The sequence below is a fragment of the Bos indicus x Bos taurus genome, chromosome 10, assembly GCF_003369695.1.
Source record: "Bos indicus x Bos taurus breed Angus x Brahman F1 hybrid chromosome 10, Bos_hybrid_MaternalHap_v2.0, whole genome shotgun sequence".
Classification (NCBI taxonomy): domain Eukaryota; kingdom Metazoa; phylum Chordata; class Mammalia; order Artiodactyla; family Bovidae; genus Bos; species Bos indicus x Bos taurus.
Window position 1 is genome coordinate 38107227 of NC_040085.1, and position 144179 is coordinate 38251405.

Genomic DNA, 144179 nt, shown 5'->3' on the forward strand with positions numbered 1-144179 from the left:
TAGGCAAACAGTGGATGTAGTCCACCCTTAGAAACACCAGTTGCCGGTATTAATCAGAGCAGTCCATCTTTTAAGTCTCATTAAAATGAAGATTTATGCCTGCAGTCTTTATGTAGCAGATGTCTACCCCTCAACTGCTGTCCCCAGCTGTGGCCATGATCACGCACAGGCAGGGTTACAGTCCAGAGAGATATGCATGACTTCAGAGGGAGTTTCCCGGAGTGTTTTTGGCAAGAGGGCCAGGGCTGGTGGGAAGGGTGAGTCTCTCTCTGTGGCATTCAGCATCTGGCAGTTGGCCATCGTTCACTGGGAGGTTCCTGGAGAGAAACAGGAAAATCAGTCTTCAGGGCAGTTCTACAAAAGGACATGTGGTGAAGCTGCTGATTTTGAGATTCCACCCAATGAGAAAGGAATCTCTGAATACAATTAATTTTTCCCTCATGGCATATGTGGTTATCAGACTAGACCATGGCATCAGTGCTGCTATAGAACAGTTTCAAAATCACACAAAAAAAACAACTGGCCCATTGTTCCAGGGTATGCTAAGTGGCTTCAGTTCAGTTCAGTTGCTCAGTCGTGTCTGACTCTTTGTGACCCCATGAATTGCAGCACGCCAAGCCTCCCTGTCCATCACCAACTCCCAGAGTTCACTCAGACTCACGGCCATCGAGTCAGTGATGCCATCCAGCCATCTCATCCTCTGTCGTCCCCTTCTTCTCCTGCCCCCAATCCCTCCCAGCATCAGAGTCTTTTCCAATGAGTCAACTCTTCGCACAAGGTGGCCAAAGTACTGGAGTTTCAGCTTTAGCATCATTCCTTCCAAAGAAATCCCAGGGCTGATCTCCTTCAGAATGGACTGGTTGGACCTCCTTGCAGTCCAAGGGACTCTCAAGAGTCTTCTCCAGCACCACACTTCAAAAGCATCAATTCTTTGGCGCTCAGCTTTCTTCACAGTCCAAATTTCATATCCATACATGACCACTGGAAAAACTATAGCCTTGACTAGACGAACCTTTGTTGGCAAAGTAATGTCTCTGCTTTTGAATATGCTATCTAGGTTGGTCATAACTTTCCTTCCAAGGAGTAAGCGTCTTTTAATTTCAGGGCTGCAATCACCATCTGCAGTGATTTTGGAGCCCACAAAAAGTTTTTCATTCTCCTCTTTCACTTTCATCAAGAGGCTCTTTAGTTCTTTTTCACTTTCTGCCATAAGGGTAGTGTCATCTGCATATCTGAGGTATTATTGATATTTCTCCCGGCAATTTTGATTCCAGCTTGTGCTTCTTCCAGCCCAGTGTTTCTCATGATGTACTCTGCATATAAGTTGAATAAGCAGGGTGACAATATATAGCCTTGACATACTTCTTTTCCTATTTGGAACCAGCTTCAGTATGTCCAATTCTTTGCGACCCTAAGGACAGTAGCCTGCCAGGCTCCTTTCTCCACGGGCTTCTCCAGGCAAGATTACCGGAGTTGCTTACCATGCCCTCCTTCAGGGGATCTTCCCAACCTAGGGATTGAACCTGAGTCTCTTAGGTCACCTGCATTGGTGTGCAGGTTCTTTACCACTAGCACCACCCAGGGCAGGCCATCTGGAATAGAAGGAAGCCCTGTAGTCCCTGATCTGAAATCCTGACTTGGGCATGCTTGTTGGTATCCAAAAGTGAAAGTGAAGTCGCTCAGTCACGTCTGACCCTCAGCGACCCCATGGACTGCAGCCTTCCAGGCTCCTCCGTCCATGGGATTTTCCAGGCAAGAGTACTGGAGTGGGGGTATCCAAAGCGATCCCCAAAAATGTCATCAAATGATCATAGTTAGACTCAGTTGAATTAACTTTATTATTGTTAATAAATACATATTATAAAGCAAAGAACAGAGATGTCTGATAGAGGCAACCATCATAGGATGATGGTCAAAGCCTGGAAGTCAGGGACATTGATGGAATTCAATCCCAGTAAAACAGAAACTCACAGCTGGACAATTCCCCGGGTCTGATGGGAGCCACAAACTCTAAGAGTGCAGAGGAACAGATGGCAGCACTAGTAGGTCCGATTCTGATTTCTTCTGCCTGGAAGTCTTCTGCTTTATCTCAGCTGGGGATTTCAGTTCTTCCTGATGCCAGTGATTTCCATCTGGGCCTGTGGTGAAAAATAAACCTCTGAACCATTAAGATTCGTAAAGCTGTTAGCAGTTAAGGTGTAAAAAGCTCTCGAGATGTATCTGTGCATGTGATGCTTGTCTGTTTTGTGTGAAAACAATCAGACTTGTGGAGAAAAATCAATATAGGTATAAAATTGAAATCTCTCATGCCAAGACCCTGTGATTTATTGTCCCAGAAATGAAGTTAGAATGTAATGACATAGTGATGGTGAAAGTACTATTTTGAAGATTGTAATGTCACTAATGAAAAAGTTGGCTTAAAACTCAACATTCAGAAAACGAAGATCATGGCATCTGGTCCCATCACTTCATGGGAAATAGATGGGGAAACAGTGGAAACAGTGTCAGACTTTATTTTTCTGGGCTCCAAAATCACTGCAGATGGTGACTGCAGCCATGAAATTAAAAGACGCTTACTCCTTGGAAGGAAAGTTATGACCAACCTAGACAGCATATTAAAAAGCAGAGACATTACTTTGCCAACAAAGGTCCATCTAGTCAAGGTTATGGTTTTTCCTGTGGTCATGTATGGATGTGAGAGTTGGACTGTGAAGAAGGCTGAGCGCCGAAGAATTGATGCTTTTGAACTGTGGTGTTGGAGAAGACTCTTGAGAGTCCCTTGGACTGCAAGGAGGTCCAACCAGTCCATTCTGAAGGAGATCAGCCCTGGGATTTCTTTGGAAGGAATGATGCTAAAGCTGAAACTCTAGTACTTTGGCCACCTCATGCGAAGAGTTGAGTCACTGGAAAAGACTCTGATGCTGGGAGGGATTGGGGGCAGGAGGAGAAGGGGACGACAGAGGATAAGATGGCTGGATGGCATCACTGACTCGATGGCCATGAGTCTGAGTGAACTCTGGGAGTTGGTGATGGACAGGGAAGCCTGGCGTGCTGTGATTCATGGGGTCGCAAAGAGTTGGACACGACTGAGTGACTGAAATGAACTGAACTGAATATTTCTTGTGCAGCCCTCTCTTGGGAAATATATGGGAAGAAATTGGAATTAAGTTCTTTGAGTTTTAAAACTTGAACAACGAATTATAATACAATGTAAAGGGTTCAATATTAGATACAAATCTAGAATGACAGAAAACCAGAGCAGAAGTCATCAGCCAGGGTGGACTTCTTGCTGATCCAAAATGTTCTAGGACCACCAAGATGGTCTCTGACCATTTTCTTTACCCTAAAGAAAAGCAGCCACCCACTTGCTTTGCACAGCATCTGGTAGCTCCCCCCAATAAAACTCAACAACAACAAAAAATTGGTCCATACATCCCATTGAGAAGAAAGCAGAGCAGACACAGGGAACTTGTCCCTGGGGTTTACTGCTCCTTCCAGAGTCCAGGAGGTAGGCTGATAGTGAACTGGGAAGATATGAGCAAGTGTCCTTTCTAATGAGGTCAGTACCACAGAAAAATATGAACCTCATATTTTCAGATACTTAGACTTTCCAAGGGATTTGAAAATTTTAAGTTTTTAGATGAGGTCTCCTGACTTTTAAACACTAGTGTTGAAAAAAATCATGTAGGTCAAATAAACCATGATTATGGGGTGGATCTAACCTGCTGGCTGCCAGTTTTCATTCCAAATAGATGTTTGCATTCCAAATAGAGTTCCATGAGTGTCTGTTGAGTTCTACCTGTGCTAGGCGTTTTCCTAGGTGTTGCCCAGGACGTGCCTGTATCTCCTCCTGGCAGTTCACAGTCCAGAGGGAAAGAAAGACCAACTGGCAAATCTGAGTGCGCTGTACGCAGTGGTCTGGGGGTTGGAGGGGCAGCTAGCACACGTCTGTAGACTGTGCATGTCACAGAAAGCCACTTGGCGGAATGATGCCAGAGGAGTTGAGTCTTGAACCTGAGTTGAATGTTGAATGTAAACTAGGTGAGGAAGGCAGTTGGGGTAAAGAGATAAGGGCATGGCAGGAAAAAGTCACAGGAAGAGCCGAGGGTGAGCAGCCTGTACTGTGGAGACACCCACACAGCTCAGTGAGTGACATGAGGTGAGGCCAGGGCTGGAGGGACCAAGGAGGACTTTTCCATATTAACATGTTTGGGCTTTACCCCAAGAGCGATGGGTAGCCCATGGAATATTTTGAGCAGGATAGAGATTTGGTGAAATTTCTGTTTGAAAATTCTCTTCAGCAGCTATGTGGAGCATGAATCTAAAGGGGAAGAAGATTGGCATCAGAGATATACTTAGGCATCCAGGGGGGTAAAACAGGCAAGAGATACTAAGGGTGTGAGCTTGGGGTGGAAAGGAGAGTAGGAATTTGATAACTACTTAGGAAATGAAATTGGAAGGACATGGAGATTGAAGAAGTGAGAAGAGAGGACAGAGATCAAGACCCAGATTCTAGACCTGAAGATGGGTGGGTGGTGTTAGGGGCCATCCCCGCCTGCCTAGGACTGTCCTATTAAGACTGAGAGTCCCATGTGCTGGGAAGTCCCTTCGTCTAAGGAAAATAGGAATGACTGATGACTCTAGTGATGGTTCTTCAACTACAGGAGGAACAGTAGAAGACATAGGTTGGGGAGATAGTAAGTTGATTTGGAGCATATTGAATTCGGAGTGCCCCTGGACATCCAGATGAGGGTTTCCAGCAGGCCCTTGGAATATGAGTCTGTAGCTCAAGAATGGGAGAGTTTTGACCTGGAGAGAGTGGATTTAGGCACCACCAGCATAAATAGGGATTGTTTGGGAATACCATGAAAGTGGGTTTAATCATCCAGGGAATCTCTGTAGAATAAAAAGGGAAGTAGATCTAGAATGAAACTCTGGATAATGAAACATGAAAACTCCAACATTTAAGGGGAATATAGAGAAAGAAGGGCCTGTAAAAGAGGCTGAGAAGAAACAGTTATAGGGGTGTAAGGAGAACAGATTGAACATGGAATCTGGGAAGAAGAGTGAGCAGAGTGTGTCTCAGTGTATGAGCAGTCATCAGGGTCAGAGGTAAGATATCCAGTACCATGAGGAGAGAAGACTGTGCCTCAGCTGATGATCTTAGCTGATGCCCTCTTAGTGGTTTGGTGCATAGAAGCCAGGGTTACTCCTGGGAAGGAATATATGTAAGATCAGAAAATGGAGACAGTGACTACTGTCTAACCACTTAGAAACTTGAGGTGAAGGGAACAAGAGAGGTAAAACAAAAGGCAGAAGACCATGTGTGGTCGAGGGGAAATTAGTTTCTTTGAGATGGGTAAGAACTGAACAAGCTTATAAACTAAGAGGGGAAAATTGGTAAAAAGAAGAAAATTAAAGATACAATGGGCAACAGAGGTAACTGGATCAGGACCCACGGGGAGATGAAATGATATGGAATGGACTCAAAGACACAAAGGAAGAGACTGGCCTTAAACATGGGGGAGAAGGATATTACCACCCAGGGACTGTGGCAGAGAGAGCAGGCTAGGATGATCCTAAAGGAAAGGAGGAGTGTCTGCCTGGAACAGGGAAGGCACAAAACAAAGGGTTGTGCTTAATGTCAGTAAGGAAAGAATAAAAAGTGAAGAAGTATTGAAGGAAGTGATGGAAATGTTGAAGATGTACCTTAGCCGCTACTTTAGAAGAATGCATATAGTTAAAGGAGTCAGAGTATTTTCAGGTAATAGTAGACAAACGATTTTTGGAAAATTTCAGAAAAAGATGTCCAAAAACTGACTAAACACTTATTATTTGATTGAGAGGATTATATACAATTGTTCCCTTTAGAATGAAACGATCTGTTGTTGTTCAGTCTCAGTCATGTCTGACTCTTTGCGACCCCATACCAGGCTTCCCTGTCCTACATAATCTACTGGAGCTTGTCCAGACTTGTGTCCATTGAGTTGGTAATGCCATCCAACCAACTCATCCTCTCTCATCCCCTTCTCTTCCTGCCTTTTATCTTTCCCAGAAGCAGGGTCTTTTCAAATGAGTCGGCTCTTTGCATCAGGTGGCCACAGTATTGGAGCTTCAGCTTCAGCACCAGTCCTTCCAGTGAATGTTCAGGTTTGATTTCCTTTAGGATTGATTGGTTTGATCTCCTTGCAGTCCAAGGGACTCTCAAGAGTCTTCTCCAGCAATACAGTTCAAAAGCATCCATTCTTTGGTGCTCAGTCTTCTTTATGGTCCAACTCTCACGTCCATACATGACCACTGGAAAAATGCTTGACCATATGGACCTTTGTCAGCAAAATAATGTCTCTGCTCTCTTTTTAATATGCTGTCTAGGTCTGTCAGATTCAGATAGCATCCATTCATACTGTTAAAGAGATTGGAGTACCAGACCACCTTACCTGTCTCCTGAGAAACCTGTATTTGGGTCAAGAAGCAACAGTTAGAACCAGACATGGAACAACTGACTGGTTCAAAATCGGAAAAGGAGTATGTCTAATTGTATATTGTTATCCTGCTTACTTAACTTATGTGCAGCATACATCACAAGAAATTTCAAGCTGGATGAATCACAAGCTGGAATCAAGATTTCTGGGAGAAATATCAACAACTTCCCTGGTGGCTCAGCTGGTAAAGAATCCACTTGCAATGTGGGAAACCTGGGTTCAATCCCTGGGTTGGGAAGATCCCCTGGAGAAGGTAACGGCTACCCACTCTAGTATTCTTGCCTGGAGAATTTGATGGACTATAGTCCATGGGGTTGCAAAGAGTTGAATATGACTGAGTGACTTTCACTTTTCAGATATGCAGATGATACCACTATAATGGCAGAAAGTGAAGAGGAACTAACGAACTTCTTGATGAAGGTGAAAGAAGAAAGTGAAAAAGCTAACTTGAAATTCAATATTCACAAAACTTAGATCATGGTATCTGGTCCCATCGCTTCATGGCAAATAGATGGAGAAAAAGTGGAAACGGTGACAGATTCTATTTTCTTGGGTTCCAAAATTACTGTGGAAGATGACTACAGCCATGAAATCAAAAGACATTTGCTCCTTGGAAGGAAAGCTGTGACAAACCTAGACAGGATATTAAAAAGCAGAGACATCACTTTGCCAAAAAAAGGCCTGTATAGTCAAAGCTATGGTTTTTCCAGTAGTTGTGTACAGATGTGAAAGTTGGACTGTAAAGCAGGCTTAGTGCCAAAGAATTGATACTTTTGAATTGTGATGCTGGAGAAGACTCTTGCGAGTCCCTTGGACAGCAAGGAGATCAAACCAGTCAATCCTAAAGGAAATCAATCCTGAATATTTATTGGAAGAACTGTTGATAACGCTGAAGCTCTAATACTTTGGCCACCTGATGTGAAGAGCTGACTTATGGGAAAGACCCTGATACTGGGAAAGATAAAAGGCAGGAGGAGAAGGGGACAGCAGAGGACGGGATGGTTGGATGGCATCACTGAGTCAATGGACATGAGTGGGGCAAGCTCTGGGAAATGGTGAAGGACAGGGAAGCCTGGTGTGCTGCAGTCCATGGGGTTGCAAAGAGTCAGATATGACTTAGTGACTGAACAACACACTGTTATCCACCCCAAATTGATATGTTGAAACCTAATACCCAGGGTGATGGTATTAGGAGGTGGGGCCTTGTTTAAATCATGAGGGTAGAATCCTCATAAATGAGATTAATGCCCTTATAGGAAAAGACACCAGAAAGCTCCCTTGCCATTTCTACCATGTGAGAAAGTAAGCCCTCATCAGACACCAATTGCAATTTCCAGGACTGTGAGAAATAAATTTCTGTTGTTTATAGGCCACTCAATCTGTGGTGTTTTTGTTGTAGTAGCAGAAAATGACACATACATACACACACAAACACACACTCATGCACACATACACATACACACATACACACCTTATATATAAACAATTTACTACTTGCTTGGACTCCAAAATAGGGATTAAACCTCTAAAACTATTGTTTTCAGACATAATCAGACTGAAGAGAAGTTTTTCTAGTTGGGAAGCCAGTGCATAAGTACAGAAAAGCAATAAAAAAATCTCTTTCCATTTAAACTTGTGTATTCAGTTAGGTTCAATTTAGAAATCATTGAGAAGTCACTCAAATCCAATATTGAGACACATGCTTTGAGAGGAAATTATGGAAGGCAGTCAAGCAATGCTCTGCTCCTTGATAGTCTGTGGGTGAAGCCATTGCAGCATGAAGTGGATCAGTGGGGCCGGTGCTCCGCCAGCAGCCAGCAGGGTGGTCTCCAAGCTGCCCCAGTGAATCATCCTTGCTCACAGCCAACACGGGGAAATGCCATGGCATTTCATTAGTTCTGCTTATTCTGCTCAATGACTAGGAGCCACGTGGATGATGCTTTTCAGCATATGAATTTACCTTCCGCAGCTGCTTTTTTTTTTTTAAATAGTAAAACAATTTTTTGCTTTTTTCTTTTTGTTTTGCTATAAAAGGAATATATGCCCTTTGTAGACATTTTGGTCAATGAAGGAAAATAGAACAAAGACCAAAATATCCCCTCTATGTGGAGTAGTGTTCACATTTTGGCCTATTTCCTTCTTGTCTTTCCAATGTGGTTTTCAGACGACAAAGACTGGATTCTTCCTTTCTGAGAAAAGCAGATAATTCCAGGACAGGAAAATCCTCCTGGCAGAGGCACCAAAAAATCCTGGTCCTAATCCCAGCTCCACCAGTGTGGAGTTTGTGGTCTTGGCAGCTGCCAACCCTCCTGAAGCTACTCAGCGAATTCATGAGAAGGTGACATCAGTTGGCTAACCTCTAGAGCTTCTTCCAGCACACAGATGTGATGGGCCTGTGATGGCCTGATTCCCCAGAAAGGTGTGCTTTTCTATATGCTTTCTTCTTGAGCAGTTAGAGCCTCCCCTCTGAAATTCAGAGTCTGCTGAAGCTGTGACTGAAAGACTCAAAGGAAGGCATTTTCAAGTGATGTGATTATGCTCCTTTTTGTCAAATCCTAGAAAATGTTAAATAGGACAACTGCTTTACAACGCTGTGTTGGTTTCTGCCACACAACAATGTGAATCAGCCATAAGTATACTTATATCCCCTCCCTCTTGAGCTTTCCTCCTACCCTACCCCATCCCACCTCTCTAGGTCATCACAGAGCACCAGGCTGAGCTCCCTGTGTTATACAGAACTTCCCACTAGCTATCTATTTTATACCTGGTAATGTATATATTTTAATGCTACTCTAATTTTTTTTAAAAAGCATTGAATAAAGATGCATTTCAGTGTAGGGCATATATCAGATATATCATAGAATCTCTAATGACACAAGGTTTATGACCAGCCAGTTAACCACGTAAAGCCAGTGGCCTGTTTTATTCTAGCTAATAATTGAATTAAAAAGTCAAGGATTAATTAAACTGAGTGAACTCCGGGAGTTGGTTAACTAAATCTGGTTCAGAATTTCTCAAACTGTTTTCTTAGAAAAAAGAGGTATTCTCTAGTAAAAGAGAGTAGTGGTCAGGTAAGTTTAGGAAAGATTCGTATAAATCAAATGTAATGGGCTTCTTTGCTGTACAGCTTCTTACAACCTGAAATATGCTTAAGTGCATTGAGACTACCAAGGAGGAGATGAACTCTGCCTCCTGGTTAACCTGATCATCGAAGTGCTTTGTCAAGGCAGCGTGATTCACATCTCAGGAGCAGTAATTCACATCCCAGGAATATTGGTATTCCATAGAACACAGCTTGAGAAATACTGTTGTAGCTCCTTTTCAGTTCAGTTCAGTTCAGTCGCTCAGTCATGTCCAACTCTTTGCGACCCCATGAATCGCACCACGCCAGGCTTCCCTGTCCATCACCAACTCCCGGAGTTCACTCAGACACACGTCTATCGAGTCAGTGATGCCATCCAGCCATCTCATCCTCTGTTGTTCCCTTCTCCTCCTGCCCCCAATCCCTCCCAGCATCAGAGTCTTTTCCAATGAGTCAACTCTTCACATGAGATGGCCAAAGTACTGGAGTTTCAGCCTTGGCATCATCCCTTCCAAAGAAATCCCAGGGCTGATCTCCTTCAGAATGGACTGGTTGGACCTCCTTGCAGTCCAAGGGACTCTCAAGAGTCTTCTCCAACACTACAGTTCAAAAGCATCAATTCTTCGGTACTCAGCCTTCTTCACAGTCCAACTCTCATATCCATACATGACCACTGGAAAAACCATAGCCTTGACTAGACGGACCTTTGTTGGCAAAGTAATGTCTCTGCTTTTGAATATGCTGCTGCTGCTGCTGCTGAGTCGCTTCAGTCGTGTCTGACTCTGTGCGACCCTATAGATGGCAACCCACCAGGCTCCCCGTCCCTGGGATTCTCCAGGCAAGAACACTGGAGTGGGTTGCCATTTCCTTCTCCAATGCATGAGAGTGAAAAGTGAAAGTGAAGTCACTCAGTCGTGTCTGACTCCTAGCCACCCTATGGACTGCAGCCCACCAGGCTCCTCCATCCATGGGATTTTCCAGGCAAGAGTGCTGGAGTGGGATGCCATTGTCTTCTCCATTTGAATATGCTACAGATTCTCAAAGAAGTACCTTTTTGAGGCCTCTTTCAATAACTATATGTGAATGCTGTAGTCACTGTGGTGGTATCCTGAGCTGAGTTTTTAAAGCCCATGATCCCCTTCATCTTTTATACTCTATGTTCTAAGTTTTGAAAGTTCTTGTGTTTGTAGGCCAGTATTAATTTTCTCAGACGCATGTTTATCAACTCGTGCTACCTTGTGCGTAACTCTGTACCATCACTGATTTTTGCCTCTGTGCACCTATATGATCTTGCGTGATTCATTTAATGCCTTTAAGTAGGGTCAGGTGACTTAGGTTGGGGTCCAGGAGCAGCAAACGCTGGGCGGGGAACTGCTTCAGGAACTGGCAAGCTCAGTGTTAAGATTCCCAGGATTTGAGGATGTTAAAGGAAAAGCAAAGGTCAGGGAATCCTGGTTGGGGGAGGGAAGAGGTGGGGAAGGATGTAAGGCAGAGGCAGAGGGATCTGAGCTGTCTATCCTAATGTTGGGCTTTTCTGAGTCAGGTTGTTGCAAAAAAGGATCTGCAGAGGCCTCATCATCAGGAGGAGAAAGTTAGGGGTCAAAATTGAGGAGTAGTCTTGGGCTTCTTGGGCCTGATTGACCTGTCACTTTCTAGAAGAGCAATAAACAGGCTGGTGCAGTAGTCAGGCTGTACCTGTAGATATGTGAGCTAAGGATCCAAGGAGGGAAGCAGTTCCATAACAAAAGTTGGAAGTTTTCGATTTGGGGCAGGCAAGGGTGTGGGGGGGGTGCCCCTCTGGGCAGGTGTTTATTTTTACCTAATTCATCGTCCTTTGAGAATATTTATAGACTGTACAGGCCTTTTCTAGATAGGGTTTGAGGCCAGCCTGAAGTGAAATAATGCTACTACCAACATGAAGTACTTAGCAACAACATGTATATATATATATGTTTAATCAAAAGTGTCTATCAGTGTTTTGGGACATAGTAGAAAAAAGAGGCTTCCACAGATACTTAGTAAAAATAAAAATTATTCTTGACTCTCCCTCCAACTCCTCCATCCTCTCTTCCTATTCTGTTGTCTCTTCCCTGCCTTTGGCCGTGAACTCGCCTCCCACTTCTCTAACTCTGGGGAGAAGTGTGTGCTGTTTCCCAAGGGTCTTGACTCACTTTCATGCCATTTTTGCTGTTATCTAGACCTTTAGATTGATCATATGCTGTGTGCTGTGCTAAGTTGCATCAGTTGTGTCCAATTCTTTGCAACCTCACGGACTGTAATCTGTCAGTCTCCGCTATCCATGAGATTCTCCAGGCAAGAATACTGGAGTGGGTTGCCATGCCCTTCTCCAGGGGATCGAACCCACATCTCTTATGTCTCCTGCACTGGCAGACGGGTTCTTTACCACCAGCAGCACCTGGGAAGCCCCTTTGATTGATCACAGCCCCTAAACAACCAGACTCTCTGGCTTTGGTTCCTGAACTCCCTGCATCCCTTTCATCCTCCCACCAACTTCGAAGACCTGCTGTGTGAGTTGGACATGGGGCATGAGATGAGCAAGACAGACATAGCCCCGGACCTGGGTCATAGACCTTCCGCCTCCTGCTTCCCCAGGCTCTTGGAGTCTTGGGATGTGTTCCAGGCTGCCTGACCCCCTGACCTCTGGCCTGCCTTGATCCAGCCAGTCTGTCCTGTCTTCCTTCTTTATTTCACTTCTGACTCTGCCCCAGGGCACCTGCTCCTTCATTCCCTCCCCATCAGGTCCTTCCTTTGTCTTCCACCTCCTTTCTCTTCCTTCTGCTTCCCCTCTGTACTAATTGTAGTCTGTTCACAGTTCTTAATGAATTCTAGAATTCCAGCTCATCCTGCTCTCCCTGGCTCTGCTGGGCCTCTGCTAATCTCACCTGTCTTGCTGCTGAGGATTTGTGGCGGGACCTCATTTCCTGGACAGAAGGGGCTCTGTCTGCCAAAGGGGATTCCATTATGCCTTCTGTTCCACTCTAGGGAGCAGCACAACCAGCGGCTGGCTGATTTTATCACAGGAAGTCCATTTCCAGGGGGCTTATTAATTCAGATAAAAATGTACAGAAAGCTTCACGAATTCCAATTCCAATTCCAATTTGTTAGGTAAAATATGTCTGAACTAAAGCATTAACATGCCTTAATTATAAGGTATTTGAAATAAACTATATAGCTATATAAGCTATATAGCTCAGATGGTAAAGAATCTGCCTGCAATGCAGGAAACCCTGGTTCAATTCCTGTGTTGGGAAGATCCACTGGAGAAGGGGTAGGCTACCCACTCCAGTATTCTTGGGCTTCCCTGATGGCTCAGTTGGTAAAGAATCTGCCTGCAATGCAGGAGACCCTGGTTCAATCCCTGGGTTGGAAAGATTCCCTGGAGAAGGGAATGGCTACCCACTCCAGTGTTCTGACCTGGAGAATTCCATAGACTGTATAGTCCATGGGATTGCAAAGAGTCAGATACAACTGAGTGACTTTCACTTTCACATACATATATATGTATGTATATATATATATACATATATATATACAGACACATATGTATATACACATGAATTTAAACTTAATAAAGGAAGCTGTACAAAACACTAGAAATACAGTAGAAATGGAAACAGTGTGGACGTTGGGTCTGGAGAACTGGCTTTCTGGGCCCCACTCTGCCTCTAGCTGTGTGATTTGAGGCAAGACTTCATTTCCTTGGACTATATTTCTGCAATCTCCTTTCCCTGCAGTGAAAAGAAGCATTCCGACTATATATAATGTTCCTCCATTTTATAACAACAGTTGCTTGCCATAACTACAAAAATGAACCAGCTAAACCCCTTTGGAAGCTTCACAAATAGACAAGTGATGGTGCCATACTTTAGAGTTTTTGCTGCAGTAATAATTGAAAACCTACAGAAGCAATTTTTAAAAAGGCTATAAATCTTCAAGTGTGTGATGATTAGGAAGAAGCATGATGAAAGAGAGGGTGCTATGGTTGCCAAACCATACTAATTTGATGAGCTACAAGTCCCTGTTACTTCAGTTCCTTTCTTTGTACTACATTTATTAAAGCACTTTGGGAACCTTCTATTTTCCATTTGAAGCTAATGATACGGTAAAGAATTAAAAAAAAAAAGTTCTCCATTCTCCACCTTACAAATGGGCTTCTTGAACATCCATCATTATTAAATATCACAACTGGATTGTGCTTTATAAAATGCCCTGGTCATATAGTAGGGCCCAGTTGTTAGGAATTGGGCAGGTTGTACTGTAGCTTCTCACTATAATCAGATGAAGGCCCTAGTCAATGGGTAAAACAATATCCCTTATGGGAGTGTTCGGTAGGGCAAAATGGCTGATTTATAAAAAACTTGAATGCTTTAACGTAGAACAGATGTTTATTAATGTGAAACAAATGGATGAAGTCATGAATATTTTGTAAATCATGGACTCATGTAGCCGAAGATGACCTTGAATGTTTGGTCTGGGCTTGTTCTGACATCTGCTTGGGTTCTAACATGATTGTTTGTTTACTAACCTTCCTAAGGTGCCTTGGAATGTGGGCCAGATAAAGTGGATAAAAAGGAGACTTGCGGTCTATATGAATAACTCGATTCCTTTGTTTAAAAAATTCAGCTGTTCAGTCTTTGACCTATACTGCTTCCTATGCTGTAATTCTTAATTTTTGAAGAGTGAAAGAGAGTTGTATTGGTATGATATGAGAGATCCCTACCAGTAACTCATTGCCCTTCCTTTCTTGCATGGCCCTTTTCCCATCCCCTCTCCCCCACTCTAATCTCTTATCTGTCTAGGGAAATGTTTGCCAAATGACTGATTAGACTTCCACAGTAAATTGCATTTTCTGGAGATGATCCTGATAGCATTTTCACAGCTTCCATGGAAGGTTCTGAGATTATGTATCTTATCTTCATACTTTTGGTATCTTTAGTCTAAACCACCTGGTATCTCTAAGGTTTAAAAAAAATTTTTTAGCATGTTTTAAATGGACAATCCTTTGAAGTTAGGGGCACGGTGCTTCCCTGGTCTTTATAAACCCAGTCAACACCACAATATCTTGTGGTATTTTTCCAAACCACTTTCCAAACCATTAGTGATGCAATTCCAAAACCACTTGGATGATTGATTATTTATAATTAGGAAAACTAGAAGATAAACAATATGAAAACAGAATTGAAAGGGAATCTAAACTGTGTTCTAGTCTGCATACCGATTTTTTTTTTTTGGCTTGGCCTGGGGTTGCGTGAGCAAAAGATAAGTCATATAGTGTTCAATTGTACCCAGAGTAGCCATCCCCTGGGATGGACTTTGATTCACAAGCCATGATGTACTCTTGGTCTTTTTCGAGATGTCTGCAACTGTTTTAGCTGCATAGAGAGTTGGTGATGGAAATGAAGAGGTGTGTTACTGAAACACTCAGGCTCCCTGGTTCTGAAACCATGGCTGTGACTGTGGAGCTTGGGCTGCCAGAGAGAATGAAAGAGCTCCCTTTAGCAGGGATGGCAGAGGTCTTCTGAATGAACATATCATCCCCAGTCCTCCTTCCTCATCTCTGCAGGTCACACAGCATCTGAGGTGCACAAAGCAATGTAGGGAAGCACTGAATGGGGCTTGTAACTGGCTAAATATTTGCCCCCCTTGCTTTTTTTCTTTTCTAATTAATTTTTTATTGGTGTATAGTTGATTGACAATGTTGTATTACTTTTTGATCTACAACAGAGTGAATCGGCTGTACATATATCCACTCTTTTGTAGATTCTTTTCCCATATAGGTCATTACACAGTATTGAGTAGAGTTCCCTGTGCTGTACAGTAGGTCCTTATTAGTTATCTCTTTATGTATAGTAGTGTGTGTGTCTCAATCCCAGTCTCCCAACTTATCCTTCTCCTCTCCCCTCCGACCCCGTAACCATAAGTTTGTTTACTACATCTGTAACTCTATTTCTGTTTTGCAAATAAGTTCATTTGTACACCCGCCCCCCACCACCTTTTTAAGATTCCACATATAACTTCCCTCCTTTCATTGACACTCATATCTATTTATAACTGAAATTCATTGGTTTTGCTTTGGTTCTCTGTAGCAGCAAAGAGCAAATATTACTTTCTCTGACAATCCCTTACTCTCCTCAGTCTTCCATTATTATTTTTCTGCTTCTCATAATCTCTCAAAGATGACTGTTAGTGATTCTGAAATTCCTTGAGGCCCTGTAATCCAATTCATACTGGCCTGGATTCTTGAGGCCACTTGAAGTGACTAGGCTGTCTCTCACTAGCTCAATAGGCAAGAGCCTATCTGAAACTGAAATTCCCTCTTTGCGTTGTTTGTTTTACCTTCTTTAGGGTTGAACACTGGGCTGCCTTGTTGAATAGCGCAGAAGGAAAAAGCCACTGGGCACTTCTGCTTTCTCTCTTCCCTCCTTTATCACTACACCAAATTCCCAAATGAAGTTCTTTGCTTTTGTCCTCGCTTCAGACATATCTTGAAAAAGCAATTAATGGCTCCTTTAAAAAAAGAAAAACAAGTCTTAGACAGATAATGCTCATCTTTAGCTTTTGTGACATTACTTGAACAAGTTCATGCTAAACAACAAAAATGGTACTAGGAATACTATAGGTAGCTTACATACTCTTGTCTTTCTGTTAGTAGAATTTGACACCCTAAGTGTTTCACTCAGTGTTATATCATGAGAGTCTCCCCAAGTCATCGGAATTAATTTATATATACTGTGTTCACTCATTCCATTAATACTTATTGAGCAGTTACTATGTGCCAGAAACTATTACAAATGTTGGGATGCATTGAAGAAAACAATAGAGACAGAGCTTAGTGTTAGAAGTTACTAATTACATAGATGCTTAATCATAATAGTGCCACAAAGAAAATAAATACATGTGGATCATGAGAGAGACTGTATGGGGGACACTGACCTAGTCTGGCATGTAGAAGAAGCTCATTGGAAAAGACCCTGATGCTGGGTAAGATTGAAGGCAGAAGGAGAAGGGGACAGCAGAAGATGAGATGCTTAGATAGCACCACCAAGCCAATGTGCATAAATGTGAGCAAACTCCTAGAGATAGTGGAGGGCAGAAGAGCCTGGCCTGCTGCAGTCCATGGTGTCACAGAGCTGGACACAACTTAGAGACTAAACAACAACATTCAAAGTTCAGTCTTTCAACTGATGTAGATTCTGGAGATGTTGATTAGTGGTCTGTGGTAAGTACAGAAATTGAGGATTAAATATTTAAAAACCTCAATGAACATGAGTTTGAGCAAACTCTGGGAGATAGTGAGGGACAGGGAGGCCTGGCCTGCTGCAGTCCATGGAGTCACAGAGTCAGACCTAACTGAGTGGTTGAACAACAACAATGGCAATACGATTATGTGATTTTATGTTAAAAAACTGGAATATGTATGTTGTCTGTTACTTTTTCATTTTTCTCTAGTAATTCATTATTTTTTTAAATTTAAACAGCAAAATGTTTGTTCATGATACATTGGGAGGGAAAAACAAGTCCTCTCTCAAACATAGTTTGCATGAAAGCTAGTAGAACCCCCTTGCTCAAATTTTCTTTAATGGATCCAAAGTTCCCTAATGCTATATAATGATTTTTTTTCCCCTTTCTCATGGGAAACCAATGGAATTAGCAAATTTTAAGAACATACATGTATATTTAAGCCACACAAGATCTGTGAATTCCTTTCCCAGAAAGATAAAGCACACCTATTGCAGCAACTGGGGCATGTATTGTTTAACGAATTTCTGTGAGAAATTTCTCAGTCTAGGAATTGTGTTGCTTGCTACTTTATTTTTGCCCTTAGACTATAGCATGTTACTTAACCACTGAACTTTTGTGTGTTGAGACAAAGGAGTTATGGTTACATGAATTATGATTAGATGCTACTACTCCCATTTATTTCTTTCCAGGAGAAGTAATGAAAGATGTCAAAAAACTTTCCACCTCTGAAACCTTTTTCCAGTTGTGTCCATAGAGTTCAGCTATGGGTCAGAGGCTGCTACCCTTGTGTCCACATCCCCAGTAACAGAGACCAGAACTGTTTAGACATTTGATATAATGAAGAAATCTCACAGTAAGCCCTGAAGCCACTGTGTATAATACCTGCATGGCATTTAGCACCATACTGGATGGAAAATAAAAGGAACTACAAATGATTTTTTTGTTGTTGTTATTTTGTCTTAAAAAAATGAAAACTAGACCTAGCTCAGAGAAAGGGCTTATCCATAATATTGAGGAGATATCCAACAGATGAGAACTGTGTTTTGTTAAACATCTGCCTACCATCAGTTTGCTGGTCAGTATAAAAATAAAAGTTTTTGTTTGCTTTTGCTCCGTTTGCATTAAAATAAAGCAAGGTGTAAAGTAATGAATGTCAACTCCGATGTCAGACTGCCTGGGTGTAAATCCTAGACTCTACATCTTACTAGCTGGTGACCTAGTTTAAGTTACTTCCCTCCCAGTGCCTTTTTCCAACAACATATTGAAGATAATAACAGTAAAAAACAAATCCATGTGAGGTAGCTAACACACACTGTTCTGAACACGGCATTCAACAAATGTTAGCTGTTCCTGTTTTCATGATAAAACTCATAAGAAGAAATTCTGTTAAAAGGATGAGGAGGAAGGAAGGCAGTGAAGGAGATGAGGAGGGAGGAAAAGAAAGAAGAAAAGAAAGGTCACAAGGCAATCAAAGAACATGGGATGTGGATCCACATGACTTGGGCTTTGGGTCTGAGCTCACCATTCCCTTGAGTGTGTGATCCAAGCAGTCATGTGACACCGCTGAACTTCGGGGCCCTCTTCTCGTCTGTAAGTGGAATGGTATCAGTAATATCTGCCTCACAGAGTTGTCGTGAGTGGAGATGAGCTGATATATGATTAGGACCCTTGTGGGTGATAAGGATGATGAGGGTGTGGTTATGTGTCTCAGTGACTCTTCCTTTGGCAAGGATTTTCTTAGGCATGTGCCTGCTTGAACTGGCCTCTGGAGGAGCTGGATCCTTGAGTTTGGGGCTTTGGGCTGGGCCTTCCCCCTATTCTGGACCTATGTGCATCAATTGTTCATTGAGATCAAATGCGTAGACCCCACCTACCTGGGTGCTGGCAATGGAGAGGTGAAGATCACTGCTGGATATCAGTGTGTGTGTTTTCTGAATTGCTTCATCAGAACAATGTGCCTATAAATGAAGAAAAGCTTCATCTGGGCCATTCTGCTTTTGGTTTACCAGTGTAACCTTCTTAGGAAATGGAATTGGAGATTGATCTATAAGTCAAGTTTCTTTACAAAAAAAAGAAAGAAAGAAAGGCTGACTGATGAAGAAATAAGTTGAAAACCCAGAGGCCAAGATTTCCAGTCTCATTTGTGCCATGACTTGCTGAGTGGCATTGGGCAAGTAACTTAATCACTTTGAAGCTTCATTTCCTTGTTCACAATATGTGGCATGACAGTACTAACCTGCCTTGCTAGTTTACTATAAAAATACAATTTAATATTTGCCATGTCTTTTTCAGCACACACTGCTTCCAAGACTACCTGGTTTGGGATAAGTTGGAAATAAAAAAAGGAAAACTCTTCCTACTGCACATCAACTGTATTCACAAGAATATTTTACTCTTTTCTATATGAATTTTCCAAATTTGCTGGGATATTGAGTGCAGAACTTTCCCAGCATCATCTTTTAGGATCTGAAATAGCTCAGCTGGAATTCCATCACCTCTACTAGCCCTGTCCATAGTAATGAGTGCAATTGTGCAGTCGTTTGAGCATTCTTTGGCATTGCCTTTCTTCAGGATTGGAATGAAAACTGACCATTTCCAGTCCTGTGGACACTGCTGAGTTTTCCAGATTTGCTGGAATATTGAGTGCAGCACTTTCACAGCATTATCTTTTAGGATTTGAAATAGCTCAACTGGAATTCCATCACCTCCACTAGCTTTGTTCCTAGTGATGCTTCCTAAGGCCCACTAGACTTCGCATTCCAGAATATCTGGCTCTAGGTGAGTGATCACACCATCATGGTTATCTGGGTCATGAAGATCTTTTTTGTATAGTTCTTCTGTGTATTCTTGCCACCTCTTCTTAGTATCTTCTGCTTCTGTTAGGTTCATACCGTTTCTGTGCTTTATTGTGCCCATCTTTGCATGAAATGTTCCCTTGATATCTCTAATTTTCTTGAAGAGATCTCTAGTCTTTCCCATTCTATTGTTTTCCTCTATTTCTTTGCACTGATCACTGAGGAAGGCTATCTTATCTCTCCTTGCTATTCTTTGGAACTCTACATTCAAATGGGTATATCTTTCCTTTTCTCCTTTGCCTTTCACTTCTCTTCTTTTCTCAGTGATTTGTAAGGCCTCCTCAGAAAACCATTTTGCCTTTTTGCATTTCTTTTTCTTGGGGATGGTCTTGATCACTGCCCCCTGTACAATGTCACAAACCTGCATCCATAGTTCTTCAGGCACTCTACCAGATCTAATCCCTTCAATCTATTTGTCACTTCCACTGTATAATCACAAGGAATTTTATTTAGGTCATACTTGAGTGGTCTAGTGGTTTTCTCTACTTTCGGAAACCTCAGCAGTGGCCACAGGACTGGAAATGGTCAGTTTTCATTCCAATCCCCAAAAAAGGCAATGCGAAAGGATGTTCAAACTACTGCACAATTGCACTCATCTCACACACTAGCAAAGTAATGCTCAAAATTCTCCAAGCCAGGCTTCAACAGTATGTGAACCGTGAACTTCCAGATGTTCAAGCTGGATTTAGAAAAGCCAGAAAACCAGAGATCAAATTGTCAACATCCATTGGATCATCAAAAAAGCAAGAGAGTTCTAGAAAAACATCTATTTCTGCTTTATTGACTATGCCAAAGTCTTTGACTGTGTGGATCACCACAAACTGTGGAAAATTCTTAAACAGAAGGGAATACCAGACCACCTGACCTGCCTCTTGAGAGATCTATATGCAGGTCAGGAAGCAACAGTTAGAACTGGACATGGAACAACAGACTGGTTCCAAAGAGGGAAAGGAGTATGTCAAGGCTACATATTGTCACCCTGCTTGTTTAACTTATACACAGAGTACATCATGCGAAATGCCAGGCTGGATGAAGCACAAGCTGGAATCAAGATTGCCAGGAGAAATATCAATATCCTCAGATATGCACATGATACCACCCTTATGGCAGAAAGCAAAGAGGAACTGAAGAACCTCTTGATGAAAGTGAAAGAGGAGAGTGAAAAAGTTGGCTTAAAACTCAACATTTGGAAAACTAAGATCATGGCATCCAGTCCCATCACTTCATGGCAAATAGATGAGGAAACAATGGAAACAGAGACTTTATTTTGGGGGGCTCTAAAATCACTGTAGATGGTGAATGTAGCCATGAAATTAAAAGACACTTGCTCCTTGGAAGAAAAGCTGTGACCAACCTAGACAGCAGCAGAGACATTACTTTGCCAACAAAGGTCCCTTTAGTCAAATCTATGGTTTTTCCAGTAGTCATAGATCTGAAAGTCGGACTACAAAGAAAGCTGAGTCCTGAAGAATTGATGCTTTCCAACTGTGGTGTTGGAGAAGACTCTTGAGAGTCCCTTGGACTGCAAGGAAATCAAACCAGTCAATCCTAAAGGAAATCAGTCCTGAATATTCATTGGAAGGACTGATGCTGAAGCTGAAACTCCAATACTTTGGCCACCTGATGCAAAGAGCTGACTCATTGGAAAAGACCCTGATGCTGGGAAAGATTGAAGGCAGGAAGAGAAGGGGACGACAGAGGATGAGATGGTTGGATGACATTACCAACTCAATGGACATGAGTTTGAGCAGGCTCTGGGAGTTGATGATGGACAGGGAAGCCTGGTGTGCTACAGTCCAGAGGGTCGCAAGGGGTCAGACTCAGTGACTGAACTGAACTGATATGAATTTTCTCAGTTCCATTCTGTTAGCTGGTTAGTAAAGAATACTACCCTGGGCTTCCTTGGTGGCTTAGATGGTAAAGAATGCAGGAGACCTGGGGTTTGATCCCTCAGTTGGAAAGATACCCTGAAGAAGGAAATGGCAACCCCCTTCAGCGTTCTTGCCTGAATCCCATGGATAGAAGAGCCTGGTGGGCTACAGTCCAGGGGTTGCAAAGAGTTGGACATGACTGAGAGACTAACAACAACTGACTGAAAATATTTCTTCTGCCTCTAAAAGCCTTGCTGTTTCCACATTAAAAATATATGACCCCTTCCCCAAATAATAAAAATAAATGCCCAGAATGAATCCACAGGAAAGATTCTGGGAGGCTCTAGGGAAACGTTGAAACAGAAAGTGGTGTTGACAGTGCCGGAAATTCTTAACAATAGTCTTAAATTGGTATCAGTGAGAAGTCCCAGTGAGCATGCTGCACACAGGCAGGCTTCTGGGCTTCTAACTCCTTGCTCTCCTCCAGACACATGGATGGCCTTTGAAGAGGGTGTATTGATTCTCTGCCCACAATAATCTCTTGTACTTCAATATTAAAATCATTTTTTCCTTGAGGTTTCATTAGAGAGCAGTTATACTATTAATATTTATCTCTGCTCCAACCAAACCTCAGTTTTAATGACAGTGAAGGAATAAAATACGTGTAAACCCAGCATAATGAGAATAGAAGAAGAAACAACAGCAGAGAAGATACGTTTTTGGAAGATAGAAAAAAGAGGAAGTGGTATCTAGCTTGGAACAGAGAAAGCAGAATGTGTGTTTAAAGCCAGCTAATTTGTGCTGGAGAAAGGCTGGAGAATTAGACAGGTTTTTCTGAAGACAGGGAAGCGGCTAGAGCTGTGAGTAGGTTAGCAAAAACTACCCCCTCCCTTAGTCTGTGCAGCTGACCTTCCCCATCATAGCCAAAGGCAGGGATCCTACACTACCTCAAGGCGTGTGGTGTGAGTGGCTCAGAACTTGGGAGCTTCAGACAGAACGTGGGGTGGTAGTGAGATGGGGGCGGGGGGCAGTCTGTAAACAAGAAGGAGGAGCTGCAGAAGGATCTTACCACCTCATCCAACTTGATATCAGAATGCTGGCAGCCAGGGTCAAAATGTGGAGCAGGAGGCCAGAGGATTCCTCTCTAGGGAGACAGGCAAGCCCAGGAGAACTGACCTGCAGAAACTGATATTTAGGATTCCCCAACAAAACGCTGGATCTCTGCTAGATCATTAAATGAAGAAATCTACTTGCGATTAAGCTCATCTTTTGCTACACACACAAAGCTTCCAATCAACCAAAATTAAAGTTACCATTCCACCAGAAATTAAAAGAATGACAATTTTTAAAAAGAAACCAAAATAAAAAGGAAAAAAAGAAACTGAAAGATGGGAAACAATGTAAGGAACAGTTGGAAAATAGGAAGAAAAGTGTAATTAACATTCTTAGAAAATTAACACATATTATCATTTGGTGAAAAAGAAAAAAATGCTATTTTAATTTTTTGACCCACTAGAATGGTTGTTTCTGGTTTTATTCTTGCCACATTATAAATTTATTTCATTATTATGGAAAATAAACTGCATATTTAAAATATACAGTTTGACTTTGAAATTTGTAGCACACATGAAACTGTTGTGACAGTCAAGAAAATGTATATTTCTATCAATCCTAAAAGTTTCCTCAGACTCTTTCATAATTCTGTTCTTTCTACCCATATCTCCAGGTAACCATGATTTTTTTTTAACTGAAAGTGTAAGTTGCATTTTCTAGAATTCTAAGTAAATGGAGTCACACAGATACTCTTTCTTCGTCTGTTTTCTTCCAGCATGATCATTTTAGTTCGATGATACTACATTTATCAACAGTTTGTTCCTTTTGATTGCTGGAATATTTTCAATAATATGGATATCTATAACTTGTTTACCCATTCACATGTTGATGGACTTTTGGGTTGATTCTAATTCTGGGCAATTACCAAAAAAGTTGCAGTGAACATGTTTAAGCCTTTGCATAGACATTTGTTTTCATTTCATTTTGGTAAATATCTAAAAGTGGAATGGCTGGTTGTTTGGTAAGTGTTTGATCATTTCAAATTGTTTTCCAAAGTGGTTGTACTTTTACATTCTGTCAACAGTGTATGAGAGTTCCAGTTGCTCGACAACCCTTCCAGCACTAGATATGGTCAGGCTTTTAAATTGTAGTCATTCTAATATGTGTGTAAAACTTCACTGCGGTTTTAATTTTCATTTTCCTGATGAATTATGATGAATATCTTTCCATGTGCTTACTGGCTATTTGAATGTCATATTTAGTGAAATGCTTGTTCACATCTTTCATCCACTTTCAAAAGTAGGCTGTCTTGATATTGATTTATAAGAATTTTTTATATACTTTGGATACAGACCTTTTATATGGGTTGTAAATATTCTCTTGTATTTGCATATTTAACTGCTTCTTTTGAAGAGCTGCTGCTGCTGCTGCTAAGTCACTTCAGTTGTGTCCGACTCTGTGCGACCCCATAGCCAGCAGCTCACCAGGCTCCCCCGTCCCTGGGATTCTCCAGGCAAGAACACTGGAGTGGGTTGCCATTTCCTTCTCCAATGCATAGAAGTGAAAAGTGAAAGTAAAGTCGCTCAGTCCTGTCCGACTCTTAGCAGCCCCATGGACTGCAGCCCACCAGGCTCCTCCGTCCATGGGATTTTCCAGGCAAGAGTACTGGAGTGGGTTGCCATGGCCTTCTCCGCTTTTGAAGAGCAGAAACTTTTAAATTTGAAAAAGTTCAGTCTATCGATTTCTTTCTTTTGTAATTTATGCTTTGTGAGTATTAAGAAGCCTTTGCCTATTACAAGATCACAAAGGTTTTCTCCTATATGTTTTTGATAATGTTTATACTTTAAGGTCTTACATTTAGGTCTGTGATTCAGTATTTTGTGTTAGCATTTGTGTGTGGTGTAAGATAAGGATTGATATTCATTTTTTCTTTTCCTATGTCTATACCCAGATGATACTGGCAGTATTTGTTGAAAAGATTTTTCTTGCCCTGTGAATCATTTTGGCACTTTTGTCAAGAATTATTTGATCATATATGTATAGGTTTATTTCTGAATTCTCTATTCCATTTATTGATTTATAAAACTCTTACTATTATTGTAGTTTTGTAGTAATTCTTAAAATTAAGAAATCTAAATATTCCAACTTTATTCTTCTTTTTTAAAAAAGTACTTTGATTATTCCAGGTTCTTTGTAATTCTATTTACATTTTATAATGGATTTGTCAATTTCTGCAAAATAGTTTGCTGGGATTTTGATAGGAATTTCCTTGAATCAATATGGGGATAATTGCTATCATAATAAACATGTTCAATCCTCCAGTCCATGAATATTATTTATCTTTCTATTGCAGTTGCAATCATTGCAATCATTGTTGTCAGCAATGATTTATAGTTATTAGTGCAGAGGTCTTAGAAATATTTTGTTAGATTTACTCCTATTTTATTTTTTTTGGCACTACTAAAAATTCAATTTTTTGAAAGTTTATATTTAAATCATTAGCTATAAATATATAATATATAAAAATTCAGTTCAGTTCAGTCACTCAGTCATGTCCGACTCTTTGCAACCCCATGAATTGCAGCAGGCCAGGCCTCCCTGTCCATCACCAACTCCCGGAGTTCACTCAGACTCACGCCCATCAAGTCAGTGATGCCATCCAGCCATCTCATCCTCTGTCGTCCCCTTCTCCTCCTGCCCCCAATCCCTCCCAGCATCAGAGTCTTTTGTGAAGTCTTCTGCGAAGAATGAGTCAACTCTTCTCATGAGGTGGCCAAAGTATTGGAGTTTCAGCTTTAGCATCACTCCTTCCAAAGAACATGCAGGACTGATCTCCTTTAGAATGGACTGGTTGGATCTCCTTGCAGCTCAAGAGTCTTCTCCAATACCACAGTTCAAAAGCATCAATTCTTCGGCACTCAGCTTTCTTCACGGTCCAACTCTCATATCCCCATATTGATTCAAGGAAATTCCTATCAAAGTCCCAGCAAACTATTTTGCAGAAATTGTCAGCTTTAGCATCATTTCTTCCAAAGAAATCTCAGGGCTGCTCTCCTTCAGAATGGACTGGTTAGGGGTGAACAATTCAGTTTTTTACCACCATGATGTTAACTGTAGAGTTTGTTTTTTTTTTTTTAAGATGATTTTTATCAGTTTGAGGAAATTCCCTGCCTCCCAGGTTGTAGTGAGTTTCCTTTTTTCTTTCTATAGTTATCAATAGGTGTTGAATTTTGCATACTTTTTCATACCTTGAAACGGTTTTTCTCCTTTATTTTGTTAATTACATAATCATGGTAAATTATATTCACTTTTTAAATGTTAAACCAATCTTGATTTTTGCAATAAAATCTGCTTGATCATGATGTAGTATTCTTTTAAAATATTTATGAGTTTAATTTGCTAATATTAAGAAATTTTATCTGTGTACATGAGAGATAGTTGTCTTTAATTTTTTTTCTGTGACTTTTGTGTCTGTTTTTTTGTGTTAGAGTTATTCTGGCTTCATAAAATAAGCTGGGCAATGTTGTCTCCTCTATATTCTGAAGATGTGTGTGTAAGATTGGTATTTCTTCAATGAATGTTTGTTGAATTCACCACTAAGATAATCTGCACCTGGAGTTTTATTTTGGGGAGGATTTTTGTAAGAAATACAAGTTTTATATAGATAAAGGACAATTCAGATATTCTGTTTCTAATTGTATCAATTTTGGTAAATTATATTTTCCAAGAATTTTCACTTAATCTAAATAGTTGAATTTGTTGGCATTAAGTTTTTCATATTATTCTTTTTATCCTTAAATGCCTGTAGGATCTGTGGTGATAAGCCCCCTCTTTACCATCATTTTAGTGACTTGCATTCTCTTTCTCTCAATCTGGCTTGGGCTTTGTCAGTTTTGTTGCTCTTTTTAAAAACCAAATTTTAGCTTTGATAAGTTCCTGTTTTATCTGTTTTCTACTCCACTAATTTCTGTCCTTATCTATTACATTCTCTGATTTTTACACTTTTTCTCCTTTTATTATATACACATTTTAAAGCTCTTTTAGCTGAATTCATTTTCATCCCACTCAAAATATTTCCTAATTGCCTTTATGATTTTGTCTTTGACACATGAATTATTTAGGAGGGTGTTTAACTTCTAGGTATCTGGGGTTTTCCTAGATATTATATTGTTATTGATTTCTTATTTAATTCTACTGTGGCCACAAAATACACAAAATAAAAGCATATTAACCTGTTTTATTGTCCAGCATACGGCCTATCTTTGTGAAGGTACTCTGTACACTTAAAGAGAATACATAGTCTGCAATTGGTTGATGTGTTTCATAAATGTCAATTAGGCGGTGATTGATAGTGTTGTTCATCTCTTTTGTGTCTCTGCAGATGTTTTATCTCATTTTTCTCTGAATTGCATACTGATGGATGCTAAAATCTCTTGATATAATTGTACAGCCATGTTCTCCTTAATTCTGTCCATTTTTTTGGGTATATCTTGAAGCTCTGTTATTAAAGGCATATACATTTTATTATGTATTCCTAATAAAATTATATTATCAGTATAAAATGCTCATTAATTTTTAAAAATGCATTCAGAACTCTTGGAAAATGAAGGTATGATAAACTGAAATTTTAAAATATTTGTGTTAAAAGAAGATTCAAAAGATAAAGTTGTAGAAACCTCCCAGTAAGTGAAATAACAACAGCAAAGAAAACAATGGTGATGGAAAATGGTAGATAAATAAGAATCTGAGAAAATTGCTCTGGGAGATCCACATTCAAATAGTAAGAGGTTTTTTTTTTTGTTTTTTTTTTTTTTAAGTAAGTTCCTGGAAATTACCCAGGAACTAATATAAGAACATTTCCTATAAGAGGACACAGTTTACGAGATCCAAAGGGCCTCCCAGGGTCCAGAGTAGTGTAGGTTGAAGAACTACACCAAGATGCTTGTGAAATTTCAGAATATCTGGGTGGTCTGTGGACCCCTTTCCTTTGCTTGACTGCTGAAGGAATGGTTTTAGCCCTGAGAGAAATACTTGTTCTAGGATAAAAAGCAGGGATCTTTCTTTTCAGTTCCTGAGTCTTGTCCTCAGCTCACTTGAATATAGACTCACAGCTGAAACAGCCCCACCAAGAATTCAGAGCAGCCCGGTTCCCCTCACCCAGGTTTTTGGTTTGACTGGAGTCGTGTGAATCTTTGAAATGTCCTTAGTACTCAAGCACTCAGGCGCCAAGAATCTTTGTTTAACCACTTTAGCAAGTTAATCCCCAGATTGTATTTTAAGTCTGTTACCAAATTCATTAAGAATAACGTACTGTATGCTTCTGTAGGGAGAATATTTGCCCCTACATGCGATAAGACCTAATGGCTACCTCTAGAACACTTATGAGTTGATACCCTTGAGCAGTTTGGGAAATAATTTTCAAATTAAGTATAATGAGTTAAGTCATTTTGGAGGCCATCCAAATGAGGGCACCAAGACCAACAGTGGAGGCAGTGGGAAAAAGCGAGGGCCTGGGATCACACCCTGCCAGTGGTGTACTTATGCTCCCCAGCTCTGGGATAATTATCTACAACCACAGTTTTCTGGGGCCATACCATTAAGGACAATCAGGACTTGGCCTTAAATCATGCTTCTGTGTGGCTCTCAGCCACCTACCTCCCAGTTTCACTTTGGTTTGTCTTCATACCCCATTTCATTTTAAAGGCTTCCAGTGAAAGCGATCTCTACCCAGCCGGTGGTCAGTGTCTGCTGCAGTTTCCAGCTCCAGCCCTAAGCAGCCACCACCACTGCTGCTCCTCTGCTTCCCCAGCTGACTCTGAACCTGACAGCTCAACTCCAGTGATTACAGCTTCTGACCCTCTAGAGCGGTCGGGCCAGTAAGTGAGCATGACACTTCCCATTTCCAGAAGGAGTCTTGTTTTTCCTGTTTGACACACCCTTTGGTTGAGGAAACTTGGACAGGTTGGAACCAGTATCCATTCCATTTGAAGACACTATCTGGAGTCTCCTCAACTACCTCCTTGGCTGGTTCTGGGGTGATGTCCCCAGTTAGGGCATGGGCTTTGGGCTACATCTCAGGGAATTTTCTGCCTTCCTAGAGCAATAGTCTCTCCCCTTATTCTGTCTCTTCCAGCCACACACATGTGAATTGATAGCATCTTTGTCTCCCACTTATTACCAAGGACTGATAGTCCTAGTCTGATGGCTAATTTTGATGCTTTCATTACTTTTTTCTTTTATCCCAGTAAGCCTTCAGATTTTAGGCAATACAATTTCTCTTATCCTGGAGCTATGCCAGAGTTCTCAAGGAGTGACACAGATAAAAGCATCCCTTGGAACTTTTCTTCCATGTGTGGGGTGCTGTGCTTAACACTTCATTGACATGATCTCATTTAATCTTAATCAAAGCCTTCTGAACTACCCATTTTAGAGATGAGAATATCCTGGCTTAGAGAATTGAATAAGCTTGCCATAAGAATGTGGAGGAAAAAGAGCAGAGATTTGAATCCAGGGATTCCCTGAACCCAGAACCCATACTCTTAATCACTGTGCCACGTGCTCTCCCTCAGGAAAGACATAGAATACCATCCACTTCACTGCAAACAGACTCACAGTAGATCACACCCAGGTCTGGATTTTAACAATGTGGACTGATTTAAATTTCATTTCATTAAAGAAAACTCTTGGGTGCTTGTTTATTGGCATCACTATGATTAGCACAGTAAGGGACAGTTCAGAAGAGAGTTCAGAAATTTCCCTGGCCTTAGAAATTCGAGAGACTAGTAGTGTAGTGGTGTTAGTTGCTCAGTCATGTCCAAGTCTTTGCAACTCCATAGACTGTAACCTGTCAGGCTGCTCTGTCCATGGGATTCTCCAGGCAAGGATACTGAAGTAGGTTGCCATTCCCTTCTCTAGAGGGTCTTTCCAGGGATCGAACCTGGGTCTCCTGCATTGCAGGCAGATTCTTTACATACACAAATAGTTAAACACTATGTAATACAGTTTTATTCAGCTTAGATAATAGAGAAGAGAATGCAGTAATAATGAAGTCAGTAGGAATCTACAATGATAATTTAAGACTAGAAAGGAAGAGTTAAGCCTCAGAATGCTAGGCAGTATATCTGAAATGCAGAAACTAGTGGGTCTAGTGTAGCAGGAGAAGTTTTTATGGAAAAAGCTGGACTTAAACTTACCCTGGAACCAATGAGGTTTTGGTTAGTGGAGAAGAAGAGAGAAAGGGCATTCCAAGGAAGAGAAAGTATGATCAAAGGTAGGGAAGAGGGAATGAATGTAGATGCTTGGGAAGGCATCGGGATGGGCCAGAATATAAAGTATGGAGGATAAGTTTGAGAAGCATCTTGAGAGTAATACTCAAAATTTGGAATTGAGTTTGAAGGCAATGGGGGATCACAGAAGGCATTTGAATATAGGAAAAACAGGCCAAAAAAATTCATGTGGAATATTTTTCTCACAGCTTGGGTCATTTCTCCATATCAAATGACTGTGGCTGGAGTCAAGATGTTAACACTGAACTCCAGAATTAGGGTCTGTTTTCTATTCAGCATTAAAGCCACATTCTTCCTGCCCAGATTTTTTCCCTCAACTGAGAGAAAGCCTCATGTGGAAAGTGAGAACTTGCTTACTGGCTCAGAATAAAGGATTTAGATGATTTTAGTAATAGAGTCATCAGTTCTGATCATCTCCTTTTCCAGTACGGGGATGTACTTGCCAGAAGAATGGCAATGCTTGTTAAGCTAGCCAGAACAATTCTGCCTGGTTCTGATCCGGAACATGCTCTGTCTTTTATGCAGGGCTAAAAACTCACCGACAGATTCCTATTCTCTGCTTCCCCCTTTTCTAGAGTCCAAACAGACTAACTATTTTTCATTATTTCTTCCATCAAGAGAATATGCACTTTCCTTGGTTATACATTGAGTGACATTAGCAACATTGAAATCCTAAGAATGTATATGGATCAAACTGGCTCTTTTTTGGGTATTGAGAAACACTTCAATTTTCTTGTTTCAGTTGAATGAACAAGCTGTTCTCCTTTCTGTAGAATTGGGAAACACTGTAATCTCAGGAGTAACTTTTGCAGGGGACTGATTTCACCCATTCTAAATTGTTAACACTCTCAACTTCAGAGAATGTTCTTACCCCTAGGTCTGGAAAGGTTATGATCGCTTTGCATCTTGTAGCTTTCACTGTCTCTCTGCCTAAAGCATGAGCCATTATGGTGTTATTAGCGTAATTACTGATTTATCTGTCCTTTGTTTTTTTAAATTTATTTTAACTTAATTTAAAAATTTTTATTGAAATACAGTTGATTTACAATGTGGTGTTAGTTTCTGCTGTATAGCAAAGTAAATCATTATACAGATACATATATCCACTCCTTTTTAGATTCTCTTCCCGTAGATATCATTACAGAGTACTGAGTAGAGTTCGCTGTGCTCTACAGTACATCCTTATCTCTGTCCTTTGAATCTATAAGGGATGGGAAAATCTCTCTGTGTTTCCCTTGTGTTGCATTCAAAACCTAATGTAGATATGCTATTATGGATTACCTGTACATTTTAGCTAGCAATATTACAATTTTTTATTACAAACTACTCTGGTCATCATGAGGAGACAGGTAATATTTGAGATGTTTCATCCTAAAATACCCATGAAACTGCACAGAAAGAGTGGAAAAAAAGAAGGAAAATAAATGTAAATGTAAGATGGAGAAAGACCATGTGCTTAAATCCATAGGGAATGTCTACTACTGTAATTGTCAATGGGGTGGATTGAGAAGCATATTCTCAAGATTACAAGATGCATGGCTCACAAACTGAACCAGAGAAGCCCAGCTGGTGCTGAAGGAGAACAGAAAGCAAGTATCCCTGGCTCCCATCATTTGCTCCCAACTACTTCAGGAACTTGGAGATATACCGGCCAGAAAAGCAAACATTCCAGCTGGGAAGAAACTGCCTTCTGAGCCAGCCAGGGTCATGTCCAGAGTCAAACCTCCCACCCAACCCATCAATTTCTGCTCCCATATCCCTTAAAAGACTATGGCTCCCAGTCCACAGCCAGGCAGGATATAGATGGAGACAAGTAGAGGTGGGTTGTGTCCTGGAAGGGCTAGTTGTGTAATAAAAAGTACTGTAGAATATTTTAAAGCAATTATCCTCCAATTAAAAATAAATGAATTTAAATTTAAAAAAAAATAAAAAGTACTGTAGGGACTTTCACGGTGGCTCAGTAGTTAAGAATCTACCTTCTGACACAAGGGACGCAAATTTAATTCCTGGTCAGAGAACTAAGATTCCACATGTGGTGGGGCAACCAAACCTGCTCATTGCAATGAAGATTTTGCAAGAGTCCTCCAAATAAATAATTTTTTTTTTTTTAAGTACTGTAAATTGGAGAGAGACAAGAAGACGGGGAGGTCAGTGCATGCTTGGAGGGCATGTGATTTTATGTGCTACCCTTTAAAATAGGACAGCAGACTCTGTCATCTCCTACTAGTGTCTCCTACTTAGAGCAAGAGCCCCAATCTAATGCCCAGAGATGTCCATAGGATTCTCTCTCCAGTGGGTTGCCATTTCCTTCTGCTGTCCGCAATAGCTAAATATCTGTCAGATCCTGAAAAAGGAGGTAGGCACTTCTGTGAGTCAGTGTGCCCTTCAGATCCGCTTTACTTGTGCCCAAGAGGAAATTGAGGGACAAAAAAGACTTCATCAGGACTATCCACTAGCAAGTGCCAGGCTGGAACATACTGTTCTCTTTTGCAGAGAGACAGAAAAATGCCCAAAAGGGCCTAAGGAAATCTTGCAGAATACTGCAAGATAAAGGAAAGGAAGCCTTTCTGTTAAAACTTGACGTGAGATTATATCACTGAAAATAAATTTCTCCAGGAAGGAGAGAAACATTTTAGCAGACATATTTTTGGTTGTCTCAACAAGATGTGGGAAGGCCTAGCCACAATAAGATCAGAGTCAGGGGCCATCTGGAGAAAACAGACTGGGATGAAGTAAGATTTGCAAAGGCTGAAATGAGAAATGAGGGCAAATAAGTTAAAAGTATAATAGAATTAAACACCTGTATGAATACAGAGAAGACATAGCAGAAATCAAATCAGTAAAGTAGAAGACAAAATAAGGGAAAGGACCAAGATGAAAATGTTGAGAGAGAGGACAGCAAACACAGATCTAATCTGAGAATTACATTTATTCCCAGTGAAGAAATGGAACAAAATACTGGAAACAGCAGTCAAACACATGTCAGAAGAAAACTATTATAAGCTGGAGATTTGAGACAAAATTAAAATGACCAGACCCATATAGAGGCATATCTTTTAAAATATCAATATTGAGTTTCCAAGTTAAAGAAAGAATCTTTCAGGCATTTAGATAGATGTGAACAGGTTACTAATGAAATAAACATCAAGCTGGGCTCAGACTTTCTCAACCCTGAGAACTGTTCCAGAAGGCAAGGTTGTGTCTCAAGAATTCCATATTCACCCAACATGACGTTTATGTTCAAAGGCTGTAGAAATTGATTTTCAGATTTACAAGGAGGCTGTAAATATATCTTGCATGGCCTTTTCTTGAAAAAAAGTATCTGAATTTCCTGTCCAATTGATCAACAGATGAATTTGTATAAGGAAACACACACACAAAATGACTTGCAGAGAGCAATGGAGACTATTCAAAATGTAAAAAATAATAGTTTTAAATGTGATTCCAAAGGTGTGTGCAAAACCTAATACCTACTGTTGAAAAACTATTTACTTGGGTCTAAAAACTGAAATTAGATAAAGACTGATAAAAGAGGGAGGAGGAATATGTTCCAAGTTATCCAGTGTCAGCTGGTGGGTTGTTTTTTTTTTGTAATTAGGGAGAAATATATAAAATGTTGTCATTTAATGAGAAATCCTGTTTTCTGTGAGTAATTTTAGTTTGACAACTGAATTCTCCAAGAGAATGCTTTTTGGAAGCTTATCTCTAAAACTGGAATTATTATATGGCCATGTATCTGGCTTCAGATCCTGATAAAGGAATCTGAAAGAAATCCTGATAGGAAAATGAAAGAAAATGAAGGAAATCCTGATAAGCTGAAGCTGAGGTGTCAAGAAATTACATAGAGAGACAAGATACATGAATGATTTTCTTTCTTCTTATCTATTTTTTTTTTTCAAGTTAAGAAAAGTGCTGGCATCAGGGAGAGTGAGCAGTAGTCAGTAGAAACTCAACTAGGATGACTTTGGTAAGATAAGTTTTCTTTTTTTTTTTTTTTTTAAGTTTTCTTATTTGATAAGTTGTTTTTAAAAATTTGTTTCTTTGTTGATTATGAGAGTTTGCTCAGGAATTCATGAATTGCACTTGAGCCAATATAAGAACTTTGAAATAAATTTTTTTCTTTTATTTTGGCTTTTGTTGAAACTTTGATTTGAAGTAAGAGGGAGAGGAATCTCAGGAATTCTTCCATGTGGTGCTCTTCATGGAGTGGGTGTAGAAATGAGAAACTGAAAATTACGCCTATGCTGAATATCAGAAATAATTATGACTTTAAAAGTATTAAAGCTTCAGTCTAAGTCATAATCTTTTCCTGTCTTTGTTGTGCTGTTTATCTTTGCTGAAGTTCTGTCTATACCAGTTATAGTTGTTAAAGGAAAAAAAAAGTGCTAGAAGAATTTGGGGAAAATCCATCACATTGTGGTGCAAGTATTTGGTTACTTGGGGAAATCTTGCTGCCTCCTGATTTTTAATAAAAACAGAAGATCCAGTTCTTGACCAGGATAGAATGCATAACCTTCCCTGCAACCCTCAAAACATTCTAATTCATTTTGTCATTGATTGCTGACAACTCACCCATGGTTTCTCATCTTTAATGTGTTTCTAAGCATATAAAGGATAGATGCAGTAAGGGCAAGTTAGACAGAATCACTTAAGGCCTTCTGTAGACTATGAATTGTCCCAAACCACTCATTGCTGTTCTCTAAAAGGTTTGTTTAGTATTTATTTGCACCTTATATAAACAGTGGTGCCACTCTTACAGGGTAGGAATTTTAAAAGATGCATAACATTAGTATGTACAACCAACCAACCAAGAGTCCTGATGATTCACAATGCATGCAGACTCCACTAGTTGTGTGGAAGACACGGAATAAATATGAATCTTAGTCTCTGCTCTCAATGAAGTGGAAAGCTAGTTTAGGCAGAGGAGTATGACACAAATGAAATGATTAACAAACCATCAGGTGTGAAGCTGAATTGTACTGTCTTCCCTGTGCTTGTGTTTCTTCATCTATAAAATTAGAAAAGCTACTTATAACAAAACTATGTATCCCAACAAGACCTGGTACATAGTTAGTGCTCAACAGAGGTTAGCCCATAATCTTTGTTATTTAATTTACAGTTAATTTGTAAATGTAATAGAAGGTAAGAAAAAGAAGTGATCAGGGTGTGCTGCAGCAGTGGAGAATGTTTAATTCCTGATTGTGATTTGAGTTGGGCCTTTGAATGATATGTAAAATTTAGCTAGCTGGTGACTTAAACATTGGGGAGGTCATATGAGGTGGGAAAAATAGTCATTGTAGAGGCATGTAGGTTGCTGCCTCTACAGTTAAGATAATAGCCTGATTGGTTCAGTGGGTATGTATAGGACATTGTGGGAAACAAAATTGAATGGATAGGGTGGGGTGAGATTATGGAGGCTTTACAAGTCAGGCAAAGGAGTTCAGATTTTGATAGGATCAGCAATGAATTGTCTCTACTTGAGGGGGAGGAGTGATATAACAGAGAGGAGTCTGGTAGCAGGAGGCAGGATGTTTGGAGGGAGTGGAGTGCAGGGAGAAGGCTGTTAACACTGCCCCGTGAGCTGTGATCAGGGCTTAGTTGGCGGAATGGACAGTAAGACATAGAGCCAAGAAACTATAAAGGAAGAAGTGACAAGTAGGGGGAAAATAACAGGAAAATGAAATAATAGTAGTGTTTTGAAATCTAGTGCCGTATTTTCTGAGCCCAGCACCCGGATACAAGGTTGACAAATATGTGTGTATTCATGAAACAATTGAGAATGAATAACTGAAGATGCCCCTGAAAATGAGACTTATGAGGAGCAAAATACATGGCCAGGCAGAGAACAAACACTAATAAAACTGGGAAAGGATATGAAGAGGGAGCTATCCAATCCAGTATTCTTTTAGTTTATATCTACTGTGTATGTGCATTCCTGCTGTGTAGGAAATGTTTGCTAGGAAGCAAACATTGGTTTAAAAATCCAGGACTGTAATGATCTACATGTGTATATCTTCCATGGGTCTATTGGTGCTTGAGGGTAAAATGGCATCATATTTAAAATAGTGACTGTATCAGTTGGGGATAGCTTGGTGTCCTACCTATGTTCAAATCCTGATTCCACCACGTGTAACTGTATACTCCTGAATGAGCTACTGGAACTTTCTATGCCTCATGGTTAAAATGGAATAATAATAATAATATCTACTGTATAGTGGTATTGTGAGACTTAAGTGAGATGATACATGCTAAGTGCTCAAAACAGTGCCTAGAGGGTGCCAGATATTATCTAGGAGGAGTTGTAAGAGTAGTCTTAGTGGTGAGTCACAGTGCAGGTGAGCGCAAGTAGTTTCCTTCACCCCGCTGAATGTAAATATCATAACCTTCAGGAAATGGGTCTCCAACCAATATACTGAAAGCATAGTTTTCCAAGGTAACTCCTGTGAAACTACATGTTTAAGACTAGAAGTACAGAGTGAATATTTGGGATTGGGGTTTATCCATTAAAGCCCAAATCTCACGTTTCAGGGAGTGTCACCTGGGTTCATGCAAAGACCATTTAATTAAAAAAGTACTCTGCAGATTGCATTCCTATAGGCACAGCACTTGAAAGGTAAGGGGGGAAATATTAGGTACCTACTGTTTGCAAAAGTATAAAATATAAAAGACTCAGATACTTTACATGAGTTAACAACATCTGGATTCCAAGTTGAGCTCCCTTAGCTCATGTTTTCTCTGTCACTCAAGCTGGATTTTATTATAGCCCTTATGCTGCAGATAAGTTGTGTCCTAGGTTGGGATAAGTGGCCAGCTTACAATAAGTGTGTTTTGTCAAAGGAAGATTCCAAGTCACTTGATTGAAAACTGAAAAGCATTAGAGTGCTTTCTGGCATGTGGGCTTCTCCAAATGCTTTCTGGAGTGGGCCATTCAGCCAGTAAATCAGTAACAGAGATTAGGGCATATGCAGAACAGGCCCTTTTATTTTCCCAGGAACTGGCCCCAATTTGTATTATGTTTTAATTTGTTTGTTCAAATCAAGCTTATAATTGTGCTTTTCCCTGGGTATACCAGAAGGCAAGCAGTATGGTGATGGGAATGTCAACTCTTGCCATTTGTCAAAGGAGTTGGAAGTTTCAGAGACTGTAGAATGGGGATCATTTCAGTATAGAAAGGAAAAACATGTCTAGCCAGGGCTGGCCATCTGAATTTGGTTAGTGCTTTCTTTGACATAAAAGAGATGCTGCCTCCAATAGAATTATATGGTTTTGCCTACTTTGGGCTCAGATCCACATGTTCCCTAGAGCTGTTTACTATCCACCTGAAATGTTGATTGGGGCTTTTGTCATGGCATGAGGACAGGATGCAGGCCCTTTTTCTGGAGCCAGCCTGAGCAACATGGTGTAATGGGGACTGAAGAAACTCACACCCACATTTGGCCTTAGGCCACATACTCCCTCCAGGTACCATGGAGGGGCTCCTCAATTCATGTCTCTAGAACAAAGCTTGAACTGCCACAGAGCAGATTGGAAGAAGGACTCTGCCGGTTTTTTCATACCCCGTTTTTTTTCCCCAGGGAGTCAGAATTGTAGCTTTTATTCCATCTCTGCTCATTGAGAATCCCTGGGAATAGTAAAATTCAGGCATGCCACAAAAATTCTTACTAAGTGGGAGAATCTGTCTAAACAGAAATAGGCTCAATACAATTATAACGGGAATGTGTTGTTCAGTCTCTAAGCTGTGTCCAACTCTTGGTGACCCCATGGACTGCAGCACACCAGGCTTTCCTGTCCTTCACTATCTCCTAGAGTTTGTTCAAACTTATGTCCATTGAGTCTGTGATGCATCCAACCATCTTGTCCTCTGTCGTCCCCTTCTCCTCCTTCCTTCAATCTTTCTTAGCATTAGGGTATTTTCCATAAGTAGGCTCTTTGCATCAGGTGGCCAAAGTATTGGAGCTTCAGTTTCAGCATCAGTCTTTCCAATGAATATTCAGGGTTGATTTCCTTTAGGATCTACTGGTTTGATCTCCTTGCTGTCCAAGGGACTATCAAGAGTCTTCTCCAGCACCACAGTTTGAAAGCATCAATTCTTGGGCACTCAGCCTTCCTTATGGTCCAACTCTCACATCTGTACATGACTACTAGAAAAACCATAATTTTGACTATATGGACCTTTGTTGGCAAAGTGATGTCTCTGCTTTTTAATATGCTAAGTTTATCATAGCTTTTCTTCCTAGGAGCATACATCTTTTAATTTCATGGCTGTAGTCATCTTCTACAGTGGTTTTGTGTCCAAGAAAATAAAATCTGCCACTGTTTCCACTTTTTCCCCATATATTTGCCATGAAGTGATGGGACCAGATGCCATGATCTTAGTTTTTCTTGAATGTTGAGTTTTAAGCCAGCTTTTTCACTCTTCTCTTTTACCCTCATCAAGAGGCTCTTTAGTTCCTCTTCACTTCCTGCCATTTGACTGGTATCATCTGCATATCTGAAGTTGTTGATATGTCTCCTGGCAATCTTGATTCCAGCTTGTGATTCATCCAGCCTGGTATTTTACACAATGTACTCTGCATAGAAATTAAATAAGCAGGGTGACAAAATACAGCCTTGATGTACTCTTTTCCCAATTTTGAAGCAGCCCTTTTTTGCATGTCCAGTTCTAACTGTTCCTTCTTGACCTGCATACAGGTTTCTCAGGAGACAGGTAAGGTGGTCTGGTATTCCTATCTCATTAAGAATTTTCCACAGTTTGTTGTGATCTACACAGTCAAAGGCTTTAGTGTAGTCAACGAAACAGAAGTAGATGTTTTTCTGGCATTCCCTTGCTTTTTCTATGATTCAATGATGTTGGCAATTTGATCTCTGATTTCTTTGCCTTTTCTAAATCCAGCTTGTACATCTGGAAGTTCTTGGTGTTAAGATCTTCTAGGCTTGCAAGGAATTTGAACTTTTCTTTAAGTACCATGAGAAACTTTTAGAGGATTTGAATCAGGGAAATGACAAAATTTGATTTGAAAATGACAGGCAAATACTGTGGAAGATTACTCAAAATTTATTTTTTAATAAATATTTCATTTTTACATGTTTTAAGAAAAATGAAGGGCATTGAGATTTATTGAACACCTTTAATGTACTCCATATTGTTTTGGATATGTCTATGTTTCAGGTAACTTTTAGAACAATTCTAGAGGTAATTCTTAGTATCTCTGTTCATCCTGATGATAAAACTGAGACTTGGAAAGATTAAGTAATTTACCCCAGCCCACATGGATAGAGCAACCAAAAATCAGTTCCTGATGAGGAGTGCCGTGTTGTCGTAGTGCTTGAGTGTCTAGTATAATGCCTTGAACATGCTGCTGCTGCTAAGTCGCTTCAGTCGTGTCCGACTCTGTGCTACCCCATATAGACTGCAGCCCACCAGGCTCCCCCGTCCCTGGGATTCTCCAGGCAAGAACACTGGAGTGGGTTGCCATTTCCTTCTCCAATGCATGAAAGTGAAAAGTGAAAGTGAAGTCGCTCAGTCATGTCCGACTCCCAGCAACCCCGTGGACTGCAGCCTACCAGGCTCCTCTGTCCGTGGGATTTTCCAGGCAAGAGTACTGGAGTGAGGTGCCATTGCCTTCTCCAGCCTTGAACATAAAGGACATCTAATAAATCTTTGTTAAAATATGAAAAGAGCAAACATTTTCATTTAAAAATGTTATCTTCAACATCAAATGCCAAAATGATAGTTTAGCATAAGGAGTAAATAAAAATAATAACATTAGCCCTACTACAGTGAGGGTGTGAAAAGTTTTAGAAACTACCTAGAAAAACTCAGGACTTGTATTTAAATTAGGATCTGAGTCAGGGTTCAGTCATGGGAAACGCAATCCACTTTCTTAAGCAGAAAGAAATTTAATCCTGGATTTCAGTACATTCAGAATTGTTGGAGAGTGATATCTGACCTCTTCAGGACTGTGACTGAAATTTGAGAAGTCCTGGCACCTGAGTTACCTGAGAAATTTATGGAGAGTGACATCAGAAAGAAGACAAACTAGATTTTTGGCCCTCGTCAGAGAAACAGCAACCAGCATATACTCAACAGACAAGATGCCTTTGTGAAGACCTCAAAATTGTTGGGAAGGTTGGAAAGGGGGCTGCCAGGCCAGGATTCCCGGCTGACCCCCAGAGCAAATGACTATCTGACCTGCCAGGGGAAGCACCCTCTACCTCCTACTGCTACTCAGGAGCAGGATGTGACTAGAAGTTCATGGACTAGACTGAACACATAACCTTAGCTGCAATCAAACAACCCAGAAAGCTCCACCACCACCACCAGAATAGCCCCTCAGCAGTCACACAGCTGGAGCCTGGACCCTGGACCCTGGGACACTGCTGAGGAATAGCTCCCATCTGCCAACAGCAGAGTAGAAGCAGCAGGAAAAACAGTCCCACCCTTATGTCCATCTTCCAAATCTCCCACACATGTATCTATTGGCAGGACTGATTTGCAAACCATACCCTGGCCACAAGGAGCCTGTAGAACATATCTTTCAGCTTTCCAACCTCTGTGTCAAAGAAGGCAAGTGGGATGGACGGTGGATACCAAGTTCTCACAGTGACATAGTCTTCCCCTTTCTGCCCAAATGCAGTATCTGCCACTTGGCAAAGCAGTTGTGAAACTCTTTAGGAATGTAGCCAACATGGTAGGGTTTGGGATGACACCAGTCAGAGCAATGAAAGGCTGCATTAGCAGCTTCCTGTGTGAGAAGCTTCTTGGGTATGTGTTTGTCCTGTGATACTTCTTCTGTCCTCAAAGAGAAATGAACAGAGGATTTAGATTATGCCCTGGAAGGCCCCCAGAAGAACACAGTGTGATTACAGCTCACATGATGTCCCGGCTAATCTTGCCAAGTGTTTAACCAAGTTCATAGCATCTGTGGATGGTTGGATTTTAAGAAGCCTGAGACTATGGGTCTTAGACGGCCTCTCACCAACCACCAGCTTTGAGAAGGTGGAGGATATCTTTCCTTTGCATCACAGCTCCCTTATATAAGAAGTTTATTTTCAGAGTGGACTTGGCATGAGATGAAGATTGGACAAAGCCAGTCTAGTAAGTCATACCATACCTTACTCCTCAGAAGTTTGAGCTGAGAAATTTGAGAGCATGCCATGTCAGTTGAGGATACAACTCTTTTCCCCAAGTCCTCATAGAAAGACCTTGACTTGACTCTTGGCTTTAAATATAGAAGTTTGTTAATAGATTCTCATGTGTCTTTAGTGGCACTTGCACAATGCTGATCACTTTCCTGGTCCATTCAGACCTTTGCTTATCTATAGACTCAAACACAGGCTGCTTATTTAATGTTGAAAATGATAACTCCAGTGTTGGGGTTGCTTGTCCTTCTTCTGAAGATGCTGGTGATTCCCTTCTTTGTCATTTGGCATATATTATTATATTAGCCAAAAATCTCTGAACTTGCAGCCCTTAAGAGGAATGCTGTAATGCTATGTGGATGACATGGAAAGGTTGTAAGATACAGTATTAATTGAAAAAAAGCAAGGTTCAGAGTACTATATATAGTATGTATGTATGTATAGTATAAAACCATCTTTATTTTTGAAGCCCTGGTGAAATGTAGCATCAGCATTGCCCAGGAACTTGTTAGAATGCTGATTCTTAGGCCTAACCCCCGCCCCTCCCACCACCCAGCACCCAGCCATTCTACTGAATTGGAAACTCTGGTTGTGGGGCTGGCAGTGTGACCTCCAGATGGTGAAGAACCACAGCTCTAGTGCGTCCTGTCCTGGGATTGTTTGCTACTATATGTAGTGTCCTATGGATCGCTAAGAGTCAGACACGACTGAACGACTTCACTTTCACTTTCACGCATTGGAGAAGGAAATGGCAACCCACTCCAGTTTTCTTGCCTGGAGAATCCCAGGGACGGGGGAGCCTGGTGGCCTGCCATCTATGGGGTCACACAGAGTCGGACACGACTGAAGTGACTTAGCAGCAGAAGCAGCAGCAGCAGCAGCAGCAGCAGGGTGTGTATCCCCGATCCCAGGTGGCACTAGTGGTAAAGAACCCACCTGCCAAGGCAGGAGACATAAGTTTGATGCCTGGATTGGGAAGATCCCCTGGAGGAGGAAATGGCAACCCACTCCAGTATCTTTGCCTGGATAATCCCATGGACAGAGGAGCCTAGCAGGCTACAGTCAATGGGATTGCAGAGTGGAATCATGACTAAAGTGACTTAGCACACATGCAGGGTATGTATGGGTTTTTAACACCTTTAAAATTTGCATATGATCCCAGTAAATGAATTACTTACATTTGTAAAGGATTTTGATTTCATTCTCCCTGATTCATTGTATTCATATATGTCTTTTCTTTACAAAATCAGTAAAAATTAAAAAAAAATTAAATGTGCTGAAAAATGCTAGCAACTAGAAGAAAAAAATATCTAGAGAACTATATATTAGGCCAAGGCTTTTCAGCCTTTGATATCCATACAGATTTCTGGGGGCCTTATTAAAATGTGAGAGCTGATTGAGGCTGAGGTTTTGCATTTGTAACCAGCTCCAGGCCAAAGCGTTGGTCTGTGGATCACATTTTGAATGGCACACCACTGAAACATCAGCCATGGTTATTTCTGGAAGGTAAAATTATGGGAGATTTTCACTTTGTGCATTTCACCTTTGTGCATTGTTTGAATTTAATTTCTTGCAAAGAGCTATATTGGGAGAGAAGAGTAAAGAATTTAAAAATCTTTCATCAGAATTTGTCTTACTTCTATCTCTCTCTGCTCTGTAGGCTTAGCTTTTAAAATAGCAAAAATTTCCAAGAGTATATCAAAAGGAAATTGATTCATTGATCATATGCATCCCCATGCCACCCAGCTTATTGTGGATATAAATATTAAAGAGAAATGTTTTTTTAAAGTGGTGTTAGAGGGCACCTGAAAAGGACTCATATTAGCTGGAATTTTTTTCAGTGGAAAGCATCAGAATCCTAAGTAAAACAGGCTTAAGGAACCAAAGGAAATTTTCAAGAAATCCAAAGGAAATGATATTAATAGTTTCAGTCACGGCTGAATCTAAGTCTTCATCAAATGACATCCTTAGGAGTTGGTCTCTTGCTCTCTCTAAGCTCTCCTTTCCTCTGCAATGGCTTTGCCTCCATGTAGTCCCTCTTTCCCTAGGGTGGCCACCAGAAGCAAGAGGTTCTATTTCACCAGATTAGCAGCCACAGCAAGATGAGAACTCCTCTTAGCAGCAAGTCCCATCAATGACTTCTGCTGGCGTGAACTCCTCTCTGGACCAATCTCCCCATCAATCTCTGACTAGCTCAGCTTTGCCACAGTTACATTTCTGAAGAAGCCTAAGGGTGGTACAACCCCACCCAAAAAAACTGAGAGGAAGGGATGATTCCCCAGAGGAGAACTAAAATGTTGATGTAAGAACAAGGCAGATAGATATAAAAGTGAGAGATGATGTTATATTACTGTGCAGATCTTGCAGCACAGTATTCTCCTTTTACTTATTTGGAAACCAGAGTAAGTCACAATAGTAAACAGTAGACCCAAGATTTCCTATTTCTACCCCTTTGCTGTAGAAACCTCTCTACTGTGTTACCTCTTCTTCTTGGAAACAAGAAATGAATTGAATATGAAGCCTCTATAATACATGCTTACCACTGAAATGTCTTCTTAAACACTGTATTTCAGATATAAAACTTAGAGGAGCTGTAATTGCACATCGATCATCTTTGACTTTCCTACACTGACTGCTCATAGTAAGTAAGAAAACCACATTCCTTCTGTAATAGTAATTCTTGCTCCTCCTTTCCTCCTTGGGCAAACAAGTTAAAGCTTGACTAAGTGTAGCTGCTGGTCTACTTGGAAAAAGTTTGAGTCCTAACCAAGTGATTCCATGAGTGAGGTGGATGCTCTGTGGATGGAGGGGCTCACAGAAGTTTCTGATCTTCTTTTGTGGTATATTTTATCTCAGGAACTTGATTAATAGTCTAGACTTGGTCCTCCCTTTGGGCGGGCTTGCTGTCCTCTCAATTTTCCCAGGCACAGCATTATCCTTATGGACAGGTACAGGCATGCATCAGAAATCTGGAGGCTCGCCCAAAAAGTATGTCTGCTGTTTGTAAAGGAGCAATGTAATAATTACTTATGAGTAATGCAGTGGCAGCTCTTTCATGAGAAATTAAAACTGAAAAAGAAGGCTTTCCTCTGCTTGAAGGAAGGGTATTGGGTGAGCAAATTCTTGCCCTGGGAACTCTCTCTTCTCTTTTCCCCCAAACTCTACCCCTTTATCCCCAGACATCCTTTCTTAAGCACCCTACTCTGGCACTCAGCAAGCCATAGGAATTAGGAAGAATTGGCTGGAAGTAAATAGTCTGCTTGCTCATAGCAATTGAAAGTTTTCTTCTGACAATTCTGGTTCCAGGGGAGGGAGCTGAAAATTAAATCCTGAAGCCTGCCCCATTTGGAGAGCAGCATCCTGGCTTCTGGTGGCCACAGCAGCAGGTAGGAAACAAATGATTGTTCTTACTTTTTGTTTTTTGTAAATCATGATTTGAAGGCAAATTTCATGTTAAGTATCAATATATTGGGCACAGAATCAACAAAGGATTTAAATAATATGATTTCTGTCCATCAATCATCCCAGACTAATGAGAGGATTGATTTCTTTTTTGGGGAGGGGTTGGCTTGGGTTGACCGATATAATAGTTGAAGTCTGTACCAGGAAGAAATTCATGCCTTGATGAATTAGACAGTTTCTGCATTCTCTGGATTTTCCCTTGTAGTGTGCGTGTTTGCATACATAAGTGTCCCATACTCCAGACAAACACTCACAAAAGCATAGATGATGATCTGGCCAGAAGACAGGCCCCCTCTGATGCATTGTTTTGTTCTAAATTTTTCAAGAGCCCATCAATGGACTTCTTGTAAAACACCACCATACATTTTTTAAAAAGGAAGTTATTTGAGACACCAATGTTAAATAAGTGTCAGTTACATTTATATCAGTTACACCCTCACTCTTTGGGTTGCAAAAAAAGACTTTTATATATTTTGGGGTCATGTACTTCTGTATAAGGGATATAACTTAGTAAAACTAGACAAAAGACCATAGAGGGAATATGATGAGCTGTTACAGAGTTTGTCATAACCAGATCCCGAATGTTGTAAAGATGAAATATGAGGTGTGCATGATAGAATGAAGGAATAAAGGGAATATGGAAAAGAACAAAATGGAGTTCTATGAGAATTTTCAGGTCTATATTTTTCAAAGAAACAAAGTTTGAGAGTCAGCAACCAGAGAATCGATTCTCAGAGAAAATATCTGTGAATTGTGTTATGTTCTTTTTTTAAATGACCATATATTGAGGTTGCTTGTTGTTTGCCATTTTATGTGTATGTTTGTATGTGTGTGTGAGAGAGAGAAGGCACTTTCCTGATATATGGAGTTACAGATCAGTGCTGGGATTTTTTTTTTTTTTTTTTAGTATTAATTTATTTTATTTGTCTGTACTGGATCTTAAGTTATAGCACTTAGGATCGTCCAGCTTTGTTGCAGCATGTGAATTCTTAGTTACAGCGCATGGGTTCTAGTTCCCTGACCAGGAATTGAACCCGGCCTGCTGCACTGGGAGTGTGGAGTATTAGGCAGTGGGTCACGAGGCAAGTTCAGACGCAGGGCTATTTTTCAATGAACTTCAGTAAACACTTATTATGTAAACATTAATTAGTACCTCTGTATTCTGGGCATTGTCCTAGGCCCTGGACTATATATATATATATATATACACACACACACACACACATATATATATATATATATCATGCCGCATTTCCTCTTCAGTAATCTTTTGTGTGTGTGTGTGTGTGTGTACTCAGTCATTCAGTCATGTCCGATTCTTTGAGACCCCATGGACTGTAGCCCACCAGGCTCCTCTGTCCATGGGATTATCCTGGCAAGATCACTGGAGTGAGTTGCCATTTCCTGCTCCAGAGGGTCTTCCTGATCCAAGCATCAAACCCATGTCTCCTGCATTGCAGGCAGAGTCTACCATGAGACAGGAAGCCCTCAGTAATCTTTATGGAGTTGTCTTTTTGTTGGTAACACCTAAGACAAAAGTCTTTCAGCCCTGGGATTTCTTTGGAAGGAATGATGTTAAGCTGAAACTCCAGTACTTTGGCCACCTCATGTGAAGAGTTGACTCATTGGAAAAGACTCTGATGCTGGGAGGGATTGGGGGCAGGAGGAGAAGGGGACGACAGAGGATGAGATGGCTGGATGGCATCACTGACTCGATGGACATGAGTCTGAGTGAACTCCGGGAGTTGGTGATGGACAGGGAGGACTGGTGTGCTGTGATTCATGGGGTCACAAGAGTCGGGCACGACTGAGCGACTGAACTGAACTGAAGACAAAAGTCAGAAACCTTTACTTTACTTTCCTCTTATTTGTGTTATCAAAAGAAAGAGAACTCCAGAGATTTAGTGCAATTACTGGAACACAGCTTCTAAAGTGGCCTGGTTATCAAAACTACTTGTGTACTGATCTGCTAGAAAAGCATATCTTGTCTTCCAGTTGGAAATGACAACTTGAAACCAAACAGTGCCTCCCAGCTTCAGTAAAATCCAGGGCTCTGATGCCGAGGACTAGCAGAGCTCTGCTGTCTGATTTGGGTCCTGTTGTGGGTCTCGAGTTCCCTGGCTGAGAGTGAGGCACTGGTCCTTGACAGGATGTTTGGCCCCAAGGTGGGGGCGATGCTGTCTCTGCACTGTTTTTTCCCCCAAACCCTGTGGGAGTGAGAGAGGTGGGGAGGGGGGTGGACAGAACTCCTGGCCCAGTGGAGGGGTCTTCTCCAGATGTCTCCCAGGGGACCTCCTTCTTCATTGTATATCATGTGTGAATGGCCCGTGTGTGTGTGTGTGTGTGTTAGTCATTCAGTTGTGTCTGACTCTTTGCGACCCCATGGACTGTAGCCCACCAGGGTCCCCTGTCCATGGAATTCTCCAGGCAAGAATACTGGAGTGGGTTGCCATTCCCTTCTCCAGGGATTGAACCTAGGTCTCCCACATTGTGGGCAGACTCTTTACCATCTGAGCCACTAGGGAAGCCCATGAATGGCCCCTGAGCCCTCAGCCAGCATGACTGAATCTCCTTGAAGACCAGCCCTGATGCCTCTTCTGCCCTGAGAAGCTAACTTCTAAGCTGGCCGAGACAGACTTGGGAACTAGGCTGATAGATGTGGATGCTGCACATCTGCACGATGTGCAGATCATTACAGCACATAATGATCTGCACAATCATTACAGGCATACTCCCTTCCTCTTCACTTCTCCCCTACAGCTGCCACTTTTTGTGGTTGACATCAATAATACCTAATTCCTCACTCTGGAAAATGTCTGAGTCGGTCATGACAAAGCCAAGGGCAGAATCAGCAACAACAACAGAACAAAAATAATAGCACCTACCGTGTGTGAGCACTGGCTGTGTGCCAGCCACTGTGCTAAACACTTTACATACATGATCTCATTTATTCTTTACAACCATCTATGAAGTAGGGAATGCTGGGATCCCCATGATATAGACAAGGAAACTGAGGCTTAGCCATTTACCTGTTGTTGGGAGATTTACATCTGAGTGCCAGATTCTAAAACATTCAACCACAGCTGTGATGTGAATGATGATCAAGTTTATAAACACTTAAGCATTAACTAAGAAAAGATAGAAAAACAGACCTGTGAAGAGGGTGCTGGGGCAGGTGGCCCTCTGGCTCCCTTGGCTTCCCTGCTCTTCCGTGATGCCTCTGGAAAGGTCTTCGAGAGACCACCAGGGAGACCAAAGGGCTCGTTCGGCTGCCTGTGGCTTCTCTCTGCAAGTGGCCTCTCATCCCTTCCTTTGAGGTCTGGCAGCCGACATTTATCTTGGTCTTTGTTTACAAACAGGGGTCATGCATCCTGTTCTTTCTTTGCTATTTGGGGCTGACTTTAATTCCAAAGAAGCATATGTTTTACTTCCACTGTGCTGGTGTTTTTGGAGACAGACTCCAGCCCTAAGAGGAGTCTGAGAGAGTCTGTAACCTCTTCTTTCCCTTTCTGAGGGAGTCTATAACCTCTTCTTTCCCTTTCCTTGACTTTCAGCTCATATATTCCCCAGAAGCTACCTGGAAGCTGGAGGAGTTGTCCGATAAGGATGGTTTCTGTTTCACCAACTACCACTGTTAGTACCGTTGGAAATTCCTCTGAGGAAGAGATTGTGGTCTCTAGTCTGTTTACCCGTGGGCTCCACAATTCACAAGTCATGGCACAGGCTCATTTCTGGGGAATTACTCTCACATCTTGAACGCTTTCTGTTTTCAACCTGTAGGCAAACTGTTCTGTCTCCCAAGACTAAGGATGCCAGGGAAGGGCTCAAATCAGACACCTGTGCAGTTTCAGGCCTCTGCACAGAAACCATTTGATGGCCCTTTCGTTAACTAGAGCACCACAGCAAGACCTCATCCCCTTAGACTTACAAACTATTTTTATTGTGTAACTTGGTAATGAACTAGTAAAGGATCACCTTTTTTCGAGATTTGGCCTTAACTTGCTTGTTTCCAGTTTCAAAGGGTTTCCTTTGTCTTTCATTTTATTAGGAGAGATTGAAAGGGTTGCAGATTTGAGGTAACAAAAAGGAAGGGAGCTAATATTAATTGAGCACCTACTATGTGCTGAGTATTCTACTAACCTCTGACATATGCTGAGCTTCTCTGGTGGTAAAGAATCTGCTTGCAATGCAGGAGACCCAGTTTCAATTCCTGTGTCCAGAAGATCCCCTGGAGAAGGGAATGACAACAGAACCAGGCAAGGTAGAAAGGCCCATTTTCAGTTGAAGAAACTCAGGGTCAAAAAGAGTTAAGTTAGTAAGTCTGGTGGGGGTGTAATACAAACATAAGGCAGAATGCAAAGCCCAGGTTGCTTCCTTTATTCCGCACTGCCTCTACCTGGATTCAAAACCCCTTCCCAGTGGACAGGATGGACTCAGATTGTTGATCTCATCTAGTCTTCTGAGACTTAAGTATGTGACACCTATTGGATGAACAAGGAAACCAAGACTCAGAGGGTGTTGCTTGGGTTAATGGAAACCAGCTTTTATTAAGATTTGATGGTTTCCTACTCATCTCAAAGATGAATGACTTCCTGAGGAAATAGTCTTCACATGAAAAGGTTCAACGGCCAAGATCCTAATCAACTGTAATCTTTGATTTTCCAGACCTTGATCTTAGCAATGTGTCTTTACTTACATATGCCCTACTTTGTGTTTCTAGCATAGTTTTCTTCCATAGACACAGGTCAGTGCCAGTGAAATGACAGGCTTGACACTTATGCTGATATAGTTTTCTGTCCTGTTTCGCAGGCCAATTTCATGTTATTGAGGATTTGAGATGGTTCAAAGATCACTTTTTTTTTTAATTTGTCATTGTTATTGTTGTATTTGGAGGTTATGTTTTCCAAAGAGGACATTAGTGAATGAAATAATATGACAAATATTTATAACAAATCGCTGAAAAGATTGCTTTCCTCAGAAACCTTACATTGTCATCAGCAACAAACACAGGGACTTGTTTCCTCACAGTTCCATGTTGGCCTGCTTTTTACTGAGCTGAAATCATTTATAGTTCTCCTCTGCAAAAATTTTGGGAGTTCTAATATTGGAGGGTCTCTCTTCCCATCACTGAGGCCTCTACCTGAGGACCCCGCTGAGTCAGCTAACTGCCTCAATTGCCTTCAGCCAATCTTGGAAGGAAAGTTATGACCAACCTAGATAGCATATTAAAAGCAGAGACATTACTTTGCCAACAAAGGTCCGTCTAGTTAAGGCTATGGTTTCTCCAGTGGTCATGTATGGATGTGAGAGTTGGACTGTGAAGAAAGCTGAACGCCGAAGAATTGATGCTTTTGAACTGTGGTGTTGGAGAATACTCTTGAGAGTCCCTTGGACTGCAAGGAGATCCAACCAGTCCATCCTAAAGGAGATCAGTCCTGGGTTTTCATTGGAAGGACTGATGCTGAAGCTAAGACTCCAATACTTTGGCTACCTTATGCAAAGATTTGACTCATTGGAAAAGACCCTGATGCTGGGACGGATTGGGGGCAGGAGGAGAAGGGGACGACAGAGCATGAGATGGCTGGATGGCATCACCAACTTGATGGACATGAGTTTAGGTGATGGACAGAGAGGCCTGGCGTGCTTCGATTCATGGGGTCGCAAAGAGTCGGACATGACTGAGTGACTGAGCGACTGAACTGAACTGACTGAACTGAATCTTGAAGACCTGAAATGCCATGTTCTGTGGCCTGATGAAATTGGAGAGGGGGATAACAGGTGAGGGATAAGTTGAAAAGTAAAGAGAAATGGATAAAACTCATGATAAATAAGTAGGTCAGAGGAGAAATAGAGGATATGGGAAAACTAGCCTCTTGGAGATTCTTGAAATGAAGATTAGGATATGAAGTACATTTATTTGTTTCCTAATTTATGTTGTAGTCAGCCTCCTGGTGGCTCCTGATGATCCCTGTCCCCTGATATTAGCACCCTAGTGGTCCCTTCCCACATTCCATCAGGGTTGGTCTGTGTTACCAATAGCGTACAGGAGAGGTGATGATAAAACATACTGTGGTTTCCATTTTGACGACTTTCTCCCTCTCCTGGTTCGCTAACTCTGGGGGAAATCAGCTGTCATGTTGTGAGTAGCACTTTGGAGAGGCCCATGTGTTGAAGAACTGGTAGTAACAGCATCACAAGCACAGTAGAATCCAAGTGACACCTCTGCCAGAAAGCCTGTCCCATCTGCTCCACTCTATTCCTTGTTAGACCATGGATAGATATTAGTTATCTGTTGCTGTAGAACAAATCACCCCACAGTAATGGCTGAAAACAGCAATGATTCATTGTTTATCAGGTTTTTTATTATTATTTATTAATTCTTTGTCTAGCTGAGTTGTTCTTACTATGGTTTTTCCTGGATCTATTTATTTGATTGCAGTCAGATGCAGATTTAAGATGGTGACACCCTCACATCTGGGGCCTAAAATAGCAAGGGATGGAACAGCTAGGGTGGCCTTTCCTTTTGAGTTTTATAAGAGTGTGGTATTCTCAAAGTACCAAGAAGACAAGAATAGAAGCTGTAAGGCCTCTTAAGGTCTAGGTTTGGGGATATTGCACAATACCACTTCACCACATTCAACTGGACAAAACAAGTAAAAACACCGGCCTAGATTCAAAGGGTGGGAGGAATAAACTCTACCTCTTAATTAGAAAATTTTAAATAATGTGTGGTCAATTGTAATCCATCAAGTTCATCCCATGGTCACAATTATTTAAATTCCTCCCATAGGAAAAATACACTGCCCTCCTAAGACCCCTGAGATCTCATCCAGTGACCCCATTAGACTCAAAGGCCATGATCTTGTCATCCGAATCTGGTACAGATATAGATAGGGTTTCTCGTGGATAGCTCCTCTGCAATCAGAGATTAAGGTTAGTATTACAGCCTAACAAGTCCTATGTATTTCCTCTAAATTCTGCCTGTAAACTGAACCATACACCCAACATAAAGTGTTGAAACAGGGGCATGGTAACCCCAATAGATATTCCCATTCAAAAATAACACAATAGGAGACAATAGCAGTAATTGTTCCATAGAATAGCAATTCTGAAATCTATATGGGTACATATTATCAGGTTTTCCAACTCAAGCAGGCAAGCTTTCTTGATAAGGGTCTAGGTCTTCTCTGGATTCAGTCCTTTGGTTCTTGGCTCCATCTTCTGAGATGTCATTTCTTTTTTAATACAAATGGCCTATAATTGCAGCTAAGCAGCTTTCTCAGCCTGCATACTGATTGTAGAAAGTTGGGTGGTCTAGAAGTCTCCTATCATTTTAGATAATTACTTGAATCTGACAGGATTCCTTTAAAAACATTATGGATTTTCTACGTACCTCATTATTGTTCATTTCATTAAATAAAATCTATACCTAAGATACTTCTTGGGACAGGTCTTTTTCTACACTAGTGCTGTCTAATAGAAATATAATGTAAGCTACCAATATGAACCACATACGTATTTTTAAAAGTTCTAAGAGCCACACTTTAATAATGAAACAAATGGAAGTAATTTTAGTAATACATTTTATTTAACTGAATATATCCAAAATATTACCACTTCAATGTTGTAATCAATGTAATGAATTATTAATAAGGTATTTCCCTTTTTTCCTACTATTTTTTAAAATCCAGTGTATATTTTACACGTAAAGTACCTCTCCATTTGGATTAGCTGCACTTCAAGTATGCATGCAAGGGTCATGTGTGGCTAGTGGCTACTGCACTAGGCAGCCCAGCTCCAGATTACTCAGAGCTATTTTGAGATTAGGCATCTATTTATCTTAGAAGTGCTTTTGTCTAGTTGAAAAGATCTACTCAAAGTCTTTTAAAGGTCATAATAAAGGGTCTTACAGCCACAGTCTCGAGTAATCTTTACTCTGAGACCATTTCTTATGTTGAGAATCCTTTGCCATCTGGAGAGGATGGAAATGAGGAACTGTTTTATTTCTAAACCCAGCAAGTTCCAGGTCCTCCCAATTTCCTCTAAATTTTTCTTTTAAACTCAGTGGTTCCTTATTTAACTCATCCTTCTCTCTTTGTGTACCTTTTAAAGCAAAGTTAAAAAAAAAAAAATCTATTGGCACTTCCAGCATTAAGCCTGAAAATTTCTTTAGCTCAGATCCACAAATTTATTAGATATGTGTTTTTGCCTTACAAATGACTATAGATTATAGTTTTGAAGATTGTTTCAGCAACTCAGGTGGCTCATTTTCAGCCTCCAAAAAGAAATTCCTAACTGCCCTTTCAGCCTCTGCCAACTCTCTAGTCCCAAAGCCAGTGGCTCATGTTTTTAAGTTTCTGTTATGGAATCACTGTACTCACTAATTTCTGTTTTAGTTATTCTTTGCAGAGTAACAAATAACCCTAAAACTTGGTGACAACAATAATTTATTGTTTCTCATGATTTTGTGAGTTGACTGGCTCTTTTAATTGCTGGTGTTACCTGGGCTTGTTCAAGTTAACTACCTTCAGCTGGGAAACCAGCGAAGGGTGGGGATCAACACAGCTTCTTTCTCCCTGTGCTCTTGCATCCTTAAGGAGGCTAGACTTTGTGACATGGAGGTGGCAGCATTCTAAAGGTACAAGATTTAATGTATAAGCATTTACCAAATTTCTACTAATCTACATTTCTCGGTCCCATTGGCCAGAGTAAGCATGTGACCAAGTCCAGAGTCAATATGCGAGGAGTTACACAAGAGCAAGGGTCCTGGGAGGAATGTTTAGTTGAAGAATAGCTAATGTAAATCTCTTATAGGTATCTTATGGATTATGTGAGAGGATTTATACATAAAGCACTTTTTAGCATAGTACTACTGCTCTAAATCTGCCCAAATACCCACAGGCAGACACTGGAATTTGGTTCCAAAGTTGCTCTTGTTTCATATTTGGAAAGATCCATCCATGTTCTTGTCACAGCCTAACAAAGACCAAGGGTGGAGCAGAGGGAACAGATTATGTCTAATATCAGACACTATGCAAAAGACATCCACTGTGTTCTCTCATTTAATCCTCAAAGCAGCCCATTTTACAGATGAAGAAATAAGGCACAGAGAGACTAGTTAAAGGCCCAAGGTCACACAGAAAAAAAGCCTGGTCCTGGGCCCAGGCAGCCTGGCTCTGGGGGCTGTGCTTGTCATCACTTGTGATCAGTGTTGCACAGCTGTGTACACACAGGGACAGCAGGAGAAACAACGAAAATGCAGGAAAACAAGGCCTGGGGTGCAGAAGAAATCAGGCAGCATCCCAGTCTGTATATTTCCCCCCAGTGTTTGGCCCTTTGGGTTTTCTGTAGAAACTCTTCTTCTAGAACCCTGACTTTTCTTTGGCCATCAGCTTTCCCATTCAGGACAAATAGATAGGGAGGGATTTTTTTTTCCCCCCTAGTTGATCTTATTTGATTCTCGTATCTGAACTGAGCTTGTTAAGTTGAAAATCTTCTGATATATTATTATAATAATGGCTTGGTAGCCCTGAATGGTGGCCAGAGTGTGCTGTGTCTCAGAAGAACTTGGCAGGGCTCACTGTCACCCCAGTGGAGAACACACAGATCCCAGCAGAAAACAGCCACTCTGGTTCTGCTGCTGCTGTTTCAAGATTAATTACATGTGAAAGCACCAAGTTTGCACAGTGAGAAAGAAGCAGCAGCTCACATTCACAACTGTGTCTTTTAAAATCTACCCAAATGTTGCTGGTGTTGCACTTTAAAGGGTTATGGCAGTTACACATTTGGGGAAATAATGTGGAAATGTTAAAGAAATAAACAGTCTTCCCAGGTGGCACTAGTGGTAAAGAATCTGCCTACCGATGCAGGAGATATGAGAGACAAGAGTTAGACCTTGGGTTGGGAAGATTTCCTGGAGTAGGGAATGGCAACCTACTCCAGAATTCTTGCCTGGAGAATCCCATGGACAGAGGAACCTGGCGGGCTACAGTCCACAAGGTCGCAAAGAGTCAGACATGACTGAAGCGACTTAGCACGCACAGGTGAAAGTACTATAATGGAGTGTGTATAGAGAAAAGCTTTGAAGGAAGCGAGATCTGTGCTACTCAACTACTTCTGGAGTAGTTTTTGTTTATGTGAACACTGAAGGGCCTGGGTAATTCAGTTAACAGAGAAAGAAGGTTTATGAAGGTAAAGCAGCATGGAAGCCATGGAAGATGCTGTGTTTACACAGATAGGTGTGAGTCACTCACCTTCCGTGCCCTGAACTTGGAAGCCCATACAGTGAGCAGAGAAGCAAGCTGTTTTGAAGTTAATTTCTATTGCTAGTGTCAACAGTCTCAAAAGTGTTGCCTTACATTACAAAGCTCTTTTGATCTTTGATACTGCCGGGATTTTTGCCATGAATACTTAAAGGAGCCTTGCCGGCTTCTCAGGGTGGCCTATCATTAAGGAAACTGGTGCCCCAGGGAGTTTCCCTCTTCCTCCTTCATAGAGAAATCATTTCCTCTGCCTGGGAACTCTAACCATTTGGACTTAGAATTGTGTTATGGACTGAATAAAAGATTGGAATCTCTCCGTGTCCTGTTCCCTCTTGCCTTGCCTCCTCCTTTGAGGTATTTAGTGAAAGAAAGCGTTAGCGTTCAGTCATGTCCAACTCTGCGATCCCATGGACTGTAGCCCACCAGGCTCCTCTGTCCATGGAGTTCTCCAGGCAAGAATACTGGAGCAGATTGTCATTTCCTCCTCCAGGGGATCTTCCCGACCCAGGGACTGAACCTGGGTCTCCCACATTTCAGGCAGATTCTTTACGGTGTATCTTGTGTAGGTTCAGCACTGGATGGGAGCCGTTTGTTCCCACGTTCTGCATTGTTGCTTCCCTGCGTAAGTGCATGGGATATGTTCTCTGTGCCATCCCCCTACACCTCAGATGCCTAATTTATTTAAGAAACCTTTCATTTTTTGACTTGCGGTTAATGACATCCATATATTTGTAACAGGGAAAGCCATTCAGTAATACAAATTGTGGAGCAAAATATTGTTTTTCAGATACATGCTTTCTAGTTAAGTCCTTACTACTGAAATCATAGAGGCGTTGCTTGTTCGTTCATCAGTTTTGGTGAGTGGGGTGCGTCCACTGCAGACTCATTTCCTGATGTGCATGGAATGATGTCCACTGAAGCAGTGGGTGTGGTTGGCAGTCCCTGTCTGATTCCCTGGGCACAGCCAGGGCTGCTTTTCCAGATGCAGTAGGCATCCCTGATTTGATGCAACAGACAAAGAGGGTTTGAAGGGAGCCAGGGAGAAAAATAGACAGGATTAAAGGTAAAAAAGAGTGATTTCTAGTCGAGTCAGAGTAAGGTTTTCTGGGTCTGAAGACAAGCTAGAATGTCAGCTGCTGAAAAATGAAGCTGAGAGCTGACACACATCTCCATCCCTGAAGACTCTCTGAGGCAATTTTAGTTTTTCTAGATAAATATATATTAAAATGCTGAAGATGAGAACCTACTGTATAGCACAGGGAAATCTACTAAATGCTTTGTGGTGACAAAGAGGGGATATGTGTATACATACAGCTGATTGACTTTGTTGTACAGCAGAAACTAATACAACATTGTAAAGCGACTGAACTCCAATTAAAAAAAAAAAAGATGCTGAAGAGAACAAAGTAGGCTAAAATGACCCAGATTTGTTTTACTGTGTCTCTACTTAAACTTAGACAGCCACTCCCTGTCCTTTTAATTGAGCGGTTCAAACCATAACTGAGAAGACGCCCAGCTGATGGCACCAGGATGCACCCCCTGTTCCTCTTCAGGTCCCGGGGCTTAAACCTGACTCCTGGAAGTAAGTCTCTGGCTGCAAAGCTCTGTCTTAAGGCAAACTAGAGTTATAAATGCTTTCTTCAGAGGCTGGCAGTGCTTTGAATTTTGGATCTCTAACAGCGGAGCAGAGCTCCCAACACGGGGCAGGCTTGGATGGTGGTTTGTTGACATGACCTGGCAGAGCTCAGAAAGGCTTTGGTCCCCCAGATCTCTCCCACCCAGTTGCCACACCACTAAGAAGTCATTTCTTTGTGTTAACAAATACCTTTTAAACAAAGGCTTACTGTTTGTAACATAAGAGAAAAAGCTTTTTTTTCCCCCAGTTTTTATATGAATTGGCTACATTTGATCGACTCTTTCCTGGTAATGAGCTGGACACCTCTGAGAGAAAGAAAAGGGGCTCACCAGCTGAGGACAAGGACAAAGCAGTCATCTGGCTGTCTAGCCTGTGTGAGGGTGTGGGGACCCCTTAGGGAAGGGCTCCTGGCAATCCGTGTGTGGACTCTGTGTGCCCCTAATCCCCTTGCCTGTATCCATGGCCACAGCAGCTCTCCAGGGTCCCAAATCTGTATTTACACTTTCCCTTTGGCTGTATCTATCCAAAGTCAAATGGTCATTTAAGTATAGCATATTCAAAATGGAATCCATCTTTTCTTCCCTTTTTTTTTTTTTTTTTTTTGGCTAAAGTTCATACCTTCTCTTCTGTTCCAGTTCTTCCTGAACTTCTCCCCTGCTTCTCCAACTCAGGTACCAGTCTTGGAAATTGTATGCCACCATTCCTCTGCTTCCTGCCTGGCTGCTCTGACCTCTTTCCAGCTCGCAGCATCTTCACACAGACCATTTCAGCAGTCTTTTTATTGGTCTTCCTGCTTCAGCTGCTCGCTCCCACTTCCTTTCCTCCTTCACACCACTGCCAAAATGAACTTTGTAAACACGCATTTGATCACTGCTGTCCTCCAAAACCCTTCCTTAAGCTTTGTCATCGCTATAGATAATCTAAACTCCACTGTACAGCACAGAGAGCTCATATAAGCCTGGCCATCCCGCCTCCCGGTCACCCTGGAACCCAGGCCTCAGTGACTTTGCTAATACTCTTTCCTCTGCATCAGACGACCTTTTCCTACCCATCTTGCTGTCACCATTTCATCAAATCTAAGGTAACTATCTCCTCCTCCCTGAAGCTGTCATTCCTCCAAGCCGTCCCTCCACCCCCAAAACACTTGAGATGGTGCTGCTCCCGAAGCACTGACATTCAGCACAGTCAGGGCCCACACACTGGAAGTGCTCCGCTGATGCTCATCATTGATGAAGGAGATGCTAATGGAGAAAGAACTCCAAGAGATGACAGAGGAGAAGAGGAAACACTGAACACTGAGTTCAAACAGCAAATAAAATCTATCATTTAAAACCATCAGACTAAAAAAGATGAAAAAGATTCATAATGCTGAGTGTCCAGGGCAGGGGAAGGGGAGGAAAATGAGTGGCTTCATTGATTTTTGGAAGGATGGAATATTAGTAGAGCTTTGCTTGTGATAGAAAAATTTTGAAAGGATGCATCAGTACCTTTAAAAAGATAAGCAGATTTGACCCAACAATTCTACATTGCAGAATTCATCTTAAGAGAATGACCTGATAAGGATTCAGTGATGTTTATATAAAGACCCTTGTTTCCATCAGCAATAATCTGGTGATAACTGAAATCATCTAACTACAGGCAATTGATTAAATAGATCACAGCACATTTTTATCCTGGGTTATTAAACAGCTGTTAAAAATAATAATATAGTTCTATACTTATGAATGTGGAAGGATAATATTTGTGATAAATTATAGGGTAAAAAAATTTGGTTATAAAAATATATGCATCCTATCATCTCCCATCAAAATATAGTATAAAAAATCATGAGGAACGTGTGCTATCAGGCCAACCATGCTTGTTTCCATTTGATGGTGTTCTTTACATTTTTCTGTATTTTCTGAATTTTTTGAAATGATCAGGGATGAGTTGTGTACACACAGACACAGAGGCTATTCCATTAGCGGAAAGAGCAGAGAAAGACAAAAGCAGCAGTCTAGCCTGCTTCACTTGCCCAGCGGTTCCCAGCTTCATGAACAGCCTCAAGGCATCCTGGCTGGTGGACATTTAAGGCAGCAGAGAGGCAAATGTGTCGCATACCCTTTCTGTTGATATCCAAGCTAGCCAAGAATCCACATGAGAGTATCTGGAAGACACTGGGGACTAAATCAGTGGGTGACCCTGAATAATTCATGGCCATAGACCTTTTCCAAGTTCTACCATAGGGGAAAAGTCACTTTTTAAAGTCTCACTATCAGGAACCCTAATCTGAGCTAAAAGTTAGCAAGGAAGTTGGCAGTAGCCTCAGAAGCCGATGGCCTTGGTCCCTTTCCCTCCTCCTTTCCCCACCAACCCGCATCACAGTTCATGGAGTGCCTGCTGATTTCCAGTTCATTAGAAGTGCTCCAGAGTGAGTGTTTGTTGAAAACACTATCCAGCGGAAGCTGCAAGGGGCAGGCTGGGCATTGCTGTGGTGACAGTGCTGAATGCAGGGCCCAGGGAATGTGGCAGCAACCTTTGCCTCTGGATCATTCCCCAAACCTACCCTATAGCTTGCTCAGATCCCTGGACCAGGCAGGGAGTCAGGAGCACACCATTAGCTTGGTGCTAGAGTTCAGGGTTGCCTTGCCCTTCAAGCTATTCTGTGCAGCTTGAAATAGCCTGCGCCCCGGGCCAGCTCGTGGGGACTGCCCCATCCTTCATTACTCCTTCTCTGCATTGTGACCATTCAGGTTCCTCCATCTTGGACCTTGGAGCCAGCTTCTCCCCTCGCCAGCCCCTCAGCCTGTCCACAGCTGTGGCCCAGAGGTCTGGGCAACGAGGTGGCTGGGAGAGCACCTAGCCTGCTCTGTGCCTGACCCACCCTGGCCCTGCCGGTGCTGCACTGAGTCCTTCCCTCCTCCCCTCTTGGTAGCGCACCCTCCCTAGGGCCCCCCAAACCCATCTGGAGGCCCCAGGGCCCACACTGCCAGCAGTTTAGCTGGAGTCTGTCCCCAGAGCAAATTGTCTGGGAGCTCTGCCAGTTTCTGAAGAAAATCTGCTTTGTGAACAGGGGAAGAAGCCTCTTTTATATTTCTGTTAATCACTTTATTCACATAAGAGGACTCTGTGTGCTTCCTTCCTTTCCCACAACTCCTGCTCCTCAAGCCCATGCTTCTCCGGGGACCTTGAGGAGACAAGAGCAAAGAAAGGAACAGGTAGTAAATGAGCATCTGAAATACGAGGGCAAAAGCAAAATAAACGTTCTCCTAAAATGTTCAGTTTTTTGAAAGGTTGAGGTACTGTACTAAAGCACATTTTCCCAGAGCAGAAGAAAAAAATGATTGGGGCTGGACTGGGAAGTTTATTGCAGCCCATTATAAGCCCTCTCCCCCCTTCCACAAAACAAACAGCAGTATGAGTTACGTCTTTAAAAGCAAACTATAATTAAGGTCTGTTGTCTACAAGGTAGATTTCTCTGTGATGTTTCTAAGCTGGCTTGATTTTCTCTGCCTCAACTTGCCCTTTTACTTTTGGTGTTTCTCTCTCTTCCCATCCTTTCCTTTCTGCCTTTGGCCTTTCCCTCTTCCTTTCCTTCCCAGTACTCACTATTCCAAAAAGTGAATAGAGGCCCACAGTGCAAGTATGACTATAAGAGAATGAGACTTTTATGTTTAAAAAAATATTTTAAAAGTCAAACTTAGATGAGGGACATCCTCCAGGTAATGAGTTCAGGAAGTCATGTACTTAACATCATTGTCCACATTATTCAAGATGTTTATACAAATCTTTATTTAGAATTGCCTTTGGGCAATTTGCGCAAAGCCATCTCCTCTTATCCCCTCTTGATTATGCTTCTTCATTAGGTTTAGCTCTAAATGACAGATTTCTGAAGGGAAAAAATAATTTTAAAGGAAATTGTTTTTGGTGGCCAAGATTGGCTACCAATAAAAACACACACGTATGTATAGCTTAAGTAATCCTTAAGGGCCTTCACAATGGAGATGGTCTAAAATTATTTTGTGAAAATAGAGCAACGCTGTAGTCAGGCATAGCGCCCAGAGAGGCCACGATGGAAAAGATACACTTTCCTGTATCAGTTCAAAGACATTGCATGTCGTTTAGTTTTTATCAGTCTCGTTGCCCTATAGGGAAGGCGGCTGTGACCTGTGAAGTGCACTAACATTTTATTGTGTGCATTCTGTGATGTACCAGACTCCACACTGCGCATGTTTTGTGCAGCATCCTATTTAATTCTCCCAGCAGCCCTGGGAGAAAGCTGAGGCTTTGAGAGGCAGGTCACACAGCAAGAGAGACGCAGAGCCAGGACTTGGACCTGTTTTGCCGATTCCAGGGCCGGAATCACCCACTTGCCAGCATGAGTCAGCTCATTTGTTTTCTTTGTGCTCCTAACACATCCAGCTGTTTAGGGCCTTAAATAACATACCACATCATAAACCGCTCGGTGTTACATGAGTGTCCGTGCGTTTCTTATATGGCTGTCTCTCCTGAATTCTCAGTAGTCTCATTACTTACATTTCGCCCTCCTCCCCCACCTCAGGCACTTATTTCTCTATTTTGTCCTAGAATATTACTCATGATTTCTAAAAAAAAAATCCCAAGAATTTTTTATTTCTACAGATTTTCACTCTAGCCATTTGTAGATGTTTCTCACTTGCCTCATAAAGGAGATCTCTGTAGAAATGTTTTATCATTGACATACTACAAACAGTATACATTATTTTCTTTGTAAATCTTAAAAGAAATCTCAATACATAAACATATTATATCATGTATTCACAGTTCCATCAAATATGCTTGGTAATTGGTACCTCATCTGGAACTTGCAAATCTGCATTTCTCTTGGGAAGTAAACTCCTTGACTAACACATGAAGGATCCACCTTGGCTACCTTCTTTGTTTCCCCGTTTTCGCATAGCCTTGTGGTGGCAACATTCTCTCTGACCTTTTCATGTGTGTGTGCTTCTCTGTTTGGCTCATCTTTTTTTTTTTTTTTTTTAATTTTATTTAATTTTTAAACTTTACATAATTGTATTAGTTTTGCCAAATATCAAAATGAATCCACCACAGGTATACATGTGTTCCCCATCCTGAACCCTCCTCCCTCCTCCCTCCCCATACCATCCCTCTGGGTCATCCCAGTGCACTAGCCCCAAGCATCCAGTATCATGCATCCGACCTGGACTGGCATCTCATTTCATACATGATATTTTACATGTTTCAATGCCATTCTCTCAAATCTTCCCACCCTCTCCCTCTCCCACAGAGTCCATAAGACTGTTCTATACATCACTGTCTCTTTTGCTGTCTCATACACAGGGTTATTGTTACCATCTTTCTAAATTCCATATATATGCGTTAGTATACTGTATTGGTGTTTTTCCTTCTGGCTTACTTCACTCTGTATAATAGTCATGAAGTCTTGAAGTCATGTATGGCTCTTCTCTTTATCTTGATCTCTGTGGCCCACAGCTCAGAGTGAACCTGGAGGACTGCTTGGCAAAGACTGGTAATTTAGCTGTTAGCTGCTTTATTTATCTTCAACTCTGTCCCAAGTTCCTCTAAGTAGCCCTACTACTTTCTAACCTATCCCCAAGTAGCTACTTCTGATTCCACATATTAAATGAGAAACTGATGTTCCTCAGAGTAGAGGCTGAGATCAATGTTAGGACCACCAACAATTTTGGGTCTTAACTATAGTTTCTTGTTTCTAACCTTGGTGGTGGTTTTAGTACCAGCTTTCCAAAAAAAAAGAAGAATTGTGACTGGCTCAGATAAGATAGCATCATACAAGCCAGTGGCCATGAACTAAAATGAAGAGGAAGGAAATTCTGATAAAGTGAATAACAGCTTTGATCATAAAAATTCTTTAAAGTTAAGTCCCATATTAGGATAATCTATTTCAAATTATGAGGTGATGCTGTCTCACAGGGAAACATGAGTCCTTTTCGGAGGTTGTAGAACATTCCACCTGACAAGCTGTCAGCACTTATGATGAAGTAACTGTGTGTGCTTAGTCGCTCACTTGTGTCCAACTCTTTGCAACCCCATGAACTGTAGCCCACCAGGCTTCTCTGTCCATGGGCATTCTCCAGGCAGGAATACTGGAGTGGGTTGCCATGCCCTCTTCCAGGGGATCTTCCCAACCCAGGGACTGAACCCAGGTCTCCCTCATTGCTAGTGGATTCTTTACCATCTGAGCCACCAGGAAAGCCCAATGTACGTTTTTAGGGAACCCCATTAAAGATAGAAAAACTGAAACAGAATGGAGCTAAGTTTCTTGAGAGGGAAAAATTGGTTAAAAGGTAGGATTGCTATAGTAGTTTAATTAAGTTGTAAATTCAATATACATATTTTATTCTTATTTTCTACTAATAGTACTTCACAGTGTGTACATGCATAAGTATCATATGATCATCTTCATCATTTTTAGCCCTCTGTAGTGCTAGACTAGAAATGAGGGACATTGAATTTGGGGTTTACCTCTATGATAAGCTCAGCCATTGAAGTCTAGCCAGGCTGTCCTTCAAGTTTCTCATCTTTAAGTATTGGCACAGAGCTAGGGATGGTAGATGGATAATAATTATGAATGTGAAGGTGTTGTGGCAATTTAATTATTATTTTAAAGTACTTGGAGACCCTTAGATGAAAGTTGCTTATCCAAAGAAAAATTATCTTATGATCCCACCCATGTTCCTGCTCCAGATTTTTGGTCCAAAGTGAAAGGGGTTAATCTAGAAGCTGGGAAGCTCTGCTACTAAAATCGTGATTAGAAGCATAGACATGAAGCTTGTCAGCCCTTGTGCAGAGGGATCATTTATTTTAAGTTGCCACAATGCTGCAGCAAATCACCATGTCCCCAGGAGACAATGTCATATCATCCATCAAGCCTGCCACTGGGGAATTTTCTGCCTCAACAACTGCTTGTACTTAAAGCTGGCTCATACTAAGAAGTCACAACCTCCTTCTGAGGGTGGGTCTCATGAATCCATTTTTTTTTTTTTTTCCAAGATGGATATAAAAAACTAGTCTTCAGGATGCAGAACAAATCCTGGTGGGTTCTAGTAGCTGTGGAGGAGAGCAACTGGGAGAAAGAACAGGCTGTAGGTTCCCTCTTTTGTTCCTCATTTCTGGAACCCACTTAGCCCTGCTCGTGTGATTAGAATGGAAGAAAAATAAGGCTTAGGGCTCAGTGGTAAAAAAAACTGTAGCTGCCCTGAGAAAGTTCCTCTCCTGCTGCCTCAGTGTCTCCTGGGTTTGACCACAGAGCCCTGGCCACTGGGCACCTGGAGCACCTTCTCCTTCCCTGCACTGGACATTGGTGTGTGTAGGAAAAGCAGCTATTTGAAGTTTGATGGGAGGCTTTCTACCTGCACCCTCTCAAAATGAGGAATGTCCAATATCAATCCCACCCAGACAGGCACAGTGATATTAGTGGTGGGTTGGGGTAGGGGAGTCTATGCTAGACTTCCCCAAAGTGTCCCTACAGGACCCTATTGAATCAGAGCCACCTGCAGAACACCCTGATTCTGGGGGCTTGGGACTCTGCATTTTCACAAGGTCCCCAGATCTGTTGTACCTGGAACAGGGAAAGGGCTCAATATGTGATATAAGGTCCCTTTTTATCATCTATGGGCATTTGGATTGCCTCCCCACGTGTCTCTGCCTGCTTGTTGAATCCCGGATGTAGCCAATACTGGGCAGCACACTCTGAAACACAGTGTAGTTGCACAGAGAGAAAGGAATAATTCTCCAAGCTTTCCCCTACCCTAACACGTTCTTTAAAAGTAATCCCTGTCAAAGATCTTTAAGATATTAGTGAAAGCAGTTATTAAGACTGGTGATAAGGAGAGAGAGGGGTAAATAGAAGATGCAAGACAGATAAAGAAGGCAACTGTGGATATTGCTGTTTTTTTTAACCTGTTTTCTCTCCCACCAACCAACCAACAGCAGAGTATTCACACATACTCTGAGTTCCTGATCCTCTGGTTCAACCATGGTGTTGCCTCCACCCTTATTCTAGAGGCTTGTTGCGCCTCTTTTCTTCGATTGTGCTATAAGACAGAAATAGACCCACACCACACATTCCTCCTCATTCAGCCTCTTCCTTCAATGGTCCAATTCTGATAACAAAACTCTGCCCCTTGCTCCCAAATGCCCAGGCACTCCACCCCACCTGTATTCCCCAAACCCAGATCTTAGCTGGATCTGTACAGCTGAGTACTGAGTATCCCAGTACAGATTACTCAGATACAGCTGTACTCCCTGTATCTGAGAGCTGTTTCTGGAACATCCCTTAGTCCTCTTTCTATCACTCAGGCCTGCCCATTGCTAACAAGTCTCTCTGCCCAGTGGCAGAGCCCATGTCCTCTATATGGTGATACAGCCCTGCCTAACCTCCTGAACGTCAACATTTATTGTCAAATTTCTCACTGTTGGGCTCAGCCTACTGTTGGGCCCTTACTTTGAGAACAGCTGGTGCCCCCCTTTGTTGCAACCTTGTACGGAGCTACCCATGCTCCCTGGACAGTATCTTGGTTTCGCAGAACCTCCACTGTCACCTAAGCCTACCTCCCACCAGCTTAAGCACAGATTTGATGCTTATTACTCGTGGTCCTCAGTGTCCTGCTCTAGTCAAGGCATCAACTGCTGGGAATCAGCAGCCGAGGGTACAGAGAGTGTGTCATTAGGAGATGCAGAAACTGAGCTGCTGCTGTTTCCAAGGAGACCCATCCACTGGCTACGTGAATAGCTGTGTTGGGGAAAACCCATCAGGGAGGCTGAATTTTTACCATTAAAAAGCATAGAATCTCCTTACCTAGAGCCTTGCCAACAAAGTTTGAATCTCCCACCCCCCAAAAAAAGCCAGTACTAATACAAATAGAATGTCAGAAGCTTTAGAAAAGCAGAACTTTAAGTTCTAGGAGGCTGAGACGCTGCAGGGTAGTTTCTATAGTAATTCAGAGGGATGGCAGGCTGAAAGGGGGCACTTTCTAATCCTCTGGGCAATTGTTGTACTGATAACTACTCCCAAACATCAGGACAGGTTGGCTGCAGTGCTTTTTAACTTCCTCTCTGAACTGAGTGCTGTGCAGGGCTGAACTGGGGACAGGAGAAAGTAGCTCTACATGGTGTATGGGAGAACATGGAATTTTCTCCCCCTGCCAAAGATCTATCTGCTGGTCAACCTTGTACCTTGAATTCCCTCCACTAAAGACTAAACTCAGCTGTTATATATCCTCAGGATGCATGCTCAGTTGCTTAGTCATATCCGACTCTTTGCGACCCGTCACCTGGGGAGCCTGTGTATCCCAAGACACCCTCTTAAAAACCTAAATGTGTTCCACTTGAGTTGAATAATAGATCCTCTCTGTGCAGTGACTGGTTTTTAAGTTACCACTTTGCCATCCAGGCAATTAGACATAGGCCAGGTTCATTTGCACTGGGGACCCAGGGGAGGAAAGAGTGCAGGCATGCATTGACTGAGGAGTACAGCTCAGGAGTAGAAGACATCAGAGACAGGGAGGGAGCTGGACAGTCAGAAGCCAACGAATGAACAAAGTGGCATCTCCAGTTTCCTTCAGAAAGGAACAGAGGCGGTGTGTGGGGGGGGGATGGGGTGTGTATCTTGTTGAGCGTGTGGTAGATGAAGTGAGATGCTAACTTCCATTTGTCTATATTTACAACTCTTTAGAGCCACATCATCTTGGGTGTATAAACAAATGAGAAAGTGCTTATCCTTCCTTAAATACAGGCAAAGTGGACTGCTTTTTAGTCTCAGATACATATGAAAATCTGTGGGCTTAGAACTCCGTGTGTTTATTTTTTGATGGCTCTTGGAATAAAATGTTCCAAATTTAACATTTAAAAGGGAACAAAGTAACCCATTATGCAAATGGTATTATGGGATAGAGTCCCTGGGCCAAGGAAGATGAATGTACTCATAATTGTGTTTTAATCCTCTCCACTGGAAACAATTGCTTGTCTATTCTAACCTGGTTTTGCCAATTTTTGAGTCAAGAGATGGTGACTTGAGTCTAGAACTTGATCAAGATGACTATCAATTGCCTAACTATAAAGGATCTTGTAGTTTTACCTCCAAATTATAAAGTCATTTATAATTCCCTTTGTCATTACAGAAAGATGTTGTTTTAAAAGACTGAATGATGAGCTTTGTTCCCTACTTTTAATTATTTTGTTATGAAAAATACCTAAAATTTGAAACTGGGAAATAACAGGGACAATTAAGAAAACAATCTGCAATTGATATACTTCTCCCTCTAAATTACATTTTCCAACGGTTTATTTATAAAAGTTGACCAATCCAGTTTGAGTGTTTCCATATATACAAGGCTATATTTCTCCCCTGAGGAGTTTCCTGGCAGTCAGGCTAAGAACAATAATGAGTTTTCCAATCCAGACCAGCTGGAATCAAGGCTCCAAGTACTTCATTCTGTGCAAAGAATGCACCACTTGTCACATAGATATAAAAATTCTTAATGAAGCGTTAATAAAGAGAGCTATTTACCCTTCATGAGCTATTATAGAGGCCAATAAGAATGCAGAAATATAGCTGTTTGAGAAAGAGGGATTAATTGAATTTTTCTCAGTCACAGCTCTCAGCTATTGGTGGGAATAACAGAAACTCAAATGTTGCTCAATTACCCAGTCCTGATCCTGAACAAAGTTGAGTTTTCCTTCCTTAGGACCCAATTACAAAGCATACAGTTACACCATTGTCACTGAAGCAGAGGCAAACACACTTCATCTTCTGCAAAGCAATGGCCTGAAATGTAATCCTGCTACAAGATTAATGTCAAGCTACAGTTATTTCACTGATGGCTGTGCTTGCAACTGAAGACTGTTTTCCAAATGCGAGCAGTTCTCTAGTATATCCTGATGTGATAGCTCACACATAGTGCTGCCTCACTTTGCTCCTTGGAGGATTGAACTGGCGTGGTGAGTAGCTCAAAGATCCTTACTCCCAAGCTCCTGTCTACAGCTAACAAGCCAAGGCAATAAAATTCCTTAATAGATGTGTCTAAAATAAGGAATTCCTCCTGGACAAGTATAACATAAAGACAATTTTAGGACAGCAAGGAGATCAAACCACTCAATCCTAAAGGAAATCAGTCCTGAATATTCATTGGAAGGACTGATGCTGAAGCTAAAGCTCCAATACTTTGGCCACCTGATGACTCATTGGAAAAGACCCTGATGCTGGGAAAGACTGAAGGCTTGAAGAGAAGGGAATGACAGAGGATGAGATGGTTGGATGGCATCACTGACTCGATGGACATGAGTTTGAGCAAGCTCTGGGAGTTGGTGGTGGACAGGGAAGCCTGCCCTGCTGCAGTCCATGGGGTTGCAAAGAGTCAGACATGACCGAGTGACTGAACTGAAGAGAAAACAGTCATCTCAGCAAGTTCCTGTTAACACCTTAAGAAATAGAGTTTGTATAGAAAAAGGAATTTGAGGGTTCACAGAGTCATGACTTCTGTGGGGCTCATCCCCATGGGATTCGGTATCAAAACTTTGCTTAACAATTGAGTTCTCTTTACTACTATGCAGCGTGTACCTCCCATAAACATACACTGTAGTAAGGATAATTTATCTCATTTCTTGGCACACAACAGAGGAATAATATTTAAAAATCATGGGAAACAGAGACTACCATCATGACACTCTGTCAGTAAGGGGGTTATCCTAGAAAGACAGTAAAGCAGTGTACTAGAGCCCAGCTACTCCATTTTGCTGCTGAACCTCATTTCCAGCAGTATATAATGGGGGTAGGTATACCAATACTACTTGTGGCTATCTCCCAGAGATATTGGAAAGATCCAGTGGGAAACTGTATATGAAACTGTTTTATAAAGTGTACCAAACACTATTTGTTATAGTGGTAGTCAATATTCTTTTCATTATTGAATTTACCTCAGATTTAATCTAAGAAGAAATTATTTTCTTGTGACCCTCTTCATGTCCAAGGTCTGGTGCATTATCTTCCACTTGGGAAATTTTAACCATTAGGAATCAAAATGATACAAGCCTTACTCAGAGTATTAGTTATTAGTATTAGTATTAGTTGACCTCCTCACTGGGATGTTGGTAGAGATCTGGATTATCATTTTCCTGGAGTGGCTGTAGCTATTTGGTTATAACTCTCCCATCATGAAAAAAAACTTCCATCATAGAAAATATAGAAAACTCAAGCAAGGCAGCTCTCTCTGACATTTTGTTCATGCACACATACATACAATCATTCAGACATTAACTACATTTAGTAAGTACCCATATGCCAATACTGAGCACAGAAGAATGAATAACATTTCTGTTCTTAAGATGCTCACTGTTTCATTAACAATAAGCTAAAAGACATGATACACACTACTCTACACATTTCAGGCTTTTCTAGTACCAGTGCTGGGGATATGGTGCATTTTAACAAATACTTACTGAAAGAAATGAATAAAACACAGGCCACTAGTTTTCTTAGAAGAAAGGATGAAGTCACTGAGTTCCAGTTTTGAGAGTCAACAGGAAGTTTGTGTTTTCTGAGTCAATGTATCAGAGATTTCTCTTCCTGAAATCTAGAACAAAACCAAACTTTTAAGTTACTTTTCCAATGCAACAAGGAGGTCATGGTGACCCTTGCATTGCAATGAAAAAGTGTTTGCACTCACTGCCTACTCATCCTTTTTTATGAAGAAGACTTTCCATTGAGATATATTGAAGAGAAAGGAAAGAAAGGAATGAAGGGGTTGTTGAGACAGAAACTCCTGGTAACACAAATTTGGGGTGATATATTGCTGGTGAGTTGGGACTTGATAAAATGGGACTCTTTGCCACAGATATATTATGAATAATTGTGAAATAGGCAACATAATTTGCCTTGGCACAGTATCATAGGAGATACTCCCTACACTTGTTAGCAAAGCTTGTTTGTAAACATAGGTGTCCATTATGTCTTATGGAATGTTATTGTCAAACACTTCTGCTCTTTAAGAAAATGAATTAAGTAATGAATTAAGCATTAAGAAAATGAATAAGTAAACCATGAGATGGGGGAAAAAAACCTACAATATGTGTATCTGTCAAAGAATTTTTCTCCAGATACATAAAGAATTTCTATAACTAAATAAAAGGACAAACAACCTATTTTAAAAACGGGCAAGAGATTTGAACAAATACATTATTGAAGAGATATATGACTAGCCAATAAATACATGAAAAAATATTCAGCCTCATTAGTCATCAGTTCAGTTCAGTCACTCAGTTGTGTCCAACTCTTTGCAGCCCCGTGGACTGCAGCACACTAGGCTTCCTGTCCATCATCAACTCCCGGAGCTTGCTCAGACTCATGTCCATCGAGTCGATGATGTCATCCAACCATCTCATCCTCTGTTGTCCCCTTCTCCTCCTGTCTTAAATCTTTCCCAGCATCACGGTCTTTTCCAATGAGTCAGTTCTTTGCATCAGGTAGCCAAAGTTTTGGAGCTTCAGTTTTAGCATCAGTTTTTCCAATGAATATTCAGGACTGATTTACTTTAGGATTAACTGGTTTGATCTCCTTGCAATCCAAGGGACTCTCTAGAGTCTTCTCCAATACCACAGTTCAAAAACATCAATTCTTTGGTGCTCAGCTTTCTTTAGTCATCAGGGAAATACAAATTATATGCCATTATGAAACACCACTATACACCCACTGGAATGGCTTAAATTAGAAAAAATATGGAGCAACTAGTGCTGTTATACACAACTGATGGAAAGAAAAAAATGGTGCAACCATTTTGGAAAAGTCTGGCAGTTTATAATAAAATCAATCACGTAGTACTCTATGACCCAACAATTCCACTCTTAGGCATTTGACTCAGTGTTAGTGAAAATATATGTGTACACAAATATTTGTACATGAATGTTCACAGCAGCCTTTTCATTAATAGGCAAGAACTAGAAACAACCCAATGTCCATCATGGTAAAGGAATATACAAAGTGTGATACAGTCATATAATGGACTTAAACTCAGCATTTAAAAGGAATGAACTATTCGTCTGTGCAACAGTGTGGATAAATCTCAAAAATTATGCTGATCAAAAAAGATAAACACAAAAGAATATGCATTTCATGATGCCTAAAAAAGATATATCTAATTGTAGTAATAATTATCATTATTATAGATAGCAGGTAAATGGCTGCCTGGGGTTGGTGTTGAGGAGCATGTTAGCTCACAGGGACTTGAGGAACTTTCTGAGGTGATGGAAGTGTTCTGTATCTTGACTGTGGAGGTGGTTACACAGACTATGGGTGAAACTGCACACTAGTATAGGGGCATTTTGTTATGTGTAAGCTAGGGCTCCATAAAGTTTTTTTAAAACTGATATTATGGAAGGACATACATAAATATATTAAAGTAGGACTAAGAGTCAGTATTTTCATTATGTATAATTTTTAGTAAAGTAAGTATTTTTGGTATAGTTGAATATAAAGAGCTAATATAAGATCAGAGTATATAATTTGAAAGAAATGTTACCTCCACATTCTTTCAACAAGCATAGTGTGATATGTCTCAAAGAATATGAAACACAAGGCACTTGAATCTTCAGGAAACATTTACATATTTATGTCTTTTATCTTCCAATATAGAATATACAGCCTTAAAAACAGACTGACATCGTTCTTATTTAAATTCATGGCAGAAAAGCATTGATTTGTTGATAAGAGGTGGGCAGGTTAAGAAACTTAAGCCAAAACCCTAGCCAAAAGTAGGTCTTAACCTCAACCAAACGAAGAAGAAACAAAAGAGACTTGCAGAGGCCAAGTATTTTGAAATGATAAATTTCCACTAAAGAGATGCTGTGATAAGATAGATTAGTTTCCCAGGGATGCCAAATTCATTGAGTTACTCTGTGTACTTTGTAGACACAGATTTCAGTCTTGGTCCCATCTATTCCTTATCTTCTCCCTGGAATACATCTTGAGTCTAAGTCTCATATCTGTTCTATGGAAGACCCTGAAATTCTGCTCAGACATAAGCCAGTCTAAGATAGAGACCCACAGTCTACTCAACTTTCTCAGTGGAATCTTGGCATTGGAAGTGGCATGTGGTGAGTTTAATACATATTCTAAAATGATCAGGTCTTATTTCATCCCTAAAGTTCTATTTCCCTCCTTTTCTTTAATTCACCAAGACAAATTTGTTAAGAGCAAAAGAGATATTTATATACTATAGGAGTTTATCTTTGGACAAATCATATTTTTGGCCAGCTCTGGTTTAAGCCTACTTATTTATATAGACCTTTCTCTGAACAGTGTTGAGAACTCAATGCATAATTGAAAATGTAGTGTATAGAATGAATACTTTTAATTGTAGTAATCGCTTTAAATGTGCCAAGATTAAAGGTCATGTAAGTGAATCATCTGTGAAAATATAAACTGAAAAGATGACATTCTTAATTTAGCTGTTTCTTATTCTTTAGCAGAATTTTGAAAGTGACTTAAATACACCATATACTATTTATCCAAGACCACTCATCAAATCAAAAATGTATTCTTACATAAAATGTCTTTTTTCTAAATGTCAGAAAATAATCTGGTCTTAACCTAGAAAATTTTAGGTTATGAATGACATGTAAACAATATAATTTTAGTTGCATATTTTATGTGTGGCCATATTTCTGTGAACACATAAATCCACAAAGGAGGGACAGGAGTCAAATAACAAGATGATAAACAATCCAAATTAGCCTTTTCAAACAGGTTGACATGTTTCAGTTAGCTTTGCCATTCAGGTGTCTGTCCATCATATTGCTGTTATAAAATCCTACAGCACTATGTTTCAGGGGTAGTAGCACCATAATGAGAATGCCTGTTTTTCCCTTCTACTTTTTCAGAAAGGGCTCTAGGAAATGGAGCATGAATTTAAAATTCAGTCACATGGATCTGCATCTCAGTATCGTCATAAAACCATGGATTTGACAAATTTGCACAAGTGCACCCCTTTGGGGATTTGGAAAGAGAATGCTACATGTCCCCCTAGACTGAAAATACTTCCTATGCCAGAAATTTCTCCAGCAACTAGAACAAATTAGATTTGGCCTGGAGGACTCAGACCAAAAAATATCCTGCTGTGGGCAAAGTTAAAATATAATAGAAATTGAAAATGCAATACATAATATAAAATTTAACCTATATTATTTTAGCAGCACGTGTACTCAGATTGGAACAATATGGGGATATTACTGTGGTACCCATAAGATGACATGCATATCCTTGTAAGTGCTTTTCATTGTATAAAAATGTAAGCTAAAAATGTGATCTGCATAGGATAAAAGCTATACGGAGATATAGCACAATGTAAACAAGTAATTACCCTCGGGAATGAGGACTACAACCTCTCTGTATTTTTAAACATTTTAAACAGTGAGGGCATATAAATACATAATCAGAAAAAAACATTTAGATATAAAAAGAAGTTCATTCAAGCTATTTGACTACCTAAAGATAAAAATAGAATTGACCAAAAGTGAATTAATTTTTTTTTTTTACTTTAAACAAAATACCTCAGAGAATGATACCTCAAGTTATTTTGAGTACTGAAAGCTTTCGTAAATATAAAATGGTATGCTGATGCCCAGCACACAAAACAGAGAAGAGAGGACTTGCTCTGGAGGGATAGAATAGGAATAGAGGGCGAGCTGAGCCTTCTCTTCTTTCAGCCTCCCATTTCCCTGGAAGGCAACTACACCAAACCCGGGACACTCAGAGTGCACCTGCAAAACCGATGGCTGTGGCCATGGCTTGTGAACTCGGCAGTTAACTCTTAAGACAGAGCCCATACAGCTGATATCTCTGGCACCTAACACGATGCTCTTGATATGATTGGTCTTCACTACAGTTGCCTGGCTAGCTTATTTCCGTTGCCCATCTGGTCTTTGTGATACAGAATAGTATGGTAACAATTTCAAGGTCCTTCACAAATTGTTTGCTTTGGACCCTCCCCGCCCAACACCCGATAACTCCTGAGAGGATCAAGGAGGCATTTAGAGCCTCACATCTCGCTTACCAAGTGAACCGCTGGTGCACACCTGCGATTTAGGCTCTACCTAAGTGTAAAAGCAGACTTACTAAAATTGCCTGTATTCAGTGTGTGTAGTCTGGAAGTGTACTAATGACAATGCTGTTGATAGAATTGTGCACAATAAAATGTATATGGTGGGAAACAGGTGACTGTTACAAAAATGATGTAAACGTACTTTGGAAATTATTTTGTGCTGGCAAGGTCAGGGGTAAAGCCTCCAGAAAAATGTGGCATTGGGGAGAGGGCCCAGCTGCTTAGATCAAGCGTGCTTCTTGCCGGTTTTAGAGTTGTTCATGGTTTTTCCTGTGGTCATGTATGGATGTGAGAGTTGGACTGTGAAGAAGGCTGAGCACCGAAGAATTGATGCTTTTGAACTGTGGTGTTGGAGAAGACTCTTGAGAGTCCCTTGGACTGCAAGGAGTTCCAACCAGTCCATTCTGAAGGAGATCAGCCCTGGGATTTCTTTGGAAGGAATGATGCTAAAGCTGAAACTCCAGTACTTTGGCCACCTCATGCGAAGAGTTGACTCATTGGAAAAGACTCTGATGCTGGGAGGGATTGGGGGCAAGAGGAGAAGGGGACAACAGAAGATGAGATGGCTGGATGGCATCACTGACTCGATGGACGTGAGTCTGAGTGAACTCTGGGAGTTGGTGATGGACAGGGAGGCCTGGCATGCTGCAATTCATGGGGTCACAAAGAGTCGGACATGACTGAGCAACTGAACTGATCTGATCTGATTTTCATATACACATGCACATACACAAATTAGCATTTGTGTACTAAAATATACAAATTAACACATGTGGTTTGGAAACAGAGTATACTAGCTGTTAAAAGGCTGATTCTCGATTCAGAATTCTTGAGTTCAAATCTTGCCTTTCCCTCTACCTGGGCATGCATGTCACTTTGAGCAAGTGAGTTTACTTTTCATTGCCTCAGTTTTTCCTTCTGTAAATTGTGGATGAAAATAAAACTATTTATGTTGTAGATTAAAGAATTTAGTATCTATCAAGGTCTTAGAATAGTGCCAGACATGTAGTAGCCACTCAATAAATATTATCTATTGTCATTTTATCATCATATCATGCTATGTTCTGGAAGGAATTTTACAGAGCTTTGCTAGGTGCTTCCTGGGGGAGAGGGTCTGCTGTGGGTCTGGAGAAGTCCTTTCTATTCTGTACTATTCTCTACTATTGGATTTGCTGTTCTTTTATATGGATTGCTTTTGGTTTTAAAGAGAGCAGGGGTTTTGGTACAGGGAGAGTTTCACTTTTTCTTCTCTATACCTCTCTATTAAAGAACGCACAATCTAGGATGCTGTTAATACACACCTGCTCAATGCAGCCTAACGTCAGGGAGAGGGGGATGAGCATTTTAGCTCATTTTCTATCAATAAAACAATGGCATAACATGTAAGAAAAAACTAAACAAAAAATAAGAACACACAATCTAGGATGGATAGATCAATAAATACATAGTTAGACAGATGACATATAAATACAGATTTCTAAAAGTACAAACTGAAGAAGAAATGAGTCTTAGGCTTGAGTTTAAGGGCCCATCTTTAGTCATATGATATTATATTTTTAAAAAAGTAAATATTTCATATTTATTTGTTTAGGCTGTTCTGGGTCTTCGTTTCTGGGTGCAGACTTTCTCTAGTTGTGGTGAGCGGGAGCTACTCTCTAACTGCTGAACGAGGCCTTCTTATTCTGGTAGTTTTTCTTGTTGTGGAGCACACAGACTCAGTAATTGTGGTGCGCCGGCTTAGTTGCCATGTGACATCTTCCCAGAGCAGGGATCAAACCTGTGTCCCCTGTATTGGCAGGTGGATTCTTAACCTTCAGACCACTGGGGAAGCCCTGATGTCATCCTTTTTGCTGCTTGATTTTTAACCCCTGATACATACCTATCTGGTGGACCTCCCTTCCCTTCCTGATATCTCTTTTTGTGCTCACTGCATAATCTCTGACTTATGATTTTCAGCTCTTCTTACACTTCCTCTGGAGCAGGGCACACATTCACATTCTCCCATACTTTTGCTCTAAAGGGAAAGTAATAAAATAGAAAAGATTTCTTTTGTTCCTTTAAAAGGAGGTCACATGCATCACTTGAAAGATTCTCTATTGGGCTCAGACTCTGCCTTTGGAAGTCGAGTCTTTTAAAGGAGAAGGATGAGTAAATAAAAAGTCCAAGTAGATTTTATAACCACTGTTAAAGTAGTGAGCTCTGAGTCCTGCAAGGGAGCTAGGAAGGTCAGGATGATGGCCGAGGAGGATACTCCTTTTCTGAGCCATGAAGGGCAAGAGGAGATTGCTGGATCTTTTGTCAAAGTATGAGCAGTCGGTTATAACTTGATCTTTTCTTCTTAACCAGTCCTCCGCCAGCGCTGTCCCTTCTCTTAATAGCAACTGTTCTCTACTGACTGAAATCTACAGTTAAATGGTGTCTATAAACCAGAGAGTCAAGGGGATGCACTAGAGAATATAGTACTTTGCATTCCAATGGTGATTTTCTTTAAAAGTGGAGCAGTTACTGTGCCCTCTTTATTCAAAGACTTCTTCTGGTGTCTGCAGCCCACCTTGCCACACACTCCACAGGCAAGAATTACTGCCCCCAGGAGCAGTCTCCTCCAGTAGCTCAACCTTGTCCCTTCCGGTAATGGCTCTGCGGTGTGTGTTTCCCCAGAAATGATCCTGGTTGGCCACAATGATAGCTTCGCTCCCTTCCCTGTCTCCCTTTCTTGTCACCTGTGATGCTTTCTTTATCTTCCAAATAAATCTCTTTATAAACCTCAAATCCTTGCCCCAGCATCTGCTTCTCAGGGAACCGGCATGAAGACTCATGAACAAAAAAGCACATTTACAAACAAATAAAGCATCACTTTTAGTATTGTCCCTACACTCCCTTTACTGTCCATTTGACTCTCTCCTCTCCATTCACATGTGTGGCTCTATCTTAAAAAAAAAAATTACTGGAGTATAGTTGCTTTACAATGTTCTGTTAGTTTCTGCTGTATAGCAAAGTTTATCAGGCATCTTGAAGTCTGATCACGTGTGCTCGTTCCCCCAACTCTCTCTGAATCCTAAGGGCTTTGAGAACATGCATTATGTCTCTCATCTTTGTATCTCCAGGACTCAACACATGCTTGCTAAGTGGATTTCCTCTGGGCTCTGCCATCCTCCTCGAGGAAGGATGCATAGCTCAGAATATTTTACAAAATTCCCAACAAGAGAGACAAGGTAGATGAGTTTGGGGGCCAGTGTCCTGGAAGAGAAGCAACACTGATAACTTTTCCACAGGTAAATTTAACTCTTGCCCTGTGGGTAAAGCATGTGCATTATGATGTTTCAACTTGTTGGTCTCTAAAGTGAGGATTAAATAACACTTGCCATGATTTATTGTCAGAAAAGTGCTTTGAAACTTCAGTGAGACTCTATATGATCAAAATAGTAGCCACTGTTACATCATTTAAATAATCTCATTGGCAAAGGCCATGCATTAATCATCACAGCTGAGTATTTTTATATTCACTGAACATCTTTCATCTGAGAACATCACCATGGTTTATAAACATTAACTCAATGTCACCTTCATGAAAACCCCTAGACTGGTCCTTGCCATGAATTGATAAACCAAGGCCTGAGATAGTTAAACAGCTTGTTCCAAAACATCCAGATTTGGGGGCAAGAAACTGGTTACCGCTAGACAAGTTAGTAATCAAGAGAGAGCCCTATGTAAATATTTGGGTGGATGAGACAAATAGATCAGATAGGCAGACCCAGAAGGAAAGTAGCACTGTCTTCTTTCTCTGCTCTTCATAGGAGTAATTGGGGATTCCTAATTGGGTCTCATGAAAAAGCTTCACGAATAACAGGTTTCATGAATTATGAAAACCTTACAAAATATTTAACAGTTGCTTTGTGCCAAGCAGCTACTCTCTGTGCATTCCAAAGAAGCTCTTTCAAGTGACTCTATATATTTTATGCACCTGACAATAAAAATAACTGTACCTTCCAGCCAAACAAAGCGGAAAGGCTGCTGCACCTTTATGGAAGACAGATGGGCAAGGCATACATTAAAACAGCTCCATTACAGTAAAATATGATCACTCCGTCTCAGCATCTGCTCCCCAGAGTGGGAACCTTTCATCACCGCCGGCAATTGCTGATGCCAGTGGTCAGCAACTCCTGCTTGAGCCCTGGGATTGGCAGGTGAATTCCCACCTTGGCCAGCAGGTCACCAGTTGAGAAGTGTGAGGGACCCCATAGCTCACAGATACCGTGTTATCTGTTCAAGACTGGTCCCCAGAGAGCACCAAAGTCAGTAACACCAGGATGTGAGTCACAGAGAACTGGGAGCACCAGAAAACGGCAGATTCTCTGCCTGCTTGTGCCTGCTGTGTGGCTTTGGGAAAATCACTTTACCTTTCTGTTTTTCAGGTCCTCAGGTATATGGTGAGGCCTTTAAAACAGAACTGTAATTTTCCATCTGTACCATAAAACCCCTGCATTTTAGATTTTTCAGGAACCACTGAAAAGATTCCCAAAGGCAGGTTACCACCAAAGGCCAGAACAGAAAAAAATCTTGCTCCCCCTCAAAAAGTTTGAAAACCACTGCTCCTGATATCTGTTTTTCCTAATTTTGAGAACATAAAGGAAGTCAGTCATTTGATTGTTCTGCTATCCTATGATTGCTTTGTATCAGAGTAATGGATCAGATGGTAGAGAATCCACCTGCAATGCAGGAGACTGGGGTTCAATCCCTGGGTTGGGAAGATCCCCTGGAGAAGGGAATGGCAACCCACTCCAGAATTCTTGCCTGGGAAATTCCATGGACAGAGGAACCTGCCCGGCTACAGCCCATAAGGGGCCACAAAGAGTCGGACTCGACTGAGTAACTAAGCACACACACAGAATGGAGTTGAGTCATGTCGGGGCAGAGAGACCTGCCAGCAAAACTGGTCAGTCAGTGCAGGAGCGACCAGGAAGCGTGGTCGAGTTAACCCTCCCACGGCCACCAGTCCCCACTTGCCATGAGGGCTCAGCAGAGCTTTCCCAGCAAAGGGTGCCACTTCCTCCTCCGCCAGCTTCAGTGTGAGGGCCCTCCTGGGCCACAGCCCCCAGGCCTCCTACTCAGAAACTCACTGAAACCATTATAAGCAGTCTTTCAATAGTCTGCTTTGTGGGATGTGCTGGAAAAATAGCCATAGACCTAGGAACACAGTGATTTGTGTTTCTTTTTCATGCCTTTTCTCTGAATGAATGAAGAAGAAAAGTGACATTTTTATAGTGTCTGAAAACACCTACCAATTATGGTGGTAGACAGCTTGGGGTTAATCCTGGCTACTATACTTCCTAGTAGCTTTTTGGCCCTGGGCAAGTTACACAACTGGCCTATGCCTTAGTTGACACCTCTATAAAAAATAAGGATAGTAGTAACAACAAACAACAGTAACACCTTTTGGGATTAAGACAATTAAATAAGTTAATATGTTTTAATGGATGTAAAGTACTGCCATTTAGTTAGCGTTACAGATGTGTTTGCTAGTTTAGCAAATACAAATACATATATACATATGCATACATATACGTATCCTGTATCTATATCGATCGATCAGTCAATACATAAATATAAAAGGGTGCCTACTACCTTGTTCAGATACTAGGCTGGGCATTTTATCAATATTGCTCATATCTGTGTATGTATTATATACCCACTAGCAATCATCCCACCCTTATAGATGAGGTAAAAGAGCCAAAATTTCTCCCCAAGCAAGTGGTAAGTATAAAATTAGGATTTTGTTTTCTAGTCCCAGCATCTCACACAGATCCCTCTATGCTGAGAGACACATCTGAAACATCTTGCCTGGCAGAGGTACCTGGCAGCATATCTTAGAATGAAGAACCAACACAACCATTTATACTCCTCTTCTCATTAAAGCACACATTTTCTGTGGTTGGAACAAATGCCAGACCACAAGGATCTGAGAGAGATTTTGCTGCTCACTCTCAACTTTGTGACAAGATGCCCTGGAAGGGCCACCTGGTTACAGACAACAGCGCCTGCAATGGTGTCTGGAGTCGCTCCTGCTGGGTCATGAAAGCTGACTATGACATTTTTGGGAATTCTGTGAAGCAGTTGTTATCACAGCCACTATTAAAAATTAAATTTTATAAACTCAAATTTTATTCTAAACAAAAGTAGTAAATACTCATCACTTCCTACTTACTGTATACATTTTACTGCTATCTATGCATTGGAGGTTATTGGCAGCCATACTACACAATGATGTTTCTCTGTGTATCCCTGCCCACCTCCCCTTTCAGTGGCATCACACTGGAAGCTTAATACTAGCCATGGCGGTTTCTGTGGTGAGTATTTACATCATAGAAACTGGCATATGCTACAAATCATAATTTGACTTGTTTTGTGGATTATATAGAGTTAGTAACGGGAAAATATTAATGCAGATTAAACTTAAAAACATGTTGCATCTACCACAAAATACCTTATCAAGTTTTGTAACTTTACAATGTAGAAATCTGGTAGACACTACCTTAACCTTAATCTGACCCTTTGATAAGATTTATATCACCAGTAATAAGATATACGGTTATTATGTACTGCTTGATGTCTTCAGTCTGATCCATGCTACTTTTCCAGGTGTAAGTGCTACCATGTCGTCTGGATCCACTTTTTACCTTCCTGCCTTTTATACCTGGCCATCACTCCCCTCCTTCCTGGAATAACTTCTCCCTTTATCCCTGCTCAGGTTAATCCTGTCCCTTTACCAGGTACCATATCCATTCTTTCTTTCTCTGCTCTCCCTGATGGTCTCTGCAGTTCTCCTTCCTGCAACTCCTGTGTTACTTCCTGTACAATTATTTCCTACAACACCATTCATTTGGAGATTACATGACATTTTGGATTGTTAGATTGTGTTTGTGTGTGTTTATGTGAAATCCTCCAAGATGATTTTAAGTCTCTAATTGCAGAGACTAACTGCTTCCTTTGCTTCCATAAATCATGCCAGAAACTCAGTATGTGTTCAGTAAATATTTGTTGACCACTTTTAAAAACAAATGACAGCCACCACCATTGAAGTCCTAGATTTTATTACTTCCTCCCATGTTAAACTTTAATCTTTAAGCAAATTACTTGTCTTCAGGAACTTTTTACATCTGAGCCTTTCAGATAGAAGGATCAACATCATTATACCATATTTATGTAGGACCTGTCATCCACTGGTTTCAGTTTTAAAAGCCACACTTAACCTTCAAATGGTGACGGCAGTAAGAAGACAGAGCTCAGCCTTAGGTGATCCTAAAGCCCACTCAACCTCATTTTGTAAATCTTTGTCAACCCAGCGCTGAGCACACTGGCTGGCTCTTAGTAGGCCTTCAGTAAATGTTGTAAAATTTAGCCCTTTGAGGTCAATGCTTGCCCAGAACTGTTTGGAAAGTGGTATGTCCTACAAACAGTGACTGTGTCTCCTCTTCCATGTTTGCCTGTACTTGGGTTGCACACCTTTTAGCTGCTCTCTCGACTTTTCCTCAGTGTAACCCAGTGATGAGGAGAGTACCCTTCAGAGGAATTGCAATACCACGTGACCAAAGCCAAGACCCACTTCAGTTTCTATTGCGCTTCAAGAAGCGCGGAAAGTTGTTCTGGGAAAGGGCAGGTTGGTGGTGGGGAATTGCTCTACTTAAGAATCTTTGGCAATTACTTCACAGGGTTTACAGGATTTATTTCTCAAGGTGATTTGATTTACAGATAAGTTGTCTTAAAAAAAATGCTGGGTAAAAACAGGTTCCACATTGCATTTGTATGAGTTGCCCCGAATGCCATAAATTACTTTTCCTGAGGCCATTAGCTCAGAGTCTGAGTAACACACTGGGATTTTATGGGAGCCAAAGGCAGGGAGCTCGTGGCTGCCTTTGCGTACTGCCTGACCTACTGCTCAGTCTCACCACATGCTGGTGATCTTCAACCCGTTCACCACAGTGGAAACCTTGAAGTAATCATCTTCAGATATTTCTACCCTTTTTGTCATACCTACTAAGCCCGTCTTTTAAAAAAAAGAACATCCTCTTGAGCTATATCCGTAAATGTCATGGTCTCAAAATGAGGATGTTGCCAGGTTCTCAGGCCCAGGGTTCCTGCTCTTTCCTAGGCTGCCGTGCATCTCCTCTGTGCCATGTCCAGAAAGCATCTTCTGGGTCCTAGCAGAGGCTGTGCCTCATGTCGCTGTACACTGATCGGCTCCCCCCATTTCCAGTGTTCACTGCAGGAGACTTTGCTCAGTGCAGATCCCTTGATCTCTGTCAATGGCAGTGAGACCCACAGGAGGAGGGCATTCTGAGGACCAGCAGAATCGCTGCTCCTGGGAGGGTGGGGAGAGAACTTAATTTGAAGCCTTGGATTGACTGGTGTTGTGCTCGGGTGAGGCAACACTGCTAGCTCCTTGCACAACCAAGGAGGCAGTCAGTGGAGGGTGGGGGCACAGAGAGAACTCACCCTATTCCTGTCTGCCTGCACAGACTTGTTCACACAGTTCAAATGGCTGTACATCAGTTCATTCTGGAGGCTACTGTTATTTTTCCCCTGAACCACATGCTTAAACCAACTTCCTCCACATAAACAGCCATTACACATTTAATATCACTACTGAAGGAAGGGGGGATTTTCTCCTACCCACCAGCAGTGTATGATGCAGTCATCAGTACATGAATGTCAGTCACAACAGTGCCAGATGGTTGGACGATAAGCTGTTTCTTGTGATGGTTGGACTTTCATTGGAAAAGTACCCAGAGCCTGACTACAGGGAGTTCCTTCCCTGGGGGACCATTGAGATGCTTGCTTTTTAAAACCTTCTTTCTACTTTTCCCATTTTGAATACCTGTCAGGTCTATGTAAATATCACCATCTCTCTCTTCTCTGCCCAGACAGCAGTCACTTTATTTAGCTTTTCCTTCTAAAACATTTTACTTAAAGGGGTTGTCAGTATCACTATGCTTCCCCGGAAACTGGGGATTAAAATTCTCAGCCTTCCAGAACGGGTGAATACTTGCTTTGTCATGAGAAAAATCAATATCTGCCACCACAGGAAGCAGGGCAGAGAGCAACTGGACAAAGCCCTGCTCTTCAGCTGAGTAGCAGGGTCATTTACATGACCCGAAAGGTTATGCTTTCCTGCTTGTTTTACAAAAAACCTAATGAACTGGGCAGAGGAACAAGAGCCCAGATAAGACAAGAAGTGTGTGCCAGGTACTCTCCAGTGGGGAGGATGGCCCTGGGAGCAGCCACTCGGCTGGATGCAGTCCTGCAGACCCAGGGTGAGCCTCCTGAGGGAATGAAGTTCCCACTTCAGGGAAGGGAAGCACAGTGGACAGTCCATCCACAGGCTGTGGAAACCCAGCCTTTCCCCACCCTACGTAAACTGAGCAGTATTTAGACATTCTGGGCAGTTCTCTCTTCCGAGGCTCAGAGAGCTGCAAGGACATTTTGAGCCTGTTCTGTCATATTTTGGTTGAAGCAGGGAAACTTGGTACCTTCTGGCTAGTATATCCACCTTTCAAACCCCACTTAAAAAAAGTTGAGATACTTTTAAATTTATTTATTTTATTATAAAAATAAATTTTATTTATTATTTTATTTCTACTATTTTTTATTTATTATGATTTACATGTGTCAGTTCAGTTCAGTCCAGTCGCTCAGTCGTGTCCAACTCTTTGCAACCCCATGAATCTCAGCACGCCAGGCCTCCCTGTCCATCAACACCTGGAATTCACTCAAACTCACGTCCATCGAGTCAGTGATGCCATCCAGCCATCTCATCCTCTGTTGTCCCCTTCTCCTCCTGCCCCCAATCTCTCTCAGCATCAGGGTCTTTTCCAATGAGTCCGCTCTTCGCACGAGGTGGCCAAAGTACTGGAGTTTCAGCTTTAGCATCATTTCTTCCAATGAACACCCAGGACCGATCTCCTTTAGAATGGACTGGTTGGATCTCCTTGTAGTCCAAGGGACTCTCAAGAGTCTTCTCCAACACCGCAGTTCAAAAGCATCAATTCTTTGGTGCTCAGCTTTCTTCACAGTCCAACTCTCACATCCATACATGACCACTAGAAAAACCATAGGCTTGACTAGATGGACCTTTGTTGGCAAAGTAATGTCTCTGCTTTTGAATATGCTATCTAGGTTGGTCATAACTTTTCTTCCAAGGAGTAAGCGTCTTTTAATTTCATGGCTGCAGTCACCATCTGCAGTGATTTTGGAGCCCCCCAAAATAAAGTCTGACACTGTTTCCACTGTTTCCCCATCTATTTCCCATGAAGTGATGGGACCAGATGCCATGATCTTCGTTTTCTGAATGTTGAGCTTTAAGCCAACTTTTTCACTCTCCTCTTTCACTTTCAAGAGGCTTTTTAGTTCCTCTTCACTTTCTGCCATAAGGGTTAGGGTTAGGGTTTACAATTCATCCCTTTAAAATATTCAGTAAAGTGATTTTTAATATATTTGCCTATAGGTGCAATTATCACCACACTTAATTTTAGAACATTTCCATCACCTCAAAAGAATAATATCTGTATATTCTGAGTTATATAGATATGTGAATCTGTCATTGAACTATATTCTTAAGATCCATGCATTTTCCTATATGTAAGTATGTCAATTTTAAAAAGATTTAAAAATTGAAAAAAATGATACTAACCAAAGTTTTCAAACAGCACTACTCCTGTTCTTGAATACACCTGCATTTTATTCTAAACTACTTTTATATTTTAAGGATTACCAGGTTTAATGAAATATTTTTTAAGAATATAAAGAATATGTATGTACACACACACATACAAATGTGTAAAGGAGCTACAGCATGAAAAAAAGCCTCATGAGGAATGATTTAAACTTTGTGCAAAATAAGGTGATTTAGAATACATCAATAAATAAAATAATATGAACTGAAAAAAATTCTACAGAGTTTAGCTATCACAACCCTTTCCCCCCTCCACCCACCCACGTAAGCAGCCACTAATCTACTTTCTGTATCTATTAATTTGTTTACTCTGGACATTTCATGTAAATGGAGTCATATAATATGGGAAGATTCCCTGGAGAAGGGAAAGGCTACCCACTCCATTATTCTGGCCTAGAGAATTCCATGGACTGTTTGATCCATGGGGTCACAAAGAGTCAGACACAACTGAGTGCCTTTCACTTCACTTCCTAATATGTGATTATATGATTGTGACTATATTATTTCATTTATTAAACTTCAGTATTTTCAAGGGGCTTTGATGTTGCAGCATGTGTCGGTGCTTCATTCCTTCTTATGACTAAACAATATTCCGCTGTGTGAATACACCACGTTTTGCCTATCCATTCATCAGGTGAGGGACTTTTTGGCTGCTCTCATCGATGGTCTGTTATGAACAGTGCTGCTGTGGACATCATGTATGTGTCTTTATGCAGATGTGAGTCTTCATTTCTCTTAGACTGAAATTGCCAGTATATGGTAACTCTGTTTCACTTTTTGAAGAAATGCCAAACTGTTTTCCAAAGTGGTGCTGCCATTTAAAAATTCTGCCAGTAAGGTAATAGGGTTCTAATTTCTCCACATCGTCCAAAATAATGAGTCAACACTTATTATCTGTCTTTAAATTTTGGCCGTTCTGGTGGATATGAAGTACCATCCTATCATGGCTTTGGTTTGCATTTCTTTTGTGAGTAATTATGTTGAATACCTTATCATGTGTTTATTGGCCGTCTGAATATCATCTTTGAAGAAATTTCTGTTCAAATTCTTGTCTATATTTTTTTAAGTTTGGGGGAAATATTTTAGTTTCTAGTTTTGATCACTCATAAACCAGCCTAACAGTTTTAGGGAGAACATTTTGCATAGTGGAGTTATACAGGTAATGGGGTTTTTAAATTTATTTGGGTGAGTTTTCTTTTTAAACATACTTTTAAGAGAAGTTTTTAAGTTCACAGTAAAACTGAAGGGACAGTATAGTTTTATGTACCTCTTGCCCCCATACATCCACAGTCTATATCACTACTCTCCATCCTCCCTATCCATCCCTTCTTCCTCCAACCCCTGCAAGATAATGATCTTTTGTTTTTTTTTTTCTATCTCTATAGTTTTGCCTCTTACAAAATGTCACATAGTCGGAATCATATAGTATGTAGCATTTTTCAGATTGGCTTCTTTTACTTCGGAATATACATTTAGCTTCTTCCATGTTTTTTCATGGCTTGATTGTTCATTTCATGCTGAATGATTTCTATTGTATTGATACACCTCAGTTTATTTATTCATTCACTTGTCGATGGACATCTCAGTTTCTTCTAAATTTGGACAATTATAAATAAAGGTGTCGTAAACATCTGTGTGTAGCTTTTTGTATGGACATAAATTTTGGACTCATTTGGATAAATAACCAGGAGAGCAGCTGCTGGATCACATGGTAAGAGTGTGGTTGGTTTTACAAGGAAGTACCAACTCTATCTAAAGTGGCTGCTGTGTGATGCATGCATGTTCAGTTGTGTCCAACTCTTTGCAATCCTATGGATGGTAGCCTGCCAGGATCCTCTGTCCTTGGAGTATTACAGGTAAGAATAGCTTGGCATTTCCTACTCCAGGGGATCTTTCCGAAGAACCCACGTCTCTTGTGTCTCCTGCTTTGCTAGGTGGATTCTTTACGACTAGTGTCACCTGGGAAGCCTATATTCCCACCCATTGAATGAGAGTTCTGGTTGCAAACACCAGCGTTTGGTGTTTCAGTGTACTAGACTTTGGCCATTCTATTGGATGTACAGTGATATCTTGTTTTAATTCACCATTCCCTAATGTTACTTATAATGTTGAGCAACTTTTCATATGCTTAATTGCCAGTTGTATATCTTCTTTGGTGAGGTGTCTGTTCAGATTTTTTAATCTAGTTTCTAAATGAGTTTTGTTTTGAGTTTTAATAGTTTATTGTATATTTTAAAGAATAGATGTTACTGGGTGTATCATTTGCAAATATTTTCCCCCAATCTGTGGTTTGTCTTTTTATTGTCTTGACACTACCTTTTGCAGAGCAGAAGTTTTTAATTTTAATGGAGTTTAGCTTATCAGTTATTTCACAGAGTACACTTTTGTTTTTATATATAAAAAGTCATTGCCATGCCCAGGGATTTCTTCTATGTTATTTTCCAGAAGTTAAATACTTTTGCATTTACATTTAGGCATATGATCTATTTTGAGTTAAATTTTATAAATGATGAAAAATCTGTGTCTAGTTTTTTTTTTCTTTTTGTCGACTCTGCCTGTTTTTAATTGGATTATTGGTCATTTTAAAAAAGTTGTTTAATTGTAAAAGTATTTTGTATATTTAGATATAAGTCCCTCATCTGATACACAATTTGAGAATATTTCCTCCCATTCTGCAAGTTGCCTTTTTACTTTCCTGATGCTCTGTTTTGCAGCACAAAACTTTATAATTTTGATGAAGTCCAATTTATCTATTTTTTCTCTTATACTTTGTGAATTCGGTGTCATATCTAAGAAACCATTGCCTGATTTAAGGTTAAAAAGTTTTACTCCCATGTTTTTGCCTCATGGTTTACAGTTTTAACTCTTTGTTTAGGTTGATGATATATTTTAATTTTTGTATATGGTATAAAGTAGAAACCCAGCTTCTTTCTTTTGCATGTGCATATCCAGCTGCTATGGTGCAGTTTACTGAAAAGACTATCCTTTCCTATTAATTTCCTATTGTTAAAAATCAATTAACCGTAAAAGTAAAAGGATTTATTTCCAGATGTTCAATTCTATTTCCTTGATCTATGTCTGTCTTCATATCAGTACCACACTATCTTAATCACTGTTTTTTTTTTTTACTGTTTTTGTTGTTGTTGTTGTAAGTTTTGAAATCGGAAAGTACATGTCTCTCAACTTGTTTTTCTTTTCCATTGTTTTGGCTATTCTGAGTTCCTTGATTTTCCATAGGAATCTCAGGAACAGTTTGTCAATTTCTCCATAAAAATCATCTAGGATAGTGATAGGGATTGTGTTGAACCTATAGAACAGTTTGAAGAATATAACATCTTAATATTAAATCTTCCAATTCATGAACATGGGCTGCCTTTCCATTTACTTTAGTCTTCTTTATTTCAACAACATTTCATAGTTTTCAACATACAAGTCTTACACGTCTTTTGTTAAAATTACTCTAGAGTATCTTATTCTCTCAAATGTTATTGTAAATGAAATTGTTTTCTTAATTTCATTTTCAGATTGTTCATTGCTGGTGTGTAGAAATACAATTGGGTTTTATACATCTTATATCCTGAAACCTGACTGAACTCATCCATCAGTTCTAACAGAGCTCTGTTTTGGTAGGTCTCATTTTGCACCATTCTCCCCCATCTGAATTCTACCCTCTCTGATATTTCACTTTCTCTAACTTGTTGGCGTCCCTCTTGTCACAGGATCTTAATACATGCTATTCCCTCTGCCTAGATCTCATCCTTCTTCTCTATGTTTCTACCTGATTGACTTCATCCTTAAGCTGTCTCCTCGAGCTGCCCCCACCTCAGTCCAGATCTGGTCCTTTTATATAACTCATCACAACACTGTATTTTTCCTCTACCAACACGGTTGATGCTGTCATTTGTGTTACACACTGACCACTGTTATTCTTCAACAGACTGTAAGCCTCTGATTGATTTTTCTCACTATTATAATTCTCATCACTGTGCCTGGCACACAGTGGATGTTAACAACTCAACTACTTGTCGAATTAAAAAATGATTGAATAGTTAACCTTGGAGAAATATGGTCATCATTAAGAACTTTGGGTGGGGTGTAGGGGGCAGTGGGTAGAAGAACAGATTGCAGGTGGGGCACATACCATCTGTATATCCAATCTGTTCTCCTGGGGAATTGAGTTCTGGTATGGAGTTTCCATTGTCTTTGGAGAGCAGAGCCATTGAGTGTGTAGCTGGTAGCATGGGTTTTGCTTTGTTTTTTGTTCACATTTAATCTCCTTGCATGGTGATGGGAAACCCAGAAAGAAATACCCAGTCATTTGAGTCATTTGTAGATGATAACCATAGTCTGGCTTCTTATTTGCTTTTTACCTTTTCTGAGATACAGTTGACTAGTTGGGGAGGGGAGAGTTTTAAAGATTCATCTATTTACTTGCCAAATTAATTCAGTCTAACAAAATTAGGGAAATCCCCAACCAACTGTTCTAGTGACTAGTGAGAAAAATATTTCCTTGGATCACTGCAACAGAAAACACACTTTGTGTGCTGGTCTCCTGAGACAGTGCTCTGGAGCCTTCCAATTCACTGCCCATTCTGAATGCTTCATAGCTATCACTGACAATAGTTAGAACATGCTTTTGTTCCTTAGTTGGAATTCTCTTCAAAGCCTGGACTCAACTCTGGTGCTTCAGGTGGAAGTATTAAGTTAAGAGTAATAGAGAACAGAGGAAAGAGTAGCTAAGAGACCTGAAAAATGAAGCAAAGATGAGGAGGGCCTCCAGTTCTGTTGGAGTGTGATGACCTTCCTGTCCTATTCTTGAAACCCATATTCCAGTTGTCAGGCCACACAGAAGGAAAATATTTGCATGTTGTGAAAGAAGGTTGGAAAGTAGCTATTTCTCACTTTGAGCTGTATTTTGGATGATCCTAACACATCTGAAATCAGATTTTATTCCTGGAGTTTCAAGACCTTTTAGATATAGTGAAACTTTACTTTATGAAGCTGCAAGACCATCATGGCGGGGAACACTCTGCTTTGTCTTTTTATCGATGACATCTAGCACAATGCCTGGCTCAGAGTATGGGGCTCAGGGAAAATTCAGTTCAGTTCAGTCGTTCAGTCATGTCTGATTCTTTGAGACCCCATGGACTGCAGCATGCCAGGCCTCCCTGTCCATTACCAACTCCCGGAGTCCATCGAGTCAGTGATGCCATCTCATCCTCTGTCATCCCCTTCTCCTCCCACCTTCAATCTTTCCCAACATCAGGGTCTTTTCAAACGAGTCAGCTCTTCCCATCAGGTGGCCAAAGTATTGGAGCTTCAGCTTTAGCATCAGTCCTTCCAGTGATCACCCGGGACTTGATCTCCTTTAGGATGGATTGGTTGGATCTCCTTGTAGTCCAAGGGACTCTCAAGAGTCTTCTCCAACACCACAGTTCAAAAGCATCAATTCTTCGGTGCTCAGCTTTCTTCACAGTCCAACTCTCACATCCATACATGACCACTGGAAAAACCATAGCCTTGACTAGATGGACCTTTGTTGCCAAAGTAATGTCTCTGCTTTTTAATATGCTGTCTAGGTTGGTCATAACTTTTCTCTGAAGGAGTAAGTGTCTTTTAATTTCATGGCTGCAATCACCATCTGCAGTGATTTTGGAGCCCAAAAATGTAAAGTCTGTCACTATTTCCATTATTTCCCCATCTAGTTGCCATGAAGTGATGGGACCGGATTCCATGATCTTAGTTTTCTGAATCTTGAGCTTTAGGCCAACTTTTTCACTCTCCTCTTTCACGTTTATCAAGAGGCTCTTTAGTTCTTCTTCACTTTCTGCCATAAGGGTGGTGTCATCTGCATATCTGAGGTTATTGATATTTCTCCCGGCAATCTTGATTGTAGCTTGTGCTTCATCCAGCCCAGCGTTTCTCATGATGTACTCTGCATAGAAGTTAAATAAGCAGGGTGACAATATACAGCTTTGACGTACTCCTTTCCCTCTTTGGAACCAGTCTGTTGTTCCATGTCCAGTTCTAACTGTTGCTTCCTGACCTGCATACAGATTTCTCAAGAGGCAGGTAAGGTGGTCTGGTATTCCCATCTCTTTCAGAATTTTCCAGAGTTTATTGTGATCCACACAGTCAAAGGCCAGGCAAAATTAGACCATCTTAAATAAGACAATGCAAGCAAAATCAATATTGCAAATTAGATTTTATAGTCCAGTGAACTAAGCTCCTTTCCCATTTTTAAAAAATATTTATGTGGCTGCACAGGTGTTACCTGTGGCACTTGGGACCTCTGATCTTCCTTGCAGCATGCAGGATCTTTTAACTGCATGTGGGATCTAGTTCCCTGACCAGGGAACAAACCTGGCCCGCTCCATTGGGAAGTAGAGTCTTAGCCACTGGGCCTCCAGGGAAGTCCCTCCCATGTTTTTTATTTCATCCTGTTCTCATGCCTCTATTCTGTTTCCTATATCATAGGGTGCAAATATTTAGAATATTTAATTTTAGTTGTTTAGAATAGGTAACTAATTAATTATAGATAAATTCCATAAGTAAATAAGTCAAATCATTGTTTTACTATCAGTAAAATAATATTTGCATGCCTGCCTGCTAAGTTGCTTCAGTCATATCTAACTTTGTGCGACCCTATGGACTGTAGCCCACTAAGCTCCTCTGTCCACGGGATTCTCCAGGCAAGAATACTGGAGTGGGTTGCCATGCCCTCCTCTAGGGGATCTTCTCAACCCAGGGATCAAAGCTTCATCTCTTGTGTCTCCTGCATTGGCAGGTGGGTTCTTTACCACTAGCGCCACTTGGGAAGCCCAAAATAATATTTAAAAGACAGCAATTCAGAAGTGAAAAATACATCTTACTAGCTGTGGTTTTACCTTGTCAAAGGAAATTTTACAGTACTAGGCATTTACATTGAAATAAGATGAAATAAGAAGTTTGTGAAAGCACAACACTCAAATGTGTTTATATACTTTCATAGACTGATAGGTTAAGCTATGTAAAAGCTACCCTCTCTTATCTTCCTATTTCAAATTACCTCTCTAGTTAAAGACCTAAGTCACAATTAGAGTCCTTTCTTCTGAACTTTTAAAATCTCTTACAATAATATAGATGCAAGTGTCTCAGACCAGAAGTTTTTGAATATTCATGGGAAAGTTTCCAAACCCAACAAAATTCTTTGAGACAAAAATTGTGTCAGACCTCCAAATCAGGATGACTTTACTTGAATTGTACAGTTTGCAAACTGTTACATCTCTAAATGGATCAAGATCACTGAATGTGGATTTTCTTCCTTAGAATTCCTCTACTCTCAAAGCATTGCTTATCATTTATATGCTGTTGTGAGTCCATAGATATTCACTGAAGATTGCTTATGGTGCTCTTCTAGATTCAAGGGAAAGAAAAATATTTACTTCATTTTTGCCTTTTAATTTAAGGCACAAAATTCCTGTTATCATGGAGCTTATATCCTGGTAGAGCTTATTATAATCCTGATCTGGTTAAGAGCTTGGGATCTAGAGGTTGTGTTTGATTTTTAACTTGAACATTTGCTGCCTGTATGACCTTGAGTAAGTCACTTAACAATTCTAAGACTCATTTTCGTTGTAGTAGAATGGAATAAAAATAGTACAGTCTCCTAGAGATGTTCTGAGCACCAAATCAGGATAGGGTAGCTGCGTGGAAGGCGGAGGGAAGTGGAGAGAGAAGCCACCCAGTGGCTTTTCAAGGATCTTGGCTCTATACAGATTTGAACGGAGGTTAAGGAAGGTCCTTTATTGGAATGCAGAAACACGTACATGTTTTAGGCTGTGAGGAAGGAAACAGTAGGAAAGAGGATGAAAGCATGAGAGAGGAAAAGGATGTCAGGGAACATACCCAGGTGGTGCTAGAGGTAAAGAACCCGCCTGTCAATGCAGGTGACATAAGGGACAAAGGTTCAATCCCTGGGTTGGGAAGATCCCCAAGTTGGACTTGGAAAACATCATTTTTTATTTTGTTAAAATATTAATACATGTAACAAATGTTACTATTTTTACCATTTAAAAGTGTAAATTCAGTAACAGTGCATTCACCATGTAGTACAACCATCACTATTTCCAAAAGGAAACCTTACACCCATTAAGCAGTTCCTGCACGTTCCCCGGGCTTCTGGCAACCACTGATTTGCTTTCTGTTTCTGTGAATTTGACTATTCTGGATATTTCCTAGAAATGGAATCATGCAATATGTGACTTTTGTGTCTGGCTTCTTTCACTTAGCACATGTTCAAGGTTCACCCATTTTGTAGAATGTATCAGTGCTTCATTCCTTTTTCATGACTGAATTATGTTCCATTGTATAATATACCACTTTTTTTTTTTTTTAATCCAGTCATTAGCATTAGCTGATAGACATTTGGGTGTTTCCTCCCTTGGCTATTAGACTTCCCTGGTGGCTCAGATGGTAAAGCGACTGCCTACAATGTCGGAGACCCGGGTTCAATCCCTGGGTCAGGAAGATCTCCTGGAGAAGGAAATGGCAACCCACTCCAGTATTCTTTCCTGGAGAGTCCCATGGACAGAGGAGCCTGGTAGGCTACAGTCCATGGGGTCGCAACGAGTCGGACATGACTGAGCGACTTCAGTTTCCCTTGGCTATTGTGAAAAGTGTCTCTATGAATATTTGTGTACCAGTTTTTATTTGAACACTATTTACAATTTTTTTGGTTATATACCTAAAAATGGAATTACTGGGTCATGTGGTAATTCTGTGTTAACTTATTAAGGAACTGCTGAACTACCGTGCACAGTGGTTGCACCCTTCTACATTCCTATTGGCAACATATCATGTTCTAATTTCTCCACATCGTCATCAACCCTTGTTATGTTGTCATTGGTTTTATTATAGCCATGCAGTGAATGGAAAGTGATATTTTCTTGTAGTTTTGCTTTGCATTTCCCTAATGACTAATGATGTTGAGCATCTTTTCATACATTTGCTTTGCTGTCCGTTCATTCATCTTCTTTGGAGAACAATCTATTCAGGCCCTATGCTCATTTTTTTCAGTTGCATTGTTTGCCTTTTTGTTGTTGAGTTGTAAAAGTTCTTTATATTTTCTGCATACTAGACTCTTGTCCAAAATATGATTTGCAAATAGTTTATCCCATGCAGTGAACTGTCTTTTTACTCTCTTGATAGTATCCTTTAATAAAAATAATTTTAATGAAAACCAATTTATCTACTTATTTCTATCCTTGCTTGTGGGCAAGCACCCAAGTTGATTTTTTTATTACGGTTGTACATTAAAGCAATACAATCTTGTACTGAGAGAATTACCAGATAATATTACTCTCTGTTGAGGGTCATACTAGTGCTCAGTTGCTAAGTCATGTACAACTCTTTGCAACCCCATGGACTGTAGCCTACCAGGTCCCTCTGTCCATGGGATTACCCAAGCAGGAATACAGGAATGGGTTAGTATATTCCTAATATTCCTAATAGTTAGTATATTCCTAATATTCCTAATAGTCAGATTTTTTAGATGTGTATATATTGGATTGGCCAAAAAGTTCTTTCAGGTTTTTCCTGTGCATTTCAGAGTCTTGAGGAGATAAAAATGTGAGAGGAGAAAAAGATCATGCCAGATAAGAAGTTTCTATAAGGGAATTAAGACCAAAGTGTTGTGGAGCTCTATATAGTCAGCAAAAACAAGACCGGGAGCTGACTGTGGCTCAGATCATGAACTCCTTATTGGCAAATTCAGACTGAAATTGAAGAAAGTGGAGAAAACCACTAGACCATTCAGGTATGACCTAAATCAAATCCCTTATGACTATACAGTCCTATGACTATAGAAGTGAGAAATAGATTTAAGGGACTAGATCTGATAGACAAAGTGCCTGATGAACTATGGATGGAGTTTTGTGACATTGTACAAGAGACAGGAATCAAGACCATCCCCAAGGAAAAGAAATGCAAAAAAGCAAAATGTCTGTCTGAGGAGGCCTTACAAATAGCTGTGAAAAGAAGGGAAGCGAAAAGCAAAGCAGAAAAGGAAAGATATGCCCATTTGAATGCAGAGTTCCAAAGCAAAGCAAGGAGAGATAAGAAAGCCTTCCTCAGCAGTCAGTGCAAAGAAATAGAGGAAAACAACAGAATGGGAAAGACTAGAGATCTCTTCAAGAAAATTAGAGATACCAAGGGAACATTTCATACAAAGAGGGGCTCAATAAAGGACAGAAACGGTATGGACCTGACAGAAGCAGAAGATATTAAGAAGAGGTGGCAAGAATACACAGAAGAACTGTACAAAAAAGATTTACATCACCCAGCTAATCACGATGGTGTGATCACTCACCTAGAGCCAGACATGCTGGAATGTGAAGTCATGTGGGCCTTAGGAAGCATCACTAGGAACAAAGCTAGTGGAGGTGATGGAATTCCAGTTGAGCTATTTCAAATCCTGAAAGATGAGGCTGTGAAAGTGCTGCACTCAATATGCCAGCAAATAAGGAAAACTCAGCAGTGGCCACAGGACTGGAAAAGGTCACTTTTCATTCCAATCCCAAAGAAAGGCAATGCCAAAAAATGCTCAAACTACCGCACAATTGCACTTATCTCACATGCTAAAGTAATGTAGCTAAAGTAATCTCACAAGTAAAGTAATGCTTAAAATTCTCCAAGCCAGGCTTCAGCAATACATGATCCGTGAACTTTCAGATGTTCAAGCTGGATTTAGAAAAGGCAGAGGAACCAGAGATCAAATTGCCAACATCCACTGGATCATGGAAAAAGCAAGAGAGTTCCAGAAAACCATCTATTTCTGCTTTATTGACTATGCCAAAGCCTTTGACTGTGTGGATCACAATAAACTGTGGAAAATTCTGAAAGAGATGGGAATACCAGGCCACCTGACCTGCCTCTTGAGAAACCTATATGCAGATCAGGAAGCAACAGTTCAAACTGGACATGGAACAACGGACTGGATCTAAGTAGGAAAAGGAGTACGTCAAGGCTGTATATTGTCACCCTGCTTATTTAACTTCTATGCAGAGTACATCATGAGAAACGCTGGACTGGAAGAAGCACAAGCTGGAATCAAGATTACTGGGAGAAATATCAATAACCTCAGATATGCAAATGACACCACCCTTATGGCAGAAAGTGAAGAACTAAAGAGCCTGCTGATGAAAGTGAAAGAGGAGAGTGAAAAAGTTGGCCTAAAGCTCAACATTCAGAAAACAAAGATTATGGCATCTGGTCTCATCACCTCATGGGAAATAGATGGGTAAACAGTGGAAACAGTGTCAGACTTTATTTTTCTGGGCTCCAAAATCACTGCAGATGGTGACTGCAGCCATGAAATTAAAAGACACTTAGTCCTTAGGAGAAAAGTTATGACCAATCTAGACAGCATATTAAAAAGCAGAGACATTACTTTGCCAACAAAAGCCCGTCTAATCAAGGCTATGGTTTTTCCTGTGGTCATGTATGGATGTGAGAGTTGGACTGTGAAGAAAGCTGAACGCTGAAGAACTGATGCTTTTGAACTGTGGTGTTGGAGAAGACTCTTGAGAGTCCCTTGGACTGCAAGGAGATCCAACCAGTCCATCCTAAAGGAGATCAGTCCTGGGTGTTCATTGGAAGGACTGATGTTGAAGCTGAAACTCCAATACTTTGGCCACCTGATGAGAAGAGCTGACTCATTTGAAAAGACCCTGATGCTGGGGAAGATTGAGGACAGGAAGAGAAGGGGACGACAGAGGATGAGATGGTTGGATGGCATCACCGATTTGATGGACATGGGTTTAGGTGAACCACAGGAGTTGGTGATGGACAGGGAGGTCTGGCATGCCGCAGTTCATGGGGTTGCAAAGAGTTGGATATGACTGAGCAACTGAACTGAACTGTTGTGGGGTTACAGAAGTAACACTAATGATATCATTAAGGCAGTGGGGTCTCAAAAGAGGTTTTCTGAGCAAGGGAATTCCACAAATAAACTTAATTTTTAGAAATATAACTTTGGCAGCAATGTGAGAGTGAATTGGACTAGATCAGACAAAACTGGTCAGTAAGATCAGTAACAATGGGTGTTTTGGCAATAATTTTTCCCATATCCTTTTTAACAATTTTTATTTTATTAACTTATTTATTTTTGGCTGTGCCAGGTCTTCGTTGCTGCACACGGGCTTTCTCAAGTCGCAGTGAGTGGGAGCTACTCTTCACTGTGGGACGCAGGCTTCTCACTGAGGTGGCTTCTCTTGTCGTGGAGCACAGGTTCCAGGCACACAGGCTTCAGTAGTTGTGGCACACAGGCTCAGTTGCCCTGCAGCATGTCGGATTTTCCTGGGCCAGGGATTAAACTGGTGTTCCTTGCATTGCAAGGCAGATTCTTAACCACAAAATCACCAGGGAAGCCCTTCCCATATCTTTTTATTCAGCCCTTAGGAATGCTCTACAGTGTATGAAATATTGGTTTGAGGTGTGTTTTCTTAAACTTTCATTATGGAAAGCTTCAAACATCTCAAAACTCTGACGAGTAAACAGATTCCATGTACCTATCAGCCCAGATTCAACTTTTATCACACATGGCCAATCTCATTTTATCCATGTCCTCTACCAACATCTCCCTCCCCAGATATTTTAAGGCAAATCCTAGACACCATATTATTTCATCTGTAAATACTTTATTATGTGACTCCAACAGATAAGAACTCTTTAAAAATACAATCTCAATATGATTTGTTGCTGTTGTTCAGTTGCCCAGTCAAGTCTGGCTCTTTGTGATCCCATGGGCTGCAGCAGGCCAGGTCTCCCTGTCCCTCACCATCTCCTGAACTTTGCCCAAGTTCATGTCCACTGCATTGGTGATGCCATCCAACCATCTCATCTTCTGATGCGCTCTTCTCCTCCTGCGCTCCATCTTTTCAGGCATCAGGAATTTTTCCAATGAGTCAGTTATTTGCATCGGATGACCAAAATACTGGAGCTTCCGCTTTAGCATCAGTCCTTCCAATGAGTATTCAGGGTTGATTTCCCTCAGCATAATTATCCTACCTAAGTAAACTTAATTTCTTAATGGTATGAGGTTTTAAAAACTAAACAATTGATGTAAATATTCACATATAAAATTGCATCCTATTTCCTAAGAGAACTAGTACCTTTGGTAATGGATAGGGGTATGATCAAGTTTCCTGAAAAATAATGGCCAGCTAAAAATTGACACTTGCCATCTGCCTCTATAAGGATTAAATCACAAGCTGCAATGAACACTGACCTTCAATACCCTCTGAAAGAAGTTCAGGGTGGAGATCAGGAATGAGGCACTCTGTGCTCTGTGAAAAACTGGCAGAATAGGCCTTTAGATAGTTAGATATTTTCAGAAGGTTTTATGAGCCCAATTCTTGCATTTTCTCATCTCTGGAAAAGCAGTAAAATCCTTCATGGTGACGTCTGCTCCTCATGACTAGCAGTAAACTTCTGCAAAAATATATGCTTAATTGCCTGTACTGCCCCCCGCCCCCCACCGCCCCCTGTCACCAAAATCACATATACACTGACCCTACCTCTTTGGAGCAGTTTCTCAAGCTATTTGAAATGCTGGCTCATGGGCTGTAGTCCTCACTTTGCCCCTAGTAATTAACGTACAACTCTCACACTGTATTTTTTCAGTCAACACTAAAAATGATGCTTCTTAAAATATACACAAAATATATAACTCCTAGAGCCACTTTTAGTTATTAGTTTTATTTACATGTGTTTAGAGGGGAAGTTTCTACTTTGTTATAATTTACTGTTTGAAAATAATGTGTATAAATTGAGTTGCAGAGAAATCATCTTTGAGATTTTTTTTTTTGCTTGATACTAATTCCTCACATTTGTGCAGTGCCTTGAATTTTCCAAAGTGCTTTTATGCCTGTTATCTAGTGAACACTAATAGCTCTGCTATGCAAAGATGTCAATTATCTAATGTGTATAATTGTTATCAATTTTACTTTGCTGTGGCTTTTAGACTTAGATTGAAATAACAAACAACATATGCAAAATCCTTTACTTATGAGTCAAGAAAGACTGTAGGCAGGCCTGCATGGGTGCTGAAAGGGAAGTACTGTGGGTTATATCTTATCAGTTATAATTTACTGAATTTTCCATAGTATGGGAATATTTGGTACTAAAGCACGTGTGCGCTCTCTCTCTCTCTCTCACACACACACACACACACACACAAGTACAATGACTTTAAATCCATAGTTTTAACTCAATATCTTTCATGGGCTCAAAACCCACATATAAATTTCCTGGAAACCTCTTGGAAAGGGTTGTGGTAAAATTAAGACACATGGCGACACTTGAATTGGGACAGGGTTTAGCGCTGAAACATGCTGATAAATCATCCTTAGTTGGTGCTCCATTCTTTTTTAATCATTTCTTCAATTTTCATTAACATTCCCAGACATACTAGACATAGAAAGATTATCTTCAAAACACTCTGTAGCAGAAGAGCTTGGTGACTATTACTCATAGTTGTTAATACAAATGCTATATTTATTGTAGATTCTTGGCTCTTTATTGGTAAATTATAGAAGACTTGAATGTTCTTTAAATAGCCCCACTAAATATAATTTATCTAAATGCAAAGGATATTTGAAATACTTTGCAATCCCATATATTTTTCTCAAATAAAGAGTGAAAACCTGCCCCATGATTTGAAAGGGCTGTAGAGATTGGGCGCTGGAGTAACACAGGCCAGGGTTGACACACTGCTGGGTTTGGGTAAACTGCATAGCCTCTGGGATTCCAGTTCCTCCAGTGTTGTATTGGAGTCTATTGGACTGGTTGCCAAGGGCTAATCATTAAGTATGCATGAATTTTTCAAGCCACTGTTTAAACCATTGACTGCTTAAAATCAGCTACAGTGGGAGAATTTATACCACAGAAATTGGCAAACTCTGTAAATCAGGGTTTTCTCCCTAAATTAGGTCCCTGGACCTAATTCTAATATGTGTATTGGTGGGATGGGGGTGGTTTCCCTCATGAGTGTGTGTGTGCTCAGTCATGTCAGACTATTTACAATCCCCTGGGTTGGCAGCTCACCAGGCTCCTCTGTCCTTGGGATTTTCCAGGCAAGAATACTGGAGAGGGTATTCATAACATAAAGTAATTCCATTCCTATTCCAGAGTAACTTCTCCACCCAGAGATCGAACCTGTTTGCATCTCCTGCATTGGCAGGCAGCTTCTTTATTACTGTGCCACCTGGGAAGTCTGGTTTCCCTCATACCAATAAGCAATACTTGGGACACCGGTTGGGTGTCCTACAATTCAACTTGATTCTATCTACCAGAAATAACATCAGATTCCACAAATTGGGGATTTAGTCCTACAAGACTGCCCCTTACCCCCACCTACTTTTGACAGACTGACTTAGTCAGGGGGTTCCCAAGACACTTTCCTCAGTTTTGAATAATTTTCTAGAGTGGCTTACAGAACCCAGAGAAACATTTTACTTACTGGATTACTGGTTTATTACAAATGGGTATCACTCAGTAACAGCAGAATAGAATTGATGCAGATGGCAAGGTATGTGGGAAAGGACAGGGAACTTCCCTGCCTTCTTGGAGTGTCCCTTTCTCCCCAAATCCTTATGTGTTCACCAACTTGGAAGCTCTCTGAACCCAGTCCGTTCAGATTTTTACAGAAGCTTCATCACACAGCTATGTTGATTAAATTGTTGGCGCTTTTGTGATTGATTCAACTTCTGGCCTCTCCCCCATCCCCAGAGGTCAGGGGATGGGACTGAAAGTTCCAGCTCTCTAATCAAGTGGCTGGTTCCTCTGCAGATGAGTCCTCGTCCTTAGGTGACCTAAGTCACCTCATTAACATAAAGTAATTCCAAAAGCCACCTCATTAACAAAGCAAAAGACACCTTAATCACTCTGAGAACTTAAAAAATTCCAAGGGAGCTCTGTGCTAGAAACAAGGACAAAGACCAAATATGTATTTCATATCATAAACCAAAATATCACACTCTCTATCCCCTGGAATTGGCTTGCCGGCACACCACTGCCTCCTAAGTAGGTTTAAGGATAAAATGAGTTAAGGCCAAGCGTTTTGCATTTTGTTCCCCATACAGAAAATATTCAAGAAAGGCTACTTACCATCATCATCGTCATCATCATCATTATCATTCTATTAAAAACAAACGCAACCAACTCTCAATTGGTTTACTTATTAAACTGGCAAATCAACTATGTTCTTTTTCTTTTGCCCCAATTTAATAATTTTACTAACAGCACACCAGGAACTATGCTTAAACACAGTTAAAAAAAAAAAGGCAGTGAAAACCTAGTCAACTCATTGAAGTGCTTATTAGCATCTTAATCCTGACAAAATATTTGATGAGAGAGAGAAAGAAAAGGATGAAAGTTTTGAAAAAGGGAAAACAAGATTATATCTAAATCAAAAATGTTCACCTCCCCTGCCCCCACTCTTTTGTCTTCCTTGAGACAGCTCATTGAAATTTCATTATAAGTAGCAAGGAAAAAAATAACAATTTTTAACACTTGGTAGAAAAAGCTGACAATTCTGGATTTCTGTAACAAATCCCTGAATTCCTGATCCAAAATATCTAAGGTCAAAAAGTGAATTATTATTTCCAGAAGTAAAAATCCAGGGATAGATATCTATTTTCAAACACAGCTTACTGCAGGGCTCTTACCAGCTTGTAATGCTGAATTTCTTTGCCTTCTACTCTGTGGGCCCCATTCTTAGTCTTCACGGGGCATCCCCAGCAGTTTCAATCTCCACCTTTAAAGTAGAAAGATCTTTCTGAAATTATGCCCACCAGGAAAGAGAATATGGCTTTTTTAACACTTCCTTCGAAACTCCTGAAGTTCACTCTGATTGAACTACCGCATGCCTGATCCAGTTGAGAGCCCTAATAGACTGTACCTAATAAGGTGGAGATAATTCATCCGTAGGGGTACTATTACACTAGAAAGATGAGATGGAGGCAACGGAAATGTATTAGGCAACCAATTGTCCACGGTAAACCATCTTCACTATAATTGAACAGATATGATAATAACTCTTGTCCACTTGTAGAGCCTAAGTACACTGCTTCACAATCTCCATCTCAGGCTGGGTTTCTGCCTTGAGTACTTCTGATGCCATTAAAACTTTAATTGTAAAGAAGCATAAATAGAGATAGTATCTTTATAGGGAACTGATTTTGAGAACCCCAGGTGAAAGTGTTCAAAAGCAAATGCTAGCAAAAATTTTTATAACACTGCCTGTCAGGCAGATTTCAGATTGACAGTTCAGATAGGTGAGTCTTCCTAGGACTTTCTTCGTGCCTTCCTTTTTAATTAAGAACCAGAGCCCCTCTGTTCTTAGAGGTTTGGGAAGCAGTAACATAGGTAAATTGAAAGAGGTAAAAACTCTGGATGTTCTGTAATGGAAACAAACCTGTTGCCTTGTAGAAATCCCACAGAGTGTTTGTCAGTTAGTTTTACAGTTTTCATCCCAGGAAAGTAAGTTGTAACTCTAATGTTATGGAGAAATTTAAATATCTACATCAGAAAAAAAAAAAAAAAGGAAAGCATAAAACCCTCTACCCACAGAGGATCCACCACTGACAGGTTAAAGATTTCTAGTATTTAAGGCAACGTATGGGGCTCTGATGGCTTCCCCAGCAGCTCAGTGGTAAAGAATCCACCTGCAGTGCAGGAGATGTGGGTTGGGGAACGTTCCTGGAAGAAGAAATGGCAACCCACTCCAGTATTCTTGCCTGGAGACTTCCATGGACAGAGGAACCCGCAGGCTACAGACCATGGGATCGCAAAGAGTTGGACACGACTTAGCGACTAATCAACAAAACATGGGGCTCTGCTTCATGGTCTCTTCTGGGAAGTCGATGCTTCTGGTTCTCTTGGCTGCACGTTTGTTCAGCCTGTACCCAATGGCATCCTGACTCCTAACCCTTTCTTGAAACCACAGTCTGTAATGCTTGAGTCACAGAGGTTAAAATGCAGCCTTTTCTGGTTTATATCATAGGCACATTCTGTAATAGTCTTGGAGTAGCGTTCCATGAGGCATGTCCTAGCCTGGTGTGCCCTAACCAGATGCATCTTCTGGCAATGAATGTTGAGGGCCCTACAGTGCTTATTAGTATGGAGCAATTTAAGTAAACCATTTTTCTATCCTCTGAGAACTTTCCATCTTACGGTGTCCTACTTAAATGTGATTTGTTTTTAATCACTGTGGTGCCCACCTTTATCTTCACCATTAAGTTAACAACTTTTTATTGAAGTATAGTTGATTTATAATGTATTAGTTGCAGATATACAGCAAAGTTATTCAGATGTGTATGTGTATATATATATATTCTTTTTCATATTCTTTCTTTTTCCTTATAGGTTATTGCAAAATATTGAGCATTGTTCCCTGTGCTATATAGTAGGTCCTTGCTGGTTATCATGTATATATATATCAGATCAGATCAGTCGCTCAGTTGTGTCTGACTCTTTGCAACCCCATGAATCACAGCACACCAGGCCTTCCTGTCCATCACCAACTTCTGCAGTTCACTCAGACTCACGTCCATCGAGTCAGTGATGCCATCCAGCCATCTCATCCTCTGTCGTCCCCTTCTCCTCTTGCCCCCAATCCCTCCCAGCATGAGAGTTTTTTCCAATGAGTCAACTCTTCACATGAGGTGGCCAAAGTACTGGAGTTTCAGCTTTAGCATCATTCCTTCCAAAGAAATCCCAGGGCTGATCTCCTTCAGAATGGACTGGTCATATATATATATATATATATATATATATATATATAGGTATATGAAGTGAAACTTGCTCAGTTGTGTCCAACTCTGTAAACCCACCCATGGACTATACTGTCCATGGAATTCTCCAGGCCAGAATATTGGAGTGGGTAGCCTTTCCCTTCTCCAGGGGATCTTCCCAACACAGGAATCAAACTGTGGTCTCCTGCATTGCAGGTGGATTCCTTACCAACTGAGCTATCAGGGAAGCCCAATATATAAGTGTGTGTGTATATATATATATACACACACACAAACACACTTTGAACCCCATATATATATATATATATTTACGTATATAAGCCAAAGACAATATATGTGGAATTAAAAAAAAATGATACAAATGAACTTATATATAAAACAGAAACAGACCCATAGACATAGAAAACAAATCTATGGTTACCAAAGGGGAAAGAGGAAGAGGGATAAATTAGGAGTTTGGGACACATATATATATGTCTTTGTCTGGCTTACCTTACTTAGTATGATAATCTCTAGGTCCTTCTGTGTTGCTTCAAATGGCATTATTTCATCCTTTTTATGGCTGAGTAGTATTCCTGCTGCTGCTGCTAAGTCACTTCAGTCGTGTCCAACTCTGTGCGACCCCATAGACGGCAGCCCACCAGGATCCCCCATCCCTGGGATTCTGCAGGCAAGAATACTGGAGTCGGTTGCCATTTCATTCTCCAATTAAATATGATGTAATAATCCTGTGACATTGTCAAGGAAACAACAAATAAAAGAAGGGTTTATTTTACTAAAAAGAAGTATATCTGTGCATTTTAGAGTGTGGGCATATTTCCCAAAGATTTTGAGATTCAATTGCACTCTCTGTGGCCCTGAAAAAATAATTTGAGTCTTCTGTAATTGAACTAGAAACTGTATACCAATACAGGCTTTGTAAACAGTATCATAGAATATTCTCTTTAAAGTATAGAGAATGTTAATGAGGTATTGCTCTGAAATCATCTTTTACTTAAAAAATGTGTGTCCAACATCATTTGGTGAAGATCATTGCCAATTTCTTTTATCCTAGGAGAGAATGACACCCAAAGATTTCTGGATCTTAGAAAGAAAGGAATTCCCCTTATTTGCAAAAGTTGCACGAAGGCAGTGCAACTATGGCACCAAAGGACAAGTGCCACTTAAAAATATGGCAAAATTAAAAAGAGGCATTGCCAGAAAATAACTGTGAGTGCTCATGACTGCTAAGCCCTGTAAGTAATGTAAACATATCTGGCATCTGTCCCCACTTTTTTCCTGGGACCTTTTTAATGAAAGATCCATAATTCATTCTTAATCACCCACAAGCTGTTAGGTACCTGGTGGCTTGTAGCCATCAGAATGAATTGCAGGTGCCTCTGCGGGTCTGCAGTACAAGACAAACATGATCTTGATGGATTCCTAACAGAGCCTGCAGGCTTAGGGTGATTAGCTCTGGATCCCCACCCCGTGTTCTGAAGTGCTTCTAATTCTCTAATTCTCAGTGGATTTCTGAAGCCACACTCTGCCTTTCTTGAGAGAAAATTGAAGAAGCTCTATGAAATACAAAAACAAACAAAAAAATTCAACTGAACTCTTAATTTTTGGAAGGGAAAGTGTAGGGGTTATATATATAATAAGTTAAAGCCTAAACCACTTCTGTGAAGATGTTTCCCTGAAGGAGGATAAGCAAAGTGAATTTGGTGGTGGTATATCTACCCTTGAATTTGTGAAGACTGGCTCTTTCTGGTGTACAAAAATCTAGAATTTAATGTCATCTCTATATACTGTAAAATAAAACTTGGCTTTCAAAGCATGGCCCAAGGACTGATGATATAAGCATTAGTGTTTAGGTTAGTGTTAGTTGCTCAGTCATGTCCAACTCTTTGAACCCCACAGACTGAAGCCCTCCAGGCTCTTTTGTCCATGGAATTCTCCAGGCAAGAATACTGGTGTGGGTAGCCATTCCCTTCTCCAGGGCATCTTCTCAATCTGCATTGCAGGCAGCTTCTCTATGGTCTGGGTCACCAGGGGAGCCCTGGGAGCTAATTAGAAATGGGGGATCTTGCTGCCCAGATCTGCATCAGAATCTGCAGTTTAACAAGAACTCCAGGTGATTTGTATTGATGTAACATCTGAGAACCCATGATGTATTCACGCTTGTGATATTTAATCATTTAAAGAGGTTATCATTATGTCTAGAGGTGCTTATATTCCAGGAATGATTGCCAAGTAGATCCAGATGGAAGTGGGTGCTCTGAAGGCAGGGGCCATGCCCCAAGGTCTTTGGATTCCTGGCACATAGCTCAGTGTATGGCATATTGAGGTGGAAGATTGATCAAATGGATGGGTTAGTGGATGGATAGGAGAATAGATAAAAGGATGGATGAATGGGTGGACAGATGGGAGATTGGATGGATGAAAACGATAATACCCATCCCTAATCTTGAAAACAAGAGGATCAAAAAGCAAAGGAGAAAAGGAAAGATATATACATTTGAATGCAGAGTTCCAAAGCAAAGCAAGGAGAGATAAGAAAGCCTTACTCAGTGATCAATGTGAAGAAATAGAGGAAAACAATAGAATGGTAAAGACTAGAGATCTCTTCAAGAAAATTAGAGATACCAACAGAATATTTCATGCAAAGATGAGCTCAATAAAGGACAGAAATGGTATAGACCTGACAGATGCAGAAGATATTAAGAAGAGGTGGCAAGAATACACAGAAGAACTATGCAAAAAAGATCTTCATGACCCAGATAATCACGATGGTATGATCACTCACCTAGAGTCAGGATGTGATCACTCACATCCTGGGATGTGAAGTCAAGTGGGCCTTAGAAGCATCTCTATGAACAAAGCTAGTGGAGGTGATGGAATTCCAGTTGAGATATTTCAAATCCTGAAAGATGATGCGGTGAAAGTGCTGCACTCAATATGCCAGCAAATAAGGAAAACTCAGCAGTGGCCACAGGACTGGAAAAAGTCAGTTTTTATTCCAATCCCAAAGAAAGGCAATGCCAAAGAATGCTCAAACTACCGCACTATTGCACTCACCTCACACGCTAGTAAAGTAATGCTTAAAATTCTCCAAGCCAGGCTTCAGCAATACATGAACCATGAACTTCCAGATGTCCAAGCTGGTTTTAGAAAGGGCAGAGGAACCAGAGATCAAATTGCCAACATCTGCTGGATCGTCGAAAAAACAAGAGTTCCAGAAAAACATCTACTTCTGCTTTATTGACTATGCCAAAGCCTTTGACTGTGTGGATCACAATAAACTGTGGAAAATTCTGAAAGAGATGGGAATACCAGGCCACCTGACCTGCCTCTTGAGAAACCTATATGCAGGTCAGGAAGCAACAGTTCGAACTGGACATGGAACAACAGACTGGTTCCAAATAGGAAAAGGAGTACGTCAAGGCTGTATATTGTCACCCTGCTTATTTAACTTCTATGCAGAGTACATCATGAGAAATGCTGGGCTGGAAGAAACACAAGCTGGAATCAAGATTGCCAGGAGAAATATCAATAACCTCAGATATGCAGATGATACCACCCTTGTGGCAGAAAGTGAAGAAGAACTAAAGAGCCTCTTGATGGAAGTGAAAGAGGAGAGTGAAAAAGTTGGCCTAAAGCTCAACATTCAGAAAACAAAGATCATGGCATCCAGTCCCATCACTTCATGGCAAATAGATGGGAAAACAGTGGAAACAGTGGCTGACTTTATTTTTTGGGGCTTCACATTGCTGCAGATGGTGACTGCAGCCATGAAATTAAAAGACACTTACTCCTTTGGAGAAAAACTATGACCAACCTAGACAGCATATTAAAAAGCAGAGATGTTATTTTGCCAACAAATGTCCATCTAGTCAAGGCTATGGTTTTTCCAGTAGTCATGTATGGATGTGAGAGTTGGACTATAAAGAAAGCTGAGCGCCAAAGAATTGATGCTTTTGAACTGTGGTGTTGGAGAAGACTCTTGAGAGTCCCTTGGACTGCAAGGAAATCAAACCAGTCCATCCTAAAGTAGATCAATCCTGGGTGTTCATTGGAAGGACTGATGTTAAGGGTGAAACTCAAATACTTTGGCCACCTGATATGAAGAACTGACTCATTTGAAAAGACCTTGATACTGGGAATTATTGAGGGCAGGAAGAGAAGGGGATGACAGAGGATGAGATGGTTAGATGGCATCACTGACTCAATGGACATGAGTTTGGGTAGGCTCCAGGAGTTGGTGATGGACAGGGAGGCCTGGTGTGCTTCAGTTCATGGGGTCACAAAGAGTTGGACATGACTGAGCCAGTGAACTAACTAATACATCTTGAAAAAGTGAGTATAAAAAATAAAGTCAAATATTTGGCTTTTGTTATCACTTAAGCTGAGGGCTGAAGAATTGATGCTTTTGAACCGTGGTGTTGGAGAAGACTCTTGAGAGTCCCTTGGACTGCAAGGAGATCCAACCAGTCCATTCTAAAGGAGATCGGTCTTGGATGTTCTTTGGAAGGAATGATGCTAAAGCTGAAACTCCAGTACTTTGGCCACCTTATGTGAAGAGTTGACTCATTGGAAAAGACTCTGATGCTGGGAGGGATTGAGGGCAGGAGGAGAAGGGGATGACAGAGGATGAGATGGCTGGATGGCATTACTGACTCGATGGATGTGAGTCTGAGTGAACTCTGGGAGTTGGTGATGGACAGGGCGGCCTGGCATGCTGAGATTCATGGGGTCGCAAAGAGTCGGACATGACTGAGTGACTGAAATGAACTGAACTGAACTGAATAATTGCTTGGGCTTACCAGGTGGTGCTAGTGGTAAAGAACCTGCCTGCCAATGCAGAAGACATAAGAGACATGGGTTCGATCCCTGGGGAAGATACCCTGGAAGAGGCCATGGCAACCCACTTCAGTATGCTTGCTTGGAAAATTCCATGGACAGAGGAGCTTGGTTGGTTAAAGTCCATGGGATTGCAAACAGTATAATATAAACTGGCTGAAAAAAATCTTAGGAGATGCACGGTTCTAGGCCTTCATCAACCAGTGTTCTTCATTCACCCAAAGAACAATCTGTGTCCTTCCTTTGTCATCCTTAAATTCGCTTGCTCACTGTAATCATGTCCTTTGAAAGTATGAATAATGTTCTTTTAAACTGGTTCATTTTGTTTCTTTCAAAAAATTGTTGGAAGTTAGAGCCAGAAAAATGGTGGAAATAGGGAGAATGATAGAAATGCTGCCTGCTTCTCTGGCATGGGAGAAAATAGCATTTATGCCTGTGTGTCGATGCTGCCCTCAGGAGAGTGTTCTATCTGAGCAGCATTGCCAGTGCTGGCTTCAGCAAAGAATAGCCAAGAAGGAGGCAGTCCATGACTCCAGCTCGAATGGATTCCTGAGATGATGTTTCATGATGCAGAGCTACAAACGGGGCAGTAGAGTGAGTAGGAAAATCACTAGGCATGAAATCAGAAAACTTGGGTTTGAATTTCAACTCTCCGACTTACTACCTGTATGACCTTGGGCAGCTCTCATAATGTTTATGAAAACACAGGGTACAATGCCTGGCAGATAGGCCATGCTCACCAAATGCTAGTTTTCTCTGCCTGTCTGAGCCTCAGTTTCCTCACTGTGATGAATATTTGATTCTTTAGTACTTGGCACATTGAACATGCATCACGGATGCTATGCATTCCCTCCCAGTTGGCTGGTCCCTGGTGCCACCCACACTATTTGGCACCCCTTGTGCTGGACCTCCCTGGAGTCATGTGCTCTATTGGATGATTCCCATTTGACCCTCATTGAAATGGTCTGAAATCATGGTCTGTCTCTCAAGCAGACTTTCTTCCAACATCTGCAATAGTTTTTGCCCAACCCTGAGCACCACTACATCCCTGGTTTACCCCGGGACCTGTATCTAGATTCAGAACTTGCTTATCTCAAGTAAGTAACTTGTCTCATTTGCCACAGCTAAGTGACCTGGAGACAAATATCAGAACCAGCAGGCTTTATTCTTGGGGTACTTTTTTTTCCAAACTTCAATATTTTGGGCATTCTTGAAGCAAATATTTTTATAAATAAATTTCTTTAAAAATAACTCAAACCCATATATGAATCCATTATAGTAGAAAAGTTTTTTTTTTTGAAGGCAACCTGTAATTACCTTTATTTTTTTTATTTAATTTTATTTAACTTTACAATATTGTATTGGTTTTGCCATATATCAAAATGAATCTGCCACAGGTATACATGTGTTCCCCATCCTGAACCCTCCTCCCTCCTCCCTCCCCATACCATCCCTCTGGGTCGTCCCAGTGCACCAGCCCCAAGCATCCAGTATCATGCATCGAACCTGGACTGGTGACTCGTTTCATACATGATGTTATACATATTTCAATGCCATTCTCCCAAATCATCCCACCCTCTCCCTCTCCCACAGAGTCCAAAAGACTGTTCTATACATCAGTGTCTCTTTTGCTGTCTCGTATACAGGGTTATTGTTACCATCTTTCTAAATTCCATATATATGCGTTAGTATACTGTATTGGTGTTTTTCTTTCTGGCTTACTTCACTCTGTATAATAGGCTCCAGTTTCATCTACCTCATTAGAACTGATTCAAATGTATTCTTTTTAATGGCTGAGTAATACTCCATTGTGTATATGTACCACTGCTTTCTTATCCATTTATCTGCTGATGGACATCTAGGTTGCTTCCATGTCCTGGCTATTATAAACAGTGCTGCGATGAACATTGGGGTACACGTGTCTCTTTCAATTCTGGTTTTCTCAGTGTGTATGCCCAGCAGTGGGATTGCTGGATCATAAGGCAGTTCTATTTCCAGTTTTTTAAGGAATCTCTACACTGTTCTCCATAGTGGCTGTACTAGTTTGCATTCCTACCAACAGTGTAAGAGGGTTCCCTTTTCTCCACACCCTCTCCAGCATTTATTGCTTGTAGACTTTTGGATCACAGCCATTCTGACTGGCATGAAATGGTACTTCATAGTGGTTTTGATTTGCATTTCTCTGGTAATGAGTGATGTTGAGCATCTTTTCATGTGTTTGTTAGCCATCTGTATGTCTTCTTTGGAGAAATGTCTGTTTAGTTCTTTGGCCCATTTTTTGATTGGGTCATTTCTTTTTCTGGAATTGAGCTGTAGGAGTTGCTTGTATATTTTTGAGATTAGTTGTTTGTCAGTTGCTTCATTTGCTATTATTTTCTCCCATTCTGAAGGCTGTCTTTTCACCTTGCTTATAGTTTCCTTTGTTGTGCAGAAGCTTTTAAGTTTAATTAGGTCCTATTTGTTTGTTTTTGCTTTTATTTCCAATATTCTGAGAGGTGGGTCATATAGGATCCTGCTGTGATGTATGTTGGAGAGTGTTTTGCCTATGTTCTCCTCCAGGAGTTTTATAGTTTCTGGTCTTACGTTGAGATCTTTAATCCATTTTGAGTTTATTTTTGTGTATGGTGTTAGTGGTCTAGTTTCATTCTTTTACAAGTGGTTGACCAGTTTTCCCAGCACCACTTGTTAAAGAGATTGTCTTTAATCCATTGTATATTCTTGCCTCCTTTGTCAAAGATAAGGTGTCCATATGTGCGTGGACTTATCTCTGGGCTTTCTATTTTGTTCCATTGATCTATATTTCTGTCTTTGTGCCAGTACCATACTGTCTTGATGACTGTGGCTTTGTAGTAGAGCCTGAAGTCAGGTAGGTTGATTCCTCCAGTTCCATTCTTCTTTCTCAAGATAGATTTGGCTATTCGAGGTTTTTTGTATTTCCATACAAATTGTGAAATTATTTGTTCTAGCTCTGTGAAGAATACCGTTGGTAGCTTGATAGGGATTGCATTGAATCTATAAATTGCTTTGGGTAGTATACTCATTTTCACTATATTGATTCTTCCAATCCATGAACATGGTATATTTCTCCATCTATTAGTGTCCTCTTTGATTTCTTTCACCAGTGTTTTATAGTTTTCTATATATAGGTCTTTAGTTTCTTTAGGTAGATATATTCCTAAGTATTTTATTCTTTTCGTTGCAATGGTGAATGGAATTGTTTCCTTAATTTCTCTTTCTATTTTCTCATTATTAGTGTATAGGAATGCAAGGGATTTCTGTGTGTTGATTTTATATCCTGCAACTTTACTATATTCATTGATTAGTTCTAGTAATTTTCTGGTGGAGTCTTTAGGGTTTTCTATGTAGAGGATCAGGTCATCTGCAAACAGTGAGAGTTTTACTTCTTCTTTTCCAATTTGGATTCCTTTTATTTCTTTTTCTGCTCTGATTGCTGTGGCCAAAACTTCCAAAACTATGTTGAATAGTAATGGTGAAAGTGGGCACCCTATAGTAGAAAAGTTTTAAAAAATTCAGATCATCAAAAGGAAAAAAAGGACTGATTGTTGTTCTATCATACATAAGGAACTGTTACTGGCACCTTAGCAATATTGAATAGACTTTGAAATATATGTTCATGAACATATACTATAATACACAAATAATCCACTTTATATGAATAAATTTACAAACAAGTTTAGGTAATATAGGTATATTAAAAAATACATGTAAATATGTGAATGTACTTTGATTATATATGTATGTATTTGTTCCATTTGCCACTAGCTGTTCCATAAAAACTATCAGAAACTACACACACACACAGCACACACATCTATTTTAAAGGTTGCTCCCCATTTTTAGTTATTATAAAATATTGGCTACATTCCCCATGCTGTACATACATCCTTGAGCCTATCTTTCACCAAACTTAGTACCTCCCACTCTCCCACTCTCCCACCTCTGTATTTCATCCCACCCCCAACTGGTAACCACTGGTTTGTTCTCTCTATCTGCAGGTCTGCTTTTGTTTTTCTTATATATTCACTAGTTTGTTGTATTTTTAAGATTCTACGTAGGAGTGTATCATACAATATTTGTCTTTTTCTAACAATTCACTAGAATAATGCCCTTCAAGTACACCCGTGTCGCTGCAGCTGGTAAAATATTGTTCTTTTTATGGCTGAGTAGTATTCCATTGTATATGTGTCACGTATCAAGATATATGTGTGTGTGTGTATTATTATTTTGTTCAGTTGCTAAGTCATGTCTGACACTTTGCAACCCCATAGACTGCAGTACTCCAGGCTTCCCTGTCTTTCACTGTCTCCCAGAGTTTGCTCAAACTCATGTCCATTGAGTTGGTCATACCATCCAGCCATCTCATCCTCTGTTGCCCCCTTCTCCTCCTGCCCTCTATCTTTCCCAGCACTAGGTTCTTTTCTAATGAGTCCCCTCTTTGCATCGGGTGGCCAAAGTATTGGAGCTTCAGCTTTAGCCTCAGTCCTTCCAATGAATATTCAGGGTTGAATATTCCCTATTTCCTTTAGGATTGACTGGTTTGATCTCCTTGCTGTCCAAGGGACTCTCAAGAGTCTTCTCCAGCACCATAGTTCAAAAGTATCAGTTCTTCATTGCCCAGCCTTTTTTATGGTCCAGCTCTCACATTTATACATGACTACTGTAAAAACCATAGCTTTGACTATATGGACCTTTGTCAGCAAAGTAATATCTCTGCTTTTTCATATGCTGTTTAGGTTTGTCATAGATATTCTTCCAAAGAGCAAGCATCTTTTAATTTCATGACTTCAGTCACCATCAGCAGTGATTTTGGAGCCCAAGAAAATAAAATCTGCCACTGTTTCCATTTTTCCCCCATCTATTTGCTGTGATGTGATGGGACTGGATGCCATGATCTTCGTTTTCTGAATGTTGAGCTTTAAGCCAGCTTTTTCACTCTCCTCTCACTTTCATCAAGAAGCTCTTTAGTTCCTCTTCCCTTTCTGCCATTAGAGTCGTATCCTCTGAATATCTGAGGCTGTTGATATTTCTCCTGGCAATCTTGATTCCAGTTGTTGGAATCTTTCACATGATATACTCTGCATAGAAGTTAAATAAGCAGGGCAACAATATGTGTGCATGTGTGTGAGTGTATACACGTGTATCACATCTTCTGTATCTTTTAATTTGTTGATGAACGTACTTGGGTTGTGTCTGTAGTATGTGCTCTGCTAAGTCACTTCAGCCATGTCTGACTTTTTGCAATCCTATTTACCATAGCCCACCAGGCTCCTCTGCCCATGGGATTCTCCAGGCAAGAATATGGAGTGGGTTTCCATGCTCTCCTCCAGGGGATCTTCCCAACCCAGGGACTGAACCCACATCTCTTGTATCTCCTGCATTGGCTGCTGCTGCTGCTGCTAAGTTGCTTCAGTGGGTTCTTTATCACTAGTGCCACCTGGGAAGTCCAGGTTGCTTCTGTATCTTGGCAATTGTAAAATGCTACTGTGAACATTGCGGGGTATGTATCTTTTCGAGATGGTGAGTTTTTCTATTTTTTGGATATATACCCAGGATTGGGATTTCTGGGTCATATGGTACTTTTTTTTTTTTTAATTCTTTTGAGAAACTTTCATACTGTTTTCCATAGTGGCTATACCAATATATATTCCCACCATCGGTATAGGATTGTTCCCTTTTCTCCACATCTTTGCCAACATTTGTTATTTGTGTTCTTTTTGATAATAGCCATTCTGAGAGATATTAGGTGATATCGCATTGAGGTTTTGATTTACTTTTCCCTGAAGATTAGCAATGTTGAATATCTTTTCATGTGCCTGTTGACTGTCTGCATTTCCTCTTTGGAAAAATGTCTATTCCAGTGTTCTGCCCACTTTTCAATTGAGTTGTTTGGGGTTTAGATGTTGAGTTGTATAAACTGTTTATACATGTTGGATATTCATTTCTTATCAGTCATATCATTTGCAAATATTTTCTCCCCCTCAGTAGATTGTTTTTCATTTTGTCGATAGTTTCCTTTGCTGTACAAATGACTTTAAGTTTAATTACATCCCATTTGTTCATTTTTGCTTTTATTTCCTTTAATTTAGGAGACAGATCCAAAAAAAATATTGCTGTGATTTATCTCAAAAAGCATACACACACGATCTGAATGTACTTAGGATTTTATTATCTTTTTTTCACTTGATTTTTTGTTCATGGTGCTATTGAATATAAAGGATAGCTTAAACAAGTCCAAGCTTAGAACATTTCTTAGCCTGCAGCAGTAAGTACATATAAATACATATGTGATAAATGAGCAAACATACCCTAATGTATTTTTGTTTTGAGTTTTCTATGTTGGATTTTCATTAAGTGGGGAAATTGTCAAGAAAAGTCTTATATGAAAAAAAAAACCTCATTCTTCACTAAGGTGAACCACCAATAAAAATGGGTCTTTACTAGTGTGAGATGATAGACTGCTATCTATCATAACTTTTCCTCCCAGAACTGTGCACAGATTTAGAATTGGTATCCTGTTTAGACTAACTCAGCACTGTAAATGTAAAAAGGATTTTGTCTGAAATTTGGGGGTTTTAAGTGCAAGGGGCAGTTATGGGGTAACAAGTAATACATAGATTCCCTGCCAACAGGCATAAACTCTGATGCCTCTAGAGACCAGGCAGGGATTTTACAGCAGAATTGGACCGGACATGATGCAGATGTAAACTCACTATAGTCACTCTTCTGAAATATGTCTACCTCCTTCCAAAGGGCAGACACTACTGAACCCCACTTATGGGGCCCAGTGGTGCCAGAGCTTCTGATTTTTTTTTCAAAGGGAACCAGAATTTTGAATGTTTATGTGAAGTTCCTATTGCTAAAATAATGGAAACTCATTTTGTTTACATTTATTTTTTAAACTACTTCATTAAAGTATGACTGACATACAAAAAGCTGTACAAATTTAATGTATACAGCTTGATGAATTTGGAGATAATATGTTTCCATGAAACCATCACTATGGTCTGTACCATAAACGTATCCATACCTCCAAGATTTTCTTCCCATCCTCTTAATTTATTATTAGTACTGTTATTACTATCCTTAATAACAATATATATTATATTGTTATTACAATATATATATTATTACATATTATATTGTTATTACAATACATATATATTGTTATTACTACTACTTCTATTATTTATAATAAAAACACTTAACAGATACAAGTCAAACAGCATCCACCTGGGAACTTTAAGCTTTCAGATTAGGTTAGAGAGCTGTTTAAATAACCAGAAATGTGAATGCCAGGTGTAAGACTGCTTCAAAAGACTGGCTGTACCTGCCAACATCGAAGGTACAACATGTTATTCTTGTAAACCAGCACTGGTTTACAGTGGCTCTTGCAAGGCTAGGTTAGGTGGATGGAAGGAATCCATAGACACCAGTTCTGCTAGCCAATTACCATAAGTAGGGAGATCAGCCCTGGGATTTCTTTGGAAGGAATGATGCTAAAGCTGAAACTCCAGTATTTTGGCCACCTCATGCGAAGAGTTGACTCATTGGAAAAGACTCTGATGCTGGGAGGGATTGGGGGCAGGAGGAGAAGGGGACGACAGAGGATGAGATGGCTGGATGGCATCACTGACTCAATGGACGTGAGTCTGAGTGGACTGCGGGAGTTGGTGATGGACAGGGAGGCCTGGCGTGCTGCGATTCATGGGGTCGCAAAGAGTTGGACACAACTGAGCGACTGAACTGAATTGAACTGAATGTCGGTTCAAATGGAGGAGACTGCCAACATTCTTGACCTAGCTCAGTCAATTGGCAAGTGGATCAGAGAGAAGTCTTAATATATTGTGAATAAGCTCTTCTTATTTCAAAAAAGATCCCTGAGAAGACATCATAAAAGCCTTTCGATTTACCTTCTCTTGGAGGTCTGCTATAGTTAAGAGTCTGTCTACAGCATTTTAAAAAGGAAGCAAATGTCAAAAACAGACAGATCACAGCCAAGTGATGGGAAATGCCATTTTGGGGTAATAGCCTTAATAGCATTTGCACAATGGTCATTAAAATATATTCTTTCCTATAAATGCCCTTAACTCTGTAGGATGGAGACATGGCTTTAATCAAACGAGTTCTTAGATCAAGTTATGTCAAGATACAAGCAGAGGATTATGTGCTGCCTGATCAACATGGGAAAGGAACCCAGAACATTTTCTTTTAGAGTTAAAATGTTTTATGAAGGAAATGGATAGTTATCATTATTATTCAGCATCTGCAAGTATTAGAGTTAATTGAAGAATGGAAGTTGACAGGTCTCTATCCTGGAAACTTTGAATTTAATTTCAAGGGACAAGGATCATCAATCCACAACTGTAAGAAAAGAATCATAACAAAGCTGCACCCCAAGTAAGTGATACTCAATGGAGTGGCCACTTTGAGGCAATGGGTACACCTGACTCTGCTCCCAGTCCTGAAGTGGCAGGGGTACTGTCTAAAGTATTGGGTTCAAGCCTGATCAGGTGGCCAGTTCATGCACCATAATCCATGGCTCCTCAGTGAGGTTGGGTCATAGCTAGGCTGATCCCACAGGACTGGAGAAACTGCAGGAATGATCCTTTCCGATAGATGAAAGATGCTGGGAGTTACTCCATAGAGAATGTGCCTGAATGAGAACTCCTGTGGAGCTTCCAGAACCACACCAACTACATGCTGAATGAGGCAGGAAGGGTTGCCTTCCCCTAGGTATTCTCCAAACCAAGCACTAGTTAGGGTGTATAATGTATTCCTTTTGACCTAGCCTGTTCCTAAACCAACCACTCAAATGCTTCAGGAACCTAGGGAGTCCCAAATGATTTGGTCCTGTACTTGGGGAGGTTGGGCTGATTTTTAGTTTATTATTGGACACTTTGTTTTAGAAGTGATGGATCTGATGGTTGAATTCCTTTTTTCTTCATTTTGTGGCATTCCTCTATCTGTGTATTCTTTCAATATACTTTCAGTGATTTGACTACAATGTGCTGGGCAATGTGCTAGGTGACAAGGATAGAAAAAGTAATCTGGACACATGCAATTCCTGTCCTTGTAGTGCTTACAGTCTAGTGGAGACATTAAATATTCCCACAAGTGGTGAATAATTATAATCAGGATAAATGCTATGCCTCTGACACCTCTTTTGCATCTCCCTTTAACATCCTTTCAGCCACACCTCTTATCCAAACATTGCTGTGACAACACATTCCAGACAGCCTTTGACTAACTTTACAGAGGTATAATTGGACAGTGTCTCCCTAGGCCAATGGCTACTTCTTGCTCTTTGCCTACGGCTTCTCTAATGCTAAACTGTGAGAACCTGCTCAGAGTTCACAATTATCCAGCCTAGGGTAAGGGTAAGTTAACACTCATGGGGACGCCTTTAATCAGTGGGAGACTAAGGCTAATAAATTAATGCCTTCCCTTTTAATCCCATCTGTGGGCAGTTTGGAGATGTTTTTCATAAAACTCCTCAAAATGTTCATGCAGTATTAAGTCTCAGTTGCCTATGCTGCTGCTGCTAAGTCGCTTCAGTTGTGTCCGACTCTGTGCGACCCCAGAGACGGCAGCTCACCAGGCTCCCCCGTCCCTGGGATTCTCCAGGCAAGAACACTGGAGTGGGTTGCCATTTCCTTCTCCAATGCATGAAAGTGAAAAGTGAAAGTGAAGTCACTCAGTTGTGTCCCACTCTTTGCAACCCCATGGACTGCAGCCTACCAGGCTCCTCTGTTCCATGGGATTTTCCAGGCAAGAGTACTGGAATGGGGTGCCATCACCTATCAATAATATTGACATATCCTTGTACTGGTTTTCCTCCCTCCCTATTTCATTCTCCTAATCCCTAAATTTCTGCTTTCTAAGGTCAGTACCCAATTAAACTACCTTCATGAAGGCCTTTCTTGGGCTCTGCTTTTAAGGTTAAAACATACTATGAAGAAATATAATGATGCTGAGAGTATGTGTGTGTGTGTGCATACACAAGGGGAACCTAATTTAATCTGGATTATAAAAGAATATAATAATGCTTTCCTTGCTCTATTCCTGCACATTTTTGCTGCCTACCTAATAGTCATGTCCTTCCCTGCTAGTAGAATCTTGATTTTATTCGGCTATCACCCCTCCCCCCACCATCACCCAGGGAAGCTCAGAGATATAATCTATTTGGTCTAAACCAATTATGATAACCCCATTTAAATTACCAATGACTAATTTAGAGGTGAACATGTGACCCATTTGGGATTTGTATCTTCTTATTGTGAGACATAAGAAGTCTTCGGGGGGATTCTAGAAAATTTTTCTCATACTCTGAAGGCAAGAAGTATTTCCTTATTGTTTCAACTATTTTAAGCTGACTTTTCAGTTAGCAAGAAAAGATTATCTTACCTAGGAGGTGGATACCTGATACTGCTGCCAAAAGAATCGGAACTGGAACACTTACTGAGTGGGAGAAGAATGGGTCATATTTTCTCTAGGTGTATTTACTAGCTACTTCTAAGAGATACAAAATTTTCTGAAGGGGACGATTTTTCTGGTGACTCTAATGCTGCTTTGTCCCTGAAAGAGCTGCTGTTCATGAATAGCTAAAGAGAAGAAAAGGAATGAGGTTTACTAGGAGGAAGAAGGATAGGCAGTGAACTTAGAGAGTAGGAAAGGAGAGGTAGGACTCCAGGGCATCAAATGGCAAACAAGGGAGCCAATTAAAAGAGTTCCCAATGACCAAAGCTGGAACAATTTGACAACAAAATAAGTAAGGTAGCATTTAAATTATAACACAAAATATAAAATAAATATCCATGAATCCATACTGATATAAATATATGACTGAGTAAAAAATAAGTAGGAGAGAAGAAACAATTTCTCATGCTGAAAAAGTCCATGAAGTTCATGTAAATATTCCAACCTCAAGGAGGTGCAGCATAACTCCCCATTCTTTAAGTGGAGACTGCATAGAGACTTCTTTCCAAAGAGAACAGTATGACAAGAGGGAAAAAGAATAACTTTACTATGAAAGCTTTACAAACACTACCTCAACTGGGTGATTAAGACCGACATCAACAGTGATGTCTTCTTGATATTATGTACCCGAAGTCAAGTGGGCCTTAGGAAGCATCACTACGAACAAAGCTACTGGAGGTGATGGAATTCCAGTCGAGCTATTTCAAATCCTGAAAGATGATGCTGTGAAAGTGCTGTACTCAATATGCCAGAAAATTTGGAAAACTCAGCAGTGGCCACAGGACTGGAAAAGGTCAGTGTTCATTCCAATCCCAAAGAAGGGCAATGCCAAAGAATGCTCAAACTACCGCACTATTGCACTCATCTCACACGCTAGTAAAGTCATGCTCAAAATTCTCCAAGCCAGGCTTCAGCAATACGTGAACCGTGAACTTCCTGATGTTCAAGCTGGTTTTAGAAAAGGCAGAGGAACCAGAGATCAAATTGCCAACATCCACTGGGTCATCGAAAAAGCAAGAGTTCCAGAAAACCATCTATTTCTGCTTTATTGACTATGCCAAAGCCTTTGACTGTGTGGATCACAATAAACTGTGGAAAATTCTGAAAGAGATGGGAATACCAGGCCACCTGACCTGCCTCTTGAGAAACCTATATGCAGGTCAGGAAGCAACAGTTCGAACTGGACATGGAACAACAGACTGGTTCCAAATAGGAAAAGGAGTACGTCAAGGCTGTATATTGTCACCCTGCTTATTTAACTTCTATGCAGAGTACATCATGAGAAATGCTGGACTGGAAGAAGCACAAGCTGGAATCATGATTGCCGGGAGAAATATCAATAACCTCAGATATGCAGATGATACCACCCTTAGTGAGTGAACAAGTTGGTTTAAAGCTCAACAGTCAGAAAACTAAGATCATGGCATCTGGTCCCATCACTTCATGGGAAATAGATGGGGAAACAGTGCCAGATTTTATTTTTTTGGGCTCCAAAATTACTGCAGATGGTGATTGCAGCCATGAAATTAAAAGCCGCTTACTCCTTGGAAGGAAAGTTATGACCAACCTAGACAGCATATTCAAAAGCAGAGACATTACTTTGCCAACAAAGGTCCGTCTAGTCAAGGCTATGGTTTTTCCAGTAGTCATGTATGGATGTGAGAGTTGGACCGTGAAGAAAGCTGAGTGCCGAAGAATTGATGCTTTTGAACTGTGGTATTGGAGAAGACTCTTGAACTGCAAGGAGATCCAACCAGTCCATTCTAAAGGAGATCAGTCCTGGGTGTTCTTTGGAAGGAGTGATGCTAAAGCTGAAACTCCAGTACTTTGGCCACCTCATGAGAAGAGTTGACTCATTCTTCGCAGAAGACTTCACAAAAGACTCTGATGCTGGGAGGGATTGGGGGCAGGAGAAGAAGGGGACGACAGAGGATGAGATGGCTGGATGGCATCACTGACTCGATAGACGTGAGTTTGAGTGAACTCCGGGAGTTGGTGATGGACAGGGAGGCCTGGCGTGCTACGATTCATGGGGTCGCAAAGAGTCAGATACGACTGAGTGACTGAACTGAACTGAACTGAACTGATATGATGTGATGAAAATGGTACCACATTTATGGTATTCTTCCCCAAAACCCCTGACCATAGTCTGTTCATGAGAAAAACATCAGGCAAAATCCAATAAAGGGGGATTCTACAAAATGGCCATCAAGGTCACTAGAAACAAGGAAAGTCTAAGAAACTGCCACAGGGAGGAGGAGCTGAAAGAGACAGGACAACCAAATGTAATGTGGTATCTAGGAAGGAATCCTGGAATAGAAAATGAACATTAAGTAAAAAATTAAGGAAGTCTGAATAAAGTATAAACATCAGTTAGCAATAATGTATCAGTATTAATTTGTTAATTATGATAAATATACCATGCGAATGTAAGATGTTAAACAATAGGGGAAACTGGAAATGGCACATATAGGAATTCTCTGAATTATTTTCACAATTTTTCTGTAAATCTGAAGTTATTCTAAAAAATAAAGTTTATTAAAAAGCATCCTGGGTTGAACTAGAAAACACTAACACTTCATAGTCCGTGTCCTGTGGACTCTTCTCTCCAGTGCAGGATATCTCAAGTAACTTCTTGGTTAAAGGGGCAATGATATGAAAACTTAAGCATCATTTACCTAAGGACTGCCAATGGCTGGCATCTGGCAAAGGCATAGCACCTTGACTTTCTAGCTGAATTAGATGATCTTTAGATACATGTTGAGGAGTGTTTAACCTCTAAAGTGAAGATCGCTCAGTCATGTCCGACTCTTTGCAACCCCATGGACTATACAGTCCATGAATTCTTCAGGCCAGAATACTGGAGTGGGTAGCTGTTTTTCTTCTCCAGTGGTTCTTCTCAACCCAGGGATCTAATCCAGGTCTCCTGCATTGGAGGCAGATTCTTTACCAGCTGAGCCATCAGGGCTCTAAGGAATAGTTCTACTGCTAATGTCTATTTAATAATGTGAGAATTTTAACAGCTTTAAGTGACAAGTTAGTGCATATCATAAATATACAATTCAGATAGCTCATAGCAAATTTAAACCAAATTTTATGTTCTATTTTTCATTCAACAGATAAATAATGTGCCTACTATTAAACAATCAACTAATAAACAAGCAATATTAATGTATATAAATATATAATTATAAATATATATAAACAAATAATTGTATTGGATCATTATAGATTTTATTTATTTTATTACTTATTATAATAAATATAGAAATACATATAAATAATATGTCTGTGTTTCTTACAACTAGGTCATGTAGAAATTGTCTTTGGAACAGATAATTCCATGCTCTTATAAACTTGTAGCTTTAGTCAGATATTGATGTGGTTTGCCCCTGGTTACAAAGACAACTGATAAATAATAATGATGTAAAGAAGAGATAATATTGTTGAAATTGCTGTTTACTTAATCACCTGCTAGGCTCAGTTTACTTCCTATGGAAGGTCTGAAATTTGTTGGATGATTTGTTGGAAGTTTCAAACAAGAAATGTGCAGATACTTTATAATCACCCCCTTCTGATTTAGCCACTTCTGATTTAGCCACTACCTCAGCTACTCATAGGGTTTCCCAGTGGTGCTAGTGGTAAAGAACCTGCTTTCCAATGGCGGAAACATAAGAGACATGGGTTCAATCCCTGGGTTGGGAGAAGGGAATGGCAATCCACTCCAGTATTCTTGCCTGGGAAATCCAAAGGACAGAAGAGCCTGACTGGCTACAGTCCACAGGGTCACAAAGAGGCAAACAGGACCAAAGTGACTTAGCACTCACACACGCAGCTGTCATAGCTCTTCCCAGCTGGGACTAAACATTAGCCACCTTTGTATCTCCTATGTATCTACTGAAGGGTCTTCTGTAAATAGATGGTTCATACATTTCGGTGAATAAATTGAAGAGTTTAGCTCTTCTGATCCTATGACTTAGCAGGCGACTTGATGGGAAGTCCCAGCACACTCAGAATAAATGCACCATCTTGATCACCACTTCTCACTCACAGACATCAATGGTAAAATTTAGACTTTTTATTTGCTTGACTTAACAGATTGATGTATCTTAATGTACTATACATTATGTCTTTTAATGCACTTTATTCATTTTTCATATCAATCACTGAATAATTAAAAGGTATTTCTTTTTCTTAACAAGTATCAAAACATTTCATAGTACCAGCTTACTCTGCAAAATTTTACATGGTGAATAGGTGATCTTAATGGTCAGAGTCAAACCCACAGTGCTGTAATTTGCTCTGTGGTAATATTTGCTTGACTACTTTACCAGATGGAAGCTCAGTCAAGCTTGTCTTTCTAAGTAATGCTTATTTTTTTATTCTATTATACAATTAGACCAAGTCCTGGGTGGGCAAGACTTCTGTTCCAAAGGGAAGTTAGTCCCTAATTATGTCCAAATTTCCCACTTCATAATTCATCCTAGTTGTTATGAGGATTAACGCAGATCTTGTGTATAACACAGTAATGACTTACTTATCATTAGTGCGTGAGGCCACTCCTTAGATCTGTCCTTAGCTGCCCTATCCCCTTCTCTACCCTCTTCACTGTACTCACGTAGCTTCAACCGAAACATCTACACAAGTGGCTCCCAAATTCAAATCTAGATCTCTGACTTTTTTCTAAACTCCAGGTGCTTGCATCTCTAGATTCTCACATTTTGCTTTTGGAAGAACTGTATTATTTTCTCCTGAAACTTAGCATGATGCCTTGCATGCTATAAGGAAAATAATAAATAGGCAAATGTATAAATGAATATATAATAGGGAAAACCAAAGCTGAGTTTCTCCTCTGCTAAAAATTTAAGCCATTTAATATCAGAAGCCTTCAAAAATGTCATAATTCCATGTTCTATTCAGTAAAATACACTAAAAATAATTTAACCATTTTTTAAGCTTAGAGATCATAATTATGAATATCAGTTGCTGTAACACCCAGAACCACAGTAGCCCATAGGTGTTATTAATCCTTAGAGACAATTTGCCCTTCCTCTAAGTGAATCCTTCTGTCCACCTCTCATATTCTTTACTGTTAGGATGTTAGCCATCATCTCTTGCTGCCTTCTGTATCTGTGCCCCCAGCATCTGTCCCCTTGACCTCCTACTGCACCTCTCCTTGACAAATTTTATGATTTAAACTGCTATGAGTTAAGAAACCCAATAGTTAAGTTTTTAGACATTTCTGAAACAAAACTAAACAACTTTGAAGCAGGGCCCCAAGGATTTATTTTATCAGAACAGTGTGGATTTGCTTAAGTCGGTTTTGTCCACTTTACAGCACTTTTTTGGCCCCACTTCTTAGCTTAGCTGTGTTCTAGATGAATGAGGTTACTATATAACTATACTCATTAGGTTATAGGTTATACTATGTATATAATGAAGTTATCCATATATTAACCTTCACTCAGAAAAGAAATAAGATCTGTAAATTCCCCAAGATAATATTATTTATTCCTCCTATCTTTTTTTGTTTAAAGGTTATGATTTTTGCCTTCCTCTGCAAAACCTCAGCAATCATTTTTTTCAGTATCTTTCCAAGCATGGTCCTTTGGACCAACTGCATCAGAAAGATTCAGAGTGCATGTTATTTGGTGATTTTTGGTCCCAGCCAATCCATTCAGAATCATTCAGTAGTGAATTCCAAGTATTTGCTTTAGGAAAAACAAACAAACAAAAAAACAGAGAACAAAACAATTTCCCCTGGTGATTGATTCCCAGACATACTAGAGTTTACATACCTAGCTCTTGTCTACTCCACATGTTTCACAATTCTCCCACACCTAACTTCCTCCTGTCTCTAAGCTTTCTTTTCCTGTATCATACATTTTGCTTGTTCACTTTATCTTGAATTTTCTCCAGACCCTCCACTTTCAGTATCCTCAAGTATCTTCCTTTGAACATTCTCTATCTCCTTCATTAATCTAATGAAGAATAAATGTGGTAACCATTTTCTTCCTACACATAGAATTCCTGCCATCTGCTTGACCATTTTACTGAGCCTGCATGTATAAATGGGTTACACAATGTTGGAAACATCGAGTGAGTTGAAGCACCTTCATGTTCATAAGTAGAAAGAACCAGACGTAGTTATAGTCTTCTCATTGTAAACACGGATTTATTATTTTTTGTCCTCTCCCCTTTGTGACATTTCTGCTAGTCTTCTGTCTTTACATTTTGAAGTTCCTTTTATCTTAGGACTATGTTTTATAATTCTTTTGTATCTCACGTTTCAATGGCTGCTAGCAATCTGCTATATACTTACTGGGGTAATTGTGTGGATTTATATTTTGCATCATTGTTTTCTATATGCTAATCCAGATGTGAGAAAGCAGACTCAACTATTACGATGAAATGGGCATAACCCAACACAAAACTAGTGTAATTCTGTACTTATTTAAATGCTCTCTGATAAGAAACTCTTAAAACTTTCATATCAGCATCCTACATATTTGCATAGCAAACTGCATACTGAATGGAGCGATCATAGTCAGAAGTGCAGTAATATCCATGGAGGCAGGTAACAGTGTGTTAGGAACAGCCTAGGAAAAAGTTCAACCCTGATGGATTTGATGTTAATATAATGGCCAAGTGGGCAGGTGATCTCTGATGAATCCTACTTCTTTGTCTTGATCCCTCTTTAAGTATCCAAAGTCCTCCAAAAGGGGTCCTTTCCATATCTCTACCCTTACTTGTCCTTCTGTGAATTTCTCCAAACTCCAAATACTCTTGATGCCTCCTTTATAAACTCCAATCCATCAAGTTGGTATTAGGGAGGAAGTAATCTGATGTTTTCACTTTAAACAACAAATTTATTGACATTTTGGATCATCATATTCTTGAGCCCCTTTCCCCACCATCAAAAGACTACGTTGGCAACTTGCCATCCCAAAATATCAGTTTGGGGGAAGATTGAGATAAATTCTGGCTACAGATATTTGCCTGCTGAATCTAGATAATTCTTTTCAGATGAAGTCCTTCTGCAAGAGCCATTTATACCAGCTGCCTTCCAAGGATAAGTATGAGGCCTCAGATGAATCTAGCTTGCCATTCACCATTACAGAGGAAAGAAATTAATGTAACTGTGATTCCTTTATATAAATTATAGCATCAATTTCTCAGGCTATCAATATGGTCATTCTCTTGTAGCCTCTAACCCTAACCCTGTTACAAAGAAGACATGTTTAATCATTGGGGATTACATTACAAAATTTTAGTGAAAACAAACAATGCCATTTGAAGAACCCTTCAACATTAGAAGGGACTGCTTTGTACTAGGGCTTGCTGTGGCCCAGAGCTAGGGATGTGTTGTAAACCACCAGTGTGTAGAACACAGGAAAAAATTACCTTCTGTAGACTGCAGAGTCTAAAGCTATGAATCATGCATTTGAGTAACAGAGCTGTGGGCAAACAGCAGTAGACTTGTAAGGAAAGGTAATGTTGAATTTGACAATAGGCTTAGGTGGCTTTTTAATTACTTCAACCTAAGATTGACCTGATGAGCTTCAGAAGCACTTCAGAAGTGCTCTTGAACCAAAGAGCACTTACTTCCCAGGAGGGAAGTTTTCCATGTTAATGGATATGCCAACTTCATTTAGTGAAAATGAAGATCAAAGGCTTCTGAATGATACCTATGGTCCTTTCAGGCTCTTTTAATTGAGTTTTCCAAAATATGATTCATTGAAAAAGGAAGAAACCAGCATAGACTCATTTTTAACCTTATCCTAATTGAAAAAAATTATAATATTTAGTTCATCTTTCCTGGAAAATCTGATCTTGTACAAAGATTCTGGTGTTAAACCATTTTATAAAACTATGTTTCAAGCATAGCCAATTCACTTTACTTTCCTATTCTATAGAATTTGACCACATCTAAAGATTTCCCCTTTAGTCTACATTATTGGTCAGGATCCAAGTTTGGTACCAATTTCTCCTTCAGTTTCAAGATGAGCAGAGAAATGACAAATTGAGAAGTATAGACCACTACAAAGTAAATATCCATCACATACCTCCATATCTCTATCCTGCCCAATCCCCACATCCTCAGATTCTATGATCTAAAAATGAATATCTTGCTTTCTTGATCAGAATGTAAGTATTAAACGGGGATTTCCTGGATCTGGGGACTTATGGAATAGGTCAGAAGGTTGAATCCAGATCTCATCCAGACCAGGAATCATTTATCAGATAAAGAAGGATGGCCACATGGGACCCTGGGATCTTCAAGTGGTCTGGGTATATACACTCTGGAGACATAATTTCATGAAAACCCTGGTTCCAAAGTAGTTCAGAATCAGTAGGAATGTAAGTCAGCTGTGCATGGTGACTGTGAGACGCACCCCCCCCCCGCCCCCCGCCGAAGTGTTAGCCTAGTTGAAGCTTCTCCATTTTATTTCTTAGAAAAGATCATCCAAATCATTTTCCTTCTTTCCCCACAACCAAAATGCAATTTATCTGTAGTGGTTAAATCACACTGGGTTGGGAAAGCATACTAAGATTTTATAACCTGAATTGAATTAAACACAAAGGATTAAGAAACACAACTTATATTATAGTCATAATGAATTGTCTAGATACTATTGCTACATCACAAACAACCCCAAAACTCGGCGGCACAAAACAACCATGCATTGATCTCTCAGATTCTGTGGATCAGAATTCATATAGGACACAGCAGGTCTCTTTCCAGAATGTCTGGGACCCCAGCCTGGGAGACTCAGGAGCTGGACTCAATGACTACAGGCTGAAATGATCCTGAGACTTCTTTCTGACACATCTGGTAGTTTATGCTGACTGTGGGCTGGGAGACTGTGGGCTGGGAGCTCAATAGGGCTGCTGATTGAAGTGCCAACAAGTAGCCCCTCCAGCATGACAGTCTCACAATAGCCAGACTTCCAGCATGGTGGTGAGCTCAAGAGTGAGCTCTCCAAGAGTGAGTATACCAGGAGCAACAGGAGGAAACTGCATAGCCTTTTCCAAGGCAGCCTTGTGAAACATCTATTCCACAGTCATGGGATAATTGCTTATAGCCCAGACTCAAGGGGTGGAGTCAAACATCCCACCTCTCAACATGTCAAATAAATTTAGATATATTTTAATATTTAAAAAAATCATTTCATTTGTGTAAATAATAATAATCAACAACTAGAATCATAGGAGGGAAAAAAGCTACAGTGATTGCAATACAACTTTGATTAAAAATATATCTCAGTAACATTTGGTGATGAGGAAGATGAAGGTCTATAATAAGGACAACCATTGGAAATGCTTGATAAATCAAGTTTGGGAAAGTCTAGGCTTGCTCACCAATATTAAAGTGTTAGAGCTATACACTTAGAGGTGTTTTAAAAGAGCTCTATTTTCAGAATTCCTATAAGATAAATAACTTATAAGTCATAAACTTTCCAGGTTCTAATTCCCTATGTCTCTTGAAAACCACTGTTTCATAACTGATTTTTAAACTTTTTATTTCAGAAAATTTCTTCTTGGAATGTACCTATGTACCAATCGCATTATTATAGCTCTAGTAACTATTTGTACTACGTACTCAATATTACCTCACACTCCACAGAAAGGCCCTCATTTCTTTACAAGCCATATCTGGTCACATTCAAGGTTTACACTCTATTTTATTGAGTCTCTGCACCATATTCATGTTTGCCATCACTTTTAAACATTTACATTCCTAAACCTGCATAGACTTCTCATCAGAGCGAGAGAACATGCATTTGTGTTGGTGTCTTTGATCTTTGAGGCACTACATGAATCAAGTTTGTCTCAGGTCCTCAATTTCCTCTCTACAATAATGAATTTGGGAAGAAACCTATATAACCTTGTTTTAGAAAAAAAATCTCTTTCTTATGGTTTTCAAATGATGCGATAAAAAAGAAATTGGCTCCTTTGAAAAGAGACGAGGTAAAATCGAGTGACCTGCAGGAACCCAAGGAGATAAAGCAGTCTCCATTTTGAGCATGGAGCTCTGGGGTCTGAGCAGAGCTGACTGAGGACAACTCTGACAGAGAGATTATGGACTACAGCAGCTCAGAATAATAGGCGGTTTAAAGGATGTAATTAACAACCTTACTCTAAAGAGCAGAACAACAGCCTCAGAGAGAAGGGTCAAGGGCCCTTTTTAAAAGGCTCCAGGTCACCAGCCTTCTTCCAAGCATAAGAGAAAGCAAATGTTTAAATAAGCAGTTTACCTCCTAGTTACAGAGTGACTTCAACTTACATGTAGGAGCTTGTATTTGCTAAAATCAGGTACCACATCATTTACAGAAACAATCAACATGTGTAATAGTTTTCAAATTAAGAATATAGGGAAAAATATGTGTCTATGTCCCCTCTGTGTCATGTTTGTAGAGAATAAGAAACACAGGGAGATTATCTTTCATAAGAAGAATAATCCCAGACCTGTTCTTGTCATTGAACTTCTTGATGGTGTATTCCCCAGCTTGGATTCATTCCTGTTTGTAAAGTCAGTAAAAGTCTTGAGTGAAAGTTTCCATGGAAAAGCTTTTATAATTCAAAAGTCATCATTCATTCAAAACCCAGACCTTGCTTTGGCTCCTTGGATGGCACTGTCTTGGGGCCTCCTCCCTTTGTTCTGCTCTGCACACAGAGAGAGGAGGTGGAGCCAAGGAAGATGAAAGTTTTTGACACTAATGCCTAGCAGGACAAGTCTGGCAAGTTTCAGAACAATGCAAATTAAAGGGCTAAATTACTCATTTTCCCCAAACTGAAATGACTTCTTCACCAGAAGTGGTTGTATTTGGTATGAACTTGCCAAACACCACTGTAATCCACTGGAGGACAGCTGTAGTTAAGCTCTTCTTAGGTTTCCAGCGGGGGCTGGATAGTACTACTAGCCCAGCAGGTTCAAAAATGGATGGTGTGAGGTGAGGGATACTCTTGTAGGCTTCCTGCTCAAGGGAAGTTTGAGGTTTATTTTTAACTACTTAGAAACAGTCTTTCTTGCTTTTTGTCTTCAGAAATGGGCAGGTTTTCTTGATAGTGGTGGTAGGGATCTTGGTGGGATGGTTGTCCTTGTTTCATTTGGGCAAATCACCAAGAACCAGAGAATGTCATGGCAGGAGGGCACCCTGTGGTCCTAGCCCAACCCATGTGTTCACAATGAAAGGAGGGGCACCTCGGAAGTAACAGCAGCTCTGGAAATAGCGAGGCCTTAGATGGAAGTCATGAGCAAGGCCCATGTTAATACTACATCTAACATGACTGGTTTTTTCTGGATCATATTCTCTTTTATGATAAACTTTTTCAAAATAAGCAAAATCTTAGCTTATGTTTAAACAGCAACCAGGCAAAATCAACTTTTCAGTTGATCTCCATTACTGTTAAAAGTTTAGTTCCTGAGTTTTAGTCCCATTGTATGCACAGCGACTTGTGATCATCAAACGATGGAAGTATTGTTGAGTTCTAGTTGGTTGAATTTACTTGTCATCCAGATGGTCTGAAATTCACTCATTCCTGAGTTATAACAGCTGTTGCTGTGAGTTAATCATATATGGATTTTATGTTTCTCACAGGTTCTGAGTTTTAACTTATTTTAAATTATTACTTGGATTCTACAATTAAAGTGCTCCCAAATACACTATATTCCTTTTAAATGTAGCTGAAAATAGATGACATTATAAACCTTATTTACATGAATTATGAGGGAATAATGTATGATGTTTACATACCTAAATTTCTGTGTCAGGGAAGGTAAATGTTCATTTTCCTTTAGCCTATATTCTTCGTACTAAAGGTCAAAGCATGACTAATTTATTTAGATGTTTTGATCAATAGTTTTAAAAAGAGAAACAGAATAGGATGGAATGGCATGTAACATAAAAAGGCAGAAAATGCCAGGATGCATGTAATGGATGTGAATATTGTTACATGTAACTCTAATTTTATTTTCATGTGTAGATATGAAAGTGGATTCTGGGTTACAATGTAAAATTTATGTCTTCTAAGGGTAACAATAAAAAAGTCTTAAATTCTCTTAGTTAGCCACTTGTTGATCTGGACTGTCTCTAGTATTTGCCAAGTTGACTTTATCATCAAGTCTTATGGTTTTTGAATAAGCAATAGAGCTTGAAGAATAAGCCTAGAAATCCAGATATTTTACCCTCACATTTTAAACCAACAACTGTGACTACTGCGAAGAACTACGTGGAGATTCCTGGCACAATTCCATTCCTAATTTCAGTTTCTTCTGGTCTCCACGTCCCCCATCACCTTTCAAACCAAGCTCAGAGTAGCTAGTTCTTTGTTTGAGCTTCTCAAGAAGAGAGAAGCCTGCTAGGTAGGGAAGGGCTTTGTCTAGCCTGTTACAATTGCCTGGTGACTTGCTTAAGGTTTAAAAAATAAGAAGGGAAATAGAGGAGGAGCAGAATAGTATACCAAAATAATTCCAAATGGACCCAAAAATTTTAAGGTGAAAGGTGAAACCATAAATGTGCTGGAAGAAAATATGAATAGGACTTTTTGCGTAAAGATTCTTGAAGGGTAAAAATATTGCCCCTCCCCACAAAACACCAAAACAATAAAAAGAAGACATAAAAGAAAAAGTCAGTAAATTCAACCACTCAAAAATAAAATTTTCTACCTAAGTGAATGTTAAAACAACATTAAAATACACAAGCATGCCAGGAAAAATGTTTGCTACATTTTGTGAAGTAAAAGAGCTAATTTCTGTAATACGTAACGGACTCTTGTAAATAGAAAGGAAAGAAACAATGTGCTCAGTCGTTCAGTTGTGTCCAGCTCTTTGCGACCCTGTGGACTGTAGCCCCCCGACTACTCTGTCCTTGAGGTCTTCCACACAAGAATATAGAGTGGGTTGCCATTTCCTCCTCCAGGGGATCTTCCTGACCCAGGGACTGAACCCACATCTCCTGCATTGGCAGGCAGATTCTTTACCACTGCATCATCTGGGAAAAGCCAAAGAAACAGTAATCTGATGTAGACCAAAGAGAACAAATGAATGTGAATTAATGGTCTTTTAAATATGCCATATTCACTTATAAGAAAATGCAAGTTAAAATTAAATTGACATCAGATTTATCAGTTATCAGCTGGCTGGAAAAGAGTAAAAAATCAAGTGCAATCTCAAAAACGACAAAATGATCTCAGTTTGTTTCCAGGACAAACCATTCAACATCATAGGAATCCAAGTCTATGCCCCACTAAGTAATGCTGAAGAAACTGAAGTTGAAAGGTACTGTGAAGACCTAGAAGACCTTCTAGAACTAACATCAAAAAAAGATGTCCTTTTCATCATAGAGGACTGGAGTGCAAAAGTAGGAAGTCAAGAGATACCTGGAGTAACAGGCAAGTTTGGCCTTGGAGTAAAAAATGAAGCAGAGCAAAGGCTAACAGAGTTTTGTCAAGAGAACATACTGGTCATAGAAAACACCCTCTTCCAACAACACAAGAGATGATTCTACACTTGGACATAACCAGATGGTCAATACCAAAATCAGATTGGTTATATTCTTTGCAGCCAAAGATGGAAAAACTATACAGCCAGCAAAAACAAGACCTGGAGCTGACTGTGGCTCAGATCATGAGCTCCTTATTGCAAAATTCAGGCTTAAATTGAAGAAAGTAGGGAAAACCACTCATTCTTTCAGGCTGTTATGAGCTTTATGAACTTTCACACTGTTATAGCCTTTATGACCTAAATCAAATTCCTTGTGATTATACAGTGGAAGTGATGAATAGATTCAACAGATTTGATCCAATAGACAAAGTGCCTGAAGAACTATGGACAGAGATTCATAACATTGTATAGGAGGCAGTGACTAAAACCATCCCAAAGTTAAAGTGAAAGTGAAGTCGCTCAGTCGTGTCTGACCCTCAGCGACCCCATGGACTGCAGCCTTCCAGGCACTTCTGTCCATGGTATTTTCCAGGCAAGAGTACTGGAGTGGGGTGCCATTGCCTTCTCCAAAGGTGGTTTTAAAAAGAAATACAAGAAAGCAAAGTGGTTGTCTGAGAAGGCTTTACAAATAGCTGAGAAAAGAAGAGAAGAAGAAAAAAGGCAAGGGAGAAAGGCAAGGATATATCCAACTGAATCCAGAACTTGCATGAAGTGATGAGACTGGATGCCACTATCTTCATTTTTTGAATGTTGAGTGTTAAACCAGCTTTTTCACTCTCCTCTTTCACCCTCATCAAGGTCAAGAGACACTTCAGTTCCTCTTTATTTTCTGCCATAGTTTGTATCATCATATCTGAGGCTTGAGTAGGCAGATTTTACTGTGTACTCCATCCACATGCTCTTGTAAAATTTGAAGTTCATACTCTGTGAATGGATCACCAAATGAAACTTTATATGATTTTATTTAAGAGAAAATGGCCAAAAGGAAGGAGTATGAGGGAGAAGCATATAGAAATGTACATGAGTTGTACTTTTAATTTGGGAGATGACAAAGTATTTCACAACCAGAAACCCCTGGTAATCTACCAGTGGATTATAGGGCCAAACAGAAGGAAAATGGAAATTGAATGTGGAAAACCAGAGTAGTCTTCCTGGTGGCTGCAAGTTGAGCATCAGTCAGCCCTACCACCTGCTGCACACTGACCATGATGGACAGAGATGTTCAACGTCAAAGCACTGCAGGTCAACCATAAACTCAGAACAAATTATTCTCCTTTTATTCTAGGCACCTCAGGTGAAAAACTGGCATGTTTCATCTTTAGGGAACTTTGAGATAATTTAATATGATTTCCTCATTTGAAGAACCAAAACCAGCAGAGATTAAGGGATCTGCCCAAGTTCATAGAGCTGATTAACAGAAGGGCTGAGACAAGTCCCACTGGGCCAAATAAATACATTTGGGATGGCCTAATGAACAAATGAATGACTATTCCAACACCAGCACGAAATGAATTCCAAATCTGACCTGCTGAGCATTTGGATGCTCCATACTTTTCCTCAGTCATACAATAAGGAACTGATTGTCCACAGTAAATATTCATTCAGAAGTGCCCCATTTTATAGGACATGCAAGGCTACTTTACATATAGATTTGACAAGATTTCAAATATATAAGAACAAATCTTTTAAAAAAAGTAAGTAAATTTTCTGAAAAAAAAAAAAAAATCCAATTTATCTGCTATACCACTCCAAATTTTCATACATAAAATTTGCTCACATGGGTCTTCCTACACTAAGTGAACTGAAAGAGGTAATTAATAAAGCACCCATCCTTTCTGTGCAAACAGAGCCCAAAAACCCCCACTGTAGAATGTGCATTTTGAGTGGCAATTGCCAGTGCACTTGCGAAAACCAAAGCTCAACTCTGTATGTGTGGTCCATGATATTTTCCTCTGTAGAGTGAGCATAATATTTTATAAAATATCCCTCTGTGTGTAAGTCACTTTCCCTTTCTAGGCTGAGAGGGCAGGATCACTTGTTGTTTTGATTGAATTGGTTGGAGTGGAACATTTGTGACAGCCTCCTGCACCCCACCCCATGCAGGAAGCCCTGCTAACGTATAGCAGGGTTCATGAGCTCAGCTGCCCGCAGGCTCCAAGTAGGTGATATTCCCAGGTGGCGCTAGTAGTAAAGAACTTGTTTGCTAATGATCCCTGGGTGGGAAGATCCCCTGGAGGAGGAAGTGGCTACCCACTCCAGTATTCTTGCCTGGAGAGTCCCATGGACAGAAGAGCCTGGTGGACTACAGTCCATAGGGTCGCAAAGAGTCCGATACATGACTGAAATGAATTAGCACGAATGCAGGTAATATTCAAAAGTGAAGCAGGTTAAGTGGTGGAAGCTTAGGGATTGGTACGGGCTGTGGAAACTGGAGAGCTAGTGTTCCATGTAATGGGGGTGGATTTTACTCAACTCTAGTTCATTGTTACCATTTAGAAATGTGGGCCGGGTTTTGATAGACTCTCCACTTTGTTTAAGAGAAAACAGAAATTATACATTTCAATGTAAAATCTTTCAACTTAATGTTGACAGCTAATACAAATTTGTTTTAAAACATTCCAAATGTTGGTAGAAGAAAAAAGTCCTTTGGCCCATTAGTTACCAGTTTGAGACTTCCAGACCCTTACAATGAGATTTAGTGAGTGGTATTAAATTGTGTAAACTTGTGCGTTATAAATAAAACACAGAGAAAGACCACCCATCTTTTTATACAAATCATATGCATCCTTTAATCTTTACCTATTCACTTGTTTCCTAAAGCCCTTCCCAGCTCTCTGACATCATTCATCTGTACGGTCTGCACCGCACGGTTCACGTTTAATGATATGCATTCTTTCATTGTTTCTGATTTCACATGTGCAGACTTAATTCTTGCATTTAAACTTCATTGTAAACACTTCCAGGGCAAGAATCATATCTAATACTTCTTTTGTGCCAACCTCAAAGCTCAATAAATGTTTGCAGCTGATACTCTTTTCATTAAGGGAAAAAGAGAATAGTCTTTGCTGACACACAATACTAGAAACGAGCTTAGTGTCTTGAAGTTCCTGAATTTCTAGCCTAGGCAGGCTAACAAGTTCAAATCTGTGGGCACCTTGCCTTGCTGAGCTGAGAAGCACTGACTTGCCATAGGTTTTTTTAAAAGAAAGCACTTTGTAAAATAGGTGTGAATTCACCATGGCTCTTCTAGAATAACAGTATTGTAGGATGTATTTAGTCTAATGGAGGTGACCCCATCTTTTACAAGTGTGACTTTAAGTGTGAAATTTTCTGAGCCAGCTCTTATCTGTAGGAAGCCTCTCAGTTTAGGCACTCAGAGAATGGTAGGCTCAATTAAAGAAGGTCAAACTCACATTTCACAAGTCAGAACTCTGGGCCATTTTAGAGTGACTTTGTGGAGCAGAGGCATGAGCTGTAATCAGCCTTAATCCAGAAATGGGTGTGGTGGGGGGAGAATGGAGCTAGCATTGAACTCCCAAAAATGACTGACAACTACCTTTGTATCCACATGGAAGTGGGGATGGGGTGGCTGAGATATGACACGTACTGCAAGCCACTTTTTGCAGTGTTCTAGACATCAAAGTTATCTCTATACTGCCAAGAGCAGGCTACAAAGCCAGAACAGGTACACATGTGTGCCAGGAGGCCTGTGAATGTATCTGGGAGTGAGCCTAGCATTTGGTTTGAATTGACCAAAACTATCTAAAAGGGAAGAAGCTGGAAGAAGTGTAGATCCCCTGTGGATCCCTAAGTTCCTTGAATTTGATATGATGGAGATTACAAAGGAAAAGGTGAAGAGACCAACTCTGATGAGAACTGACTCCCTGGCCAAAAAAGAAATTGTATTCTCTCCCTTACTTGTAAATAATGATAAAATACTTAAAAAGTGCTTTTACTGAAAAATCCCAGCCTCCATTTTCCTTAGACTCACAAGCACCATGCACATGTGCCTCTCAGACATTTCTTTGCAGTTCTTATTATTCATCCATATTATTTGGTAATCTAGAAAAGAAGACTTCCCAGGTGGCTCAGACAGTAAAGCGTCTGTCTACAAATAAATCATCAAATAAATAGATCACATCATTGCACTAGGAAGCAGGTTTGGGGATGCAAAAAAAAAATTGTAATACTTTGATTACTAAAATAAGCGCCTCCACTTGGACAAACAATACTTAAGTCAAAATAAACATTAATTAATGTTTTTCAGAATGTTAGTTGTAACTCTGATATTGTCACTTTCTATTCAATAAAATTTATTGCTAAATCATCAAATTTCCTTTTGTGCTAGTCACTATGTTGATCCAGTTGCATCTTCTTCATTTGCAAATTTAAGTTGCTAATAAAAAGTGAGGTAGAAAATATAACTCATTTATCCTTGGGATAATCGTGTTTACTCAGTCCAAAGTGAATAGTAATTATAATGATAGAGTAATTTATATTCCTCTCTTGATTGCCTCTTATCCTTCTCTCAACAGCCTTTCCATCCATTTCTTTTCTCACGAAGCTTCTTCTGGTTGGAAACTTATCAAATTTCATCAGGTAAGAAGTACTGTGTGAACCTGTAACATATTTCAAAAGAACTCAGGGTTAGGAAATCCAGTGATGGTGTCAGCTTTGGACAAATATCTAGAATGTAAACTGGGAAGATCCATCAAGACCCCCAATCATTTTAGAGCAGTGGCTCTAAAGTGTGGTCTCCAGACCAACAGTCAGCATCAGCAGCACCTGGGAAACTTGTTAGATGTGCAAACTCTCAGGCCCTTTCTTGTGTTTTTAACAAACCTGCGAGGTGATTCTGGTGAGTTTGAGAACCACTGTCCAAGATAGGCTTCATGGACCAAAGGAACAGAAATCCTCTGGATTGATGGAATTTGATGGATTTGATATCTCTTCTTCCTTTCTTTCCTCCTTTGTCTTTTCCTCCTTCCTGCAGGTTTATCCATTCCTCATTTAGTAACCAAAATTGGCTTCACAGAATCATACTTCATTACAAACACACCGTCTTTATGACAATGTAAGTGCTATCTAATATGGGACTCCATCAAAACTAAGCATTCAGTAGATGTTATCAACTAATTAACTGATTTAAACCCTTGTTTAGCTTTGAGAAGGAAAGCTTCTGTAAGTTACAGAAGACACAGTTATAAACAGATGCCTATCTTCTAAGATGGTTGCCTTTAATACTTGGTATCCATGAGACATACTCTCTATAAGGGAAGTTATTATTTTTATGTGGGCTGAAAGCTTTGAATTGTTCCCTCAAGAGTCATTTGCAAAGGATTGTGTTTCCAAAAGGAGCTCATGTTTTCTTGTATTTAGAATGCTCAAGGTCTATACATTATCCATTATCTCCAATTCCAGTGGCCAGTCTAGATAGCTCTCCAGCAGCCATTTCATGTTCAGCCTTACTATAATTTGGTGTAACCTTGGGAATACTTGAGCCACCTGGTGGCTCAGATGGTAAAGAATCTGCTTATAATGCAAGTGACCTGGGTTCGACCCCTGGGTTGGGAAGATCCCCTGGAGAAGGGAATGGCAACCACTCCAATATTCTTGCCTGGAGAATTCCATGGACACAGAAGCCTGGCAGGCAACAGTCCATGGGGTCACAAGGAGTCAAATATGACTGAGCCACTAGTTAGCATGTAAGTGGCAATGCTTATGAATTATCTGCTAAATCTAAAATGAACGTGCATGAGGATGCTGTCATTCTGAAGTAACTGCTAAATGCTGCCCCCTATAATACCTTTGCTGAAGATACCCCTCATGTGCAAATATATATGTGGTTTATTCTCTATGCCATGCATATTCTTTAGCAAGTAGGCAGCAGAGTCTCTAAAACTCAGTTTCCTCATTTGTAAAATGGAAATAATAGAATCTACTTGTTAGTATCGTAAGAAATAATGGAGGTAATTCAGGAGCACTTAGCACAGTGCCTGACTCAATAAATATTTAGCCATGATTAAAGATCATTTTATTAACAGAATTATAAAGTCAAAATTTTCACGTAAAAAAATGTCACTTTAGACTTCATCCTATTAAAAACAAGCACATCAGGGAGAGATAAAGTGTATCTCCCTTGCATGATTCTACCACAAGTACATCGTATTTTCCATGGAGATTTGTTGTTATTGTCAGCTCCTTGCTTTCTGTTCTTCTAGTCCCTTGGCCAGTGCTGGGATTCTAGCATGGCACCAGGTAGAATTAAGCACACGAGTTAAGTGTGGAAATCATCATTCATAGCCCACCTGTACAGCTAGGAGATCATGGAATAGTGCCTGATATTAGTTTTGCCCTTTGGAGCAGAATACAAAAGTTCATGTGCAGGCAGCAGAAGGTCAAAGGACCTAAAGAACACCTTGAAAGGTGACTTACCTCCCAGCCTCTATTCAACTTACAAAGCAAAGCGTGTATCCAATTTTTAAGGATTTCTGGAGAAGAGAATTTCCCTAACTTTTCATTAAATGCTAATAGAAATAGATAAAAGTTACATATGATTATGAAATCTCATAATGAAATCATTATGAAATCTCATTTTGGCCTAAGTTTAAATATTTCTTAGAGAGACTATAGGATATGCTAGCAAGATTCAGTTCCATCTATGAGAAATAGATGGCTTTGGCAAGAGAAAGGATGCAGAGATAGGAGAGGAGATTCTTAGAAGAGAGGTTATGTAAAGCATTAAGCTTATATACATGTCCAATAAACAAGAGACTTCTGAGTTTGAATTAGTGACATGGAGAAATGAGAAACATCTGGAATCGGTGCTTATTTTTCTGGTCAGAAGCACGGTTTTGAGGTCCTTTGTTGAACTGTTGACTTTGTAAAGACTTATTAAAAACAAATGCCTAAGGTGACTGAGAAGAGAATGTAGCTGAATTTGGAACACAAAGTCCTTAAAGGGAAGGCTTTCATTTTAAAGAGTTTTTACTTTCCATCAGCTCAGCTTAATGCTGTCTCCTCAAACGAGTCCTTTTGTTCCATTTCAATACACACTTGAAGAGTCAAAGGCTTACAGACCATTTTAATTTAATAGTAAATTTTTGAAGAGAGAAAGGGGACTCATTTTCTTCATATGCTTAAGTTATATGATTTGTCCTTAACCAATCCCCTCCCTTCCACATGCACACAAATAACTGTCTAAGGAAAAGGGGATCTACTAGATGCTAGCCCTTATTTTATTATAGGCACAGCTGGGATTTACAAAGGAGGTTGTTTCCCTCTTTGGTTTCTGAAGAAGATTAGTTCTGTGGACAGATTAGTTCTGAGCCTTCTAGCCAGGATAGGCCAAGGAGCCCAGCAATGGGTTATGGGTTAACCCCTCTGGGTCCCCAGTTGACATGCTCATGTATCCTTGCTGGGCCTGGAACTAGTCACTCGCTATAAGAAAAGCAGGTGTTCCAGGCCAATGAGGTGATCGTGTGTTGAGACTTAGAGGGGGCCACCTCTAAGAATTATTTCCTGCTGATGCCCTGCCGTGCCTTTTATCACCCTTCTGCCCATATGAAGTGAGGGAGAGGGTGGGAGGAGGTATGGTGAAAAGGGACAGAGGTGACATAGATCTTCCAGGAATACTCTCCTTCCTCACTGATTTGCTACTCTCCTCAAATATTTCACAAAAAAAGGAAATGTTGGAAGGAGCCAGATCTCAGGGAGGCTGTAGGATGGAATTGTACATTTGGCATCACAAACCGGGATAATGAAATTCTGGTAGTGTGCTAAATTCCCAGCATGCTGCTGCCGAGCCAACCTTGTGCTGGTCTTTGTATTCAAGTTACAGTAATAAAGACGGTCCCCATGTCTCCTGTTTTTTATACTCAAGTTATTAAATTCAGCAGTATGGACCCCTTACTTTACAGGAGGCGAGGTGGAGGGCAGATGACCACTTACCAAGACCATCATTCTCATAAAAGAATCAAAGAATTGCCATATGTGGATCAGACCACAGGCCTAGCTGTTTCTCCAGCTAAGTAGCCTGATTCTAAAATGACTACCCGGGACAGTTGGTTGGGAGATAGGGGAAGATAAGCTTGCTTTCTATGAGGCACTCCCAGAATCCCACAATATTTAGTTATTGTTAAATTCATATTCCCTTTAACTTATTTTTTTCTAATGGGAACATCTCTTGTTCCAATGGGTAGCAGAATTACTACCCACTGTGTGAGCTCATGATTTTTTCATTTATGCAAAAGCTGCCTTTGACTAATCTTTGGGGAAGGTCCATGCTGTGTTCACCCTGCCCTGTTCTTTATAGTTTTGTAAATGTCAGTCTTCTTTGCCTTCCACCTTCATCTTTTCAGACCGGAAGGTGCAACAGGCTCTCCCTCACCACAGCAACTATGTAGTTCCCTCTTCTGGACCTGCGCTGGAGTTTATTGCCCAAAGTATTCCAAGCACAGAACAGAGTATATGCAGAAGTAGAATATAAATATTCACAGAGCCTTTAAAAATACCCTAGAAAAAAAGGTCTCTCTTTTTAGATCTATATGCATTTTGTATTACTAAAGTAAAATGTAAACCTATTCTTTTATGTAAGACCAATTTGGAATTTTTCATCATGGTACAGTGCATGTAAAAATAACTTCTTTATGCCTAGAGAAGTAATGCCCCATCAGTGACCCAAAATGGCTACCAGGAACAGGTTTATGAGTCCTACTTCATTGCTGAGAATTGTTTAAATTGTAATTTTAAGACGATTTATTATTTTAATTTTAAAATATGGCTTACATTTTAATTTTAGTGTCCAGAGACAGTCTAAAAATTTGGAGGAAAAAAATTAAAGCCAATATGTGATTCTACCTTATCTAATGAAAGAATTTTTTTTGAAAGACAGGCTGTGACTGTAAAGGTGGCTTTATCTGCACTCCTTGAGCATTAGGACTATTTTGCATCACTTTGGTTGGGGTGGCTTTCACTTCCCTCACAGGTGCTCCCTAGCAGACAGGGGTGGAATTTCGCTTCCCCTTCCAGGGCCTCCTGAGGTGAGGGCTGTAAGAAAGTGTCCTCCAGGGACTTGTGGGATACCTACCAAACTGTTCCCATGTTCACCAGATTTACAGAACTTAAAAGATTTTACGGAACTTTAGGTCACAAAAATGTTTTCTTTGGGAAATGCTAAGGGATTTGCTTTTCCTCTTCACCACAATGGCAGGAATACAGAGCTTTCTCATGATTTTTTAATAGGATACAGCTGCCCAAACTGCAGTGCCTTCTGCTAGGACTCTGCCTCATTTTTCATTTGCAGATGCCAAGAACTAACTAACTCTCCATCTCTCTCTCCCTCTCTCTCTTTGTCATACCCAGCGAAAGCTCAGGAACATGAATATATCTTTGTAAACATGGACCTATCAGTATGTATTCCCAGATGGAGCAAATGCCACTTTATTTCAGGCAGTTTGGTCTGGTCTGCTCCCACATTCTGTAAGAAAGTAGATGTCCATGGAGACCCCTGTCAGCTCCAGGCAGCTGGCAGCAAGTGGGTGTACTCAGGAGCAAGAGTGAGTCCAGCTTGAGCCCTGTGGTCAGCAGTGGGGAGAGGAGTGGCCCGCAGACTGGAGACCAAGGGGAGTCAGAATGAGCCAAGGGTCCGGGCAAGCCTGGCACCCAAGACCCAGGAGAATGGTCCATGTGAAGAGTGTCCAAGATTAGGGCCCACAGAGTCTGCAGGAACCAGAGGGACAAAGCAGGAAGAAGCACAAAGCAGGCTTACATGCCAACACTAAAGAAGGCATTCTAATCATTTCTTGCTTCAGGATTTCTCCTCCTTCCTGTAGTGTGGACAGAAAACCCAGTATAGGTGAGCACAGGGTGCCAGGATGGGGTTCAGAGGCACAAGGCATCAGATGCGTCTCCTGGTGACATCATGACAACGCAGAGAAGAGGCCTTTAAAATCACCATCAAAACATTAACATAGTTTGCCAAGGGAACTCATGTCAACTGAAAATTCCTCTGTCTTCTAGCCTCACAGTGCCTATCTCATCCCTGTTTTTGATGTAGCACGCATTCAAAAATTTTTTGATCCTATAAAATTCAACATATGACCTCCTTCTGTGACAGAGGTTTTGTGGTCTCCATAAGAATAAGCATCACCGAGAATGTCCTTCCAGACCTGAACTCATGTCCTCCATCTTTTCTTTCATCTCAGCATGTTGTCCCTTGGCCTAGTCCTTGGGGTTTCCTTTTCCATCATGTGTAAAAACCTCCTTGTCTTCATAGTCCAGATCTGGGCACACTGTGGGCAGGAACCTCTCCAAAGCAAATTAATTACTCTGGCCTTCTTGTCTGGCATGTTGTGTAAATAGCGTATGGAAAATAAGGCCTGGTCCTGATTTCGTCTTTCATTGGCCATATGCATGAGGCAAGTCCCTCTTTTTCCTGAGCTTCTCCTGCCTACTCCTATGAGCTGATGTAAGAATCAAGCAAATAATGGAAGAGGGAGGATTATAAATTTTAAAGCACCTCAGAAGGCATTCTTAAAATAAAATATAGACACTTGGCTCATATTGGGGTAGAGCTGAGCCTCCTCCAATCATTTTCTTGGCTGGTTTGTATAACCTCTGGTGAAATGATCATCATTGTCACTAAGTGGCATAGGTTTCAGCACATCCCTTGTTTCTTCTGTGGCTTTCACAGGGCAGTCCCATCTGCTGTGAACTGATACTTCTGTGAAGGGATGGGGTAGAAAGGCATGTAGTTAAAAAAAAAATTGAGGCCTCTGATTTAATGAGACACCTTAGGAGTAATTTTGGCTTCTTCAACCCAGGAAAGAATAACAACAGTGATTATTATAAAACCCAGAGTATAAACTGCCAATAGCCTAGCACTGTGGTTCTTATCATTTGAAATTTCCATTCATCCATATTCTGTCTCTCATAGCCACCATCATCATGAACATCAAATTTAACTGAGGTCCTGTCAGTTTGATTAAATTTTAACACACATTTTCACCCATCAAATATGTGCCAAGCCCTATGCTAAGTGTATAATGATGAGTAATTTATAGACTTTTCCTTGAGAAACTCACATACAGTTAAGCACATACATAAAAAATCAAGGTTTACTGTGATCTTTGCTATAGGGGAGGTATATTCAAGTGCTATGGGAGTAGAGAAGAGGGAGCAACTCAACTATCTGTAGGATAAGTTGCAGAGGAGTTAATGCACCATAGCTTCAAGGTTGCATGGAAATCGTCTGGAATGAGTACAGTGCAGTAGTTGAGTACAGGGGCTGTGGGGCCAAGCCGACTGGTCCCGATCCTGACTCCACCACTTCCCAACTCTGTAACTTAGCTTAGGGACTTATCTTTTGATGCCTCAGTTTCCTCACCTCTACAATAGGTATGATACTAACAGAGCCTAACTCAAGGGCTCTCATGGGTAGAAATGAGGTAAGGTATAGGGAGCACTCGGAGCAGATTCTGTCATATAGTTAATTACTCAATGAGTAATAGCCATTGTTATTGTTATTATTTGTTCTTCACTAAGTGAACAAGCAGGAAAGAGATTCCTAAAGCTCTTAGAGACTTAGTCTCTTAATTTATGAGATTTATAAGATCATTATTATCATTATTAATAACAAAGTGAACACTTATATACCATGTCCTAGATAGTTTATATATGTAGCTTGACTAAATATAATAAACCTGAGACTCAAAAACTTTATACTGAAATATCAGTGACACCATAAAGAATATGAAGTAAATGAATAATAGGTTCACGAAGGGTGGATGAAAGAGAATTATATAAGGAGGGATATTTACAATCCAACATGAGGGGGCAAAAGTCAAAGAGACTTTTGATTGATGGGCTTAAGCCAAATGAGATCCCTTGCATGATTTTGTGTTTATTTTCATTTTCATTTTGTAGTTTTTCTTGTTTCTTTCTATGTTCACTGCCTCTAAGCAGGGCGTATCCTCTACAGTCTGCTTCCCTTCTCACCTCTCATCTCATGCCCAGCCCTGAAAACGTTTGTGTACTGATGTTTGTGACGTACAGATGAGGATCTGGAACTTGAGTTTGGTAGTTGCTTACATTTGTTGAATAATGTTTTCATGCCAGGCTCTCTGCTAGGTGCTTACAGACATATGACCCACATAATATCCTAAACGAGTCCATGGGTGAGGAAACTGAGGGTAAGAGAGGTTAAGCCTTTAAAGAAGAACAGGACCAGAGGCATTGAAGCAGGAAAGTGTCGGACTTGTTCTGAGACTCGTTTGGCTGGAAAGGAGGATCCATGTAGGGGACTGGTATGAGTTTAGGCGGAAGCGGTTGGATGACCATGAATGCTAGGCTCAGGAATTTGAACGTGGCTA

The 144179-nt window shown here is 40.4% G+C and overlaps 1 long non-coding RNA gene across 1 annotated transcript; it reads right to left on the reverse strand.

Moving 5' to 3' along the window:
• Positions 1 to 1814: 1814 nt before the first annotated feature.
• On the reverse strand, positions 1815 to 47796 carry LOC113900204. The gene is made up of 3 exons (XR_003513087.1): positions 47649 to 47796; positions 15922 to 16092; positions 1815 to 2138 (listed from the first exon to the last, which is right to left on the reverse strand). It is a non-coding gene; the product is annotated as an uncharacterized LOC113900204 (long non-coding RNA).
• Between the last annotated feature and the right edge of the window lie 96383 nt (positions 47797 to 144179).